Source organism: Mustela putorius, unplaced genomic scaffold (genome assembly GCF_011764305.1).
Source record: "Mustela putorius furo isolate JIRA1106 unplaced genomic scaffold, ASM1176430v1.1 tig00000842_pilon_pilon_pilon, whole genome shotgun sequence".
NCBI classification, from domain to species: domain Eukaryota; kingdom Metazoa; phylum Chordata; class Mammalia; order Carnivora; family Mustelidae; genus Mustela; species Mustela putorius.
Window position 1 is genome coordinate 2,442,622 of NW_025421493.1, and position 139,149 is coordinate 2,581,770.

A 139,149-nucleotide genomic window follows, 5' to 3' on the forward strand; every position below is an offset into this window, starting at 1 on the left:
ACTATTTGCCCCTGAAATTTCATCTCTGGAGTTTATTCTAAGGAGATAGAGATGTGAACAAAGATATGCCTAAAGGGTCTCACAGTTAAAAATTTAAAAAGCATCAGGGCATCTGGGTGGCTGAGTCAGTTAAGTGGTTAAGCATCTGCCTTCTACTCAGATCATGATCCTAGGATCCTGGGATGGAGCCCTGGGTCAGGGTCCCTGCTGGGCAGGTAGCCTGCTTCTTCCTCTCCTCTCCACTTGTGCTCTCTCTCTCTATCTCTGTCTCTCTCTCAAATAAGTAAAATAAAATGAAATAAACAAAAAAGCATCTTTAAGGTCCAACATTAGAAAACAGGGAATGATTACCTAAAATATGGTCTATCCATAGACAATTTCAGAGATACTAAAAATGACATCCATGGTATGGTGTTAGAAGTCAGAATGGCATTACCTCTAGGGTGTGGAGAGTAGCTGGCAGGGGGAATGAGGGGTATTCTGAGGTGCTGTTAATATTCTATTTCCTCATCTGGGTGCTGGTTATAGAGGTGTGTTCACTTTGCAAAAAATGATCAGTCTATACTCTTGATATGTGCACTTTTCTGTATGTGTGTTACACTTCAGGAAGAATTTAACTTAAAATTGTGTCTTTGAAAAGTTTGTAATGACATCAAAATATGTGTAGAAGGCAACCTTAAATGAAAAAAACAGGATAAAGAATTACCCGTTCAGTACGATACTATATGTATAAAGCAAAAAATGCATTGGAAGGCAATACACCAACTATTTATAATTGTTGCCTAGGAATGAATCATTTGTCAGTTTCCTTCTCATTTCTGTACTTTTCAAATTTTGTTTTACAATAGACAGGCATTACATTGATAATAAAAAAAAAGAGTAAAATATCAGAGAAAAAAGCAAATGGATGCATCTTGGTAAATCCCCCATAGTCCAGACTGTGAAACTGAGAACCAGATTTTATCAGTTCCTATGAAAGTGATTTAGACTCTGAAGGACTAACATACACGAAGCAGATTTGTAGGATACTGGTTTACAAGCCAGTTTCTAGTGACTGAAATATTCATATCTCCTATCTAGGGTTATAACTATCAACTATATGTACTGGAGAAACCAAACTAGCAATCAGAAGGTCACTTGCAATTTAAACAGACAGAGATGAATGGTTTTGAGAGAGGTCTTCGGGTTAATTGTAACATGCTTTCCAGACTGGTGTTCCTGTTACTTGAACAGTGTTGGATAAACGCTGACTCTCCACTGTTCTTTTTTCCATCACATCTAACTACTTACCAGAATTTTCTGTCATTACAATATTACCTGCCTCCTATCCTCATGTCACAGTTGCCAAGGTAACAGCTCATCTTACATGAATTACATTCTGGGTTGGTTGCTCCCAGGTGAGATATTGGGAAGCATCTTAATCTCATCTGCAGTATATCTACAAATTATATTTACAAGAAGTTGCTTCAGGGAAGAGTCACAGATGGTTAGTTTCATTCACTGTGAGCTTTTAAAAAAAATTTTTTTTTCAATTGAAAAGTCTATCATTTCCCGATTTATGTTTCTAATTTTTTCTAAACTGTATCTCTTAGGTTTGGAAATACATATTACTTTTGGGGCCCTTCAGTTCTCTGATAAACATCACGGGTTTTTGAAGAGAGTACTTAGGAGAATGGCATTGGTACTTACAAAAATAGGGAAGTCAGAAAGGGAGTTTTTTTGAGAGAGAGAGATGATAGTGGAACATTGAGTGAGGGTCCTGTGGGCTTGTAGAGAAAGAGTTAACGTAATAGGAAAGCTCTCATGTTGTATGTGGGAGGAATTACCCTGGAAACTGTCACCAAAACTACCTAGCTACCTTTATCTTCTGGTTTCTAAGGTAACAAAGATACTTACTACCTCGCATTTATATGGCTGGTGCTGATGTTCATTTTCTCACTTAATAAGGTCCCAACCCTTTGCTTTTTATAATGTTGGAATTTGCAATTCAATATTAGTAGCATTCCAACACTGGCATCTCTTCCCTCAAAGCTATATATAGAGAAATAACATGGGGACACCTCTCCCATGTCCTGATCCACATTGGAACATCACGAGTACATGAGCCTCGGCTTCATGCCTCGGACGCAACCCAAGGACACAAATTCTACAACAAACTAGGGGTTAGAGTTTCCATGCTCTCCAAATCACCATCTCTAGCGAATCTTCAATAATAATGACACTCATCTCTACTTTCTTTTTCTGATGCTATATGCCTATATTTCTTTCAAAAGCCACTATCAAGTTGAATGGAATGGTAGGACTAGTTTATTCTTAAGATACTCCCCTATGCTTTTATGTTTCGTGATTCTGCGACGAAAAGTACCTGAAATACTTTCTGTCCCGTCCCCACTGAGTTGTTTAAGAAACTTTGTTTGGCTTCTGATCTTTTATTAAGATCTTTTCCAAAGGAATCCAATATGTTGGAAATAAAAGTGATTTTCCAGAACAGCCCTAATAATAATAATAATAATAAGTATTCAACATGTATTGAATCCTTATTCTGTGCCTCACTCTGTGCTTGGTGTTCTATGTGCGTTATCCTATGTAGTTACCTATTTTACAGAAAAGAAAATTGTAGCTGTATTTTACAAATAAGGTAACTGACATTTAGTGAGGAAGAAACAACTTGCCCAAGGTCACACAGTAAATGGTACAACCAGAACTTGAATTCAGTTGTCTGCTGTCTGTGTCTCCACTTTTAATCTTTTAGCATTTCATTGGTGGTTCTCAAATTTTAGTGTTCCTCCAAATTCCCTGGAAGAATTGATAGAACAGATTGCTGGGGCCCCTTTCCAGAGCTTCTGATTCAGTGGGTATAGGGTAGGGCCAGAAAATTTGCATTTTTAAAAAGATTTTATTTTATTTATTTGACAGCTATCACAAGTAAGCAGAGAGAGAGAGAGAGGAGGAAGCAGGCTCCCCGCTGAGCAGAGAGCCAGATGTGGGGATCCATCGATCCCAGAACCCTGGGACCATGACCCAAACCCAAGGCAGAGGCTTTAACCCACTGAGCCACCCAGGCACCCCAGAAAATTTTGCATTTCTAACAAGTTTCCTAGTGATGCTGTTGTTGCTAGAGCAGAGGACCTGTACTCTGCCCTCTATGGCCTTCCATCAAGGACAGGAAAGCCTCTAGCTATAAGGACAGGCAGAAATCTTGCTTGCTCCACATGGCTCAGTGCTCAAGGACCCTGGGGATGTTCTGAACTGCAGGTTCTATTCAGGGATCAGCCTCTCCAGGAAGACCAGACAAGAGATTCCACCACGGAGGAGAACTCAGTGCGGGGGCTGTGCTCACAGAACATAGGATTGCTGGAAATGGACACATCCTGGATTAGGCTCAGTTTTTTTAACTTGGTTCTGACAGCTGGTTGTCTTTTGGAAGTAACTCAAAGAGTTAAAATCGAAGAGCTGCATTTGCTGACTATAGCTACCTGTCAGTTGGGATTTTGATATAACTGACACATTCAGTCCAGTGCTGTAGAGGGTCTCGATTAGCACTACTTGCGAAGCTGAGGAAAGAGCCATTACCGTGCAAGCTGTCCTCAGAGTTCGTTGTTCACACCTGCCTTATAAAGATCATATGTTGCCTACAGTAGACAGAGGCACTCACCCTACCATAACCTTGTTTCTCTTTTCACTTTTTGCTCTTTTCCCACCATGTGCCTTGTGTTTCCCTGAGACACCACTGAGGTCGCTGAGTTTTGAGGCAACAGAGTCCAGGGTTCATTAGTGTGGTCCCACATAAGAATCAGCTGGAAAGCTTTTTAAAAATACCAGGGCTGGGGACCCTGCCCCAGACCAATTAAATTAGAATCTCTGCAGATGCCTTAAAAAAGAAACTTCCAGGTAATTCTAAGGCCAGCTAAGTTTAAAAACTAATAATGGTCCAAAAAATAGGCTCTGCTGTTAGGCATACTCTATTTCTAGCTCTGCCACTCATGAGAAGAGGACCTTGAGCAAATGGCCTAACCTCCTTGAGCCTCAATTTTCCCATCTATAAACATTGGCCCAATAACAGAACTCACTGGACAGAATTTTCAGAGCATTCGGGGATCACTATACAAAAAAACTTAGTATCTGTTGTCTAATGTCTCATGAGATTTACATATTAACATGAACTCTTCACCCGCTGTAGGCATGTGAGTTCATGACCCCTGGTATAGTCACTACCGAGAGTCCTCCACAGGTGGAGCAAAAACCTACAAATATGCAAATGATAGGATATAAGGAATGGTATAGATCAAGAATAAAATTTCTTTTGGTGCCTGGTGGCTTGGTCGGTTGAGCATCTGACTCTTGGTTTCAACTCAAGTCATGATCTCAGGATTCTTAGGACTGAGCCCCACATGGGGCTCCACGCTCAGTGGGGAGTCTGTGGAAGATTCTCTCTCCCTCTCTCTCTAAAAATAAATAAATAAATATTTAAAAAGAGAATAGAATATCTCATTCCCTAAGAGACAACAAGGAGGGCCAACTCTCTCTAGGAACCAGGCATTGGATCTCAGTTCAGTTTCAAGTTCAAGTTTAAAAAATCCAGTATTCTGGGGCACCTGTGGCTCAGTGGATTAAGCCTCTGCCTTCGGCTCAGGTCATGATCTCAGGGTCCTGGGATTGAGCCCCGCATCGGACTCTCTGTTCAGCGGGGAGCCTGCTTCTCCCTCTCTCTCTCTCTGCCTGCCTCTCTGCCTACTTGTGATTTCTCTCTCTCTCTGTCAAATAAATAAATAAAATCTTTAAAAAAAAATCCGGTATTCTATTTTGCCTCCAGAGCCAAATGAAGATAAAGAATCATCTTAAACCAACAGCTTACATTATGATAAATGATAAAATAGGAGTTAGCATGATGTAGCCATTAATAAAATGGACTTTTTCAGACATACCTGGGTTTCAAACAGTAACATACCCAGCTCAGTAACATACAGACATGTGACTTTGAGCAAGTTACTTAGCCAAACAAAGCCCAGTAATGATAGTTCCTATTTTGGGGCGTTGCTATAAGGAATGAATGAGATAATGTATGTAAAGCACTTATAATGGCATTTGACACATGGTAACCCCTCAGTGAATGATAACTATTACTAAAAGCATTCTTACTAGGATTGAAGACAAAGCTAGGCTGCTGCCATTTTAAAGTGCTTAGAAATGTTCTAAGTGGGCACCTGGGTGGCTCAGTCATTAAGCGTCTGCCTTCAGCTCAGGTCCTGATCCCAGGGTCCTTGGATCTAGCCCTGCATCTGACTCTCTGTGCAGGAGGAAGACTGTTTCTCCCTCTCTCTCTCTGCCTGCTGTTCCCTCTGCTTGTGCCCTCTCTCTGACAAATAATACACACAATCTTAAAAAAAAATGTTCTGAGTAACCAGTACTATTCTCAGACCGGGGCAAGAGGGGCTTCTGCTCTGGCACCCATAATTTGGAGGGTCACTCATATTACATACACATAAAAATAAATGTATTTAAAGACATGGGCATCTGTGTCACTCAGGATCCAATGCTCAGTGTGGCAGAACACATAATCCTAACCCTCTGCTCTCATAATTAACATCGTTCAAATGCAAGGGCAGTACTTCATATTGCTTGCCCTGTGTACTAGAAACAAAGGGCCAATGCATCCAAATGCCATGAAGGTTTGTGTTATGCGGCTGCTTATATCAGACACTGCTTTAGTGTGCAGGGAGAATTTGAGCAACAGAAGTGCTTAGTAAGAGAAAAGATAAATCAACTTGTCAAGCCCTTCCTCTCTCAATAGCAATAAATTCTTCCATAACAATGATTGTTTCCCAGTAGTAACAAGCATTGGCTTTCTGGCTTCTCTTTACTTTCCAAGTCATGGCTCCTTGAGATGTGGTAAGTGGGCCTCCATTTGTACTCTTGGCCCAGGCCAGGCAAATCTTAGAAGCTAGCCTGTAGCTAACACAGTCAGATGTGAAAAAGGAATGAGGTATAACTATTGGAAAGGAAACAAAACCCACCATTATTTGTAGCTGATGCGTTTGTCGCTCCAGAGAGTACCCAAGGGAATCAGTTGAAACACTCAGATTTAACTCAGGAAAGAGAGTTCAGGAAAGAGTTCTGCAAAGTGGTGGAATGAATGGCAGTCAATAGTTTTCCTGTAAGACAGCAACAACCGGTCAGAAGATATAATGGAGGAAAAAAATCCATTTGTGATGATGATGAAAAATAGTATAGAATCCCGAGAAATAGCTTTTTAAGACATTTTATTTATTTATTTGACAGAGAGAGAGTACAAGCAGGGGAGCAGGAGGGACAGGGAGAACCAGGCTTCCTGCTGAGCAGAGTCTAATGTGGGGCTAATTTCAGGACCCTGATTGATCCCAGGACCCTGAGATTATGACCAAGCCAAAAGCAGACGCCCAACTGACTGAGCCAGCCAGGTGCCCCTAGAAATAACTTTTTTAAAAAAGGCATATGCTCTACACAAAGAAAACAAGGATATTTGTATATCTCTGAGCAACTAGGATTTGAATAAATGGAAATTGATGCCATATTTCTGGATGGGAAAGCTAAATTTTGTAAGATGACAGCTTTTAAAAATTAATTATATGTTTAAGTCAATCCAGTCAAGATTCAAAGTTATTTTACAGCGATAAAGTGATTCTAAGTTCACCTAAAAGAATAAATAGAGAGAATAGCAAAGAAATTTTCAAAAAAAGAACAATGATGAGATACTTGGCTTACAAGATATTAAAATGTATACATAAGTTATAACACTTAAAACATTATTATCGGCACCTGGGTGGCTCAGTTGGTTAAGCCACTGTTTTGGGCTCAGATCTGGATCCCAGGGTTCTGGGATCGAGTCCCACATCGGGCTCCTTGCTCGCCAGGGAGCCTGCTTCTCTCTCTGCCTCTGCCTGCTTGTGCGTGCTCACGCTCTCTCAATCTGACAAATAAATAAATAAATAAAATCTTTAAAAACAAAACAAAAAAACACATTATTATATTGTCACAAGAATCAACAAACAAATCAATGGACTAGAAGCCTTCAGACAGACCAAGTAAAAAGGTAAGAACCCAATATACAATAAAGGAAGCATCACAAACCAACAAGAACAGAATTCATCAACATATGAAATGTGGAAAAAAAAAGAAAGAAAGCATAAAACAGCTTTAAAAAGTGGAAGCAAGGGGCGCCTGGGTGGCTCAGTGGTTTGGGCTGCTGCCTTCGGCTCGGGTCATGATCTCAGGGTCCTGGGATCGAGCCCCGCATCGGGCTCCCTGCTCCGCAGGAAGCCTGCTTCCCTCTCTCTCTCTCTCTCTCTCTCTGCCTGCCTCTCTGCCTACTTGTGATCTCTGTCTGTCAAATAAATAAATAAAATCTTTAAAAAAAAAAGTGGAAGCAAATGTTAAATTTTGAGATGGGGAAGAATTTTCTAAACAAAAAAGCAATGGAAAAGCCATAAAAGTATTGCTAAACTTGACTCCATTAAATTTATTGGCAAACATAAACTGGGAAAAATATTTATTTATTATTTTTTTTAAAAGATTTTATTTATTTATTTGACAGACAGAGATCACAAGTAGGCAGAGAGGCTGGCAGAGAGAGGGGGGGAGGCAGGCTTCCTGCTGAACAGAGAGCCCTACTGGGGCTCGATTCCAAGGCCCTGGGATCATGACCTGAGCCTAAGGCAGAGGCCTTAACCCACTGAGCCACCCATGCACCCTGGTATTTATTTATTCTTAAAAATTTTTTTTTAAGATTTTATTTATCTATTTGACAGAGAGAGAGAGAGAGACAGTAAGAGAGGAAACACAAGCAGAGGGAGTGGGAGAGGGAGAAGCAGACTCATCCCTGCTTCTCCTCATCAATGTGGGACTCCATCCCAGGACACTGGGATCATGACCTCAGCCAAAGTCAGATGCTTAACGACTGAACCACACAGGGCTCCTAGGAAAGATATTTAAAAGATAATCCATGTCAGTATGATATAAAGGGCTCTTATGAAGTGATTAAAAAACGCCAACGCAGGGCACCTGGGTGGCTCAGTGGGTTAAAGCCTCTGCCTTTGGCTTAGGTCATGATCCCAGGGTTCTGGGATTGAGCCCTCATCAGACTCTCTGCTCAGTGGGGAGCCTGCTTCCCTTCCTCTCTGCCTGCCTCTCTGCCTACTTGTGCTCTGTATCTGTCAAATAAATAAATAAAATCTTAAAAAAAAACACCAATGCTCAAAATAAAAATGGAAATGGAATAAAAATGGAAAAGGACATAAACAGAAGGTATACATTTGACCAATGAATATATGAAAAGATGTTCTAATGCTAATAATCCACAAAAGACAAACTTTTATGAATGAAATTGGTGAGGATGAAAAGCACTTAAGTCCTTAATGCAGATCAGATGTGGTGATGTGTACATACTTCTAAACTGCTGATGGGAAGGTAAATTTCGCTTTTGGAAAGCCCAAAAGAGTCAAGAGTCTTTTAAACATTCGTATCTTTAAATGATTTAAAGGAGTAGCAACAGTAAATGGAGGAACAGCAGAGGTTTAAGTTGAATACCCCAATAGGTGGTGGCCCTGCTCTGGATCTGGGGAGCTGCTTCACTCCTTGCTTCATTTTCTCATTCATAAAATGGAGGGAATTAATAGTACTAATCTCACAATATATGAAGTCACTTAGCATAATGTCTGGCATCCTTTAGGTGATAGGTTAATGTTAGCCATATACTAAATATATACATATAAAAAAGAATATGCACATATAAAAAGATCATAATTTTGACCCATCCAACTTCTAGAAATTTATCCTAAGGAAAAATTCAAGAATTTAGACAAAGATTGATATATAAGGGTATGCACTGAAACTTCATTTGCAGAAACAAAAAACATGAAAACAATACCTACCAATAGGAGAATAGTCACATGAAATATATATAGTACATTCCAATGATGTTGAAGTATTATACAATCATTTCAGAAAGATTTTTTTAAAGATTTTATTTATTTTTGAGAGAGAGAGAGTGTGTGCATGCCTGTGTACACAAATGGGGGGTGGGGCAGAGTGAGAAGCTGACTCCCCACTGAGCAAGGTGGGAGCCCAATTGGATTTGATACTCCATCCCAGGACCCTGAGATCACGACCTGAGCTGAAGGCAGACACTTAACTGACTGAGCTACCCAGGCGCCCAGAAAGATAATGTTTATGAAGATGGTTTAATGATATGGAAAAATGCTAACAAGTGAAAAAAGAAAAGCAGAGTATAAAACTGACTCTATAGTAAGATCAAATTTTGAAAAACTAATTTGTATATATTTTGTACATAGAGAATATTTAAGGAAAAGGTCAATTAGAATATTGACCAATCAGAATAACAATGTTCATTTCAGCATGTTGGGGTCAGGAATTATTTTCCCCTTCTATTTATTAGTAGTATTATTATTCAGTATTTTGTTCATTTTATGAGGAATATTATTATTCCCATTATCATGTAATTTGAAAGCAAAATGGTATATAATTCCTATAGTGCCTAATTCACTTGTATGTGCATTGTAGAACTCAGTAATTTATAGGTCGAATCATAACCACAAAGGCTGAAAATCTTTCACAATAAGATGTAAATGATTGCTAAACCTTCAAGTGTTACCACTTCCAGGGATAATATGTGTATTTAAATTTCTTCAGTTCCCCCTCCAAGGAAAATTTATCAGGATCTGGTGCACAAAAGACATTGTTTTAGGTATTATGGGATATAGAAAATTTGTTCCTACCTTTGAAATGCTTATAAGCTAAACTGTGGAACAGATTAGGAAGGCAAAAGACACAGAAGGGAACTACATCATTTTATGTTAGACACTGTGCTAGGCGACTTACTTATATCACATTCTTACCACAAACTTTTGAGGTGGAATTTTCATAGACATTTTATAAATGTGGAAATGGAGGCTCAGAGAACTTAAGTGACAAGTTTACAGAGTTAGTGGCAGAGCTGGCATTTAAACCCTGGACCTTCTGGACCTGACTCCAGACTATTATCTCACTTAATGAACACTGCCTCATCAAAAGGTGTGTGTGTATGTGTGTGTGTGTAATTATAGTGCAAAGCAGAATCAGGTCAGTGCCATACTTACAATGCAGAGTATGAAGTATATGGGGAGACAATAGAGCAATGGTTAAGAACCTGGGCTCTTTATTTTATTTTATTTTTTTAAAGATTTTATTTATTTGACAAGGAGAGAGAGACCCGAGGGGGAACACAAGCAGGGGGAGTGGCAGAGAGAGAAGCAGGCTTCCTGCTGAGCAGGGAGCCTGATATGGGGCTTGATCCCAGGACCCTAGAACCATGACCTGAGCTGAAATCAGATGTTTAACAACTAAGCCACCCAGGCGCCCCTCTTTTTTTTTTTTTTTAAAGATTTTATTTATTTATCTGACAGAGAGAGAGAGAGCATAAGCAGGGAGAGAGGCAAAGGGAGAGGGAGAAGCAGGCTTCCTGCCCAGCGGGGAGCCCAAGGCTGGGCTCCATCCCAGAACCCTGGGATCACAACCAGAGCCAAAGGCAGACGCCCAGTGATTGAGTCACCCAGGTGCCCAAGAACCTGGGCTCTTAACCCAGGTTAAGACTGCTTAGGTTTGAATTCTGGCTCTCCACTTTCTAGTTAGCATATACTCTTGAGCAAGTTATTTTCCTGTTCCTCAGAGGTCCATCCATAAAGTGGGAGCTCATACCTAGCTCACCGTGTTGCTGTAAAGACTAAATGAGTTAATACAGGTAAAGGGTGGTTGTCTGGCACTTAGTAAACTTAGTAAACAGATATTGGTTATTATTACAGGAAATCAGAGGAGGGAGAAACCATATCCAGCTGGGAATGGATCAGGAAAGTCTTGAAGGAAGAGATAACATTGAAGACAAGATTAAATGTTAGAGAAGAATGATGGCTTAGAGAAAGGGAACGTAGGGGAGGTGGGAAAGCTCAGGTTGTCTGGGGCCCAGAGGAGATAGGAGAGAGAGGGTGGCATGGGAGCTATTGGAAGATAAACTTCCAAAGAGAGGCAGAGGTCAAAATGCCAAATTTAAAACTCTGGAGTTAATCGCTGGGCAATGGGAGCCATTAACGGTTTTCCAGGAAGAGAAAGATAAAGTTTTCTTCAGTTGCAATGGAGCCTGACAACTTTGTGGTTTTATCCTCGAGTGTTACCCACTGCAGAAACAAGCAAACTAAGGACTCCTGTTTTGACTGAGGGAAAGGAAAAGGGGAGAAAAGGAGGGAGGTGGCAAAAAGGGAGTAAATAACTTAGAGATGAAAAGTGCGCCTGGTGGGAAGTGGTGGGAAGGAGGTATTCCCTGATTCCTCATTCCAGAGGCAGCCCAGGAAGCATAACCTAGTTTCCCCCCATTTTAAGACGTGAAATTCCCACCTCAGTTTAGATCTTCTTTAACTTCCAGACTGTGCTTTTGGCCAGGAGTAAGAGTAGGGCATTAGGACCCAGAAATTGTTGTAGTGAGAGAGGTTGAATCTCGATCTCTCAATTTTTCTCTCGAGCTCCCTCCTCTCCCTTTGTCATTCTAGCTGCCTGCTGCCTCCGCAGCGTCCCTCTAGCTCTCTCTGTGCTTACTGCCTGCGCCTTAGACAGACGGGGTGCGCAAAGCAGAAGGATTAGTTGGGACCTGCCTTGGTGACCCCATGGCATCCCCCAGAACCGTAACTGTTGTGGCCCTCTCAGTGGCCCTGGGACTCTTCTTTGTTTTCATGGGAACTATCAAGTTGACCCCCAGGCTCAGCAAGGATGCCTACACTGAGATGGTAAGTAAAGCAAAAGGGTGACGAGGGACGCACCCCCCAGGGACTGCGAGTACCTCTCCCCTTCTTTCCTTCCCAGTCCATGGTCCCGTCCCCTTAACTCCTACCCCCCCCAGACCTTACCTTCTCCCCCACAACTTTGCAGCTTCGAAGGTGCAGCTGGACAAGAGCGATTTCATTTGTAGGCTATGCTGGGAGCAACTGTTTTGTAGCCACTGGATGCCAGTTGGGGGAGGGGTTGCCCAGCGAGTACACCCCCACCTCCAAGTAAACCAGAAGGCTGAGACCTGCGTAACACCTGTCATTGGCAGGAATCCTTCCCACCTTCTAGCACACCCAAAGTCCGGGCAAGCAGTCTGCAAGTCTGATTCCTTCCCTTGGAGCTAAGAGTTTAGAAGGCTGGAGAGTTTATTTATCTTAGGGAAGAACAAAGGGGAAGGACGGAAAGAGCTGGGGGAGAACAGGCTACTAAAACAAGCCTTTCTTAGGGGCGGGAAAGGCACTCCTCATCCCTGGCTGAGAGCTGATCCCTAGCTGCCTGGGTGTGTGTGTCTCTATCCTTGAGACAAAGCAGTCTTGGCCCAAATAAAGGTCATTGAGTGCCTGCTTCTTTCTCTTCTCTCAAGGGAGACCTTGATGTTTTGTTTTGTTTTGTTTTGTTTGTGGGCTAATCTGCAAAATCTGCAAAGTCTGCCTCTGCTCTCCTGCAAAATATTCCATAATCCCCACCTTGCCTCTTGTGGATGCCCAGGGTCAGGTCCTCTGCAGTTTTTCCCCTCTGCAGAGTTGGAATCACCAAAGGTGACTGGCCAAAACATTTCCTCTGCAACCTGGGGGCTGGGCTGCTCTCCCCAGTTCGGCGTGAAGAGGACTTGTTCCTATGCTGTAGAGTGTGAGGAGATGGCAGGGTATGTTTCCAGCACTTTCGGTCTCTGTCTCTCCCCCTGTCACTTTGCCTCTTCATTTCCCCGCCCCGGCTGAAGAGAACCTGCTTCTCACTGCCTTTGCCTGACTGCCAAACCCATTACTGGGCTCTCAAGGTCAAGAAGGAAAGAAGCTTAGGGGAGGAACAGGAAGGGAGAGAGAAAAAAGGGAAGAGGGTCTCTCCATTAGGGCTGAGTCAAGGAGGAATAGCCCCACACGTTGAGAGGAATAAATAGCGCTCTCCTAGAGCCCACTGCGGAGCCTTTCAGAGTCCCTCAATGTGAGCTGCAAATAGATGGAGACTGGTGAATTGTAGATGCTCAGAAAATGTTTGCAGACAGCTCTGGTTTCTGACTCAGGGTTTGAGCTGCTGCTTTCTGTGTCTCTCTCACCAAAGGATCACCCTGGGGGTGGGGGAGGGTGGCTGGGACTCCAGCGCCAGTGGCAAAGGTCTAGCCCCAGTGGCAAATACTAATGTATTTCTCCTTCTCCCTTCCCCTCCTCCCAGCATGTTTGGCCAGATGGAATTGAAATCAGGTCAAAATGAGAATCCAAGACAGCCTACTGGGGAGGGGGGGGAGGGGGGGTAGCAGATGCCACCAAATGCAGAGGGACCGGGTGGAGGTGAAACGCCACTATATTTTGGTTTCAGTGTAGTAGTTTAGCTTAGATTACAAGTAAATGAAATGCTATTGCTTTACTTTACTTTTCAGATATACATGTATTAATATGTTTGTGTGTGAGCCTTAGGTATTTTTGACTTTTCCTTTTCCTTAGGACATAGTAGCCTTCTTCAGTATACTCCCTGGCCCCCAGACCCTCCTCAGCTGAGTTAGAAGTCCCCCCAACCTGTACCCTAAGTACACTGTTAGGATCTGCAGGAAATCCAGCTAAAATGGAGTCACCGGGAAGCTTCTTACTAGCTTGGCAGGAGCTCACGAGGAGGATCAGCCACAAATGGGTTTACAGTAGGTTTCTTCCTAGGGAGTGGAGCTGTGTTTTGCAGTCTCCTGAAAGGCAGAAGAAACCAATGTCAAGATTTCGTATCATACAAAGGAACATATTTATATATAAGTATACGCTAATACAGCAGTATAGAACCATTGTGAGTGAGTGAGTGTGTGTGTGCGTGTGTGTGTGTGTACAGGCACAATTCTGTGCTTATGTGTTCAGGGGTATCTGGAAAGAATGGAGGAACTATATCTAGCTGGGAGGTAGACTTCACAGTAGTATGAAGCTTGAGGAGGATTTTCAGATTGCTTTTTCCAGGGTCCCCTCCTGCACTGAACATTGGCTCCAGGCTGGGGAGGGCTGTCCAGCATAGGGGCCACTGCACCAGTTCTGGGCTGGCCAAGCTTTATTCTTAAGTCCAAAGGAAATGGGAAAAATTCAGTTCTAGTACGAAGAAGGGACTTGATTTATATTTGTTGAATGGATGAGTGAATGAACGAGTCATTGGAGCATTGTCTTGGCTGGTCACCACCCTTCAGAGTTGTCTGGTTGGATCTTGATTATGTAGTTCAGGAGCCATTTCTTGCTCTCAGAAGGCGGTATGGCCCCTTAGGACCCCAATTCTAGATCAGCTAGGCTGATTATCTGGGATTTTCTGTTTTCCATTTAGGAGTGATTCCTCTGCATTGACAGTCATTCATTGCCTGCGGCAGCTTTTCTTACAAGATCTCAAAGTGTTGTTGTTTAAAGATTATTTGCCCTTTAAAACATATCAGTGAGTTAAATTCATCTTATTATTCTTATTTTACTGATGGATCAAACTGATCCAATATCATAGGGTACGCTGTTGTGGGAGCAGAGATTAGAAACCAAGTCCATGACTGAATCTTCTCAGTAGAGGGGTCATTAATGATTACAACTGTCTTTTTGGATGTCAGAACTTGCAACTGATTCTTGAACATATCTGGCACATTCTTGCTTCTTTTTTATAACCGTTCAACTACACCAATTCAAACCTTTACTTTGAAACCAATTTCAAATTTTAGATTTTGGGGTTTTTTTCTTTTTCTCTTTTTTAAAATTTTTCTTGTTCTAAAACCATTAGTGTTATGCTTACGTGCTGTCCCCTCTGTGAGGAATCATGGCTGAAAACCCTACGGACCAATGACTATTAACTTCTTTCCTGTATACTGCAGAAACCAGGAATGGTTAATGGAAAGAGCACAGACTTTCAGTCATATAGGTTAGTGCTTGAGTCCTGACATTCCTAGTGTCTCAGTTTCCTTATCTGTGAGATGAGGATAATAATTTTTCCCTTAGAAGGTTGTTGTAAATATTAGTTGAGATTATATATGGAAGCATCTGGTACAGTGGTAATTTACATATAGCCAGTGTTCAAGAAATGTTGCGGGTGAAGTGATGGTAATAATTGATTCTGCATTATGCAGGGGCTTCCTGACTAATCTGAACTGTCAGTTTAAGGTATTGAAATCAGGCACTTACAAGAGCAAGATGCTATTTTCATGTGCCCTGGTGAACAGACCTTTACGCAATTAGCTAATTTTGAAAGCTCCACACTTGCTGCCTGTTAATGCACAGTGGATTCCATGCAGAACTTCCAGATGTCTCTCTGAATTGCCCATTTGGTGTGTGTCGCCCCATACCTCCTCCAGATTTAGCAAATGTCATTATAGAGTACTCTAAAGCCCACATGAACTCAACATGACTGATCACTCCCTTGACTAAATGCCTTCATTAATTCACTTAAAATTGGGAGACAGCACATACAAATGCTGCTAAGCAGTTTCCTGGGCAGTGATGGGGAACAAACAAATGGTTGACTTGCTCTAAATTTGGTATTCAGCTCTTTGAGGCAGTGGTTCCATTCTGTAATCAAAAGGGGCTACATGCAGAATGGTGAGAAAACACCAAAATCCCATCACAATGAAGCCGAGGGATTTTGGCGCTAAAAAGAACAGGGCAAGGCTCTGCTTCTTCTAATCCCCTCAAGTGACGGTTTGTTATTTGGTTGATTGGCTTATCTTGAGTTAAATGCCCTAGGGTTTGTATATCCCTGGGGAAACACTCCAGATGTTTTGGGTAGTTTATTTAATATCCTTAGGTAATCTTTTATGCTTCCAATCACTGCCATTAATTGCTTTCCAGCTAGGTAATAAGATAGTAATTCACTGATGCTTAGACTGCTCTCTGAGGTGGGACAGTACATTTATTCCATCGGAGAGGAAACTGACCCTGAGATGGAAAGTGACGTTGCTTAATTCATACAGTCAACCATCTCAGGCTAAACTCCACTGGAGGTGATGCCAGGGAACGTGTAGCTTCTCAATGGCCAAGAGTTATGCTTGTTTCAAAGTGACCTTTGACGAATAGTTGAAGTCTTCTGCCCTAAAATGCAATCTGGGAAGGATCCACTTTGGTCAGTAGGACGAGATTCGCCAGCTTCCTCTGTAGGTTGGTACTATATGACAGCAGAAAGTGGACTTGCCTAAAATATGTTTATAATTCACATGGATATTTGGCAATTAAACACGTGATGGCTTTTTATTGCATTGAAGAAATAATCAGTAACTCAGATTTGGCTTTTTCCCCTACAAAGATGCAGGGAAATCATATTCGAGTCAGTAAACTTTGCAGAATTTATGAACCTTTATGGTCTAAGATATCAACGAAGCTGAAAATTTTAGCCAAAATGTATTTTTGTCAGTGCCCTCTTTGGCTTTCATAGTTTTTTTTTCTCTGTAAATTTTAGTGAAGTGTAACATACATTCTGAAATGTGCATCTAACATAAATGTACAGCTCAAGGAATTTTCAGAATACTCCTGTGTAACCAGCACCCATTATCAAGAACACACCAGCTCTCCTGAAACCCGCCCCCCCATGGCTCCTTCCAGATACTACCTCCCCAAGGGTTATTATCTTCCTGACTTCTAACAACATAAGTTAGTTTTACTGTTTTTGAACATTATATAAATGGAATTTATAGTGGATTAGCCATTTTTTTTTTCTTTACCTAACTTGCATAGGTGTACTGAAGTGGATCAAACCACTTGGTCTCTGTTCCCATTTGTCCTGTTAGCTGACTTGGATCAGTAATTAACTGCAATTGAAGATAAATGCAATTAGATAGTTTTGAGCTCTTCAAATAAATGTCATTAATATGAGATCATGGACCCTACGGTGTTCTGAAGAGTAAATGACAAAAAGAGAAAGGGTATGACTAAAGAAAGGCTCCATATGCTTTTTTTTTTTTAAGATTTTATTTATTTATTTGACAGAGAGAGATCACAGGTAGGTAGAGAGACTGGCAGAGAGAGAGAGAGAGCGGGAAGCAGGCTCCCTGCTGAGCAGAAAGCCCCATGTGGGACTCGATCCCAGAACCCTGAGATCATGACCTGAGCCGAAGGCAGCGGCCTAACCCATTGAGCCACCCAGGCGCCCCTCCATATGCTTTTGACTCATGTCTGAATCGTATCTTCTCATACCATAAGAATGGACCTGTTTGATTCACTGCTATTATCATTAAAATAATCACCATGGTTTGCTTGCAAATGCACGGACTTCTCATTGTATGGTTCACTGATAATGAAATGTGTGTGTGTGTGTGTCTGTGTGTGGCCCTTGTCTGATACCATGATGTTATGATTTTTTTAACTAAATCTCCAAAATGTTCATTTAATTTACAAAAGGGGAAACCCAGATAGTAAAATGCATAGTGATTTTCTCTAAGCAATTTAGGGGCAAAACTAAAATTGAAATTAAGCTTATCTTAAGAATCTCAGCCCAAGGAGGGGCGCCTGGGTGGCTCAGTCGGTTAAGCGGCTGCCTTTGGCTCAGGTCATGATCCCAGCATCCTAGGATCGAGTCCCACTTCGGGCTCCCTGCTCCACAGGGAGCCTGCTTCTCCCTCTGCATCTGCCTGCCACTCTGCCTGCCTGTGCTCTATCACTCTGACAAATAAATAAATAAATAAATAAAAGAATCTCAGCCCAAGGATATTGTTGGACAATTGCTTTCTATGAAAGGGATTTGAAACATTTGACTAAACACTCTTCTTCCCTGCTTCCTTGCCCTATAAGGAAACTAAGGTTACGGGGTTTGGGTCATTGCAATGGAAGGGAAACAGACCTAACAAAGTGAATTGTGAGAGCCTTTTGGGAGAGTGACTCAGTCAACTCTCTTTATTCTTACCATCAGGACAATTAAAGTCTTTAGAGCTCTAGTTACTATAGATTCAAGACATGTGACCCTTCTATTGTTAGAACTGATGTGGCACAGACCAAACACTGATGGGGCTGGCAATAGTAGGATTCTTTTGATGTCTCCATCCTACTCCACAGGAGAAAGAATAAAGGCCTTCCTATAATGTCAAGACTCCATCCAAGCTTAGTACCATTTCTAACAAATTGAACATTCCCTGTCTGGAGTCCTGGAGAATAGATGCTATCTGTACCTACTCAGCTTTGCACTAAAGATTTGATGAAATGGCTTATCCATTTTCTCCGCAGTTTCCTCTGGAGAAAAAAAGGGAAAGAAAAAGAGGCAACAGTTGCATTAAAGATCCACAGTGGTAGTTTAAGAAGTTAGATAAACAACTGAAAAAGTAATATGGAGTTACACCAAATGTAAAGAAAAAAAAAAAAAGATCACTGAAGTCACGGGAACTTGATTTAAAGACCTGGAATTTGGCCCCAGGCTATGAATTCCACTATAGTATAGTTAAGAATCTATTCTTAAATGATGGGTGGTTAGCCTTAGCCAAAAAAGGAGCGTTTCCAGAAGCCACTCATCGAGCAACTGGAAGTCTTGGCTCTGAACTGACTGTAAGAAACTCATCTTGCCTCCTGCATTCATCATGTCAGAAGCTTACATTTACGATTTAGGAACTGCCTCTTGGGAAGCTTTGTGTTGTTAATTAGAAATGGTCCTCATTTAAAAGTGTTGAAGAAGACTCTTGTGTCTAGACCTCTTTCCCTGATGTTACCCTGCTACTCTCACTAGAGTGCAGAGAGGGAAAGAGTAGGCAGGTGGCATCTAGTTTAATAGTGAGAGGAAATGGGTACACTTCTCCTCACCACCTCTGCTCTGCTCCATGTGGGTCTCCCGCAGTTCAACCCAGGGTTTTACTCTGCCAACTCATCAACATCTCTCCTAATTTCTCTGGGACTCCCTGATTTAACCTAAAATGGGAAGAGGGAGGAAGAATGACTAACCCTCTATGTTTCTTTACATGCTCAGGAATAGGATAGGGACTAGGGTGAGGTGAAATTTTAAAAACAGGATCTGACAAGGCCAGGACTGGGAAGAGATAAATGACGCAGGGTTGTATAAATGCAGAGCTGGATCCTGCCTTTATCTGAAGCTTTGATATTTTGCTCATTAATGATATCATCATTTACCTTACTCAAGAAATCCTTTTGGTGCCCTCTTAAATTTTACACTCAAGGCAAATAGCCTGGCTCATTTCACTTTATTCTTTTTTTTTTTTTAAAGATTTTTATTTATTTGTCAGAGAGAGAGAGGGAGAGAGAGAGAGCACAGGCAGACAGAATGGCAGACAGAGGCAGAGGGAGAAGCAGGCTCCCTGCCGAGCAAGGAGCCCGATGTGGGACTCGATCCCAGGACGCTGGGATCATGACCTGAGCCGAAGGCAGCTGCTTAACCAACTGAGCCACCCAGGCGTCCCATCATTTCACTATATTCTTAACCCTGCTCAGGAAAATGAGGCTCAGAGAGGTCAAATAATTTGCCTATGGACACCCCACTAGAAAGTGACAGAGATGAGATTTAAAGCCAAGTCTGTCTGTATAAAAATTATGTTTTTTTCCCCCACTAAACCATTGGTCTTTTAACAGTCCTCATAGAGGATTATCTTGTGCCACTTATGATAATTAATCCATGAAATAAGTTGCATCCACTGATCCAGAAGTGAGAGAGATGACGACGTTTGTTCCAAATCTAGAGTGTGTGAACACTATTCTAAGTGCCAGATGCTTCTAAGAGGTCAAGTTGGCTTTCTGCCTGATTCTTATGATACTTGCCTTGCATCTGGAACTTTTGACTATTCTCTTCTTGAAAACCTTGGCCCCCATGACCCTGTCTTTCTTGGTTTTTCCCTCTACTTTTCTGACCACACTCTCTTCTGTCTGCTTTGTGGACCATCTTCCTGTTTCCATTTCTTAAATGTCAGTCACACAATTTTTCCCTCTGTATATATACATCCTGCTGTATATATATATAAGTACACATACATATATATACACATATACTGTATATGTATATATACATATATGTATACTGCTGTATTTATACTATATATATACCTTCTGCTGTATATAGACTGTATATATACATACTGATGTATATATACATCAGGATGGATACTGATGACTATCCATTCTGTATCATTATTCTAGACCTCTATTACTGAGCTGCCTACCAGACATCTCCACTTAGATGTCTTAGAAATACTTCAACTAAAAAACCCAAATTGAATCCCTTACTCCTTCCTACCCCTTGCCCCACTCCCAATATGATCTTCCAGATGCATACCCAAACCTGGTGAATGGTAACACCCTTCTACCCACATACCCAAGCCAGAGACCAGAGAATCTTTCTTGACTTATCCCTTTCCCCCAGTGTCCACATCCAGTATAACAATAAATTCTATGATTTTGCATTAAAAATATTCTTGACTCTGTCCCCTTCCCTCTATCCCTCCTATCATTAATCTAAGTCTTTTATTTGGTCTCTTTGCTTCCAGGCATACTTCTCTCAATGCACCCTCCACACTATTTCCAGAAGGACCTTCCTCAAAAGCAAATTATGGTGCTCCCCCTGGCTTATAGGATAAAACCCACCTCCACAGCACAAGATCTTTCTCCAAGATCTCCTGGTGACACATATATAGACATATATAAGAGGATGTATATAGTTCTCATGATCCATGATTCATATCTATCTCCCCTGTTTCATGTCTCACTCTCACCCTTCCCTCTCCCAACCTATGCTGAACTGGGGCGGTGTTTGAAACACACAAGTCTGTTTTGTGCTTCAGGGCCTTTGCTCACCCAGTTTCTTCTGCCTGCAATGACTTTTGCTTATTGATTTGCCAACACCTGCTCTTCCTTTAATATTCCACTGTAGCTTTTCTCTATTTCCATCTAGGGAGACTTGACCACTCTGGTATGCCTCCACTGTTTCTACTGCATAATTTTGTTTGGCACCCATAACTTCTCTTCATATAAACTCAAGCTTCAGGAAAGAAGAGCCTTTGAATGATTGATATCTGTATCCAAAGTACCTAGACAGTGCCTAGTGCAAGGAAGCACTTAATAAATATTGAATGGGTTAATGGATACTTACTGAAAACAAAGCAGTGGGCCAACTTAATAAGACACTTGATAAAATCTCATCGATTTACTACAAAACGAGGATCAGGCCCATCTGAATACAGTGAAAAATATGATTATCTATTACCCTAAGGTCAATATAACCTTATTACTTTGTAATATATCCTGTGACTCCCTCCTCTGTTGTATGATGTCTCCCTTTAGGCTACAGTTAGACCTTGTACAGATGTCTATTATGTGTCCTTAACCATATTGCTTTATACTGGCGATTTGTGTATCCATTTCCCCTCACCAGACCAAGAGCTTCTTGACCCTGGCTTATTTACCTTTTTATCTCCATTGCATAATCCATAGTAGGTGTTCAATATATATTTGTTAGATTAAAATTAATGAACTTGCACCAGGCTAACAAAGTAGCATCTTGTAAAGGCCTGGGACTTTTATCTCACTGACCATGAGACTAGTTTTTATCTTACTGTATTTTAAAGATATATAAGGGGCTAATATTTGCACACATTTAAATTTTTCTATTTACTTAGTACTCACTTTTTAATTTTTGCAGATTCTACAAGTGTAAACTCCTGCTCAGTTTTTTTTGAATTATCACAGATTCCAAATTTGGGAAGTCCAAATTAGTGAGGCTTTATCATACTGTGCTTTGCCTTGTTTCATTTTTGTTGTTGTTCGTATGCATCTGGGTTTGAACGAGGCAGGCACTAGAAAATGTGAATGTGGCTAATCTGTAACAGATTTTATGGGCCCAATAAATTTTCTTATAAATGCTTTTAGTGTTGTTTATGATTTATAATCAGAAAATAATTTTTAACTATAAAGCCAAATTCTCTTTGGTGTTGTTACTAAGTTTTATTTATTTATTTATTTTAAAAATTTATTTTAGATAGAGTGCGAGTGGGGGGAGGAGCAGAGGGAAAGGGACATGCAGACTCTATGCTGAGGGCAGAGCCTAGTCCCATGGCCCTGAGATCATGACCTGAGCTGAAATAAAGTGTTGGAAACTCAACTAACTGAGCCACCCAGGTGCTCTGTTGTTACCAAGGTTTAAATCATAGGGATCTCAGAAAATCGCTTGTTTTTTTCTTATCTTCATTACAAGGCTTTTATTTAGGAGTTACAGTAAAAAAAAGGGGGACGGGGAATCAGGTGGGGACAGAAGGAAGCCCTTTCTTGTATGTTCTCCATTCTAATGTTAAAATCAACGTTAATGTGGCATTCCTTGTGGTATTTCACTCTAGAAACGTGCTTACAAGAGCTATGTCCGAGCCCTCCCTCTGCTGAAGAAAATGGGGATCAATTCCATTCTCCTCCGCAAAAGCATTGGTGCTCTTGAGGTGGCCTGTGGCATTGTCATGACCCTTGTGCCTGGGCGTCCCAAAGATGTGGCCAACTTCTTCCTACTCTTGCTGGTGTTGGCTGTGCTCTTCTTCCATCAGCTAGTCGGTGATCCTCTCAAACGCTACGCCCATGCTCTGGTGTTTGGAATCCTGCTCACCTGCCGCCTGCTGATTGCCCGCAAGCCTGAAGACCGGTCTTCTGAGAAGAAGCCCTTGCCACTGCCGGGGCAAGCGGGGAATGCTGGGAATGCAGAGGAGCAGCCCTCCTTATATGAGAAGGCCCCTCAGGGCAAAATGAAGTTGTCATAGGAAAGCAGAAGTGCAAAAAGTGGACCTTCCAGGCAGTTGCCTCCATGACACCCAGGAAGATGTCAGTGTGTGTGTGTGTGTGTTTTTTCATTTATTTATCTTGAGGGAAAGGGAAAAATATAATCTGCAAGTTAATGGTCTTATTGGCTTGTGTACACCTATACCCTAAAATGACCTCCCCACATAGACATATGTGCACCACCTTTAATCACTTTGGGGCAACTCACATCTTGCTGCATGTACATGTATATGGCTAACTGTTGAAGTGTATTTGTGAGATGGACTCCAGCAAGCATGTGACTATAAGATTATGTGTGGGAAAATGTATTTACTGTGTGTGTGTGTGTGTGTGCGCGTGCGCGCATACATGCGTGCACACTTGTGCACGCAGGTGTGAGGATAAGGCTCTGATCTTGAACTAATCCTGCACAGGTATCCTTCCCTTTACAAACTGATTCTAGTGAGGGCAGAATAAAATAAACCTCTTCTAAAGAGAATCCTACTTACTTCTGGTATTAATCAAGTGATGTATTCCTGTGGGATGAGGGAAATTGAGCTGAAAACTTTAATTTACCACTTTAGGAGACAGTTGCTTCAATTCGAGACACTGAGTTATACTGGTTAGCCTCCACTGTAACAGTTGTTGAAATTTTAAATACTCCATATTGAGTTTAATTAAAATAAGGGATATATGCAGTCAATACATAATCTAATTCAAGTGATAAAATTGTAAGTTTCACCTTGCCTTTGCCCCAACTCAACCTACTAAGCGCCTTTGCTCACAGTTTGAAATTGAAGCAGTAAACCTTTACCAGACATGTTTTTTGGATTTTCTTAAGCTAAAAGTTGCCTCACTTCCTACTATTCTCAGCAACTAACCAGGATTTGGCAGCTGCTCCATTACAGTTGAGGGAGCAGGGATTAGTTCCATTAGAAATTTGTGAATCTCAAACTCTAGTTACTCTCTTAAATCATCTGAAACTTGACAGAGGAGATGTATCCAATGTTTCCCTGCCAAACAGATTCATTACTCCTATTGAATCTTCACTGAACTTTGCTAGTGTAAACCGAGATCGCAGTTACTCCTGTGGTTGTCTCCTCTACACCTCTTTATCATTACAGTGGCTGGAGTCTAGTTGGGGGAAGGATATTTGATATGGGTTGGTTGGATTGAGCAGTATGAAACTTTGCTTTCTTCATTCAGTACTGCTGTTTCTCCTTGTTTGATGTGCTTTGATGGTTTTACTATTGTGCCAGGGATGGGGAGAGGGGTGGGGCATTGTGTGTGGGGGGAGTACATATTATTGTATTTTCTTCAGTGCCATTGTTCTTGTTAATTGATACCTCTGTCTTATTTCTCTCATTCTTTCAAAATAAACATTTTTGAAATTTGGAGGAAACTGTCTGGACAGGTAATGAAATCTGGGAAGAAAAGTTTGTATGAAGGAATTCATGCCATTTTATTTTTGATTCTGGATGAGGAAGTGAAAGAGAAGGAATTGTATATCACATAGTATACTAACGAGGTTACCAACTTTCCAATCTCATTTAAGTTCCCCCACACTTCGGTAATGTCAGCATATAAAGACAGAAAGCCAGAGCATTAGATCAATACAATTTTCAGGTTTAGGGAGTTCTGCTTCACTAGGTGACGCCAAGGGAAGGTGGAAGAATGAGTTCAGAGAAAATTGCAGGTCTAGGAAACAAAGGCGAACCAGTGCTCTCTCAATATGTGTATCCACAAACTGGCACATGTTCCAGTGCCACATACGTGTCATGTTAAGCAAGTTATTTCACCACTCAGAGCCCCAGTTTCATCATCTACAAAAGACAAGGGGATTGAAGGCTTAAAAATCCCTTCTAATACACAGTTGAGTCTATGAAATCATTAAGAGTATGGAAAATGACTCTTGAGAAATTTTCAGTTTTCCTAGATAAGAGCAGTTTATGTACTAGATAAAATCTCAAACATTCAGTTCTTTTGCTTGATTAAACAAAAGTTCATTGAAGTACTCTGGAAATCATATAATATGTGGTAAATAGTAATTTCTGGTGTAGTCTTTCCCAAATATAACAACTTAATCTTTGATTCTTCATTTCTCCCTGATTGCAATTTCCTTCTACAGTTTTGCTCAGTTCATGGGTATGTTTTGGCCTCAAAAAATCAGTGAGAGCCATTTAATTTACCTTTCCTCTTTAATTCCTACCTAGTAAGAGATTAAAGTAGGGACTAGGCTCAGGTCTCAAACTAAACCCTTGTTGCTGTTTCAGCCAGTTTTTTTTAAAGACTCATTGATTCCTCAAAGTTAGAAATCTGTATGTGTTGCCTGGTAGGTTACGTGAAAGGTGCCACATCTAGTTTAAGACGCAGGTTTTTGGCAAATCCTGTAAGATATGTATGCCCGCCCTCGGTGAAAAGAGGGCATATCCAGCCGTCCTTTCCTCCCACCCCGGAACTTTGCCTGGGAAAAGCGATGGCTTCAGAAGTCATAGACTCAATAACCTAAATCTCTTGTTCAGCAAGAGATAAGCAGCCCTTATTGCGAAGTTTGCAGTTTCATATTTTCCTATAAAGTTCTGATACTCGAGGGTCAATCTGAGCAAAATTATCACTGTAATTACTCTTGTTAAACTCAGGAATAAGGACACTAATTGCCTCAAAGTACGCAAAATGACGAATGCGAACATTATTAGGATCGTGGGAACGCCAGCCAATCAGCTAGCTCCAGCAGCAACCGTCCACAAACCGTGCGTCCCCCTACCCGGGGCGGGCGGGGCAAGAGATTCTCGGGATTGGATCTGCGTCATCGTCGGCGCGCGCGCGCCTCCTCGCGCCGTTGAGTTGTAACCCAACCAATCAGGCTTCAGCATAGCACGCCGCTCTGCCTAGGGCAGCCTGGGTCTCTGAAGAAGCGCATGCGCAGGGCGGGGCCCGGTCTTTTGAATTCGAGAGGCGGCGTTCGGATTCCTGAGGCTTTGCGACTGAGGAGTGTATTAGGTGAGGTACTTTTACTTTTAAAGACCGCGCGAAGTGGGGACTCTCAGAGCAGAGGGACTCTCCTGATTTCTGAGCAACTCTTCTGCAAGATGTGGCAGGGATTGGGCTTTTTCCCCAGCTCAGATAACTGTCCAGTGGGTCGATCGTCCTGGCCGAGTTTGCTCTCGCTCTCTGCAGTGGCGGTCTGTGAGGGGCTGGGTTTCTGGGAGGCGATGGGACAGTTCAGCTGGATGGGGTGAGAAGCTGCTCTACCGTTCCTTTTTCGGACCCCAGGAAACTACTTGGAACTCGGAACCTCCCATTGGGTTAGATACACATATCGCTCTCCAGCTCTGGCCTCATGTTCTAGGGAGGTGTGATTGAGGAACTGTCATTCCAACGATTTCCTTAGTTTTTCCCATTTGAACCCAAAACGTAAGTCTTTCTGGGTTCCTCTCTTTCCTTTTCCGTACATCCTGTTCTTTTATCACGGCCTTGCCCAGTATATCTCCAAAGCTTATCAGTCAGTTTTTACGTTGTCCACCGCTATCTTAGGCCTAGTTCAGACTACAGTCATATTTTTTCTGGAATGGTGAAGGCTTTTAAATTTTAACTAATTTTTTTTTAAAGATTTTATTTATTTATATGACAGAGAGAGACAGCAAGAGACGGAATACAGGCAGCCGCTTAATCGACTGAGTCACCCAGACGCCCCCATACAAATTTTTTAAAAAGACTGCGGGGCGCCTGGGTGCCTCAGTGGGTTACCATCTGCCTTTGGCTCAGGTCATGATCCCAGGGTCCTGGGATTGAGCCCTGCATGGGGCTCCCTGCTCAGCTGGGAGCCTGCTTTTTCCTTTCCCACTCCCCCTGCTTGTATTCCCTCTCTTGCACTCTCTCACTCTGTCAAATAAGTAAGTAAAATCTTTTTTAAAAAATAAAAATTCATCTGTTTTCACTCCTTGACTCCCAACATTCTGTTCTCCACACTGCAGCTACAAAGTCTTAAATCAGATGGTGTCACTCCCCTCTCTCACACTCCTCCCACCCTACTCCCGTAAGTTTCAGGAGATCAGAGACCTTGACTGTTTTTTTTTTTTTTAATCCCTAGTAACTAAAACAGTGCTTTGCTTTTGATGATGTTCAATAATTATTTACTGGATAAATGACTTAATTAATGGGGAATGATTCTGTTGTGAGAGTCCTTAGTTTGGTCACCAGTTTCATTTTTGAACTAAGCTGTTTTAACAGCACTCATGAAGTGGAGAGTGTAAAAGATTAAAAACAAAATCGGGGTGGGGGTGGAGAAAAATAGGAGTGAGTGGAAAAAGTAAGATTGAATGTATGAGATGGATTAGTTTTGGACTTGATTTTGTGGTAGAGCCATTTTAAGAGAACTTGCTATGTTGCTTGTGCTTGATTTTTTTCCACAAAAGGGGCGCCTGGGTGGCTCAGTGGTTTGGGCTGCTGCCTTCGGCTCGGGTCATGATCTCAGGGTCCTGGGATCGAGCCCCGCATCGGGCTCTCTGCTCCGCAGGAAGCCTGCTTCTCTCTCTCTCTCTCTCTCTCTCTCTCTGCCTGCCTCTCTGCCTACTTGTGATCTCTGTCTGTCAAATAAATAAATAAAATCTCTAAAAAAAAAAAAAAAAAAAAAAAAGTCCTGTTCAACTGGTGAATATTACCCTGGAGAGTTGTTTCTCCCTATTCCTGTTTAGGTCAAGGACTTCTGTGAAAGTTAGCCTTCTTGTTGCCTGGATGTTTGTTAGTGTTTTTGTGTTTGTGTGAGTCTGTATTGTTTGTATCCTAGGTATTGTGTACTAAATGTTGGGAATACAAAGCAGATATGCTTCCTGTCTTTGTGGAGTTAAAAGGGATGGTTTTGTTTAATGGTAACTTGACACTTGTTTCTGTATAGAGCGTGTGCAATAATGTCATCTCAAAAGAGAGTTAAGGACCCTCAGGCTCAAAAGAGGACTTCACAAGTTAGTGATAATTATCAGACTAATCTGGCGGGGGAAGAAAAAGACCTGGATGACTCAAAGCACAGCTTGAATGATGAACAAGACAGTCCAGAGGATTATGGACATGCTGATGATCAAGGAGAAGATGCTCTGCAAATAGCAGTGAGATACTTTGAGAAGGGTAAGACAGATAATTTTCCTTATGAAAGTTCTATTGCTGTAAAAATGTCCTAGACTTTTTCTTAAGGATTTTTAAAGGAAAGCATATTTTTGCTCAATTCATGCTTTTCTTTATTTAATAGGCATTTATTAAGTGCTTCCTAATATCAGTATTCTGGGTACTGGGGATACAACAACAGAGAAAATTCTTGGCAAGGTAGTTTCCAAGCTGTTGCACATTGGGATTATCTCGGAATCTTTTTTTTTTTAAAGATTTTATTTATTTATTTGACAGACAGAGATCACAAATAGGCAGAGAGGCAGGCAGAGAGAGAGAGAGAGAGGGAGAGAGAGACGTGGGGGGAAGCAGGCTCCCCGCTGAGCAGAGAGCCCAATGCAGAGCTCCATTCCAGGACCCTGGGATCATTACCTGAGCGGAAGGCAGACACTTAACCCACTGAGTTCCCAGGAACCCCCTATCTCGGAATCTTTAAAAAACACTGATGCCTGGCATCCACTGTAAGACATTCTGATTTTATTGGCATGGAATGCAGTCTGAGCATCAGGATTTTTAAAAGGCTCCCTGGGTGATTCCAATTTGCAGGGAAGTTTGGGAACTACAGTCCTAGTATTGAATCTGCTTATGGTCTAAGTTCAGTACTTTTAGTTAGTTTAGAGCAGACATGCCAGGACATGGTTCAGTTTTCCTTAATGAAGGTGCTGTTCCAATATTGCTGTTAAATATTCTAGAATTTTAAAGGCTTTGAAAGGTTTTGGGGAAGGCATTTTTAACATAGATCTATTTGTTTAGGAGCACCTGGATGACTCAGTTGGTTAAGTGTCTGGCTCTCGATCTTAGCACAGGTCTTGATCTCAGGGTTGTGAGTTCCAAGTCCCATGTTGGGTTCCATGGTGGGTGTAGAGCCTACTTAAAAAAAAAAGATTTCTTTTAAGTATCCTAAGTTGTAACTGTTGGAGTTGAGGACTGAAAAAATTTTAAAGGTCCCACTATTTAATATTGTTCTTTTTCCAGATTCCGCTAAAACCTCACAGAGTAAAGATAAAATCTTGGAAAAGCACTTGAAAACTGTGGAAAATGTGGCGTGGAAGAATGGATTAGCTCCAGAAGAAATTGATGTTCTATTAAATGTGGCACTCAGTGGCAAATTTGGTATGATAAAGGGATACATTTGTCATTAGTTTGCTATTAATTTTGCCTTCCAGACTTTGAAATAGATTATTGGAATTAGTTGCAGTACTTTGTTTGTATTATTTTCTTCATAAAACCAATCTGGTAAGGTCATAAAGTGGGCCTTTTTTGTGTTTAAGTTATCTTATGAACCAGAAGTTTCTGTGTACATACATTGAGAATGGTTAGTTATTACATGTCTTTACAAATAGAATGTATAGACTCTTGTCACCAAATACATGGGAGTCATTTTTAGTATTTCTCTTAAGAAGCATAGATAAGACCGCTTAAGAGATCACTTAGTCTCTTTCATTGCTTTCAGGATCACTTACTATGGCAAGTCCCTTTTGAAACTGTCTCCATTCTATTGTGTTTGACCTTAACAGTAAAGATGCTTTTTCTTTTGCGGAAATGCTTCCTTTCCTGTTCTAAGTGTCTTGGGGAGGACTTAATGGAGAGGGAGACGTTCTTAGAAAGAAAGAACACCTGGCCAGTATTCTTATTATTAATTTTTTGACTCAGAAGGTATTTTAGGCCTTGAACATCTATTCTCATTTTAAAGGCGAGGAAACAGAGACCCAGAGTTGTTAGAGACTTGTTTAATGTCAGCTAGAACTGAGGAGCTCAGATCTCCTAACTCCCCTTCTATGTTTATACCACATCATACTGCTACTGGGTTTTCTACTGGTTATTTTTTTTTTTGAAATATTAAGACATCTATCAAAACTGGATGATTTATATACTCTTTCCTGGGTCTTGCATATGGGGTTCCTTTGTGTATACCCTAACATCATGTTTTGCAGGGGTGTGTTAAAGCAATAACACATTACTAGCCGAATTCAAAATATGACTCTCAGGTATTTTAGTTCTCTACTTTTACTAGATTAGTTCTCTGTGTTTTCCTACAAAGTGAAATTTGAATTGGCTCTTAAAAGTGGTTTCAGATTGTTTGGTTCTGTTATCTTCCCAGGAACCCATGTTTAACTGATGTGTCTATTGAGAATTTTCTCCCTTCTCTTAAAACATGTATGGGATATACAAGTGTTTTCTATATTGGAATTTCTCTTTTTTGATATCTCAGAAATGAATGGTTAAAAGGTTTTCAGGATGTTTGCCAGGTCTTGTGGCAAATGCATGCCTCAGCCTTGGAAACTTATATATGACAATTTTAAACATAATCTCTGGCTTTTTATTCTTACTTTTCATTTTTCCCTTAAGCTGGAATTGGTGATGTCAGATAGGGCCCCCTTAATTGTTTATCTCCTTTTAGTTATTTCTGTGATATCGTCCATCACCACTGTATCTTTACCTGTAGATCTTTTGCTAAGTTTAAATTCATATTCAGAGGCAGGTGTGTTTGAAATGTCATATTAAGTACAAAAGGACTTCAGACACTTTAGAAGTTAAAAAGTCACTGGGAAGTAAGTATTTAGTCTGTATTGAATTCACCCCTTGAATTTGGTACATGTATGAATTGTTAGTGGTCAGACTGTTTTAAGCTTTAGAAGGGTTAGGGGATGGGAGTGGGGGAAAAAAGAAAATGAAAACAAGAAACCATGGTGGAATATAGAAATTTTTATTCTTATGATTCATTACCTGCCATTACTGCTTTCTTCCTTCTCTGCAGAATAATGGGGTAGAAATTGAGAATGTATGTAGCATGAACAAATTTCTCTAAATTTCTCTAATGTACAGCATGATGATTATAGTTAATAATACTGTATTGAATACTGGAAATTTGGCAAGAGAGTAGATTTCAGGTGCCCTCACCACACGAAAAATGGTAACAACGTGAGGAGATAATATGTAAATTAGTGTGGCTATAATAATCATTTCCACTATGTATATGTATATCATATCACGTACATCAGAAATATAAATTTTATTTTTTATTTTATTTTAAAAAATTTTAAAATTTAATAGCATTTATTGAGTCTATAATATATAGCATTGAGCTAGGAAATCTGGAACATCCTACTTATCCTTGACTGGATAATAACAGTAGCTACAGTTCCTTAGGAAATTACTATCTCATAGTCAGTCATAGGCTGAGTGATGGACATTTACCATTTCACAACCCTAGGAGGTAGATACTTTATCCCCCCATTTTACTTATAGAAAAGCCAAGGCTCAGATGGCTGAAGAACCTTGTTTAAGATCACACAGCTTGTCAAGATGTGTAGCTAGAATTCTTTTCTTCTTGATTTTAGGTAGTTTTTTTGTTTGTTTGTTTGTTTTACGTTTGGCAAAGTTTATTCATTTTTCTTTTTAAAGATTTTATTGTTGGAGAGAGAGAGTGCGAGCATGCACAAGTAGTGGGAGCAGCCGACAGAGGGAGAAGCAGGCTCCCTGCTGATGCAGAATTTGATCCAAGGACCCTGGGATCCTGACCTGAGCCAAAGGCAAACGCTTAACCTACTGAGCCACCCAGGCTTGCCTACACACTTTTTATTTCAAAAATAAAAAAATAAAGAGAAGTCTTTACCCTCAGGGGGAAAAAAGATGTGTATAAGATGTTTCTGAGAATGCTACTTGCAGGCAAAGTTAAGATCAGTGCTATTTCAGTGAGTGGATGTGATCATCATGCTATAATACATATAAAACAGTATTTACAGACACATATATTTCTAAGAATGCTACTTGCAGAAGTTGAGAACAGTATTATTATAGTGAATGGATGTGATCAGCACACTGTAATGCATGTTAAACAGTGGTTAAAGATGCATGGATCCAAGATGTTTTTGAGAATTATATTTGCATGAGAAGTTGAGAAAAATGTTTTTTCAGTGAGTGGTTGTGATCACCACATTATAATGTAAATGAAACAATGCTTACATACCAAAAATATTGATGAGATATACATTTAATTCTTGGAGACTTAATAAGCAGAAATTGATACAGGGTGTATAAAAAGTTATTTGCAACATCACTTCTATTACCAGATGGGAGAATTCCATGGAAGCCCAGAGAGTATGATGGAAAGATTGGACAGTATAAAATATTATTACTGCTAGCTAATTCCAAGAATAGCTATTCCATTCTGCTATCCTCCCCACTTTTTGGGAGGGATGGAGAATACAAATGTATTTCTTTAGTTTATTTATTCTTAAATGAACCAGCTCATGCAGGATGTCTGTCAGTAGTTTTAAATAAGTCAGAATCTATGGTGCCATTAAAAAATAATAACGAAATAAGAAATAATCTTGGGATTCCTGGGTGGCTCAGTTGGCTAAGCATCTGACTTGGTTTTGGCTTAGGTCATTATCTCAGGGTCTTGGGATTGAGCCCCCTGTCAGCCTCTGCCCTCAGTAGGGAGTCAATTTGAGGATTTCTCTCCCTCTCCCTCTGCCCTTCCCCTGCTCTGGCACACACGTGCTCTCTCTCTGAAATAAATAAATATATCTTTTTAAAAAACCTTGAAATTTTCTTAAGATTTTTTGAAGTATAATTCACATATAGAATTCACTTTGTTTTTTAAAAAAGATTTTATTTATTTGACAGAGAGATCACAAGTAGGCAGAGAGGCAGGCAGAGAGAGAGAGGGGGAAGCAGGCTCCCTTCTGAGCAGAGAGCCCTATGTGGGGCTCGATCCCAGGACCCTGAGACTATGACCTGAGCTGAAGGCAGAGGCTTAACCCACTGAGCCACCCAGGCACCCCTGAATTCACTCTTTTAAAGCATGCAATTCAGGATATTTTTTAGCTTATTCACAGAGTTGTGCATCCATCACCACTCTCTAATTCCCAAACATATTCATCATGCCAAAAAGAAACCTTGTAGGCATCCTTCCTTTTTAAATAGAAATACAGAGCCTAAGAATTTGTTTTATTGTTATATTAGAACTTAAAGATACATTTTTTTTGAAACTATTTTGTAAAGATGATAAGAGATACCTAATACTACTTTTTTATTGCCTTTAGTATAAAGTGAGATTTTAGGACTAAGTGAGTAATAGTAAAGGAACAATCAAGTTTCTAAAATGTAGTTTAATTTGGAGTTTGCTTTTTAGGTAGTGCTGTAAACACTCGGATATTGAAGTGTATGATTCCAACAACTCTAATACCAGAAGATTCTGTGGTTAAGGCGGTCTCCTGGCTTTGTGTGGGCAAGTGTTCTGGTAGCACCAAGGTAATCTTTTTAAATAGTTTGATGATAAGCCCTTCAGAACCACTTAAGGGCTGGCAAGGAAAAGCCACTTATGGAGTAATGGCAGTGGCCTTTTGTGCAAAGGCTGTAGTTTTGGAACAATATAGCTTGATGCAGGGACTTTGCTCAAGCATAAATTTTTACTGAGAAATAAAATCTATTATCCTACTTTGTGCTAGAATCTTCTAAAACAGCCCTGAGTGGGGAATTAAGCTCTCTCCTGTGCCAGTTTTATTTCTCTAAAGATAAGCATTTTGTCTCTCAATAGGTACTTTTTTATCGTTGGCTGGTTGCAATGTTTGACTTCATTGATCACAAGGATCAAATTAACTTGCTCTATGGCTTCTTTTTTGCTTCATTGCAAGATGATGCACTGGTAAGTAAAAACTGGACAACACCATATTATCAGTCAAATGGCATGTTCTTGTATGTTGACATACCATGTATACTTCAAAGAGCCACACAATGCATTTTCCCTTATTTTAAAATACATCAAACATATAGAAAAGGAGAAAGCATAACATAACAAACACTCTTACACCTCTCATATTAACAAATGTAATGTTTTTATCATATTTATTTATATCTTCTTTTAAGGAAATAAAAATGTTATGGATAGAATTGACTCCACATTGGAGTCTGCTAATTTAGAGCAATGATTGCCATCTTTTCTCTAAAACCACTTCAACAGGTCCTATGGGTCACTTATTCTACATTTTCTTGATTAACACTGCAAAAACCTCATCAGAATTAATGAGAAAGAGAGGATTGCTTTTGATGAGATGCCAATGGGCTGATTTTTATTAAATAGCATAATTATTCCCATTGAAAACATTAATAACTCTAAGAAATTAGTCTAGTGTCCACCTGGAAGACTTTCAAGAACCATCAGTAGTTCATAGACCATGTGAATCATTCATCTAACCAAATTCCTCTTGCCTTTGGAAAGGGAATTCATTCATTGATTTCATTTTTAAAAACTGATGTTTTCACTCTGCTTGTTACAATGTACTAGGTGCTGTAGAAGACTCAAAGTGCTGGGGCACCTGGTAGCACAGTTGGTTAAGTGTCTGACTCTTGATCTCAGCTCAGGTCTTGATCTCAGGGTTGTGAGTTCATGCCCCATGTTGGGCTCCACACTGGGTGTGGAGCCTACTTTAAAAAAAAAAAGAAATTTAGCAGAGTGTCTGTGTTCTAGGGTTTTTAATCCAGTTGGTAGATTAAGGAAAGCATGTAAAGTTAAATAAACAACTCAGAAGTTAAATTATCAAAGACAGTATATGATAACGTGAGGAGAGTAATTGTGGTGATATTTCCAGGAAGGAAGCACTGTAAACTAATGATTAGAAAAAGTATCATAAAGTATTTGGGCATTGAGCTAGGCCTTGAGATGGAATAGGATTTAAGATTTGATAAAAGGAAATAGTATTTTATGTAATGGGAACATTTCAAGCAAAGTTGTGAGCTGTGTAAATTTTGTTTCCAGAGACCTTAAATAGATCAGACTGACTTATAGTTGTGTCTGGGAGTGGTGGAAGGTAAGGCTGAAAAGGTTAGATGAGGAAAGATTGTAGAGGTCTTTGAAGGTGATGCTAGCTGATTTGAACTTTATCCTCTATCCAGCGGGGGAAATCACATAATTTTTGGGCAGAACATGTTGAAAGCGGAATTGTAAGGAAGTTGTGTTTAGTAATGCCAAACAATATGAATAAGGAGAGAGGCTAGTGTTGGGAAAAATAGGAGACTAACATGATGGTCCAGGTATAACTTGATGAAGTCCTAGACTAGCAGTTCTCAAATTTGATCTGTGCACCTCTTGCAGCTCTCTGATACAGGAGTTCTGAGAGGTTAAAATTATTTTCATAGCAATATCGAGATATTATCTGGTATTTTCATTGAGTTGACATTTGCACTGATAGCGCTAAAGTAGTGGTGAATAAAACTGCTGGTGCCTTAGCAAGAATCAGGGCAGTGAGGCCAAACTGTATTAATGGTCATTTTATTCTTCACTATAGTTTAAAAAAAAAAAAAGCTAGTTTCTCTCAGTGTCCCAAATGAAGCAGTAAAAATTCATTAATTTTATTAAATTTCAGCCTTTGAGACATGTCTTTAATATTCTGTGTGATGAAGTGGGGAGTACAAATAAATCCCTTCTTTATACTAAACTGCAGTTGTCCTTAGGAAAAGCACTTGTGTTATTGAGTTGTGAGCTAAACTAGCTGCCTTCTTCATGGGAGACCATTTTTACTTGCAAGAATGACTGACATAAACTATGATTATCCACACATGGGTATTTGGCAGACGTTTTTTTCAAAAATGAAAAGCCAGCCTGTCATTTCAAAGAAAACAGCTCACAGTATTTGTTGCCAGTGATAAGATTTGAGCTTTCAAGTGAAAATTATGAGGTTGGAAAATTTGTATCTACCACTGTGAACTTGACAACTTCCCAATACTTAAACTTTTCAAATGAAATTGGTAACAGTATTAATGAATGTGATTTTTAGATATTGTATAATGAAATGTGTCAATATTTGGAAGGTTGGTGTAACTCAATGAACCAATATTTTCCAGATGACCAAGTATGATGTTGTAAAATTATGAATGGGTAAAAGATCAATTCACAATGAAAGATATATCAATGAATTTTATGTAGGTATGTGTGTATTTATTTAACATTTTTTTTCAGTAGACTTTAATTTTCTATAGCAATGAACTGTAATGGAATAGTACAAAGAGAGTCCATTGGTAAGGTTTCAGATTCTACATTGTGGCTAACCCTTAAAAGACTACCATTTATCAAGACTAATATACAGTTTTCTGAAAAAGCTACTAAAATACTGCTTTCTTTTCCAACTACACATATCTTTGTGAGGCTGGATTGTCTTCATGTACTTCAATTAAAACAACATAGGAGGTTTAGTGCTAAAGCAGAGAATCCAGCTGTATTCTATTAAGTCAGAAACATTAAATAGATTTTAGAAATGTAAAACTATGTTATTCTAGTCATTTTTTTTTGGAAAATATAGTTTTTCATCAAATATGTCATGTTAACATGTATTGGGTTTATTATTTTTTAATGGATTAATAAACATTTTTAAGTTTCTCAGGGTAAATTGGGGGAGAAGTTATAAAGGAAGAATTGACGGGATCTGATCCCTAAACTGGATTAAGGGAAGGGTCAAGAGAAAAAGATCTGAGGTTTTTAAGTCAGTATGGCCCAGAATGATGGTATCTTTGACCATAAAAGGAAGTTTGTGAGAAGAAGGTAGTTTTGGAAGGCATATAATATATTTGGATTTAGATGTATAAAGGTCAGAGGGTATCCTGTAGAAGTTCACTTAATGAATATTTATTAACTGTGTACTATGCCTGACAGTGGATTTAGTATTGGGAATGGAAATATGAGTAAGCCATAATAAATAATTTATGTGAGGCCTATATGCCAGGTACTAGGTGCTTTATATACACAGTTATTTTATCAACTCTAAGGTGCCATCAGTTATAAGATGCATCTTTATCTTTTGAACCACGACAAAACAGTACTGTCATTGAAACTCTCAAATGACATCAATTATAAGATTATTATTTTCAGAGATGTTAAAATGTAAAAAAAAAAAAAAAGTGTTAGACTTTGTAAAGTTTTTTTTTTTTTTCTGGTCCTGGCATTCTAAAAGTTCTTTGTGTTCTGATACCAGTATTCTTTAAAAATTATTTATTGGGGAGAATTCTCCTGGCTGCCTCAGTCCGTAGAACTCAGTAGCAACTCTTGATCTTGGGGTCGTGGGTTCAAGCCCCATGTTGGGTGTAGAGCTTTTTATTTTTATTTTTATTTTTTTTAAAGATTTTATTTATCAGAGAGAGAGTGGGAGAGAGCGAGCACAGGCAGACAGAATGGCAGGCAGAGGCAGAGGGAGAAGCAGGCTCCCCGCCGAGCAAGGAGCCTGATGTGGGACTCGATCCCAGGACGCTGGGATCATGACCTGAGCCGAAGGCAGCTGCTCAACCAACTGAGCCACCCAGGCGTCCCTAGAGCTTGCTTTAAAAAAAAAAATATTTATTGAGCACCTACTAGTTTCTGTACTTATGCTCTCCAGAATGGTAGCCATTAATTTCATGTTACTAGTGAACAATGGAAATATGGCTGGGCCAAACTGACATGTGCTGTAAGTACAAAATACACACTTGATAAAATGTGGTTTTAACCCATTTAAACCTCTTGGCAACCTTGTGAAGTATACACTTCTATCCCTATTTTATTTTATTTTTTTAAAGATTTTATTTATTTGTTTTTTAAGGTTTTATTTATTTATTTGACAGAGAGAGAGAGAGGGAGAGATCACAAGTAGGCAGAGGCAGGCAGAGAGAGTGGGGGAAGCAGGCTCCCCACTGAGAAGAGAGCCCGATGTGGGACTTGATCCCAGGACCCTGAGATCGGGACCTGAGCCGAAGGCAGCGGCTTAACCCACTGAGCCACCCAGGCATCGCAAAGATTTTATTTGTCAGAGAGAGAGAGAGCGCACAAGCAGGGGAAGGAACAGGCAGAGGGAGAAGCAGGCTCCCTGCCGAACAAGGAGCCCAATGTGGGACTCAATTCCAAGACCCTGGGATCATGACCCGAGCCGAAGGCAGACGCCTAACTGACTGAGCCACCCAGGCATCCCTAACCTAGAAGATCTTTTAAATATAGCAGGGGAGAAGATGAGTACAGTGTGATAAATCCTATGATAGAATACCCAGGGTTCTGTGAGAGTATAGAGAAGTAGCAAAATAAGACTAGCAATCAGAGTTAAAACTATAGGAATTTAGGAGTGCCTGGGTGGTGCAGTGGGTTAAGCCTCTGCCTTTGGCTCAGGTCATGGTCTCAGGGTCCTGGGATCGAGCTCCGCATCCAGCTCTCTGCTCGGCAGGGAGCCTGCTTTCCCCCCTCTCTCTGCCTGCCTTTCTGCCTAATTGTGATTTCTCTCTCTGTCAAATAAATAAATAAAATCTTTAAAAAAATTTTCTTAAAAATTATAGGATGATAAAATATATATATATTTTAAAGATTTTATTTATTTATTTCACAGATACAGATAACAAGTAGGCAGACAGGCAGGTAGAGAGAGAGAGAGAGAGAGGAGGAAGCAGGCTCCCTGCTGAGCAGAGAGCCCGATGTGGGGCTTGATCCCAGGACCCTGGGATCATGACCTGAGCCAAAGGCAGAGGCTTTAACCCACTGAGCCACCCAGGCACCCCAGGATGATAAAATATATTTTGAGGAGACAGTATAAATTTTGAAATAGCTCCTGATGGAGATGGGAATAGGAGATGATTAAAGACAAGTTTTGAAGGCCCAGATGCGATTAGAGAACATGGATATGTGATGTTACTAACATGCAAGGACAGGCAGTCCCTCTAGGGTTGGACAAGGATGCATGAGAGTGATTGGGTTGAAGGACCAGGGAGCTGAGACTGAAAAGGGAAGAAGGTGAAGACAGAAGATTGCAGACTGGGAACATACACATACAGCTGAGGTTTGGGATGCCTTGGTGATTGTCACAGTATGTAGTGGGATTAAAAGCTGGACTAGTATGAAATTACAGCTTTGAAATTTAAGATTTCAGGAGGGGATTGTTCAATGTAATGACAAGATTCAGAGTGACCATGGGGTGAGAATTGAAGTAGAGTGAGGAAATGAAGATTACTGGAACTGAAAATTTCTGTTTTCTTATGGATTTGTTGTTGTTGCTACCCATCTACCAATTACTGAATGAAAATGTTGAAAATCTCCCAGTGTGAAGTATTTGTCAATTTTTCTTCAAAGTTTTGTCAATTTTTGCTATATATTTTGAATCTGTTATTAGGTGTGTACACAATTAGAGTTTTCTTACACTTCTGATGAATCGTACCTGTGATCGTGGAGCAACTCTGTTGTTAGAAATGCTTTTTGTTTTAGTCTGTTTTGTGCAGGATTGACATTACTATTCTGGCTTTATTTTGGCTGGTAGCTACTTGGTATATTTCCATCGTTTAGGGTTTTATTTAATCTTCTTTTGTCCTCATGTCCTCATGTCTTTTTAAGATAGTTTATTTATTTATTTAACAGAGAGAGAGACCACAAGTAGGCAGAGAGGCAGGCAGAGAATAAAGGGGAAGCAGACTCCCTGCTGAGCAGAGAGCCCAATGTGGGGCTCGATCCCAGGGCCCTAAGATCATGACCTGAGCCACCCAGGCATCCCATAGATGCCTCTTTAAATAGCGTATAACTAGATTTTATTTTTAAATCCTGTTTGAGGATTTTTCCTTAACCTGGAGAATTACTTTATTTACCTATGTAGTGATTATTGAAATAATAAAAACAAATTCAAATATCTTTTTTTTTTAATTTTTTTTATTTTTTTATTTTTTTTAAAGATTTTATTTATTTATTTGACAGAGAGAGATCACAAGTAGGCAGAGAGGCAGGCAGAGAGAGAGGAGGAAGCAGGCTCCCTGCTGAGCAGAGAGCCCGATGCGGGACTCGATCCCAGGACCCTGAGATCATGACCTGAGCCGAAGGCAGCAGCTTAACCCACTGAACCACCCAGGCGCCCCTCAAATATCTTTTTTAAAATTTTTTTTTCAAATCTCTTATTTTGAGCTTTCTAAATGATCTGCTTTTTTTCTGCCTTTTCTCTTCTTTCTCTCTTATTTTTGGATTGATGCCCCCTATTCTGGTTTGGAACTAAGTTATACATTCTGTTAATGTTCTTTTAGGTGTTACTGTGCGTATTTTAACATGCTAAATATTTAATGTAAAAATATACAAAAATGTCACTCTTCTTACTATTTTTATTTTAGCAGATATAGTTATTTTTCATAGAATATGTCATTTATGCTAGCATGTCATGGGTATATTATTTTTTAATGAATTATTAAACATGAATTTCTCTCAGTTTTAATTTCTTTTTTTAAAAATTTTTAAATTTTCTTATAAACATATAATGTATTATTAGCCCCAAGGGTACAGGTCTGTGAATCGCCAGGTTTACACACTTCACAGCACTCACCATAGCTCATACCCTCCCCAGTGTCCATAACCGCACCACCCTCTCCCGACCCCTTTCCCCCAGCAACCTTCAGTTTGTTTTGTGAGATTAACGGTTTCTTATGGTTTGTCTCCCTCCCGATCCCATCTTGTTTCATTTATTCTTTTCCTACCCCTCAAACCCGCCACGTTGCATCTCCACTTCCTCATATCAGGGAGATCATATGATAATTGTCTTTCTCCGATTGACTTATTTTGTTAAGCCTAATACCCTCTAGTTCCATCCACGTTGTCGCAAATGGCAAAATTTCATTTCTCTTCATGGCTGCATAGTATTCCATTGTATATATATTCCGTATCTTCTTTATCCATTCATCTGTTGATGGACATCTAGGTTCTTTCCATAGTTTGGCTATTGTGGACATTGCTGCTATAAACATTCAAGTGCACGTGCCCCTTTAGATGACTATGTTTGTATCTTTAGGGTAAATACCCAGTAGTGCAATTGCTGGGTCATAGGGTAGCTCTATTTTCAACTTTTTGAGGAACCTCCATGCTGTTTTCCAGAGTGGTTGCACCAGCTTGCATTCCCACCAATAGTGTAGGAGGTTCCCCTTTCTCCACATCCTCACCCGCATCTGTCATTTCCTGACTTGTTAATTTTAGCCATTCTGACTGGTGTGAGGTGGTATCTCATTGTGGTTTTGATTTGTATTTCCCTGATGCCGAGCGATGTGGAGCATTTTTTCATGTGTCTGGTGGTCATCTGGATGTCTTCTTTGCAGAAATGTCTGTTCATGTCCTCTGCCCATTTCTTGTTTAGATTATTTGTTCTTTGGGTGTTGAGTTTGCTAAGCTCTTTATAGATTTTGGATACTAGCCCTTTATCTGATATGTCGTTTGTAAATAACTTCTCCCATTCTGTCAGTTGTCTTTTTTTTTTTCTTGACTGTTTCCTTTGCTGTGCAGAAGCTTTTGATCTTGATGAAGTCCCAATAGTTCATTTTTGCCCATGCTTCCCTTGCCTTTGGCGATGTTCCTAGGAAGAAGTTGTTGGGGCTGAGGTCGAAGAGGTTGCTGCCTGTGTTCTCAAGGATTTTGATGGATTCCTTTCGCACATTGAGGTTCTTCATCCATTTTGAGTCTGTTTTCGTGTGTGGTGTAAGGAAATGGTCCAATTTCATTTTTCTGTGTGTGGCTGTCCAATTTTCCCAGCATCATTTGTTGAAGAGGCTGTCTTTTTTCCATTGGACATTCTTTCCTGCTTTGTCAAAGATTAGTTGACCATAGAGTTGAGGGTCTATTTCTGGGCTCTCTATTCTGTTCAATTGATCTATGTGTCTGTTTTTGTGCCAGTACCATACTGTCTTGATGATGACAGCTTTGTAATAGAGTTTGAAGTCTGGAATTGTATTGCCACCAACTTTGGCTTTTGTTTTCAATATTCCTTTGGCTATTCGAGGTCTTTTCTGGTTCCATATAAATTTTAGGATTATTTGTTCCATTTCTTTGAAAAAAAATGAATGGTATTTTGATAGGAATTGCATTAAATGTGTAGATTGCTTTAGGTAGCATAGACATTTTCACAATATTTGTTCTTCCAATCCAGGGGTATGGAACATTTTTCCATTTCTTTGTGTCTTCCTCAATTTCTTTCATGAGTACTTTATATTTTTCTGAGTATAAATTCTTTGCCTCTTTGGTTAGGTTTATTCCTAGGTATCTTATGGTTTTGGGTGCAATTGTAAATGGGATTGGCTCCTTAATATCTCTTTCTTCTGTCTTGTTGTTGGTATAGAGAAATGCAACTGATTTCCATGCATTGATTTTATATCCTGACACTTTACTGAATTCCTGTACATGTTCTAGCAGTTTTGCAGTGGAGTCTTTTGGGTTTTCCACATATAGTATCATATCATCTGCCAAGAGTGATAGTTTGACTTCTTCTTTGCTGATTTGGATGCCTTAATTTCTTTTTGTTGTCTGATTGCTGAGGCTAGGACTTCTAGTACTATGTTGAATAGCAGTGGTGATAATGGACATCCCTGCTGTGTTCCCGACCTTAGTGGAAAAGCTTTCAGTTTTCCTCCATTGAGAATGGTATTTGCGGTGGGTTTTTCATAGATGGCTTTGATAATATTGAGGTATGTGCCCTCTATCCCTACACTTTGAAGAGTTTTGATCAGGAAGGGATGCTGTACTTTGTCAAATGCTTTTTCAGCATCTATTGAGAGTATCATATGGTTTTTGTTCTTTCTTTTATTAATGTATTGTATCACATCGATTGATTTGTGGATGTTGAACCAACCTTGTGCCCTGGAATAAATCCCACTTGGTCGTGGTGAATAATCCTTTTAATGTACTGTTGGATCCTATTGGCTAGTATTTTGGTGAGAATTTTCGCATCTGTGTTCATCAAGGATATTGGTCTGTAATTTTCTTTTTTGATGGGATTCTTGTCTTGTTTTGGGATCATGGTAATGCTGGCCTCATAAAATGAGTTTGGAAGTTTTCCTTCCATTTTTATTTTTTGGAACAGTTTCAGGAGAATAGGAATTAATTCTCCTTTAAATATTTGGTAGAATTCCCCTAGGAAGCTGTCTGGCCCTGGGCTTTTGTTTGGAGATTTTTGATGACTGTTTCAATCTCCTTACTGGTTATGGGTCTGTTCAGGTTTTTCATTTCTTCCTGGTTCAGTTGTGGTAGTTTATATGTCTCTAGGAATGCATCCATTTCTTCCAGATTGTCAAATTTGTTGGTGTGGATTTGGTCCTAGTATGTTCTTATAATTGTTTGTATTTCTTTGGTGTTGGTTGTGATCTCTCCCCTTTCATTCATGATTTTATTTATTTGGGTCTTTTCTCTTTTCTTTTTGATAAGTCTGGCCAGGGGGTTATCAATCTTATTAATCCACTCCAAAACTGCTAGCACATGTACAGGAATTTCAAAGAAGCAGCTCCTACTTTCGTTGATTTGTTCTATTGTTTTTTTTGGTTTCTATTTCATTGATTTCTGCTCTGATCTTTATTATTTCTCTTCTCCTGCTGGGTTTAGACTTTCTTTGTTGTTCTTTCTCTCACAGGGTATCAGAATGGATAAAAAAACAAAACCCTACAAGAAACTCATTTTAGCTACTTTAGGTGTATGGTTAGGTTGTGTACTTGAGACCTTTCTTGTTTCTTGAGAAAGGCTTGTATTGCTATATATTTTCCTCTCAGGACTGCCTTTGCTGTGTCCCACAGATTTTGAACTGTTGTGTTTTCATTATCATTTGTTTCCATGAATTTTTTCAATTCTTCTTTAATTTCTTGGTTGACCCATTCATTCTTTAGAAGGATGGTCTTTAGTCTCCATGTATTTGGGTTCATTCCAAATTTCCTCTTGTGATTGAGTTCTAGCTTCAGAGCATTGTGGTCTGAAAATATGCAGGAAAGTATCTCAATCTTTTGATACCTGTTGAGACCTGATTTATGACCCAGGATGTGATCTATTCTAGAGAATGTTTCATATGCACTAGAGAAGAATGTGTATTCTGTTTTGGGATGGAAGTTCTGAATATATCTGTGATGTCCATCTGGTCCAGTGTGTTATTTAAGGCCTTTATTTCCTTGTTGATCTTTTGCTTGGATGATCTGTCCATCTCAGTGAGGGGAGTGTTAAAGTCCCCTACTATTATTGTGTTATTGTTGATGTGTTTCTTTGATTTTGTTATTAATTGGTTTATATAGTTGGCTGCTCCCATGTTAGGGCCATAGATATTTAAAATTGTTAGATCTTCTTGTTGGACAGACCCTTTGAGTATGATATGATGTCCTTCTTCATCTCTTATTATAGTCTTTGACTCAAAATCTAATTGATCTAAGGATTGCCACTCCAGCTTTCTTCTGATGTCCATTAGCATGGTAAATTGTTTTACACCCCCTCACTTTAAATCTGGAGGTGTCTTCCAGTCTAAAATGAGTTTCTTGTAGGGTTTTGTTTTTTTATCCATTCTGATACCCCGTGTCTTTTGATTGGGGGCATTTAGCCCATTTACATTCAGGGTAACTATTGAGAGATATGAATTTAGTGCCATTGTTGTGCCTGTAAGGTGACTGTTACTGTATATTGTCTCTGTTCCTTTCTGATCTACTACTTTTAGGCTCTCTCTCTGCTTAGAGGACCCCTTTCAATATTTCCTGTAGAGCTGGTTTGGTGTTTGCAAATTCTTTCAGTTTTTGTTTGTCCTGGAAGCTTTTTGTCTCTCCTTCTACTTTCAATGATAGCCTAGCTGGATATAGTATTCTTGGCTTCATGTTTTTCTCATTTAGTGCTCTGAATATATCATGCCAGTTCTTTCTGGCCTGCCAGGTCTCTGGATAAGTCCGCTGCCAACCTAATATTTTTACCATTGTATGTTACAGACTTATTTTCCCGGGTTGCTTTCAGGATTTTCTCCTTGTCACTAAGACTTGTAAATTTTACTATTAGGTGACAGGGTGTGGACCTATTCTTATTGATTTTGAGGGGGGTTCTCTGCACCTCCTGTATTTTGATGCTCTCTCCCTTTGCCATATTAGGGATATTCTCTACATAATTATCTCCAATATACCTTCTGCTCCCCTCTCTCTTTCTTCTTCTGGAATCCCAATTATTGTAACGTCGTTTCATCTTATGGTGTCACTTATCTCTCGAATTCTCCCCTCGTGGTCCAGTAGTTGTTTGTTTCTCTTTTGCTTAGCTTCTTTATTCTCTGTCATTTGGTCTTTTTTTATTACTAATTCTTTCTTCTGCCTCATTCATCCTAGCAGTAAGAGCCTCCATTTTTGATTGCACCTCATTAATAGCTTTTTAAATTTCAACTTGTTTAGATTTTAGTTCTTTTAATTCTCCAGAAAGGGCCTTTATCTCTCAGGAGGGGGTTTCTCTAATATATTCTATGCCTTTTTTAAGCCCGGCTAGAACCTTGAGAATTGTCATTCTGAGCTCTAGATCTGACATATTACCCATGTCCGTATTGATTAGGTCCCTGGCCTTCGGTACTGCCTCTTGTTCTTTTTTTTTGTGGTGAGTTTTTTTGCCTTGTCATTTTGTTCAGATAAGAATATATGAAGGAGCAAATAAAATACTAAAAGGATGGCAAAGACCCAGGAAAATGTGCTTTAACCATATCAGAAGAGACCCTAAACCATGGGGGGAAAAGGGGATAAGAAGAAGTTCAGAAAAAAAAAATTAAAGAAGGAAAACAAATAAAGAAAAAATATAAAAAAGAAAAAAATATATATATTAGACTGGTGACTAGAACAGGGTTACCCACTTAATTTTGGGAGTATTTTGGTCTCTTAGAAGAAACTACCTCCCAAAAAATTAAAGAATGAAAAACATATATAAGGGTAAACACAATGAAGTTATGGAATATGCCTATAAAGATGAAAAATTTTTTTAAAAAAATTTCTAAAAAAGGAGTTGATAAAGTGAGTTGGTTGGGAGTATAAAGAAAAAGAAAGTGGAGAAAATTTGCTCGGGCTAGAGACTAGAACAAGCCCAGAACTAGATTTAGGGTATATTCTAATAGAAGAAGTTGTACCCCAAATTTTTTAGAAGGAAAAACCTTAGGTGTATACAAAAAATAAAGTTAGGTACAATGAAGGATAAAATATGACTATAATAATGAAGGTTCAAAAAAGATTATTAGTTTTTTAATGAAAGGTATTGTTAAGGTAAACTGGTTAAAGAATGTTAAAAGAGGAAAGGGTAAAAGTAAAGAAAAATTTAGCAGAAGAAAAAAATAAAATTAAAAAAATAAATTAACTGCAAGACTAAAGAATCATGGGGAGAAAGCCATGAATTCCATGCTTTGCTTTCTCCTCCTCTGGAATTCTGCTGTTCACCTTGGTGTGAACTTGGTCTTGGCTGGATTTCTTGTTTATCTTCTGGGGGACGGGCCCATTGTAATGATTCTCAAGTGTCTTTGCCTGGGAAGAATTGCACCGCCCTTACCAGGGGCCAGGCTAAGTAATCCCCGGGTTCGCTTTCTGGAGCTTTTGTTCCCTGAACGCTTTCGTAGAGTTCCGGAGGTCAGGAATGAAAATGGTGGCCTCCCAATGTTTGGCCTGGAGGAACCGAGAGCTTGGGGTCCCACTCCTCAGTGCACCCTCAGAGAAAAGCGCTCAATCACTCCTATTTCCCTGTCCTCTGGCTGCACTCCAAGCTCACCCAGGCTGTGACCAAGCATCTCTGTCTCTGACACACAGTTCCGCCTGCAGTCTCCAAATCACGCAGGTCCCTGAGCTCTTCCGGGGGGTGTCTCCCTGGATCTTGTGGGGTCCCCACTCACAGAGCAGTGGCCTGTGCCATGGATTACGGTTCAAGGTAACCCCAAGTTGAGAGCTGACTCCTCGGCTCTGTCTCTGTAGCCGGCTTCCCCGTTGTAATACCTGCATGCTCTGCAACACTCAGACACCCCCGATCCTTCTGTGACTCCATGGGACCTGGGGCCACGCTGACCCTGCATGGGCTTCACCCCGGTTTAGCCTCTGGAGCGATGTCTTTCAGTGGAGCAGACTTTTGAAAGTCTTGATTTTGTGCTCCGATGTTCCACCACTTCCTGGGAGCCAGCACCCCACCCTGCGGTATATCTTCCCCTAGCTTTGGATTCACTTCTCCGCCAGTCCTACCTTTCAGAAAGTGGTCGATTTACTGTTTCTAGAATTGTTGCTCCTCTTCTCTTCGATCTCCTGTTGGATTTGTAGGTGTTTGCAATGGTTTGATAAGCTATCTAGCTGATCTCCTGCGACCTGATGTAGTCTCAGCCTGCTACTTCTCTGCCATCTTGACTCCTCCCCCCTCAGTTTTAATTTATAATATGGTTTTTCTTTTTTTAAAAAAAGATTTTATTTATTTATTTGACACACACAGAGAGAGAGAGATCATAAGTAGGCAGAGAGGCAGGCAGAGAGAGAGAGGGAGGGGGACGCAGGCTCCCTCCTGAGCAGAGCGCCTGATGTGGGACTTGATCCCAGGACCCCGAGATCATGACCCAAGCCAAAGGCAAAAGCTTAACCGACTGAGCCACCCATGTGCCCTAATATGGTTTTTCTAGGGTGTAAGGGTAGCCAGTATCTTTACCTTCATCTTAAATGAGGCAAGGACCTTAGAGTGCTTTAGCTTTGATCACAGCCCTCCGAGATTGCATGCTATTATCTTGTTTTAGTTCTAGCTGGTTCTTCTCCATCCTTCTCCACATACAGGTGAAGTAGGCATTGTTATTATCTTCACAGTTTGTTTCTGTTTTGATTTGCCTACATATTTACCAATATCTTTGCTTACTATTTATTTTTGTATCTTAGACCTTCAGTCTGAGATCATTTTTCTGTATAGAAATATATACTTTAGAATATTCTTTCAGTGAGAATTTTTTGCTAGTAAATTATCTTTGTCTGAAAATGTCTTTACAATGCCCTTGTTTTGAAAGTTGGTTTTGCTGTGTGTAGAACTCTAGGGTAACAGTTAAATTCTTTTTGGACATTGACAATATTATTCCACTGGCTCCTTTCCACAGTTGTTGATTCAGTCTAATTGTAATCTGTCATTTTTTCTTTTCTCTCTGGATACTTTTTAAGAACAGCTTTATTGAAATGTAATTCATGTATAATACAATCTACTCTCTTAAGGTATACAATTCAGCTGGATTTCAGTATGTTCACAGATACGTGTAACTATGAGAATAGTCAATTTTAGGACATTTTCATCACTTCAAAAACCCCAAACCCTTTATCATTCCCCTATCTTCCTATTCAGCAGTTCCTAAATAACACCTAATGTTTTTTCTGTCTTTAATGATTTGCCTATTTTTAATCTATTTTCTGTCTCAGAGATTTGTGTATTCTGGACATTTCATTTAAATGAAATCATGTAGTCTTTTATGACTGGCTTTGTAACATAATGTTTTCAAGGTTCGTCCATGTAGCATATAACAGTGCTTCATTTTTTAACCTGTTATATTGTTTCATAACTTAAAATTTACCACCTGAACTAATTTTTATTATATATATATATATATATATATATATTTAAGATTTTGTTTATTTATTTGACAGAGATCTCAAGTAGGCAGAGAGGCAGGCAGGGGTGGAGGGAAGCAGGGTCCCTGCTGAACAGAGAGCCTGATGCAGGGCTTGATCCCAGGACCCTGGGATCATGTCCCGAGGTGAAGGCAGTCACTTAACCAACTGAACTGCCCACGTGTGCCTGTTCCAAGGGTGGGCCCTAAGCTTTACCATCAGCTACCCAGCTCCTATCTCCTTTTGTAGCTATTAAAGCTATAAATTCAATATTTATAAGGTTTGGTAGAAATTTTAGGGAGAGAGCTTGTTCAGTATTCAGTGTTTCCTTTTAAACTTTGTTTTTGGGAACTGCAGTTTCTTTGCACTTAAACAACTGGTTACATGGTTTAAAAAAACATTGCTGAGTTGGCAAGAAAGGTAGGGTCATTCAGGTTGTCTAATATACATTATTTTTATAAATGGTAATCAGGTGAGAAGGTCAGTAAGTTCTAAGGCCAAGGTGATTTGTTGATAAAGATATTAAAATATTCTGGCATGTTATTGGGATTAGGATTAGAGTGGAAGACTGGATCAGATGCCTAAGCCCTGTGTGAATTTTTGGAATTTACTGAGAGGTTAGTAGTGAATAGATAGGGTGTAGGTTGGTTGGAGGAAGTGAGGTTGGGTGGACTAAGGAAGTCTCTTTGTATACGAGAATGAAAGGGTAGTGCCTTGAAGTAGCAAGAAAACGTAAGGATGCTCATCTCTCCTGCTTACCCTGTGATACACAGGAATGGATGAATGATGAATAGTATGTGATTGACTCCTCCTTAACTTTGACATCTCTCTTAACCTCATATTTTCCTTTTAAGATTATTTATTTATTTATTTTTAAGATTTTATTTATTCATTTGAGAGAGAGAGGCAGAGGAAGAGGAAGAAGGAGAAGCAGACTCCCCACTGAGCCTAGAGCCTGATAAGTGGCTCAATCCCAGAACCCGGAAATATTTATTGAAGTATGATATATGTAAAGAAAGTAGCTTGTATCATAAGTGATCAGCTCAATTAATTATCCTAAACTGAATGCATTTGTATAAATATCACCCCGATCAAGAAGTAGGAAACCTAAAAAAAAAGAAGTAGGAAACCTAACTTTTAGAAGTGTTACTTTTAATAACATGCCAGACATGCCAGAAGTGTTACTTCATAAAGTCATTTTCATGTAATTTTTTGGGAGCCTGACTCTTTAGTGACTCAGAAGCAGTGGTTACTATTTGTCAGAAAGGCAGTTGTAAAGTCTTAGATGTGTATGATGTGATTAAAAGAGAACATCAGATTTACTATAATGCTGGAGCCTAGAGCAAGTGATTGTGTGACACTTGTTTTATATCCAACATGACAAATTGTGTTGCTAATGGTTTATATTCTAGGGATGTAAGGTTGTGAGTTTTTTTACTGATAGTTAACTGTATTTTGTGTAGAATATATCAAACTTGGTCATAGTATATGTTCTTCTCTTTTAAAAAAAAATCCTGTATCTAAATTCATGCTTCTTATAAGTATGTCCAGAATCTGAAAACATTTCTAAGTAGAGGATAGGCAATATAGGATGCTGTACTTTGGACTTTACAGTTTAGATTCATGATAAAAGTTTGTATAAAGAAAGTCTTTGCTTTCATTGTCTTCTCTGGTTCCAATACATAATTTACTTTTTTGATTTCCTAACATCTAAGGCAAGTGTTGGCAAATTTTTTCTTAAAGTGCCAGGAAGTAAATATTCAGATATAAGGGCCATACTATCTCTCACAACTACTTACTCCACTGGTGTAGTATGAAAGCAGCTATAGAAAATACATAAACAACTGAGACAGTGTTCAATAAAACTTTATTTATAATAACCAGTGCTGGGCTGGATTTGACCCACAGGTTGTTTACTCATCACTGTGGTAGATTATTTCCTTGTCTGATAAACAGGTGTTCTTAATTTAATGATCTCTAATTTATGGAGGGCTTTTCTTTTATGTTTTATTTTGTGGCTATCATTTTCTTTTCTGAAAGAGAAAAACTGCTACCCTCTGGTCATAAAGATTTTCTCTTATGTTTTTTTCTAGAACAGGTAGTGGTAAACTTTTCCTGTAAAGGGCCAGATATTAAATATTTTAGGCTTTGTGGGCCATAGAGTCTGTCACAACTCTGTCACAACTGTTACTCTGTCACAACTCTTACTCTGTCACAACTACTAAGCTCTGCTGTTGTAGTCAGAAAGCGGCTATAGATAATTCATAAATGAATGTGTGTGGCTATGTTCCAGTAAAACTTGATTCACTAAAACATGAACTGTAGTTTGCTGACCCATGGTCTAGAATAAAACCTCAACAAGTGGACCCTCAAAATGAAACAGTACAAAGGAACCAATCATTCAGTAACCTAAGTAACAAATTTGTTGCATGTGTGTTATTTGCCAAACAGAGCTAAATGGTTAATTAAATTATAGTGTATCCACTCCCTGGAATACTAACATCACTGAAAATGATCATTTGAAGACTAAACAACTTGGGAAAATGCTTTTTTTTTTAGATTTAAAAAAAATTTTATTTGACAGAGAGAGAGAGAGAGGGAGAGATCACAAGTAAGCAGAGGGGCAGGCAGAGGGAGAGGGGGAAGCAGGTTCCCTGCCCAGCAGAGAGCCCCATGTAGGGCTCAGTCCCAGGACCCTGAGATCATGACCTGAGCCGAAGGCAGAGGCTCAACCCACTGAGCCACCCAGATGCCCAGGAAAATGCTTTTTTTAAAGATTTTATTTATCTGACAGAGAGAGAGAGAACAAGCAGGAAGGAAGAGCAGAAGGAGAGGAAGAAGCAGATTCCCTGCTGAGCAGGGAGCCTGATGCAGGGCTCTATCCCAGGACCCTGGGATAATGACCTGAGCCAAAGGCAGACACTTGACCAATTGAGCCACCCATGCGTCCCAGGAAAATGCTTTTAATTAGGGAATCAAGATAAAAGTTTTTTTTTTTATTTTTAAAGATTTTATTTATTTATTCGACAGAGAGAGATCACAAGTAGGCAGAGAAGAAGGCAGAGAGAGAGGAGGAAGCAGGCTCCCTGCTGAGCAGAGAGCCCGATGCGGGACTCGATCCCAGGACCCTGAGATCATGACCTGAGCCAAAGGCAGCGGCTTAACCCACTGAGCCACCCAGGCGCCCAAGATAAAAGTTTTAAGTTTATGTCATAATAAATATGGATTACTGGAGGGGGGAATACATGAATTTTTGTTAGATTGTAGGATCTTTTTCTGTTTTTCAGGTTGTCTGCAGTGTTTCTATATTCCAAAAGTACCTTAAAATGGTATAATGAGATACCAATGAACACTATTGGCTTTTACCACTATGTTGTAGTATGAAAAACAGAAGCTTTTAGAACTATTGTTCAACAAAATCCTGAAGCCTTTTTACTTAATCAGTAGAAGATTGACATTTGAGGAAAATGTGTTGCCACTCTGTTCAAGATATATTGTCATTTCTCTTTTCAAATTTTTCATATTTTAACAGTGCCCTTATGTCTGCCATTTGTTATATTTGCTTACCAAAAAAGAGAATGGTGAGTATTTTCATTCCAGTTGTATTACATTTACTCTGTAGAATTAGCGTTTGTATTGGCCTTTACAAAGTTAACTAGTAGCATTAGTTCTATGTCAAGATTTTGTGGGAATTGTATTTGAGTACTTTTAGAGCATCTGCTTACTGGTTTAACTGAAGAGGGTTGTTTATATTTTTGATGTGTTGTAAGAAGGTGCTATATGAGCCACATAGTTTGTTTTTATTCTGAACCCCATGTATTGTACTTTTCTTTACCTTTTCTAGTCAAACCATTTCGGGTGAGAAAATTGCTTGATCTTCAGGCCAAAATGGTGAGTATTAAAAAGCCCTAAAATTGACAAGTGTACTCTGTGTTACTGGGCTTTGGGGAATATAAAATTGAATGAGCCATGATCTTCAAGGAACTTACTATCTGGGGAGCTTAGTCAATGGAATAAAAAATCAGTAAGATTGGATTCAAGAAGGAGTGGTGATGCTTGAGAGAAATTTTAAGGAATTAATATGATTTAACTAGGCCAAGAAGGAAGAGAAGGGCAGAGGGAACAGCATAAATAAAGACACATAGATGGCAAACAGTAAAACTGTTTAGGGAACTGTGTTGCCACGGCTAGAAAACAAGTGTCAGGGAGTAATTAAAAACTTCCTCTATTTAAGTAACATGGTTGGTTTGTTTGTTTGCTTAAGTTTTTGTGGATATGATCTAGGAAAGCATTCCTTTCTAGACACATAAACTTCAGTATATTCCCTGACTGTTATCTCTTGTCCTTACAGCTTTCTTACATTGTTATTTCCACTACACCTGTCAGGTAACAGAAGTCTATGAAGCTTTGAGTATGAAACAGTAGGAAGTTGTAGTGTCTATCCTAACTGTTGGAGCCTGCATGATCTACCTGAAGGCATTCAAATTTAATGAAAAGCACAAACACATGTGCACATTCATGCTTCTCCAGTGCATGTAACATGCTTTGCTGTTAGGACAATTCAATGATCATTCTTGTTTCATAGCTCCCTGTTTTGGTTCTATCAGTGCAATATCTTCTCTAAGCTCTCTGAAGATGTCAGTGATAATGTTTCTGTCCAAATTGAATTGTATGTCACAGTAATATGAATGGTGAAGAAGTTGTACATTTTTCCATGTGAATAGCAAAGTATTTCAGAGGACTACTGAAAATTCTTAGCATAAATAAGATCTTACTGATTGTTATTAACTGAAACAACAGCATATGTTCAAGTTTAGAAAATGATTTAGTACATGATTGTATAAAAATTTTAAACCCAGACATTGAATGTATGACTTCATTAATAACATTTTATATAGTATATTAGTAAATTATCCCATTATCAATGGCCATTTATAGAGATGCATTTTTAAAAGATTTTTAATTCATTTGAGAAAGAGAGAGCAAGAGCATGGACAAGGGGGAGGGTCAGAGACAGCAGAAAAGCAGCCTACCTGCTGAGCAGGGATCCCGACGTGGGGCTGCATCCCAGGCCCCTGTGATCATGACCTGAGCCAAAGGCAGACGCTTAACCAACTGAGCCACCAAGGCACCCCTATAAAGATGCATTTATAATTGTTTTAATTAGCTGAATTTTGGTGAATTTGATTAAGTCCAACAATATCAAACCAAGAAGGAATAGTGTGCTTACATGTAACCCAACATGTCTAGTGGCATAATCTGCATGTTAGAACAAATAAATTGAATATGTGAATTTCTGACACCTGCAATGGCATGTATCCCCTCTATACCCATTCATACCCTATAATTCCTGATCCATGAATGAAACAAAATACAGAAATTGTCTTTCTGGAGGCAAACATGAATGGTGGGAAGTGGAGCAGACATGTTGTTATCATACATACACCAGGCTCTGTTGAGACCAATCTTTGGAACAGAGGTGGGGAGTTAGCTCTTCCCTGAGGGTTGGTAAGAATGGTTTCTAGGATTCTCCTCTCTGCCTAGCATGAGCCTAAGTGACTTGGGCTATGATTTTTCCCCCCTATTTCCAGCTTTGTCTCTGCTTCCTCAGAATTCCTTTCTTTAGTTAGTTTGGTCTTTCATAGTAGAGGCCTTCTCAAATGCCTGGCAAACCTTGTTTTTCCATATTTAATAGTAAAGAACTAAAATGGTGATTGGAAGGTTTTGCATGTGAGCAGGACTTGTTCATTGTAGGATCTTGATGTTTCACTAGGGAGCCCCATAGATGGCTGTGTCACTTTCCCTGGAGAAGAATTCTCTTATTTCCTGCCTAGGGGTTGTATTAGGCTTCTCTGGAGAAACAGAACCAATAGGATACATGTATAGATATATAGAAGGGTATTTATTATAAGGAATTGACTTGTATGATCATGAAGCTAACAAGTCCATAGTCTGTTGGGGGGCCAACAGGCTGGAGACCCTGGAGAGCTGATATTTCAGTTTGAGTCCAAAGGCAGTCTGCTGTAGAACCAGAAAGAGCTGGTGTTACAGATTCTTTTAAGTAGGCTGCTGGAGAATTCTTTCTTGCTTGGGGGAGGCTGGTGTTTTTGTTCTATAAGGGCTTTCAACTGATTGAATGAGGGCCACCCACATTATGAAGGGCAGTCTACTCAAAGTCCATCAATTTAAGTGTTAATCTCATGTAAAACACTCTCACAGGAGCACCCCAAATAATGTTTGACTAAATATCTGGGCACTCTGGGACCCAGCCAGGTTGACATATAACATTTACCATCATAGGTTATAAACTTGACTACTAGCCCCATGGGATGTAAGCAGTGAAAGGGGGTGAGGAAGGAATTTGGGGCTGTATTTCTTTTTTTTTTTTTTAAAGATTTTATTTATTTGACAGACAGAGATCACAAGTAGGCAGAGAGGCAGGCAGAGAGAGAGAGAGAGAGGGAAGCAGGCTTCCTGCGGAGCAGGGAGCCCGATGCAGGGCTCGATCCCAGGACCCTGAGATCATGACCTGAGCCAAAGGCAGCAGCCCAAACCACTGAGCCACCCAGGCGCCCCGGGGCTGTATTTCTTACTTAGGTTTTCAACCAGTCCTATTTTCTGCTTCTCTTGTACTTCTGCTACTTCCACTTTTCAGAGGTATCTGGTCCCTCAAATTCCTGAGCCTTTTTGAGAGTTCTCAAACCTGAATCTGCTGCTTTTGAGCCTTTTTCTGTTGCTACTTTAGGTTTTGTTTTCTCTGTTTTGCTAAATTCACAACTCTTTGTCCATTTTCTTTTCATTCTAGGCTCTAAAACCATTTAGGGATCTTTTCATTTGCTGTTGTGTCTCTCTTGTTCTCTTTGAATGTGTGCTTTATGCCTTTTTCATTCCCTTAGTTTTCACTGGGGCTTTGGGAGGACCCAGAGTTAAATCCATATGTTCAATATGCCATGTTTAACTGGAATTATTTTTAAAAAAGCAGAGAATGTTAACTTTTTAACAACTAAGATACATTCATTTAACTAGACAATAAATGCTACAGGTCTTTCCTCTACTAAATATTTGCTCTATCAAAAAATGTTCCAAGTCAAAACAAACACTGATACTAATTGACAGTGAGTATAGAAATTAGAAGGTATTTCAGCATAGATAAACTGGATTATTTTGGTTTTGTTATAACAAATTTAATTTCAAGAAGCTGTTATGGGGCGCCTGGGTGGCTCAGTGAGTTAAAGCCTCTGCTTTCGGCTCAGGTCATGATCCCAGGGTCCTGGGATCGAGCCCCACATCGGGCTGTCTGCTCAGCAGGGAGACTGCTTCCCTCTCTCTCGCTGCCTGCCTGTCTGCCTACTTGTGATCTCTGTCAAATAAATGAATAAAATCTTTAAAAAGAAGCTGTTATAAAAATAAGAATACTGTATTTCTAAGCCCCATTTCTGCCTTCCTTGTTTTGAACAGTATTTGATTCAACAAAATTGTAATATAATAAAAGAAGTTTGGTTATTTTCTTGGAATTCATTTTAGTGGTATGCTTTCTCTGGATAGCCAGATATATCTAACACAGGTATCCAGCAGTAATGACTTCTGTCATTATAATATTAATGTTTATATTAAGACTTGTTTTAGTTCTATCAAGGTGCTTGACCACTGCAGTTGTTGGATTTCCTAGTTAATTTTCCAGGAACTATGATAATAAGATTTGAATATTTCTTTTGCCCTGTTTTCTTGGCTTCCTTTTTGTCTTCCCACCTTTCTGTCTAAATCAAGAATGAATCAACTTTGAGTCCTGAGTATGCTACCAGTGAACGTAAGCCATGCTAGCAGTATAAGTGGTAGACCTAAGGCATGGACAGAGAAGAAGAGAGAAAATATAAGAAGTAAAGTAGGAGAAAAGGTCATAAAAGAGAAGTCCACAGGCTGGTGAGGGTAGTTTTATGATCATTGATTTAAATGTCTGGTTATTTACTCTTTGATTTCTTTTTTTAAAAAAGATTTTATTTATTTATTCAACAGAGAGAGACACTGTGAGAGAGGGAACATAAGCAGGGGGAGTGGGAGAGGGAGAAGCAGGCTTCCCATTGAGTAGGGAGCCTGATGCAGGTCTCGATTCCAGGACCCTGAGATCATGACCTGAGCCAAAGGCAGATACTTAATGACTGAGTCACCCAGGCACCCCTATTCTTTGATTTTCTATATCATCTTCCTATACCATATCACATAGTAAAATTAGGGTCTGAATATACACTTAATATGTTTACTTTATCATTACTTTTTTTCCTTATGCCATAGGGTTGAAAATTGAAAATTTTCAATTTTCCTATTTCATTTCAGGGAATGCAGCCTCACCTCCAGGCTTTGTTGTCGTTGTATAAGTTCTTTGCTCCTACGTTGATTTCTGTATCTTTGCCTGCAAGGAAGAAGGTAAGGGATTAAGGAGTAGTAAGTCATATTGAGATGGAAATGTGTTATTTTTGATTAAGTCAATTTGCAGATTTGAACTGAAATGTTTACAGCATACCGTTTTAAGATCTAGTATTGCAGGGATGCCTGGGTGTCTCATTCGGTTAAGCATCTGCCTTTGGCTCAGGTCATAATCCCAGAGTCCTGGGATCGAGTCCCATGTCGGGCTTCCTGCTTGGCAGGGAGGGAGCCTGCTTCTCCCTCTGCTTGCCATTCCCTTGCTTCTGTTCTTTCTATCTCTCTGACAAATAAATAAATAAAATATTAAAAAAAAAAAGATCTAGTATTGCAGCACTGTTTCTGGAAAGTTTTTTTTAGGGATTGGCACTTTGTTTTGATTCTATTTGATGTATTTAATAGATTCTTGATCAGAAAAAAACCTAAATGGATTTGCATGGCTGCAAAATGTTTCATAATTAATATGCTTTCAGTTAATGAAGAGTTTGGGATTTTATATTGCTTTGGGTTATGGGTACCTACTCATGGACTTTAATCCAATTTTTTATAGATCTATTTTAAGAATTCAGAGAATTTGTGGAAGGCAGCTCTATTTGCTGTGAGGCAAAGGAATCAGGGACCCCCTCCTGAACCTCTGAAATTGATGTTAGGTCCAGGTCAAGTCCGTCCTCTAAAAAGAGTAAGTATTTAATAGTGCAGATGATTTGTGCAATTTTTTTTCTTAAATCCAAACAATAAACATTCAGATGTTTGAAGAGATTATAGATATTTAAATGCATTTCAACTGCCCAGGATTCTATGCAAACCATATTCAGACCTTATTAATTGAACAAACTCAACAATTGCTTTTACATTTAGTTTGTAGTCTATTGATAGATTGTTTTATTGTCTTTCTTCTTTAGAAATGGAATTCCTACTCAGTTATACCAGTGCTAAATTCTAGTAGCTGCATTAAAGAATGTGGGAAAACAGAGATGACTCTTTCTGATTATCTCAGTAGCAATGAATCGTTTCCACTAGAACAGCTTAAAAGCTTCCCTCAACTCTTACAGAACATCCACTGCTTAGAGGTATGTGACTGGACCATGTGCTTATCTGCATTTTTCATTTGATTTTCATACCCTTTATTTTTGTTATATATTTGCTTTCTGATGATTTCCTTGTTGCTATAACCTACTTTTCATATACTTACAGTTGACTGATTTCTCTTTGCAGCTGCCTTCTCAGATGGGTGCAGTGTTGAACAACTCTCTGTTACTTCACTATCTTAACTGTGTCAAAGATGAGTCTATCTTACTGAGGCTTTATCACTGGTTGAGTCAAACATTACAAGAAGGTAAAAATTGTTACTTAAAAGCATTAGGTGAATGAGGAAGGAACAAAATAATTCATATCTTTTATAAGGGTAAGAAATTCTAAATAGGAGGAGGCTTTGTATGCTGTAACTATTTCTCTGATAATCATATATTTAGAGCTGGTATTCTTTCCTTGTAATTTTAGGAGACAATAAGAAAGGAGGTATGTTGTTAAGGAAACATTGCTGGATGGCCACCTAAACTCACTGCATGTCTCCATTTTAATGACCATCACAGTCCAAAGCCTCTTCATCTATATATGTCTAGAAACTTACTGTTCAGGCCCCAGAATCATCGGACTAGTGCTAAACACACTCAGAGAAGACCAATATATATGTCAGAATATCAACTTACTATTTTATAATAGAAGTAATTCTTTTTGGTGACCAAAATGTTCATGTCTGCCAACAATAGTATCTCCTCTTTGCCATCAGTATAGATGAGAGCCAAATTAGTCATTAGAAGATTTCTTAATTACAGAATTGAAGGAAAGAGCAATAAGGGAGTTTTTCATCCAGGCCATAGTAAATAAAGCCTGCTCATTGTATTCCTCTAAGGGGGACAGTTTCTCTAGAGATCATATTTCTGTTGACTGGATTGTTTCTTTCTTGGGTAAGCAACTCCTGACTCTTGAAGTATTTATTTACTTATTTATTTTTAATTTTTTAAAAATATTTTATTTATTCATTTGACATAGAGAGAGAGAGACTACAAGTAGGCACAGCAGCAGGCAGAGAGAGAGGGGGAAGCAGGCTCCCTACCAAGCAGAGAGCCCGATGTGGGGTTTGATCTCAGGACCCTGAGATCATGACCTGAGCTGAAGGCAGAGGCTTAACCCACTGAGCCATTCAGGTGCCCCGTCTTGAAGTATTTAAAGTTGGTTTTAGTTCGTTCCAGGCTAATTCTCCTTTTCCTGCTCAGTTTTTCTTTAGATTGGATATGATATAATTAGATTACCACTTACTAAAACTCATACCTATATAGTCTTTTGGACTACTGTGTGACTTAAGCTAATCACATTTATTTTTTTTAATCTTTTATTTATTTATTTGAGAGAGAGACAGTGAGAGAGAGCATGAGTGAGGAGAAGGTCAGAGGGAGAAACAGACTCCCCATGAGCTGGGAGCCCAATGTGGGAGTTGATCCTGGGACTCCAGGATCATGACCTGAGCTGAAGGCTGTCACTCAACCAACTGAGCCATCCAGGCGCCCCGCTAATCACATTTACTATATATCAGTTTTACTAGTTTATTTTTTCACTGTAAGCTTTCCCTATATCATTAAGTTCTTGAGAAACATCTCACTATGACTTCCACCTACCTGTGTTACAGTCTGTAGTGCAAGTTGGTTAGGGTGTATAAGACTAATTACTTGTTTGTATTTGTCACGTCACTTTAGAATAGTGGTAATTATTTGTATAGTTTTTATTGTTATTCACCCAGATACTTATGTTTAATATTTCTGTTCCAGAGTGCATTTGGTACAAGATGAATAATTATGAACATGGAAAACAATTTACCAACTTCTTAGACACTATCATCAGGGCACAGTGCTTCTTACAAGTAAGATTCCACTTTCTTCATATATACTCCACCACCTCTTACTAAAATTTATTTAGATATCCACTGAATACCCTTTGTTGGTGTGTGGCACAATTTGTAAACAGTATTTGCTCAGTTCAAAGCTCGTTATAAATAGAGTTGAGTTGAATTGACATTTATCTCTATACTGTTGGGTTTGAGGAAATAATTTGTTAATTTATGCAAATAAGGTCTATAAGAGAACAAACTGAAGATGTAATTGAATGCATTCAACTAATTGAATTAGCTGGTAACATAGACCTCATAGGGTTAATAATTGTGTTCTCATAATCAACAATATTTTTTAATGTTTTAGCCAATTAATTATTTGGTGTACGTAAGTAACCCTAGTTGTACTTTAAGCTGCAGCTCATTTATCAGCACCATCAAGAAGCCTATACTCATTGCCCTAGTCTGGTTTAGATGTTTATATTATGTGCTTCCTTAGTTCACTGTGCTTACCTGTATTATGGCACTTTCAGTATCTGTCTTTCCACATATTATGAGCTCCCAGCCAGTGGGAACCTTGTCTAACTTTTCTTCCTGTACAAGTGTTAAGCTTGGTACCTGGTACAAAAGAGGTGCATAATAAATGACTAAATCTTAAGGATTTGATGTGAAACCATTGAATTGGAAGTTGGATGTATATTATGGTAATGATGATAAAGGGATACTTTTAGGTTGACTTTTAGGTTTCCTGCTTGGCATTTGGTAAGAAAGAGGATATAGAAGGAACAGTCTTGGAAGGAAAGAATTTTGACTTATGTTTTTGCAGATTTTATTTATTTGAGAGAGAGAACATGAGCAGAGGGAGGGGTAGGGGACAAGCAGACTCACTGCTGAGTAGGGAGCCCAATACAGGCTCGATCCTAGGACCTTGGGGTCATTGAGGTGAGTCGAAGTCAGATGCTTAACTGAATGAGCCACCCAGGTGGCTCAGAAATTTGACTTAAGAGATGCCCATGGGATATCTGAAAGGTCGTATCCAATAGATAGATAATGAGTCTAGAGCTGAGGAATGAGATTTGAGCTAGATATATAGCTTTAGGACTCCTCATGATACAGGTGGTGGTTTTAGCTATGTTGTAGATGAGATTATCTAGAGAATTCATGTCATGAAAAGAAAGTCTAGGATGGAGTCCTGATGCATGCCATTCTTTAAGGCTCAGGGAAACACAGGGAAGAAAAAAGGAAAGCCCTAACTAAATCTTTGGTGAAAATATAAGCAGTCTACACATTCAAGTGTTCCTTCAGATGGAGCTGCCCAGAGTTTGGATTTGGTCTATGGCCTCTAAAGAAATTATAACCCTATTATAACATTGCATACGTTTTTAAAAGGATTTTATTTATTTCTTTGAGAGAGAGTGAGTGAGCAGAGGGGAGGAGCAGAGCAAGAGGGACAAGCAGACTCCGCACAGAGTACAGAGCCTGACATTGGGAGCTTGATTCCACGACTCTGAGCCAAAATCAAGAGCTGGATGCTTAACCGACTGAGCAATCCAGGCGTCCAAACATTGTATACATGACTGCATATACTCCAGAGTAGTACCATTTTATTTATCTTTAAAAATGTTCCATAGCTTGACTTTTTACCTTCTTTCCAATTGCTATTTTATGGTATTTGAGAAGTATGTTGATAAAGATGGTAACATATTCAAATGTTAACCATCTGGCCCTTTTTGTGAGAAACTCTGGACCTAACCCAAGGCTTTTATTATATTGATGACAAAAAATTTAGTCTAAGAGTAAAACAACTATAGCACAGAATAAACAGTTTGTTTTAATTTTTAAAAGACTTTTTATATATTTATTTGACGGAGAGAGACATCACAAGTAGGCAGAGAGAGGGGGAAGCAGGCTCCCTGCTGAACAGAGAGCCAGATGCAGGGCTCAATCCCAGGACCCTGAGACTATGACCTGAGTCAAAGGCAGAGGCTTAAGCCACTGAGGCACCCAGGCGCCCCTAAACTGGTTGTTTAGAGAGTAGTTATGGACCGAGGAGTTTCTTTTCTTTTTTTTTTTTTTAAGATTTTATTTATTTATTTGACAGAGAGAGAGAGCCAGAGAGGGAACGCAAGCAGGGGGAGTGGGGGAGGGAGAACAGCCTTCCCGCTGAGCAGGGAGCCCGATGCAGAGCTCGATCTCAGGACCCTGGGATCATGACCCAAGCGGAAGGCAGACACTTAACGACTGAGCCATCCAGGTGCCCCTTGAGGAGTTTCATATGAGTTTTTACTATTGACTTTTGTTATAGGAGGGGTTTTATTCCTGTGAAACATTCCTGTACAAGAGCCTTCCTCTCTGGGATGGCTTCTGTTGTCGATCACAGTTCCTTCAACTTGTGACCTGGATTCCTTTTAGTAGCTTCTCTGGTATGTACCATGAAAATTTGGGGTCTTTTAACTCAGTGTAATATTAATTAAAGGAATCTTGAATAATCTTTTTTTTTAATTCCTAGAGATGAAACCACTTCTTTTTGACCATCTAGCACAGCTCTTCTTTACATCAACCATTTATTTCAAGGTAAAAAAAAACTGTCTTGTTTAAATTGAATAGGAAGTACTGTTTTATGGCCAGTGGTACATGATTCCAAACCCATACTGAAGTGGTGGTTTTTCAGCAGGATTCTCTTGGACCTGGACTTGAGGTACTGCATTACTCAGATCAAAGTAAATGCACAGAATTTTCTGTTTTAAAGGTTTTGTTGAAATCGATAATACAGAAGTTTTGTGCTACCTTTGTGAGCAGTTTTAATGGAAGGTGGGGGGCAGAACCAGATTTCTTTTTTCTTAAAGGGAGAGTCATTCTGATTTTATATTTACCTTCTCAAGGAAGAGGCTTATATTCTCATGTTAGCAGTGGGAAGCAAGGGCAGTGCTTACCTCCAGATGTTGAAGTGAAATAAGAAAATGTATTCAGAGAAAACAGTGTCCTTGGGTGTTGAGGGAGAGTCAGGATATGACTATAATAAGACAGAAAGCATACTTTGAAGAATATTGAAGCTATAGGTTTAGATTACCATGGAATAGAAGTTCTGGAAAATGTAATTGACGATGAACATTTTTTCATGTGTCTGATAGCCATTTGTATGTCTTCATTGGAGAAGTGTCTGTTCATATCTTCTGCCCATTTTTTTTTATATGATTGTCTGTTTTGTGTGTGTTGAGTTTGAGGAGTTCTTTATAGATCCTGCATATCAACCTTTTGTCTGTACTGTCATTTGCAAATATCTTCTCCCATTCCGTGGGTTGCCTCTTTGGTTCTTGACTGTTTCCTTTGCTGTGCAGAAGCTTTTGATCTTGATGAATTCCCAAAAGTTCATTTTCACTTTTGTTTCCTTTGCCTTTGGAGACATCTTAAAAGAAGTTGCTGTGGCTGTTATCAAAGAGGTTACTGCCTATGTTCTCCTGTAGGATTCTGATGGATTCCTGTTTCACATTGAGGTCTTTTATCCATTTTGAGTTTATCTTTGTGTATGGTATAAGAGAATGGTTGAGTTTCATTCTTCTACATGTAGCTGTCCAGTTTTCCCAGCACCATTTATTGAAGAGACTGTCTTTTTTCCACTGTATATTTTTTCCTGTTTTGTTGAAGATTATTTGCCCATAGAGTTGAGGGTCCATATCTGGGCTCTCTACTCTGTTCCACTGGTCTATGTGTCTGTTTTTATGCCAATACCATGCTGTCTTGGTGATCACAGCTTTGTAGTAAAGCTTGAAATCAGGTAACGTGATGCCCCGAGTTTTTTATTTTTGTTTTTCAACATTTCCTTAGCGATTCCGGGTCTCTTCTGATTCCATACAAATTTTTAGATTATTTGCTCCAGCTCTTTGAAAAATACCAGTGGTATTTTGATCGGAATGGCATTAAAAGTATAGATTGCTCTAGGCAGTATAGACATTTTAACAATGTTTATTTTTCCGATCCAAGAGCATGGAATGGTCTTCCATCTTTTTGTGTCTTCTTCAATTTCTTTCATGAGTGTTCTGTAGTTCCTCGAGTACAGTTCCTTTACCTCTTTGGTTAGGTTTATTCCCAGGTATCTTATGGTTCTTGGTGCTATAGTAAATGAAATCGATTCTCTAATTTCCCTTTCTGTATTTTCATTGTTAGTGTATAAGAAAGCCACTGATTTCTGTACATTGACTTTGTATCCTGCCACATTGCTGAATTGCTGTATGAGTTCTAGTAGTTTGGAGGTGGAGTCATGTGGGTTTTCCATATAAAGAATCATGTCATCTGCGAAGAGAAAGAGTTTGACTTCTTCATTGCCAGTTTGGATACCTTTTATTTCTCTTTGTTGTCTGATTGCTAGGACTTCTAATACTATGTTGAACAAGAGTGGTGAGAGTGGGTATCCTTGTCATGTTCCTGATCTCAATGGCAAGGCTGCAAGCTTTTTCCCATTGAGGATGATATTTGCTGTGGGTCTTTCATAGATAGATTTTATGAAGTTCAGGAATGTTCCCTCTATCCCTATAATTTGAAGCGTTTTAATCAGGAATGGATGCTGGATTTTGTCCAATACTTTTCTGCATCAATTGAGAGGACCATGTGGTTCTTCACTCTTCTCTTATTAATTTGTTCTATCACATTGATTGATTTGCGAATGTTGAACCATCCTTGTAGCCCAGAAAGAATTGGGAAGGATGAGAAGGGGGAAAGAAGGATGAAAGGGTGAAAGAAGCACAGAGAAGTACAGAGTATAAGAAAGGATAAGTGATGAAAGGAGCTTTCATTTTGGTAGGTGGCTAAGGATAACAGCAGTGTGACATGGTAGTAGAATTAGCTAGAGACTCAGTTAGTTTATGAGGCTTTTATTATTATTATTATTGTTTTAAAATCATATGGGAGGAGGAGCAGAGGAAGAGGGGGAGAGAGTCTTAGCAGACTCCACGCTGTGCGCAGAGCCTGATATGGGGCTCTGTCGCACCCTGACTGAGATCGTGACCTGAGCTGAAATCAAGAGTCAGACGCTCAACTGAATGAGCCACCCAGTTGGCCCAGTTTATGAGGATTTTAAAAGGTAAAAGATTTATATGATCTGAAGAGGAACCAGAGTATAGTTTATGAGGATTTTTAATGACTATTATTTTAGCTGTTGTATAACTTGATTATTTAGCTTAATATAACAAATAAATAATATTTTTAAAAGTCTGTTAAAACATTTTCAGTGCTTTTGTTTGTGCTTAGCTGGTTGTGTCTATCAGCAAACAACTTTTCTCACTGAAGAATTATGAATGAGAAAATTCTACAAATCTACTGTAACTATGCTATTTTCATTGTGGCATATTAATTTTCTCATTTCTGTCCACATTGATTTATGTCTCCTGTATAATTACAAAAAGAGTGTACATAAATTTAAAAACTGGGATGCCTGGGTATCTTGGTCAGTTAATCGTCTGCCTTTGGCTCAGGTCATGATCTTGGGGTCCTAGGATTGAGTCCCATATTGGGCTCCTTGCTCAGCAGCGTGTTTGCCTCTCTCTCTGCCTGCCGCTCCTCCTGCTTGTGCTTTCCTTCTCTCTCTGGCAAATAAATAAATGAAATACTGAAAAAAGAGTAAATTTAAAAACCAGGATACAAGATTTGTCAAGTATAGTCAAATCTATTCATGGTCCATAGATGTTATACCACAGTGAATTTTTTTCTATAATTATTTCTAATTTGTTTCTTTGTAGGAGTAGATAACTATGTTGATCATCTTCATAATACAGATTTCTTCATTCTTTTGGCATACATTTCCAGGAATGAAGTTACTAGATGAAAGGAGAGAGTTTGAATATTTTTCATGACCTTGTTACATGCTGGTATTCCTTTGCCATACAGAGTTCTTTGAGGGCAGATGGATATAATGGGTAGAGTACTTAAATAACAAGGGTCTGGCAGCCATGGAGAGAGAATTGGGGTTTGGAAGACGAGACTAGAGTAAAGAAGACTGACTAGGAGGACAAAGTAATCTCAGAGATGTGAAGGCCAGGGCAAGGGTAGTTACGGTGGGATTGGAGACGGAAAAATTGGACATTTTGAAAAGAAAGAAAAATGATAGGATTTGGAGACGAAGAAAAGCATGAAGGACACAAGATGACTTTTATGATTTCTACTTTGGTATAGTAAAGGAAGCAGGGATATTTTGCCTGGAGGAAAATGACTAAGATTTTGTGCGTCATTTCAAATAATTGGTGGATTAAATTCAAGGTGTCAGTTTCTTTAAAAAGTATTAATTGAACTGTTCTGTGAAGTGAGCATCCTATCACTGGAGATACTCAGATAGCATCTAGGCCAGTATTTGTTAAGGATATGTAATAAAGGTTTGCTGTATTAGGTTTTGGGATGATGTGGAGAGCTTTCAAATTTATAGATTTATCCTCATGAATGCTCTGAGCACATTACTGTTAAGACTGTGTTTCTATGTAAATGAGGCCCTGAGAAATCAAGGCAAAGCCTGAGAAAGGAAAGACTAGAATTGTTTGTTTTCCAGTTACAGAAGGTAAGATAAATTTTTTGACTATCAAAAAGGGAGTAAATTATAGTTGTGACACAGGGTGAAAAGGATAGGCAGCTCATTTCCATAGCAACTTCAAAGGATCTCTGAGGGGAGATAGTAAGTAGTGGGTGATACTGTATTTGAAGATGTGATATATATTATAAATGAATGTAATTTAGAGAAACAAGAGTCTGTTCCTGGGCTGATAAGCTGGGGGCAATCTTGTAGCGAAAACAGCAGTAAACTTGTACTCGTATTCATCTATCTCTTGGAGACTGATCAGGCTGGAGTAGTAGCTATTGGGCTCTGATGCAAGATGCAATAGCTGGATGCAATCATCTCCATGGTCCCTTCCATCTTTAAGCCTCTGGTTTAATTTGTTAGTTCTCAACACTAAAGTGTGTCTGAATGATTTTATGAATGATTTTTTTTTGTTTTCTTTTGCCTTCTCAGTGTAGTGTTCTCCAGTGTCTGAAAGAACTACTGCAGAATTGGCTGTTGTGGCTTTCTGCAGATATCCACATGAAACCTGTGATGAACAGTCCTCTGTGAGTCTTACAACACTCCACAAGAAACTATCTGTACAAAAATGTTTGCATGTAGAGTTTAATAGTGTGTCATGAGACCTTATTGTAAATGCTTAATCATAGTTTTCTAAAAAAAAATTTTTTGTAACTTTTCGCTCTTTTTCCTACAATCCTGTGAGGAAGGGTAATTCCACAAGTTCAGTTCTGTAAATCAGTAAACAACCCTTAAGCCTCTTAAGTGACTTGCAAGAGTTATTGTAGCAAAATATTGGAGAGGTGACATTAGAACTTCATATTTGACTTCCATTCAGTTTAGCTCACTTTAGAAAACATGTTCTTACTTATATGTAAAATCAGTCTGATAATGGCTAGGAAAATCTGTAATTTTGCAGTACAGTTTTGGGTTTTTTTTGTTGTTGTTGTTTCTTTGATGTCTTTTGATTATATACATTAATCAGTTAATTGCTTGATTATGTATAGTATTTTCACTTTGGAATAAAGAGCCCCAGATTTCCATTATGTTGATTAATATTAAAGGTGTGTTTTGACTCTTTCTACTAAAATCCTCGGTTTCCCCTATATTAGCAGCCACATTATTCTTTAACATTTATTTTTAAAAATCCTCTATTGTAGAAAACTGCAAACATAATCAAAAGTGTAGGAAATAGTGGGATTCTTTCCTTCTCTGCCCCTCCCTCTGCCTCTCTCCCTCTCTGCTCCTCCTCCCTCTCTGCCCCTACCCCCTTTCTAAAATAAATACATCTTTTATTTTATTTTTTAAAGGATTTTATTTATTTTTGTGAGAGCGAGAGAGAGTAAGCGGGGGGATATGGGTGGTGAGAGGGAAAAGCAGACTTCCCACCTAGCAGGGAGCCCAATGTGGGACTTGATTCCAGGACCCTGGGATCGTGACCTGAGTGGAAGGCAGACACTTAACCAACTGAGCCACCCAGGTGCTCCCAAATAAAATCTTTTTTAAAAAAGTATAGAAAATGATACAGTGTTACCCCTATATGTGCATCATCCAACTTAACAGTTACCAGGTCATGATTAATTTTTTAAAAGGTTTTATATATTTATTTATTTGAGAGAGAGCGAGAGAATGCACACACACACAAGCTGGGGGAGGGCCAATCAGACTCTCCACTGAGCAGGGAGCCTGTCATGGGTCCTGATCCCAGGACCCCGAGATTATGACCTGAGCTGAAATCAGATGCTTATCTGACTGAGCCACCCAGGCACCCCTAATTTTTAAAAAGTTTCTAACACTCCTCACTTTCTTCTTCCTCTGTTCCAGATTTTTTTCTTTCTTTCTTTTTGCAGCATATCTTTTTTTTTATTGTGTTATGTTAGTCACCATACGTCATTAGTTTTTGACGTAGTGTTTCGAGATTCATTGTTCTAGATTTTCTTAAACCTTTTTTTAAGATTTTATTTATTTGAGAGAGAGAGAGTGAGAGAGCATGAGAGGGGAGAAGGTCAGAGGGAGAAACAGACTCCCCATGGAGCTGGGAGCCTGATATGGGACTCGATCCCAGGACTCTGGGATCATGACCTGAGCTGAAGGCAGCTGCTTAACCTACTAAGCCATCCAGGCGCCCTGTTCTAGATTTTCTTAAGCAAAAAGAAAAACCCAGATATCATTTCAGCTGTTCAAAAATGATAACCAGTATAACACCTAAAGAATTAATATCTTTATTTTATCATCATTTTAAAAAAGTTCTAACTTTTTTAAAGATTTTATTTATTTATTTGACAGAGAGAGATCACAAGTAGGCAGAGAGAGAGGAGGAAGCAGGCTCCCCGCTGAGCAGAGAGCCCGATGCAGGACTCGATCCCAGGACCCCGAGATCATGACCTGAGCCGAAGGCAGTGGCTCAACCCACTGAGCCACCCAGGCGCCCAAAAAAGTTCTAATTTTTTAAAAGATTTTATTTATTTATTTATTTGAGTGAGAGAGAATGAGTAAAAGTACAAGCAGGGGGAGAAGCAGAGGAAGAGGGAGAAGCAGACTCCCCGCCAAGCAGGGAGCCCAATATGGGGCTTGATCCCAGGACCCTAGGATCACGATCCGAATTGAAGTCAGACACTTAACCAACTGAGCCACCCAGGTGCCCTAAAAACATTTTTTTAAAGATTTTATTTATTTATTAAGCAGAGAGGCAGGCAGAGAGAGAGGGAGATGCAGGCTTCCTGCTGAGTAGAGAGCCCGATGCGGGACTCAATCCCAGGACCCTGAGATCATGACCTGAGCCGAAGGCAGAGGCTTAACCCACTGAACCACCCAGGCACCCACCTGAAAATATTTTTAATTGAAATACAGTTGACATGCAATATTATATTAGTGTACAACATGGTGATTTGACAATTCTATATACTACACAGTACTAACCATGCTAAGTATAGTTGCCATCTGTCACCAAAGTTATTGCTATATTATTGACTATATTCCCAATGCTGTTCTTTTCAACCCTGTGACTTATTTTATAACTAGAAGTTATTATATCTCTTAATCTCCTTCACCTTTTTTGTCTCCCCCTGCCCCCACCACCTCCATCTCTTCTGGCAGCCATTAGTTCTCTGTATTTATGAGTCTGTTCATTTTTTTGTTTCTTTATTCATTTGTTTTTCCACATATAAGTGACATAATATGGTATTTTTCTTTCTCTGATGTATAAAAAATAAATAGTTCTTAATATCTTTAAATATCTAATCAACATTCAAATTCCCTATATTATCAGTCATAATCTTAATCTTATTTATACATAATCTTACATAATCTTCCTTATACAAAGTATAAGGAGCCCTCAGCTTCAGTTGCATGTAGTTAGTGGTTAGCTTGGCTAGATTAGCTCCTACTTTTCTTTTTTTTTTTAAGATTTTTATTTATTTATTTATTTGACAAAGAGAGATCACAAGTAGGCAGAGAGGCAGGCAGAGAGAGAGGAGGAAGCAGGTTCCCTGCTGAGCAGAGAGCCTGATGTGGGACTCGATCCCAAGACCCTGGGATCATGACCTGAGCCGAAGGCAGAGGCTTTAACCCACTGAGCCACCCAGGTGCCCCAAGATTAGCCCCTACTTTTCTCTATGTTCTTACCCCCATAGTGATCTTTTACTTTGAGATGAGCATGGTGAATAGAAGCTTCTTGGGAGTTGCCTGGAAATTGTTTTAAGTTCTTCATACTCATTTTTGCAGTGTGTCTGTATACCTTGTACATCTTTTACTTTTAGAAGGAAATGGAGCGTTATGAGTGTTAAGAGCATCTTGTAAGGCTGTGCTTCTCAAAGTCTGGTCCCTGGACCAGTAGCATCAGCATCACTGGGAACTTGTTAGAGATACAAAGTCTCAGGCCTTAACCTAGACCTACTGAAATAAACTTTGGAGGTAGGACTTAGTAATCTATGTTTTAACAAATGCTCTCATGATTTTGGTGCTAGCTAAAGTTTGAGAACCATGATCATAAATTAATTTAAATGTTTAGCCTCTTCAAACATCTCAGTTCTATTAAGAAGAGTATGTTTGAGTTTATAATCTTTGGGAAATTTACAATGTGAGTCTTAAGGCACCCTGATATAGGAACTTTACAATTCCTTTATTTCCAAAATTCCTAGTAGCCTTTTAAAATTAGTGCCATAAATTTTGGGAGGGCATTTATTTATTTATTTATTTTTATTTAAATTCAATTAACATATAGTGTGTTAATTAGTTTCAAAGGTAGTGTTCAGAGATTTATCAGCCCTATATAATACCCGGTGCTCATTACATCATGGCAGGGCATTTTAAAAGGAGCTTTGTTAGGCACTTGGGTGGTTCAATCAGTTGAGCGTCTGCCTTCGGCTTGGGTTATGATCTAGTAGTCCCAGGATCAAGTCCTGCATTGGTCTCCCCGCTCAACAGGGAGTCTGCTTCTTCCTCTGACCCTCACCCTGCTCATGCTTTCTCTCTCTCTCATTCTCTCTCTCAAATAAATAAATTTGAAAAAAATATTTAAAAAACATAAAAGGAGCTTTGTTTTCTAAAATTCTTAAACAAATGGGCATAAATGTAGATAACTTTAATGTCCTAATACCATTTGGCATTATATAATACAGGGGGTTTTTTGGGGTGTAAAATGGTGGTTTTATTAAAGCGCAGGGACAGGACCAGTGGGCAGAAAGAGCTGCTATCTATAATACAGTTCTTAGGTTCTCAGTAACTTCTTTTATTTTGGACATATTGATGTAAGGCCATGTCCCTCTCATGACCATATGCCACATGACTGTCAAAGGGAGTGAATTGTAGTCGTATAATGTAGGGTAGGAAACCATTCTCAGAAGTGGTCCTTCATTGGGCATTTTTGGTTGGTACAGTGAATGGGAAGAGTGTGATACCAGTATTTAGTAGGTGGGAGCCAAGGATGGTAAATGTACTACTGTGGGTGGTGAGAGTAGGAGGCAATCCTGAATAGGGAATTGTTTCATCCAAAATGCCTCTGGTGTCCTGTAGAGAAAGACTTCAAAGGAAGCTGTTCTGAGCAGTCATCATTGTTCAAGTTATTTTAGACACATTTGCCAGGTGCTACCAAAAATCATAGTTAAAATATAGTTTTCAAATGGCCAGCTGAGTATATGGATGCCCACCTATGTGAATGGTCTCCTAATCTTTCCTGTTCACTCTGGCACTGAGCCATTACAGTAGTGGGTAGTGGTAGAGTCATCATTTCTCTGGCTCTAAGACTATATGATGTTCTTTATTTCTTGTGTATAACCATTGTTGGCTACCTAGATCAGAGGATAAAGCTGTGAAATCACATTTCTAGATCTTTTCCTAATCCACTCAACAGTGGATTGAAGGACAGGGGTGAGTAGATGGATAAATTGAACCAGTTATACCCAGGTATAATTTAAAGACACACAGTTCATTGGTTTGGGGAGAATATGACATATCTACATTTGGTTTTTAGTGGAAGATAGAAAGATGCCAAAAATTTTTCTAATTCAGTTTTTGGATTGAATTGAATTCCAGTTAAAGTGAAAATATTTTTAATAGCATTTCAGCTCAGGAATTCAGCTAAAGTTGGGTCTTGATTTGTATACTTAGAAACTAATTTGCTAAATGCTGTGGTTCCTGGACATAGGGAATATTATCAAAAGTCTTTGTGGAGCTTAATACTTTATTTCTCTGGTATTTAGTAGAATAGTTGCTGAAGATGTTCTGTGAGTAGATCTTAATGATCCCCTGGAGGGCTCTGTAGTTTTATGGTTGATCACTGTGGTTTTTAAAAAAGTCAATTATACATTGGAGCACTGATTGTTTTCTGAAATCCTTAACAATTTTTTGCTATGTGTTATTTACCTCTAGCTTGGAAATTGTGAAAACATTTGCTAATATGGATCTGAATGTCATGATTTCTTATTTCAGAGAGACAACTTTAGGTGGATCTATGAACTCTGTGTCTGAACTGATTCACTACGTGGGGCAACTGTCTATTACTGGAATGCGCTTGGAAAACAACAGTACTTTCTTACTGCACTTTATTTTGGATTTCTATGAGAAGGTAGTACACATCCCATTTTTTTCTATTTAGATTTTTGTGATGGTGGTCTGCTTTACTGCTCTATTATTTAAATTTTATATATGACTCATAGTTGGGTTTTGACCTTATTAGCATAGTTAAAATAAGCTACTTATTTTGAAATTAATGATCATATTCTCACCTGAATAACTGACTTTCATTAAGTGGAGAAACAAGTGCTTTTTGTGAAGAGTTCAGGTACTGCTTTAATAGACATTCCCCGGAAGAATGCAGACCCTAGACAGAAGTCTGTCTCTTAGCATCACTTTTTGCTAATTCATTGTACATCCCAGACCCCTGGCAAAAACACAAAAATACCCTGTTGTTTCTTCAGCTCTCCACTTCCACCTTTCAACTGCCTTATTTCTCATAGTACCTATAATTCTGGTCTTCTTCAATTTTTTATAGTATTTGATGTAAAGAGAACTATTATCCTAGAAGTACCCACTAATCCAGTTTTCCTGGCTTCCTCCCTGTACTGATTGTTTTGTGTTAGATATTTATGTAGAAGTATGCTCCTTTGTTTTCTAGCTTGACAGCTAACTAATATGACAAATCAGTATTAATGGGACTTAAGGTGAAAGAAGCTCTCCCTTCCTCTTTCTTCCCAATTCAAAGATCTCTTCCCAGAAAAAAATGGGATATTTTAGTAATGACCTTGTAGAAATAATCCTCTACGGCAAGTGTGATGTTTAGTGAGGTATATTTTTAAGCAGGCTTATGGCTCCCTACTTTATGAATTATATTCTATTATGAATTATATTATGAATCAATGAGGCCCAAATCTAGTGTTCTATTATTGCTTATTCTCTATTGCTTCTTTGGGTGAACTTGGTTCAGGAGTTCTGGGGAATAATCTATATCCTGATGTTATCATTCTTTCCAAAAGGTGTGTGACATATATATAAATTACAACCTTCCATTAGTGGTGTTGTTTCCTCCGGGGATCTTCTATTCTGCTCTCCTCAGCCTAGATTCCAGTATCCTGAATCAGCTATGTTATATCATGCACAGGTACAAAGCATTTCTTGTGTTTTTAAATGAACACATCATACTTCTGTCTTTGTTTTTCAACTGTACAATAAATTATAATTTATAAATACACTATAATAAGCTTTATATAAGATGTAATAAAATATTAAATACAATAAAACTATTTCCATTTTATGCCAGAATCTATGGAAATAGGAAACATGTCTTTCTTTTGGTAATGACCTTCCAAAAGGGTCTATTTTAACTGTGTTTTTGAGGTGTCACTGTGGGGGATATGGATTTTAAAAATTGATAGTTAATGGGAATAAAAGGCACAGCAAAGGGAATATAGTCAGTGATATAATAACATTGTATGGTAACAGGTGATAGCTACAGTGAGTGGTGAGCTTGTAGTGTATAGACTAGTCAATATACACTATACACTATACATAGTGTATAGACTTGTCAAATCACTGTGTTGTACACTTGAAACTAATGTAACTTGTAGTGTATAGACTAGTCAATATACACTATACACTATACATAGTGTATAGACTTGTCAAATCACTGTGTTGTACACTTGAAACTAATGTAACATTGTATATCAGCTAACACTCATTTTTAAAAATTAAATATTCATAGTTAAAGAATTTTTTGTGCAATGGTAGTGGTGCACTCAGCATTTTTCATTCTTATTGCTGTGTCTTAAAGAAAAATTAGTCATTTACTGACAACCGATTTGGGTCTATGTAGTTTCTCTGATAAAACAAACATTTTTTGGGAGATTGGGGAAACTATTTTATTGCCAATTATATGAAACTAAGTATTATTTCTAATCCCCTATAGTTCTTTCATTTATAGGCTTAAATTACACTTTTTAGTCCACAAGTGTTGTAGACCCTTTTGGCAAAACTTGTAGGAATATGCCAAGGTTAGAATTTTGTAAACTAATTAAGTAATAGTTCCTAGGCAAGAAAAAAAAATTATAAGTTTCTCCTTTATCCTTTCTACTGTACCTTTTTTTAACACTAAGAAAACATGTTTTAAATCAGTGACTGCTCTTTTTTAAAAAAAGATTTTATTTATTTATTTGAGAGAGAGACATAAAAAGAATGAATGGGGGGAGGGGGAGGGACAGAGGAAAAGGGAGAAGCTGACTTCCCCTTGAGTGGGGAGCCCTAGACAGTGCTCCATTCCAGGACCCTGAGATCATGACCTGAGCTGAAGTCAGTTGCTTAATCTACTCAGCTACCCAGGTGCCCCATCAGTTTCTGGTATTGAGTCTCTATTAATTTTTTTTATAATGAAACATTAAAAGCATTTTCTTCATTGTTTTTTATTTTTTATTCAGGCATAATTTACATGCAGTCAAGTGCATATCTTAAATATATAACTCAATGTTTGAGTCTCTATTAATTTTTATTCTTTGAGAAGAGTGTAGCACAGAAGAATAAAATCCTTAACTAGACAGCTGGGTATTTGTGTATGTGTACATCTGCATATATTTACATTTAAAATGTACACTTTTGTTTATGTTTACATTTCAAAAACATTTAAAGTTCAGAATTTCATTCTGTTCTCCCTTTTAGGTATCGTAACAATTTGACAGCTGCCAAGAAAAATGAATTGGTACAAAAGGTATGGATGATTAAAGCTCTGTATTAAATCACCAGTGTTTAAAAATTATGATCTGGGAATAAGAAGGAAAGGGATGCTAGGTGGTAATGAGAATATTCTTTTTCTTTCCCAATAGACAAAATCAGAGTTCAATTTCAGCAGCAAGACCTATCAAGAATTTAATCACTATTTGACAGCCATGGTTGGTTGCCTGTGGACATCCAAACCTTTCCAGAAAGGATTATATATTGACCCTGAAGTCTTAGAAAAAGCTGGAATAGCAGAGTATAAAAATAGTTTAAATGTAGTTCATCACCCTGCTCTACTGAGTTATGCTGTTTCCTTTCTGCTACAGGTAAGGATATTTGAAAGATTGTTAGATTTTATATAGGAATACTACAATAGCAGAAATATGAAGTGCCGTAAATTTAGTGTGTCTGAGTTGTAAGACATGTTCAGTCATTCCTTTTTAAGTGTTAGCTTGATTTTGGGTATTGTGCTAGGTTCTGGAGATTTAAAGTTAATTTAAGTTTCTGCCCTCTCAAGAGCTTGGGCTTGTGGCAGAGTCAAACTTGTAAATGTTACTATAATACAGAGAGGTGAAATGAGGAAAGGTATAGTCGTGAGAAAGCTGGGGGAGTGATTATTAATTCAGTTCTACATGGGTAGAGATGGTACCAGGTAAGATAAGGCTGTGGAGAAGTAGAAGGTCTCAAAAATCCTTCTAGACAAGACAAAATGTAGGCTAGATAATATTATAATTAGAGTTGGAATCTTTACCAAAGACTGCTGACCTAATGGATATCAATATTCTGGAAGGGAGGGAGTGTGGTCTTCTCAGGACTTTATCATCAGCCCAGTCATTTTCATTCCTTACTGTAGTGTTAGATCTTTGTTACTTCATTCCTTTATCAGTGACTTGAGGAATTCAGATGGTGTGTTTATCAAACATGTGGATGACAAAACAGGATGAGATTACAAATATACTGATAGAATCTAGATTCAGAATTCCCTTAACAGATCGGAACATTGAGGAATCAAACAAAAGGAAAAAGAAATGTACAGAATGGGGGAGATATTCATTGAATAATTGCTTAATATGTACATGCAATAAACCAGGCACTGTGGTGAGTAAGACACATTTGGGTGTTGTCCTCACAGAGCTTACAGTCTAGTTGGGGATGTAGTCATTAAATAGACATCATAGAATAAATACTGATGAGTAATAAAGGGACAGTACAGAGGATGATGATAAAACATATAGGGATGCTCACCCAGTTCAGGCTTTAGAGAAATGATGCTAATCAGACCTTTGAATGATGAGCACAATCCTGTTAAGACGGGAGAAGTATTTGAAGAAAAGTGCAAAGATAGAGCAGGAGACAGTAGATTTTTTCTGTTACATGGCTAGGCGGTAAATATTTTCGGTTTTGTAACCATGTTGTCTCTGTCAGGACTACTCAGCCTGGCCAGTGTAGTGTGAAAGTAGCCATAGACAGTGGATAAACAAATGGACAGAGTTGAGTGCTAATGAAAGTTTATTTACAGAAACAGGTATTGGGTTGGATGTGAGCCATGGGCTATGGTTTGCTGGCCTCTATTTAGAGCTTGTCATGTTTGAGGAACTGAAGTAGTAACCATAGGGTTTGAGCAGGGGTTTTACCCTAGCTGAGCAGAAGCATCCAGGGTGCTTTTTCAAAGTATACCTCCTTGATTGCTTCCACCCTGAGAGTCTGATTCTGATTTAATAACTCTAGGGTGACATCCAGAATCTCCTTTTTAAAATAATTATTCTGATATACAACAAGGGTTGAAAAACCACTGGGCTAGCCTTTAGCATGATAGGAGATGAGGTCTTGAAATATAGTCAGGGACCAGATAGTGAAAAAAATATTATACAGGCCTTCAAAAATATATTGATTGATTTCAGTATTGGAATAAAAATTACATTTTTAAATACATAAAGGGATTTCAGAGCTGTAGTTTAGTGATTTTCTGATACTCTTTTTTCACCTTCATAACTTGTCTGATTTATCATATATGAAAACGTTTCAAATTAATAGTATTTACTATTAATAATGGGACTAGTGGATGAAATTTGAAATAATTTTAGTTCTTTTTGCCTCTGGACTAAATCCTACTTATACTGCATAGTGCATGTACTATATTTTATATATATTTAGATATACTGGTTTCAGTTTCTTGGTTTTTTTTGAAGATTTTATTTATTTGACAAAGATCACAAGTGGGCAGAGAGGCAGGCAGAGAGGGGGAGGGGGAACCAGGCTTTGTGCTGAGCAGAGAGCTCGATGCAGGGCTCCTTTCCAGGACCCTGAGATCATGACCTGAGCCAAAGGCAGAGGCTTAACCCACTAAGCCACCCAGGTGCCCCTGGTTTCAGTTTCTTTTCATGTCTTAGAGGTTGCTTTTTAAAATTTAATTTCATTCCTAGAATCTGTAAAGCATTTACCTGATTCTAAATTCTAAACTATAGAAATCTCTCTTCCATCCTTTCTCCTTCTTTTCTCTTTATCTTTAGGTAGCCATTTTTATTGCTTCTTGTTTTTCCCATCAACTGTTTCCTTTCTTTAAACTTAGTAAGCATTATTTGGAGCACCTGGGTGGCTCAGTCAGTTAAGCATCTTCAGCTCGGGTCATGATCCCAGAGGGTCCTGGGATTGCGCCCTGCATCTGGCTCCCTGCTCTGTGGGGATCCTGCTTCTCCCTCTCCCTCTGCCTGCAGCTCCCCCGATTGTGCTCTCTCTCTTTTTCTGTGTCAAATAAATAAATAAAAATCTTAAAAAAATGAATAAACTTAGTAAGCATTGTTTTATAATCTGTGTTTGATAATTCTAGTACCAGAAGTTTTCATGTGTTGCCTTCTTTTTCTGCTGCTGCTTCCTCATGTTGTGTGTCTGGTTATCTTTGGCCATGTGCTGGATACCTGGAATATTATTTGTAGAAAGGATCAGAAGATTAGAGTGAGATCTTCCTGAAGAGAGAACTTTAATTTGCTTCCTGCAGATACCCAGGAGTTCTGTTTGTCTGGGACTACCCTAATCCAAGTTCTCTGCCTAAGGTTCCTTGTATCATAGGTGATTAGACTGAGAGAAGGCTAATTTACTTCCCGTGAACTCTTACTTTGAGGGTATAGCCTTTTGGGTTTGCGGTGTAAAGTAGGGGTTGGTTTATAAGAGTTCACAATTTTGGCAAACCCTGTGCTTTGACTTTAGGTACCTTAGCCCTTTGAAGCAGAGGAAGTGCAGCTCAATTTTGCAGCTGATGCCTCTGGATTGGCAAATTGGCAAAAGCCAAGAGTGACTTTGAGAATTAGGTTTAGCCATCTGGGTTCTCATCTTCTAGATATTGGCTTGCCTTACCATAGATTTTGGCTTTCCTTACCATAGAGTTAGGTCTTTTTTACTTTTTTTTTTTTTTTTTTTACAAATGTCTTTTGTGTTGTAAATTTCAAACATACACAAGTAGAGAGAATAGTATAATAGACCCCCATATACCCATTGCCCAGTTCAGTCTGTACTCCCACCCAGGTTTACCCTCACCCCACACAATTATTTTGAAGCAAAAACCAAATGTTATACAATCTTGCTGTAAATGCTTCATTATATACTTTTAAAAGATAGGGACACTTTAAAAAAAATTTGTCTTTTTAAAACAGCTTTATTAAGATATAATTCAAATATAATTTATAATTCACACATTTAAAATATACAGCTCAGTGTCTTCTAAAGTGTATTCTCAGAGCTGTGCTTCATCATAATATATTTTATAATATTTTTATTATCCTAAAAAGAAACCCTAAAACCCTTAGCTGTCACCCCTGTCTCCTCATTCCCTGCCCCCATCCTGGCAAATACTAACCTATTTTTATATCTATGTAGATTCACTTACTCTGAAAATTCATAAAAATGAACTCATACATGTTATTCTGTGACTGGCTTCTTTCACTTAGCATAGTGTTTTCAAGGTGCATCTGTGGCATAGCATGTATCTGTACTTCATTTGTTTTTATTGCCAATTAATACTTTTTAGTACAGATGTGCTTCATTTTGCTTATCCATCAGTTGATGGACTTCTGGGTTATTTCCACTTTTTGACTATTATGATTGATCTTCTATAAAGGTTTGTATACAAGGTTTTGTGTGAACATGTTTTCCTTTCTCTTGGGCATATACTTAGGGGTGAAAATGCCAGATTTTATGGTACCTCTATGTTTAACTACTGGAGGAACTTCCAGACTGTTTTCCAAAGTAGCTGCACCATTTTACTTTCCTACCAACAGTGTGGAAGTGTTCCATTTTCTCCATATCCTCCCAACACTTGTTATTCTCTGTTTTGTTTTTTTTTATTCCAGCCATCCTAGAGGGTATGATGTATTAAAGTTATTGTGGTTTCAGTTTTCATTTCCCTGATAGCTGTTTATGTTCAGTATCTTTTTATGTGCTTATTGCCTGTTGCCGTTATATATTTTCTTTGCGAAAATGTCTATTCAGACCCTTTGCCCATTTTTTTTAATTTTTAATTTTTTATAAACATGTATTTTTATCCCCAGGGGTACAGGTCTGTGAATCAGCATTCACCAAAGCACATGATTAGGTTGTGTTATTGTTATTGACTTATTGAGAGTCATTTCTACATTCTAGTTTCAAGTTACTTCTCAGATACATGATTTACAAATGTTTTCTATTCTGTGGGTTGTCTTTTCATTTTTTCATTGATCTCTTGAAGGACAGAAGTTCTTAATTTTGGTGAACTTTTAATTTATGAATTTTTTTCTTTTGTCTTTTGTGCTTTTTAAAAATGATTTCCTATGTCCCCATCCCCCCCAGCCCCTGGCAACCAACATTCTGCTCTTAGCTTCTATGAGTTTGATTATTTTAGTTTCAACATGTAAGTGCTATCATTAAGTATTTGTCCTTCTGTGTTTTGCTTATTTCGTATAGCATAATTTCCTTCAAGTTTATCCATGTTCTCATAAATGGCAGGATTTCCTTCTTCTGAAAGGCTGCATAGTATTCCATTGTATTTATATACCACATTTTCTTGATCCATTCATCTGTTGATTGGTATTTAGGTTGCTTCCCTGTCTAGGCTATTGTGAAGACTGTTGTAGTGAAGATGTGAGTTTAGATAGGTCTTCAAGATCCTAATTTCAATTCCTTTGGGTGTATATCCAAGAGCGGAATTGCTGGAGCATATGGTAAGTCTATTTTTAATTTTTTGAGGAATCACCATACTGTTTTCTATAACAGGGCACCAATTTACATTCCCATTAATAGTGTACAAGGGTTGCCTCTTCTCTACATTCTTGCGAACACTTGTTATTGTTTGTTTTTTGATAAAATTAATCTTAACAGTTGTAAGGTGATATCTCATTGTGGTTTTGTTTTGCATTTCCATGATGATTAGTGATATTGGCACCTTTTCATGTATCTGCTGGCCATTTATATGTCTTCTGGGGAGAAATGTCTCTTCAGTTCCCTTACCTGTTTCTTAATTGGTTTTTTTTTTTTTTTTTTGCCGTTGAGTTGTAGGATTTCAGATATTAACCCTTTGTTAAATATATGGGCTGCAAATTCTTTTCCATTCATTATGGCTGATTTTTCACTTTGTTGATTTTTTTTCTTTTCCTATATAGAAGCTTTTAGTTTGATGTTACCTCGCTTGTCAGTTTCTGCTTTTGTTGTCTGTGCTTTTGGTATCCTATCCAAGAAATCATTGCCAAGGCCAATGTCCAGAAATCCTTTTCCTATATTTTCATTAGGAGTTTTACAATTTTAGGTCTTACATTTAAGTCTTTAATTTATTTTAATAAATTTATTTTATTTTTTATAAATAATAAATTTATATTTTATAAATTTTTATATTTATAAATATTCATTTATTTATTAGTTATTAATTATTAATATTATTTATTTAAAATGTTAATTATTTTAATAAAATACTTTATATAGAAGTCTTTGATTTATTTCAGGTTAATTTTTGTGAGGGGTATAAGGTAGGGTCCAATTTCTTTCCTTCCATTGGATACCCAGTTTTTCCAGCACCATTTATTGAAAAGACTCTCCCAATTGTGATTCTTGGCACCCTTGTAATTTCTGAGCTCTATTCTGTTCCATTGGTTTGTGTCTGTTTTTATATAATACCATACTGTTTTGATTACTGCAGCTTTGTTATATATTTTGAAATCACGAAGTAGGATTTCTCTAGCTTTGTTCTTGTTCAGAGTTACTTTGACTAATCAGGGTCTTTTGTAGTTCCCTATGAATCTCATGATATTTTTTCTTTCTGTAAAGAATGGCATTGGGAGAGGCCCCTGGATAGCTCAGTTGGTTAAGCGTCTGCCTTTGGCTCAGGTCATGATCCTAGGGTCTGGGATTGAGCTTGCTTCTCCCTCTGCCTGCTGCTGCCTCCTGCTTGTGTGCATGCTCTTTCTCTCTCTCTGACAAATAAAATCTTAAAAAAGAATGCCATTGGGGTTTGGGTAGGGATTGCATTGAATCTGTACATTGCTTTGGCTAGTATGGATATTTTACTAATATTAATTCTCTGAATCCATGAACATAGGCTGTCTTTACATTTTTTGCACATGTTTTAATTTATTTTACTGGTTTTTTATAGTTTCTCATTGTGTAATTCATCTTCTTTGGTTACATTTATTCCTAAATATTTCATTCTCTTTAAAACTACTGTAAATAGGATTTTAATTTCCTTTTTGAAGATTTTATTTATTAGAGATAGTGTGACCAGGGGGAGGAGCCGAGGGGGACAGGGAGAGAGGGGGAAGGGATCCCAAGCAGAGTCTATACTGAGCATGGAGACTGATGTGGGGTTCTATCTCACGACCCTGAGATCATGACCTTAGCTGAAACCAAGAGTTGGAAGCTTAACTGCCTGAGCCACCCAGGCACCCTCTTAATTTCCTTTGTGGATAGCTGATTGTTAGTATATTACTTGTGCTTTTTATATCATAGCTTAGAAATCACTGCCTAATCCAAAATCATGAATTTATTCCAAGGTTTTGTATAAGAAAAAAGCTCTTTTTTTTAGATTTTTAAAATCTATTTTGTGTTAATTTTTGTATAGGATGTGATACAAGTATCTAACTCCTTTTTTTTCATTTATTTATTTTCAGCATAACAGTATCATTATTTTTTCACCACACCCAGTGCTCCATGCAGTCCGTGCCCTCTATAATACCCACCATCTGGTACCCCAACCTCCCACCCCCCCGCCACTTCAAACCCCTCAGATTGTTTTTCAGAGTCCATAGTCTCTCATGATTTACCTCCCCTTCCAATTTACCCCAACCCCCTTCTCTCTAACTCCCCATGTCTTTTTTTTTTTTTAAGATTTTATTTATTTATTTGACAGAGATCACAAATAGGCAGAGAGGCAGGCAGAGATAGAGAGAGAGAGAGAGAGAGGGAAGCAGGCTTCCTGCGGAGCAGGGAGCCCGATGCAGGGCTCGATCCCAGGACCCTGAGATCATGACCCGAGCCGAAGGCAGCAGCCCAAACCACTGAGCCACCCAGGCGCCCCTAACTCCCCATGTCTTAACTCCATTTTTTTTTTGCATTTGACTCTTCCCAATGCCATTTGTTGAAAAGATTATTCTTTTCCTATTAAAATGTACTGGAACCCTCAAAACTCAATTGACCATAGATGTATGGATTTATTTTTGGATTCTTGATTCTTTTCCATTGATCTGTGTCTGCCAGTACAAAATTGTCTTGATTGTAGCTTTTGAAATCAGCTTTGAAATCAGGAAATATGGGACCTCCAGCTTTGTTCTTTTCCAAGATTGTTTTGGTTATTCTTGTTCCCTTGAAATTCCATATGAATTTTAGAATTAGCTTGCCAGTTTCCACAAAGAACCAGCTGGGATTCTGATAGGTAATCCCTAGATCACTTTGAATAGTATTGCCATCTGAAAATGTTGTCTTCTGATCTGTGAACATAGAATGTCTTTCCAATTATTTGCGTCCCCTTTAGTTTTTGTTAACAATGTTTTATAGTTTTCATAGTATAAGTTTTATACTTCTTTTGTTAAATTTATTCCTGATTTTTTTATATTATTACAAATGGAATTGTTTTCTTTCTTTTTTTTGAGTATAGTTGGCACAAAAAGTTATGTTAGTTGCAGATGTATAACATAGTGATTCAACAAGTATATGCATTAGGCTATGTTCACCACAAGTGGAGCTACTATCTGTCCCATTACATGGCTCTTATACTGTCATTGACTATATTGCTTATGTTGGTCTTTTATTCACATGACTTACTTCTTTCATAACTGGAAGCCTATATCCCTCACATACCTTCACCTAATTTGCCCAACCTCCCACCCCTTCCCCTTTGGCAACTCTCAGTTCTCTATATTTATAGCTCTGATTCTGCTTATTGTTTATTCATTTGTTGTTTTTATTCTGTAGTTTTTTTTGGATACCACTTTTGAGTGAAATCATATGGTATTTGTCTTTCTCTGACTGACTTACTTTACTTAACATTTTACCCTCTAGAGCCACCCATGTTATTGCAAATGGCACAATCTCATTCTTCTTTTATGGCTGAGTAATACTGCAGCATGTGTGATATATGTGAGATATATATACACACACATACTTACATACACATGCACGCACACACACACACACATTATGTATCCCACATCTTTATCCATTCATCTGGATACACATTTGGATTGGTTCCATCTGTTGGCTATTGTAAATAATGCTGCAGTAAACATAGAGGTGTGTATATATCTTTTCAAATTAGTGTTTTCATTTTCTTTGTAAATAAATACCAAGTAGAGGAAATACTAGATAATGTGACAATTCTGTTTTTAATTTTTTGAGGAACTTACATACTGCTTTCCACAGTGGCTGTACGAACTTGTATTTCCACCAACAGTGTACAAAGGTTTCCATTTTTCCACATTCTTGCCAACATTTCTTATTTCTTGACTTTTTGATTTTAGCCTTTCTGAGAGGTGTGAGGTGATACCCCATTGTGGTTTTTATTTGCATTTCCCTGATGATAAGGGATGCTGAACATCTTTTCATTTGTCTGTTTACCACCTGTATATCTTTGGAAAAATATTTATTCATGTCCTCTGCCCATTTTTGAATTGGATTATTTGTATTTTTTGGTGTCAAGTCGGTGTACATTTTGGATACTAACCACTTATCAGCTATATCATTTATAAATATCTTCTTCTGTTTAGTTAAGTTGCCTTTATGTTTTGTTGAAAGTTTCCTTTGCTGTGGAAAAGCTTTTTATTTTGATGTGGCCCAATAGTTTATTTTTAAATTTAATTTAATTTTTTAAAATTTTATTTATTTATTGGAGAGAGCACGAACCAGGGAGGTGGCAAGAGGGAGAAGCTGATTGCATTCTTAGCAGGAAGCCTGATGCGGGGCTGGATTCCAGGACCCTGAGATTATGACCTGAGCTGGAGGCAGACACTTAACCTACTGAGCCACCCAGGTGCCCCCAAATAGTTTATTTCTGGTTTTGATTCCCTTGCCTTAGGAGACATATCTTAAAAAAATATTGCTATCGCTCATGTCAGAGAAAGTACTGCCTATGTTTTCTACTAGGGTTTTTATGGTTTAAAGTCTCACATTTAGGTCTTTAATTCATTTTGAGTTTATTTTTGTATACGGTGTAAGAAAGTGGTCCAATTTGATTCTTTTGCATGTAGCTGTCCAGTTTTCCCAGCACCATTTGTTGAAGAGAATGTCTTCCTCATTGTATAATCTTGCCTCCTTTGACATAGGTTAATTGGCCATGTAATTGTTGGTTTATTTCTGGACTCTTTATTCTGTTCCATTGATCTGTGTGTCTGTTTTTATGCCACTTCCATACATTTTGATTAATATAGCTTTGTAATATATCTTGGAATCTGGAATTATGATACTTCTAGCTTTATTCTTTTTCAAGATTGCTTTGGCTACTTTCTGTCTATTGTGGTTCCATATATATTTTAGGATCATTTGTTCTAGTTCCATTAAAAATTGCTGTTAGAGCTACTCCACGACCCAGCAATCACACTACTATTTACCCTAAAGATACAAATGTAGTGATCCGAAGGGGCACGTGCACCTGAATGTTTATAGCAGCAATGTCCAAATAGCCAAACTATGGAAAGAACCTAGATGTCCATCAGCAGATGAATGGATAAAGAAGATGTGGTATACACACACACACACACACACGAATGCTATGCAGCCATCAAAAGAAATGAAATCTTGCCATTTGCAACGATGTGGATGGAACTAGCGGGTATTATGCTGAGCAAAATAAGTCAATCAGTGAAAGACAATTATCATATGATCTCACTGATATGAAGAATTTGAGGGGCAGTGGGGAGGGGGGCTTTGGGTGGGTAGGGAGGGAAAAAAATGAAACAAGATGGGATCAGGAGGGAGACAAATCATAAGAGATTCTTAATCTCACAAAACAAACTGAGGGTTGCTGGGGGGAGGGGGGTAGGGAGAGGGTGGTGCGGTTATGGACATTGGGGAGGGTATGTGCTATGGTGAGTGCTGTGAAGTGTATAAACCTGGTGATTCACAGACCTGTACCCCTGGGGCTAATAATACATTATATGTTAATAAAATATAAATTAATTAAGATAAAACACACACACAAATCAATAAAACCTTTTTTTTTTTTTAAATTTATCCTCAGGGCAGAGGGGTAAACGATATAAATTTCATCATCTTATTTCTTTACTTTTTTAATTCCCCACAGCAGATGCTGATTAATTTTACTTTTTCCTACTCCCTTATCATCTTATTGTCATGTCAGTGCCTCTTAGCTCTTCTACTTGTGACCCTCATGCTTTTGTATCCAGACTTCCAAAATAGTTTTTCTCTCTGCTTCTTCCTTGTTTAATTTTACTCTTCTGAAGGCAGTAAGAAGATCATGCCATTCCTTGGTTCAGAAACCTCAATGGCTTTTCATTACCTTGAGAACAAATGCAGAAACATGAAACTCAATCCTATCAGAACTAGTACTCTTCCATTTTACATTTTACTAAATGCCAGAAAGTTGAAGTGCCTGCTCATTTAGCATCATACTCCTTAACAGTCTTTTCTTATACTTCATTTTGATTTCCACCTTATTCTTACTCCCTTAAGTACATGTTTTAGTCATTATTTGCGAAAGCACTTGAGTGTGAGGGCAGGAACCCTTTCTCTCCCCTTGAATAGTGCCTGACACTGAATGTGTATTGAATGAATTAATGACTAAGCACATACTCCACATCATTTCTCATACTTTCTTGCTTCTGTGCCTTTGTTGACTACTCCCTTCTTGTCTTTATGCCTCTAATCCCATCCTTCAAAACTCAAATTTCAGGAGCTCCCAAAACTTTTTCTTTCCACTCAGAATTGAACTTTACTTCCTCTTATAAGCATCTCATCTACCTCTATGATTGTACTGAGCCATGTGTTTTCAGACTTTATCACATATGCTTTGTATATTCTGTGTGTATACCACAAAACCTAAAAAAAAATGCCTTGCACATTGTAAATAACAGTAGCTGTGTTAAAGTGATATATTAACTGGATGATTATGGGGAATATTCAGTGCATAGTAGTGGAATCTTAACAAATGGTTAATATTAGAAAAACAATCTGAAATTTTTATTTTTAAAAAAGTTTCTGTTTTTCAGTTGAAAACTTTGCATATAGTAGCCTATTATCATATATATTATATATATCAGAAATCAATAAACCAAACAAAGTCTGATAAATGTTGCCACTTGAAAAAAAGTTGCTGTTGGCATTTTGATGGGGATTTCATTAAATCTGTAGATTCCTTTAGATAGTATAAATATTTTCTAATTAATTAATTTTAAAAATTAGTTTCAGAGGTAGAACTTAGTGATTTATCAGTTACATATAACATCCAGTACTCATTACGTCAAATGTCCTCCTTAATGCCCATCACCCAATTATCCCTTCCCCTCACCTACCTCCTCTCCAGCAACCTTCTAGTTGTTCCTAGAGTTAAGCTTCTCTTATGGTTTGCCTCCCTTTTTTCACCTATTTTATTTTTCCTTCCCTTCCCCATGTTCATGTTTCATTTCTTAAATTTCACATATGAATGAAATCATATGGTATTTGTCTTTTGCTGACTTATTTTACTTAACATAATACCCTCTAATTCCACCCATGCCATTGTAAGTGGCAAGATTTCATTTTTTCTAACTGCTGAGTAATAGTCCATTGTATATATATACACCACAGATTCGTTATCCATTCATCTGCTGATGGACATTAGGGCTCCTTCCTGGTAGTATAGACATTTAAACAATATTTGCTCTTCCAGTCCATGAACATGGAATGGTTTTCCATTTCTTTGTGTTATCTTCAATTTGTTTTATTAGTGTTTTATAGTTTTCAGAGTATAGGTCTTTCTACACTTTGGTTAAATTTATTCCTAGATATTTTATTCTTTTTGGTACAGTTATCAATGATGTTGCTTTCTTAATTTCTCTTTCTGGTTCTTCATTATTGGTGTATGCAATTGGTTTCTCTATATTAATTTTGTATCCTGTGACCTTACTGAATTAATTTATCAGTCCTGGTTTTTTGGTGAAAAGTCTTTAAGGTTTTCTGTATATAGTATCGTGTCATCTGGAAATAGGGAATGATCGTTTTAATCTCTTGTATGCAGTTTGCTCGTATTCTGTGGAGGATTTTTTCCATCTGTGTACATTAGGGTTATTGGTCTGACGTTTCTTCTTTTGTGGCATCTTTGTGTGGTTTTGGTATAAGGGTAATGCTGGCCTTGTAGAATGTATTGGGCTTGCTCTTACAGATTTTGGAATAGTTTGAGGAGAATAGGTATTGAGTTTTCTTCAAAAGTTTGGTAGAAATCAGGGTGCCTGGGTAGCTCAGTCAGTTAAGCGTCCAACTCTCACTTTTGGCTCAGGTCATGATCTCATGGTCATGAGATTAGCCCTGTGACAGGCTCTATGGTCAGCACGGGGTCTGCTTAGAATTCTCTCTCTCTGCCCCTACCCCTTGCAGTCTCTCAGTCTCTCAAGTAAATAAATATTTTTTTATTTTTTAAAAGATTTTACTTATTTGACAGGGAAAGAGAGATAGTGAGAGAGAGAGAGAGAGCACAAGCAGGAGGAGCAGGAGGCAGAGGGAGAGGGAGAAGAAGGTTCCCCAGTGAGCAAGGAGCTCAATACAGGATTTGATCCCAGGACTCTAGGATCATGACCTGAGCCGAAGGCAGCCGGTTAACTGACTGAGCCGCACAGGTGGCCCATAAATAAATCTTTAAAAAAACAAGTTTGAGGGCCACCTGGGTGGCTGAGTCTGTTAAGCCTCTGACTTTGGCTCAGGTCATGATCTCAGAGTCCTGGGATCGAGCCCCATGTCTGGCTCCCTGCTCAGCGGGAAGTCTGCTTCTCCCTCTACTTCTGCTCCTCCTCCTGCTCATTCTTTAAAAGAAAAAAAAAACAAGTTTGATAGAATTCATCTGTGAAACCATCTGGTCCTGGACTTTTATTTTTTGGTAGTTGTTTTATTACCAATTCAGTTTTGTTACTTATAATTAGTCTGTTGAGATTTTCTATTCCTTCACTTTTGGAAAATTTTATGTTTCTAGGTATTTATCCATTTATTCTAGGTTGTCCACTTTGTTGGTATCTAAGTTTTCATAGTTATTCTCTTATAATCCTTTGTATTTCTGTGATGTTAGTTATTACTTTCTCTCATTTCTGATTTTATTTGTTTGGGTTCTTTCTCTTTTTCTTAATGAGTCTGGTGAGGGTTTATCAATTTTGTTTATCTTTTCAAAGAGCCAACTCATAGTTTCATTGCTTTTTTCCCCTTTCTTTTTTCCTTTTTTTAGTCTCTGTCATTTATTTCTGCTTTCATCTCTATTATTTCCTTTCCTCTACTTACCTTGGGATTTATTTGTTCTTCTTTTCTAGTTTTTTTAGGAGTAAGGTTAGATTGTTTTTTTGAGCTTTTTCTTGTTCTTGAGGTGGGCCTGCATGTCCCTCTTAGCAGTACTTTCGCTGTGTCACAAAGATTTTGGACTATTGTGTTTTCATTTTCATTTGTCTCCATGTATTTTTTATTTCTTCTTTGATTGCTTCGTTGACCCGTTGGTTGTTTAATATTATGCTGTTTGGTCTCCCTGTGTTTGTCTTCTCCAGTTTTTTTCTTGTGATTTTTTTTCTAGTGTCATACCACTGTGGTTGGAAAAGGAGCATGATATGATTTCCGTCTTTGTAAATTTATTGAGGCTTGTTTTGTGGCCTAATATGTGATCTGTCCTGCAGAATGTTCCATGTGCACTAGAAAATAATGTGTATTCTGTTGTTTTTGGCTAGAATATTCTGTGTATGGCCATCTGGTCCAATGCGTCACTCAAAGACATTGTTTTAGAATTGCTTTCTTAATTTCATGTTCATTTTACTCTTTAATGCTATATAGAAATACAGTTTTGTATATATTGATCTTATATCCTGAAACCTTGTTGAACTCATTTTTATTCTGTTAAATTCATTTTTTAGCTTGTACAGCTTTTCATTGGATCCTTTAGTATTTTCTATACACAAGATTATGTTTTCTGCAAACAGATGATTTTATTTCCTCCTTTAAAATCTGGATTTTTTTTTACTAATTTTTTTAAAGATTTTATTTATTTATTTGACAGATAGAGATCACAAGTAGGCAGAGAGGCAGGTAGAGAGAGAGAGAGAGAGAAGGAGGAGGAAGCAGGCTCCCTGCTGAGCAGAGAGCCCGATGTGGGGCTCGATCCCAGGACTCTGGGATCATGACCCGAGCTGAAGGCAGAGGCTTTAACCCACTGAGCCACCCAGGTGCGCCCCATTTACTACTTTTTTAACTAATTTCATTCCCTGGAACTTCAGGTACAATTAATGTTGAAGAAAAGTGGCAAGAGTGGACAAGTTTTTTTTTTTTCTTGATTATTGGGGAAATAATTTCATTTTTCTGCAGTGTGATATTAGGAATTCCTGTGGATGCCCCTTATCAGCATGAGGAACTGCCTTTCTATTTTTAGTTCATTGAGTATTTTTATCATGAAACTGTTGGATTTTGTGTAATGCTGTTTTCTGTATCTACAGATGTGATCATGTGGTTCCTGCCCTTTCTTCTCCTGATAATATTAATCTGCTAAATATTTAGATATTTAGCCAAGCATGCATTCCTGGGATAAATCCCACTTGGTCATGGAGAACAATCCCTTTTAGATGTTGCCAGATTGGGTTTCTCAGTAGCTTGTGGATGATAAGGGATATTGATTCTTCCTTGGATATCTTTGTCTGGTTTTGGTTTCAGGTTAATTCTGGCCTCATAGAAAAAGTTGGGAAGCATTCTTTCTCATACCCTTCGGAAAATTTGTGAAGGATTGGCATTAATTCTTCTTTAAATATATGATAGATTTTTACCAGTGAAGCCATCTGGTCATGGGCTTTTATTAGTGGGAAGATTTAAAAAAAATTTTTTTTATTAACATATAATGTATTATTATATCCAGGGGTACAGGTCTGTGAATCGCCAGGTTTACACACTTCACAGCACTCACCATAGCACATACCCTCCCCATTGTCCATAACCTCACCACCCTCTCCCTACTCCCCTATCCCCAGCAACCCTCAGTTTGTTTTGTGATATTAAGAATCTCTTATGGTTTGTCTCCCTCCCGATCCCATCTTGTTTCATTTATTCATTTCTTACCCCCCAAACCCACCACATTGCATCTCCACTTCCTCATATCAGGGAAATCATATGATAGTTGTCTTTCTCCGATTGACTTATTTCGCTAAGCCTAATGCCCTCTAGTTCCGTCCACATCATCACAAATGGCAAGATTTCATTTCTTTTGATGGCTGCATAGTATCCCATTATATATATATATATATATATATATATATATATATATATATATACACACACAAATATATGTATATATATACATATAAAATATAAATATATAAATAAAAATAATAAATAAATATAAAAATATATCCTATTTTTAGTCTGAGTTTGAGTCTACTCTAGGTACTTCATATAAGTGGAATCATACAGTATTTGTCCTCTTGTAAATAGCTTACTTCACTTAGCATGTCTTCAGGGTTCATCCCTAATATAGCATGTGTAGAAATATCCTTCCTTTTTAAAGGCTGAATAATATTCCATGTTAGGTGTGTACCACATTCTATTTATCTGTTTATCCATTTTTAAAAAAGATTTTATTTATTTATTTGACAGAGAGAGAGAGAGAGAGAGAGAGAGCACACGCTGGCAGAGAGACAGGCAGAGGGAAAGGGAGAAGCAAGCTCTCTGCCGAGCAGAGATCCTGATGTGGGGCTTGATCCCAGGACCCTGGGATCATGGCCTGAGTCGAAGGTAGCTGCTTAACTGACTGAGCCACCCAGGTGCCCCATGTTCATCCTTTTTTAAAATCTCAATCCCTCTGTATTTAATTTTTTTCATTTTAGTATAGTTGTCATACAATGTTACATTAGTTTCAGTTGTACAACATAGTGATTCATCTTCTATATACATTATGCTTTGCTCATCACAAGTGTAGCTAATGTGTCACCATACACTATTCTAATACCATTGATTATATTCCTTATACTATAACTTTTATTTCCGTGATTCATTTATTTCTTAAGTGCTAGCCTGTATATCCTACTCCCCACCACTCATTTTACTTATCTGCCTTACCCCCTTCCCTCTGGCAGCCATCAGTTCTCTGTATTTATAGGTCTAATTGTGTTTTTTGTTTGTTTATTCATTTGTTTGGTTTTTAAGATACCACATGAGGGAAATCATATGGTATTTTTCTCAGTCTGATTTATTTCATTTAGCATAATACCCTCTAGGTCAACCCATGTCTGTTTTATCTTTTGATGGACACTTGGAGTACTTCTTATTTTTGGCTCTTGAAAATAATGCTGCTATGAATATGGGTATAGAATTATCTGTTCGAGTCCTTGCTTTCATTTCTTTTGGGTATATACCTAGGAGTGGAATTGCTGGATCATATGGTAATTCTCTTTATACCTTTTTGAAGAAACACTGTAGTGTCTTCCATAAGTGTTTCCGTGTTGAGTTTATATTCATACCAGCAGGGCACAAGGGTTCCAGTTTCTCCATGGCCTCACCAGCACTCCTTATTTTCTGTTTTTGTTTGTTTGTTTTTTAAATAGCCATCCTATAGATGTGAAGTGGTTATCTCATTTGTGTTCTGATTCTCATTTCCCTAATGATTTATGATATAGAGCAGCTTTTCATGTGCTTATTGGTCATATGTATAGTTTTGGAGGGATGTCTAGTCAAGTCCTTTGCCCAGTTTTTCAAATCAGGTTGTTATTTTGTTGTTGAGTTGTAGGAGTTCTTTATATAAAAAGTCTTGATATTTTCCCCTTATCAAATAAGTAATTTACAAATATTCTCTCTCATTCCATAGGATGCCTTTTCATTCTTAATTGTATCCATTGATGTGTAGAAGTTTTTAAGTTTAAGTTTTGTTATCTTTTTGTTTTGCTTTGTTTTTATTTTTGTTTCCTTTGCTTTTGGTGTCATATCCAAGAAATCATTGCACAGTCCAATGTCATAAAACTTTTCTCCTATGTTTTCTTGTAGGGATTTTATAGTTAAGTTTTTAATTAATTTTGAGTTAATTCTTGTCTGTGGCTTAAAATAAGTGGTCAACTTCATTCTTCTGTTTGTGGATATCCCGTTTCCTCAGCACTATTTGTTGGAGAGACTGTTCTTTCCTAAGTGGTCTTGGTCTTGACACCTTTGTCAAAGATCTTTTGACCATATACTACACGAGAGTTTATTTCTCAGCTCTCTATTCTGTTCCACCGATCTATAGGTCTGTCTTCATGCCAGTAGTGCACTGTTTTAATTACTGTAACTTTATGGTAAGTTTTGAAGTCAGGAAGTGTGAGACTCTTTGTTTTGATATATTTTTTTAAGATTTTATTTATTTATTTGACAGAGGGAGACACAGGGAGAGAGGGAACATGAACAGGGGGAGTGAGAGAGGTAGGAGCAGGCTTCTGTCAGATCAGGGAGCCCAATGTGGGGCTCGATCCTAGGACCCTGGGATCATGACCTGAGCCAAGGGCAGTCACTTAACGACTGGGCCATCCAAGCACCCCGATATTCCTTTTTTAAAAAAGATTTTATTTATTTGAGAGAGAAAGAGAGAGAACATGAATGGGGGGAGGAGCAGAGGGAGCAGGAGAAGCAGATCCCCTGCTGAGCAGGAAGCCTGATGTGGGACTTGATCCTAGGACCCCAGGATCATGACTTAAGCTGAAGGCTGATGCTTAACCAACTGAACCACCAAGACGCCCCTGTTTTTTATTCTTTATTTCATTTATGTCTTGCTCTAATCTTTATTATTTATGATTGACCCTTGTACAACAGAGGTTTGAACTGCATGAATCCACTTCATGCAGATTTTTTCAGTAAATACAGCATAGTACTGTAAATGTATTTTCCTTATGATTTTTATAATAACACCTTTATTTTTTTATTTTTAAATATTGTATTTATTTTTTATTTGACGGGCAGAGATCACAAGTAGGCAGAGAGGCAGGCAGAGAGAGAGGAGGAAGTAGGCTCCCTGCTGAGCAGAGAGCCTGATGCGAGGCTTGATCCCAGGACCTTGGGATCATGACCTGAGCTAAAGGCAGAGGCTTTAACCCACTGAGCCACCCAGGTGCCCCTAATAACAATTTTTAAATTTAAATTCAGTTAGCCAATATATAGTACATCATTAGTTTCAGATGTAGTGTTCAATAATTCATCAGTTGCATATAACACCCAGTGCTCATCACATCACGTGCTCCTTTTCACTACATCTGTATCATTGGGGTAAATACCCAGTAGTGCAATTGCTGGGTTGTAGGGTAGCTCTATTTTTAATGTCCTGAAGAACATCCATACTGTTTTCCAGAGTGGCTGCACCAGCTTGCATTCCTATCAACAGTGTAAGAGGGTTCCCCTTTCTCCACAACCACTCCAACATTTGTTGTGTCCTGCCTTGTCATAGCCATTCTAACTGGTGTAAGGTTGTAATGTTTTCTTTTCTCTAGCTTACTCTCTTGTAAGAATACAGTATATAATGCATATAAAGTATGTGCTTATCAATTATTTATGTTATTGGCCAGGCTTCTGGCCAACAGGCTGTCAGTAGTTAAATTTTTAAGGAGCCAAAGTTAGACACAGATTTCTGACGGCACCAGGGTCGGCACCCCTAACTGCATGCAATTCAAGGGTCATCTGTACTTGATTCTTACTTTGGGTTTACTTTGCTTTCCTGTTTCTAGTTTCTTTTTTTTTTTTTAAGATTTTATTTATTTATTTGACAGACACAGATCACAAGTAGGCAGAGAGGCAGGCAGAGAGAGGGGAAGGGAAGCAGGCTCCCTGCCCGAGCAGAGACCCCGATGCGGGGCTGGATCCCAGGACCCTGGGATCATGACCTGAGTTGAAGGCAGAGGCTCAACCCACTGAGCCACCCAAGCATCCCCGTTTCTAGTATCTTGAAGCAGTAGGTTAAGTTGTTGAATTGAGATCATCCTTCAGAGACTTTAAATGCTGGGTTTTTAAAAATAATCTTTGCCAAGTTTTCTCATTTTCGGGGGAGTGGGTCCACAGAACTCATGATCTCATCCTGGAAGTGGAACCCTATGTGGACACTTTTCATCATAAAAGCAACCACATTCAGTTTTTTTAATATCCTTCTAGAGACATACTGCATATTTCTGTGTAAATGATCTTTTACAACACCATATACCATATTTACTTTTCTGCCTCTTGAATTTTTGACTTAATGTCTAGACTTTTGTTTCATTTTTGTATGTAAAGGGCTGCCTCATTCTTTTTGTATTCTCTCTTATGAATCTATGTTAAAGTTAAACATGTAAGTTGAGCATTTAAGCTGTTTCTAGTTCTTTTATGAAATTGTGCTCTAATGAATGTTCTTCAACCATATACTTCATTTCATACATATATAAGTGTGGATAAAATTGCTCTAAGTGGAATTGTTTTCAAAGTATGTATCTTTTTTTATTTGGTTGGGTGTCTTTAGATATTAGCTTTTATAGGCACCTGAGTGGCTCATTCGGTTAAGTGTCTGCCTTCAGCTTGGGTTATGATCTCGGGGTCCTGGCATTGAGACCCATGTTGGGCTCCCTGCTCAGTGGGAGTGTGCTTCTCCCTCTCCCTGGACCCCTCCCCCTGCTCATGCTCTTTCTCCTCTCTCTCAAATAAATAAAAATCTTTTAAAAAATCAAATTTTAGCTTTAAGTAGAAGTTATTCAAATTTACATTACTGCCAACAATGATTGATTTGTTGGTTTCTCCATACCCTGTCAACGTGGTTGCATCCAGTTCTTAATTGGTAAAGCCTGTAATGAATTACATATAGAGTGGGATTGATTTTCTTTTCTTTTTTTTTTTTAAAGATTTTGTTTATTTATTTATTTGACAGAGATCACAAGTAGGCAGAGAGGCAGGCAGAGAGAGAGGAGGAAGCAGGCTCTCTGCTGAGCAGAGAGCCCAATGTGGGGCTCGATCCCAGGACTCTGGGATCATGACCTGAGCCGAAGGCAGAGGCCCTAACCCACTGAGCCACCCAGGCACCCCAGGGATTGATTTTCTTAAATGAAATAATTTTTCTTATAGACTGTGTGTGTGTGTGTGTGTGTGTGTGTGTGTGTTAGAAGACTCGGTCTCTAAAGTAGTAAATACCAACTTGAACATAGGTAAGCAAGCTCATTTTGGGGGATCAGGAATTGATTGATATATTCTTTTAAATCAGAAAACAGTTTTTAAAATGTTTAAGGAAGGTTAGTTCTGACTGGAAGTTTTAAATTCTAGTAGCATAGAGCACATTTGGCAAAATGTGAAACTGCCATTTTTGTAACTGATGATGTTTCTGTGAGGTTCTGAAAATGCTAGGTTTTAAATGTCAAGCTGTGTTTTAGAAGAGTGCTTTTTGAGCCCTTGTCACCAACTAACTGCTAAGTATCTTACCTTCAAGATGGTAAAAATAACCTCTGATATCATGGCAATATGATTTAATGCTGACAGTTTTACTTTTTTTAAAAAAATTATTTATTTTTAATTTATTTTCGGCATAACAGTATTCATTATTTTTGCACCACATCCAGTGCTCCATGCAATCCGTGCCCTCTATAATACCCACCACCTGGTACCCCGACCTCCCAACCCCCGCCACTTCAAACCCCTCAGATTGTTTTTCAGAGTCCATAGTCTCTCGTGATTCACCTCCCCTTCCAATTTCCCGCAACTCCCTTCTCCTCTCTAACTCCCCATGTCCTCCATGCGATTTGTTATGCTCCACAAATAAGTGAAACCATATGATAATTGATTCTCTCTGCTTGACTGATTTCACTCAGCATAATCTCTTCCAGTCCCGTCCATGTTGCTACAAAAGTTAGGTAATCATTTTTACTTTATGGAATTTTAACATTGTAAATACTTCAAACTAGTCATCTTTTTAGAGATAATTTAGTAAATTTAATTTGGCCAATCCATTCTTAGTATCAAAGAGCTCCACTCAGTTAATGAGTCAAAATATTTGAACATTTGTAGAGCCTACATTTCAGGAAATTCTGAAGCTCTAGATTTTATTATCATAATTACCTTTGAATCAGTAGCTGTTTCTTTATTCATTCAACAAATATTTTTTTATTCTGTATTCACTATGCTTTTCAAACTAGAAATATAATACCTAAGAAGACAGATACCATCTCTGCCCAAATGGAGTTTATATTCAAATAAGAACAAATAGTAAACCAGTAATGAAATAAGTAAACATGATAATTTTGAATTTTGAGAAACGCTATAAGGATATAAACAGGGTGGGGTAAGAGAAGGAGTGACTGAGGAGTTGCCAGGATGGGTGTTCAAGAAAGGTTTTGAGGAGGTGGCATTTGGTCTAAGATTTCTTCTAAAAGATGAGAATAAGTCAGCTGAAGAATGGCTGGAATAAGAGCATTCTAGGTGGTGGAAATGGTACAGTGGCTCAAGGAGTTCAAGATAAAAAAAGGAAGGCCAATATGGCTTATAGCTTAAGGAACAAGAATGAGAATGGAATGAAATAAGATGGCAGAGATTCAGGGGCTATCTCTCTTATAGATCTGTTGGGAGTGCCATGGGAAACAATTGAAAATTTTTAAAGCAAAGTCATAATATGGTCTGAGTTTATGTTTAATAGAGATCACTTTGGCTTTTTTTGTGGAGAATAGAGTTAAAAGAGGCCCAAGTGCCTGCAGGGGCACCAGTTAGGATGTTGGTAGAGTCTGGAGAGAGACACTGGTAGAGATTTGTATAAATGTGTGGTAGTAATGGCCACGGTCGCCAAACTGTGGGAAGAACCAAGATGCCCTTCAACAGACGAATGGATAAGGAAGATGTGGTCCATATACACTATGGAGTATTATGCCTCCATCAGAAAGGACGAATACCCAACTTTTGTAGCAACATGGACGGGACTGGAAGAGATTATGCTGAGTAAAATCAGTCAAGCAGAGAGAGTCAATTATCCTGTGGTTTCACTTATTTGTGGAGCATAACAAATCGCATGGAGGACATGGAGAGTTAGAGAGGAGAAGGGAGTTGCGGGAAATTGGAAGGGGAGGTAAATCACGAGAGACTATGGACTCTGAAAAACAATCTGAGGGGTTTGAAGTGGTGGGGGTTGGGAGGTCGGGGTACCAGGTGGTGGGTATTATAGAGGGCACGGATTGCATGGAGCACTGGGTGTGGTGCAAAAATAATGAATACTGTTATGCTAAAAATAAAAAATAAATTTAAAAAAATGTGGTGGTAGTGGAATGGATGGAAGTGGATTGACTTGAGATATATTGCAGAGGTAGAACAGACAGGACTTAATGAAGGGCTTCTTTAGAAGTAGGAGGCAAACCATAAAAGACGCTGAACTTGAGGAAACTGGGAGACAGGCATTAAGGAGGGCCCTTGATGTAATGAGCACTGGGTGTTATATGCGACTGGTAAATCAATAAATTCTACCTCTGAAACCAGTAAAAAAGTAGGAATGAAGAAAAGGGTTTCTGAGTTTTATTAACTGAGCAACTATGTAGATGGTGTTTCCATGTATTAATAAGAGGAATACTAATGAAAGAACAGAAGAGGTTATTTTGATTTGGTGGGAGGGCAAGTTGAGACTCAAGTTCTCTTTTGACCTTAAGTTTGAGATTCCTTATAGACATCCAGGAAGTCTAAGTATAGGCAGTTTGAAGCTGGGCTTGGAGTTCAGGTGAGAAGTTGGAGCTAGAGAAATAAATATGGAATTTGTAAGCATGGAGTATATTTAATCAGTAAAACCACATGTTCTTTTCACTTTCTAACTTGTTAGAGATCAGGATGCATCTTGTGATGTCAGCCAGGGAGCAATGAAAATATAGTTGTCATTTGCTGTTTTTCAGTGTACGCAGGGAGATTGCCAGAATCAGACCTTGCAGGATGGTTGTCACCAGGTTGGGGAAAAAACTTGGAGAAAATATTGGCACACTCTTTCAAGCCCCAAAAACCAAATGTCTTAGAGGAAGAGGGGAAGGAAGCAGTATATCATACATGTTATGGACTTTCCTTGAAGCAGGAACCAAAAGTAGGTTAGGTTTATGTAATTGGGACCCCCACACTAGTATCTTTTAAGAAACGTTGCGTTGCCAACACTCTGGCAGTAAAGATGATATTGTGTGAAAAAACATAGTTATCTACAGCTCTTGAGTGGAAAAGTAATTCAGGAAAGTAGGACTCCAAATGTAAAATTTTAGAAATACTTTCACTACTTAATTTTGTTTATATTTACCATTTCATGTTTATAAAAATGTATGATCAAAATCTGCCTACATCTAAAACTTAATCGTAGTAAAATAAAAAATTCTAAGTGTTAAGAACACATTATGTTATACATAGCTTAATAGGCCTAGTTATTCTTAGGAATATATTAAAAGTGTTTGTTTTAGAATTGATGACTTTTCATTGAAATACAGTGGGTGATAATTAAAGATGGGAAATAAATGGGATCAACTAGGTCTGAGTTTTCATATCAGTTTTTATAGAATCTACTGGTACACAGACTGACTCACCAGACATCCTCCTCATGCTTCAAAACTCAGTTCAGGTATCCTTTACCTCAGAATATGCCTTCTCTAACGTCTTTTATCTTCATTCTAGTGGCTGAGTAGATTTTGAGGCCATAAATTAGCAAAATGGTACTCACTTTACTCACTGTAATCTTATTTTCCTTCTGTTTATGCTAGTAGGGAGAAATGTGGAAGGTTATTGTGAATGTTTACTCAAAAGGAATGCTGGAGTGATAGTAGGAATAAAATGTAGAAAATGAATCAGACAGTGAAGAACCATCTTAATTTTCTGGTAATCTTTGGTAACCAAACATTTTCATCTCCTATCTCCCCACTTTTTTTTTTGTTTTTTAAGGAATGGCCAGAAGAAAGGACAGTAAGCGTGAGCTCTATTCGGGTAAATAAATTTATTTTCATCATGTTCAGGGATTTACTATAGGTCCATTTCATCAAAAAATTTATACTTTTCCTTTCCCCCAGTCTTAAGCCTATTGCCTCCACAAAGTCAGAGTGAAATGTTTGCCTCCTGAAATATTTCCAGTGACTTTATGTGAATTTGTTGGCACATACCCTCTACAGTCTTCTCTAAGATAAAACTATTCACAGTTTGACTCTTGCTCTTGGATCTATGCATTGTCTCATTTTATAGTATAGTTGCATGTATTCAAAGTGTGACTGTAATGAGGGTGATTTAACAATACCTAACACAGCTGTCTCATTATTACAGAAACTCTGCTGTGTACATATTTAATGAAGGCAGTAATAATTTCTGCTCCTGTGTTATCCATTTTAGATGTTGAATTTCTAGAGCATGGGGATGATGACCCATTTCATAATACTTGTTCAGTTGAACAGATAACATTTTTTGCCAGCATAATAAAAGGAATGTTTAAACCTTAAAGTTTGGGTACTTTCTGGTTTGGATGTCACTTTAGTGCCTGACTTCCAGTTAGGAACTTGGCCCCTCTCAGCTAACTCTTGGTATGTGCATTCAGGACGTTGGGAACTTTTCCTAGGGAAAGAAGAAGAGGTAGAGAATATGCATAGTAAATATTTGATGAGTAATTTTCCCTTTTTTGTGCCTGCAGGGAAAGAAATGGAACTGGTATTTGGACTATTTATTTTCAGAGGGGTTACAAGGCTTGAAACTTTTCATAAGAAGTAGTATTCATCATTCTTCTGTCCCCTGATCAGAGAGCTTAAACTGCAGCATCAACATTAAGCGAATTTTGACTGAAACGAACTGACCATACCGGACTAAACTCTTTTCCTTGTTGCTAGAGAGGCCAAGTGGTTCAACTTGAGTTTCCATTATCTTTGCATCAACAGATTGCCATCCTCAGGGAGTACTTGGACTGGCCTTCTATGCATGCCCCCAGGAGAGCCTCAGTGTGGCTAATTTTATTTTTCAGGATCTAGATTCTTTAGCCCACTAGTAAAAAATGACTTCATCATCAGGCTCTGCCTTCCACCAAATTATACGTAGATATATCTGTTATGTGACAGGATTTTTCACATTCTTGTGGACTGTAAGTTGTATTGATGGAAGAGAGCAGGTAATATATAGTGGCAGTTAACCCACAGACATACTCATGCAAAATGCCCTGCCTCTGAAACCTCTGGGGATATTGCCATTTTCCTTACTGTGAACAACAGTGTCAGCATCAAGTTAACAGGATATAACATTTCTAACTCTAATATGTTGGTAGCTTCCCGGGCCTTCACTAGTAGCAATTTGATAAGAGAAGGAAGTGTTCCTATTTAGTCCAGTTTGATTTCAGAAAACTATACTATTTTGTGTGTGTATGTATATGTTATATGCCCATTTTTAAGTGGTCAGGCCCAAGTAAACAGACTTTGTTTTCGGGGATAATTCTGAAGCTTTAAAAATTTTTTTACAGTAGCTAGAATATTTTGCTGAAAATTCAGCCTCTCTACTACCGAGTAACTTCTCTTCTAGTAAAATTCATATCACTTGAGAGAAAGTAAGCTGATTTTACTTTTGTTTTTAAGGGCACATTCTTATGGTTCTTGTTTTTCCTTTAAAGCAAAACAAAACTCTGTATTATTAGGTAGTGTTCAGACTGGAATCCCATTCATTTTTTGGTTCAATACATATTTATCTAGCTTACTGTGTGGCAGATATTCTTTTGTATGCTGGTTGTATAGCTGTGACCAATACAAAGTACTGCTTTTGTAGATTTACTACATCCCTTTGGAAAAGGCAGACAATAAAAATATAAGCAAAAATATAGTATGAGGTGCTATAAGGAAGAAGCAAGGAGTAGGGGCAGAATATTGAGAGGGTTGCTACTTTAAAGCCTGTTTGAGGAGGTGACCTATGCAGAAGCCTAATGAAATAAGTGTATGAGCCATGTGAAAATTTGGGGAAAGAGCATTCTGGGCAGAGGTAAAGGCAAGTTGTAAAAGGCTTAAAAATGATAACTTAGTTGGCATGTTTGAGTACTAGCAGAGAGGCCAGTAAGGTTACAATATAGTAATTAGAAGAGTGGTAAGAATGAAATAGGAGAGAAACCAGAGAGTAGTTCATGATGTGTTATGGATAGGTAATAGGGAGCTGTTAGAAGGACTGAGAGCAAAGTGATATAATTTGATTTACCTGTATGGAGCTGTTGTTTGAAGGTTATACTGAAGAAGATTAAGGGTTAAAACAGAGAGACCAGTTAAGTTATTAGAGTTCTAGGCAAGAGTCTTTGACTAGTGTGGTAGATGATGGGGAGGTAGTTGGAGAGTGGGTTTAGGTTCTACTTTAAACGTAGAGAAGATAGGATCTGTGTTAGCTTGGATATGAAGAGAGGGAAAGAGAGGAGTAAAGGATAACTCCTAGGTTTCTGACATCCTGGCATACTGGAGGAGGAACAGATTTGGAGGGTTGTGGATTCAGAAGCTCTATTTTGGCCATATTAGGTTGGAGGTGCTGAGTAGACAGGCGATATCCAGGCCTAGAGTTCAGGGTACATATTGGGATTGGCAAAATTAATTTGGGCATCATTAGTGAATAGCCATGACATCTTATGAGATCACTTAGTGCAGCTAGAAAAAAGAAGATAAAGACAGCAAAGAACTGAGTCCTGTTGTATAAGCCAACATTAGAAAGTAGAAGAAAAAAGGAGGAACCACCTAAAGACTGAGAAATACCCACCAGTGGCTAGAAGAAAAGTAAGAAGACTGGTTGTGCTGGAAGCCAAGTGAAAAAAGTGTTTTGAACGAGAGAGGGAGTATTTTTTTGGTGTGGAATGTTGCCTATATACCCAGGTAAAAAACTTTTAGCTGCTTTGAAGTAAATGTGATAGTGTCCCTGATAGATAACCTTTCTCAGAGAGTTCTCTTTCGTTTTTAAGTTTGCAGTCCAAATAATTTTCCATATTGTTATTCAGAGCACAATATTTTGGTCATTAAGATCAAGTGGAACTTTTACCTGTGAGAAGGATTGATAATTTTCATGAAATTTAATCCACAACAATCTTCCAGTCATGGAAGAAATTTCTAAACCTGAGTTTTTGTTCCAGGAAGAAAATATTTTTCCCTTATGCTTGTCTTTTTGTTCAGTAATCATTCCTGGGTTCTTTTCTGTTCATATTCTTCTCTTGATCCAGTTTTTTGACCCACTTAAGATTAGATGTGCAAATAAGCCAAATCTAGTTATTTAAAAACTCTTTTTTGAAGGCTGTTCATGGCAAAGGAAAAAAAGATTTAAATAAGAAAAGCTATTTTGCTTTAGAGCAAATGTTGCCTAGAAAAGAAAAAGAAAATTTGATTTATTATCCCAATTATACAGAAAGAATTCTTTCTTTACCTAGTATTTCTATAAAATTGTTGATGTTATAAATATTGACTTAATAATGTTCAATACTAATTTGCTGTTAGATTTTTAACATTTTGGGGCACCTGGGTGACTCAGTCTGTTAAGCAGCTCCCTTTGGCTTGGGTTGTGATCTCAGTCAGGGTCCTGGGATCTAGCCCCAGTTGGGCTCTCAGCTCAATGGGGAGTCTGCTTCTCACTCTCCGTCTGTATTCTTCCTCTCTCTCAAATAAATAAAATCTTTAAAAAAAAGATTTCTAATATTTTATTTTTCTTTTTATAATAACTTCTTCCTCTTGGTCTTAAGGGCAATGTAGAAAGAAAAGTAGACAAGTCTATGGTGTTTCACATAAAATTTGTTTGCAGACATTCTCTCTTTACATCAGATACATTTTATATCACACAATGGTTTACTAGAAATAAGAAAAATTATTCTCTAAAGTTGGTATTATATATTGGGGCACCTGGGTGTCTCAGTCGGTTGAGCATCTGACTCTTGATTTTGGCTCAGGTCATGATCTCAGGGTTGTGAGATTGAGCCCTGCCTTGAGCACCCTGCTTAGTGCGGAGTCTGCTTTTTTCCTCCTCCCTTGCTCCGCTCTGTGTTCTTTCTCCCCCCTGCACCCCTCTCCCCACTTGCACCTCTCGCTCACATAAATAAATCTTTAAAAAATAAAATTGGTATTTTTAAAATTTCTTTTCAATTGATATAACTTTATTTCATTTATTTTTTAATGTAGAAAGACTATATTTTTGTCATGTAAAAACATTCTATTTTTGATAAAGATGGCTACTATGGACTGAATGTTTATTTTTCCCAAATTCAGACTTTGAAGCCCTGACCCCTAATGTGATAGTATTTGGAGGTAGGGCCTTTGGGAGGTAATTAGGTCATGAGACAAGGGAGATACTGATCTTTCTCTCCCACCATGTGAGAATACAGCAAAAGGGTAACCAAGTACAAACTAGAAAGAGGGCTCTCACCAGAACCTGTCCATGTTGGTACCCTGATCTTTGGACTTCCAGCCTCCAGAATTGTGAGAAGTAAATTTGCTTTTTGAGCCACTCAGTCTATGGTATTTTATTATAGCTGCCTGATCTAAGACAATGGCCAACAATATTTAACAGAATATACTGTAGACCTGAGTCATCAATGCTTTATTTTTATAATACTCAGAAAAGGATATCTTCCCAAGGAGCATAATAAGTACCTGTGAATTAAAGTTCACTTTTAAGTATATACCAGGAAAACAAGTTTTTTTCAATTTTTGAGGCAGAAAATTAGCTTATCTAACTCTATTTGGTGCACAGAGCTGAAGGCTGGATGTTAAGGAGTCCTTTCATTGCTTCTAGTTCTAGGTTTATCATTAATGAATTGTGTGACCTTGGAAGTCACTTAAGTACTTTGCCTCTTGATTCCCTTTTTGGTAAAATTTAGATTCTAATGTCTGTATTTCAAAGATTTGGTATATAAAATGATAGAAAATCTGTGAAATTTCATTGAAAAGCCATAGAGGGGAAAGAAGATATAAAAGTTTTTCCTACCTTTGAAGTATATCAATTCAAAGAATAATAGAATGTAATTGAAGACTGCCCCAGAAGATAGTAGCTTCCTGAAGTAATACACATTTTTCTATACTTTACCTTCTGATTGAACAGAGTTGCCTGAGCCTTTCTGGAAAAAGTGTTGAACATATGAATAAGCATTTATTCAAAAATTTGACATCCTATTTATTTATGAGTATTCCAGCCCTGAATACAACAACACTTAATATCACATGAAATTGAACAAGACTGCAATTTTTATGTTTTACTTTCTCCTTGTATCTATTTGTAGACAATTTTCTGTTACTTGAGGTAATGAGAGAAGATAGTATACAATTTTTAAAATTAGACAGTGCTTTAAGCTTTAAAAAATTAGAAATGATTTTTTTCTATTTACAATCAGTTTTGTAGGTAGGTTAAATTTGCAAATGTGATCACCAGTTTCTGCATTCAGTTGAAAATTAAAATGGGGAGGTTTTGTGGATGGCAATGTGAAGAGTTCCGTGGAACTCCCCAGAGCAGTATCTTATTGGTCAAAATCAGAAAGACTAATCATTCAAAGTTTCTGAAGAATAATAAAAGAATTTATAACAAATTGAAGACCATTTATTCAAAATCTACAGAATTCAGTAGTAATAGTGGTAGGCTATAAGATCTGAAGTAGAGGCAACTCCCATTCCCTCACCCAACTCTGTTTCAGGAGAGGTATTCTAGGAGGCTTGGAAGCCAATTGGCAGCCCCTGTCAGTCCCAGATACTATTCTTTAATTCAGAGCTTCTGTGAGGGTGGGGTCAGAGAAAACCTCAAAGACTGGCAACATGCTGGCCCTGGCCTGAGGAGCCTGACCTTTTTTTGGATAGTGGAGCAATTCATGCCTTAAAGGAATCGTTCAAAATAAAAATCAGCTAACAGCTACTGGGGGCCAGAAGCATACTATGATACCAATAGAGGCAGATCAGAAAGAGACAGCAAAGGACACCAGATGGTGTAGAATAATCTGCTCTTACCTAAGGCCACACTCTTAGGAGCAACTGGAGAAGAAACTGCTTTGCTATTAGCCCTTGGCTAAATGTGCAATAAACTTGTAAACTCCCTGTAATGTGAAAACAGTCTCCAAGCCACACAGATCATACAGCAAAAAATGAAAACCTTCCTGGCTCAGGGGCTTCAGTACAACTCGGATCAATCAGTGACTGATAGCTAAACTGTAATGACCCACGGATGATCCTTAGGATGCCAGGCTTAAAGTTAAAAGCAAGAAAAAATCCAAACAGGAAAAGTAAAGGCTGCATACTGTGGAGAAGCCGACTTCACAGAATTAGTATAGCCAAGTTACTAAACAACAGCAATAAAACCCGGAGCAGGGACAGTCAGTATCCAGAGTTGCAACAATATAGTATCTGAACTGTTCAGTTATAAGAGGCAAAGGAACAGGAACATGTGACCCATACACAGGAAAGAAAGAAATTTCCTTTGAGGGCATCATATGCTGAACTTGGTGGACAAGAACTTCAAAGCAGCTATTATAAATACATCTAAAGAACTTTAACCATGTTTAAATAATTAAAAAGACTATGTGATGATAAGGATATGAAAAAGAAACTATCAATAAAGGATAGAATGCATACACACACACCCCAAATGAAAATTCTGGACTCAAAAAGAGTGAAGAAAAATGAACAAAACCTTAGAGAAAGTGGTACACCATCAAGCACACAAACACACTCATGATGGGTATACCAGACAAGGAAACAAAGGGACAGAAAAAATATTAGAATAAATAATGCTGATAATGTGTCAAGTTTGATGAAAACAAAATCTATGCATTCAATAAACTCAAGGGAATACAGCAAATTAGATCCAGCCACATGAAAAGGATTATACTTCATGACCAACTGGGATCTATCTCAGTCATGCAAGGTTGGTTTAACATCAATGTAATCAAAACTGTTTAGGGATGCCTTGGTGGCTCATTTGGTTAAGTGTCTACCTTTGGCTCAGGTCATGATACCAAGGTCCTGTTATGGGGTCCCACATTGGGCTCCCTGCTTAGCAGTGTGTCCTATTCTCCCTCCCTTTGCCCCTCCCTGCTGCTTATGTACTCTCTCTCTCTCTCTCTCTCTCTCTCTCAAAATCCTAAAAAAAAAAAAAGAACCCTGTTTAAAAATACATCTAATAAATGCAAAGACATCCCATGTTCATAGATCAGTAGACTGAATATTTAAGATAACAATACTCCGGGGCACCTGGGTGGCTCAATGGGTTAAGCCTCTGCCTTTGGCTCAGGTCATGATTTCAGGGTCCTGGGATCGAGCCCCACATTGGGTTCTCCGCTCCACAGGGAGCCTGCTTCCTCCTCTCTCTGCCTGCCTCTCTGACTACTTTTGACCTCTGTCTGTCAGATAAATAAATAAAATCTTTAAAAAAAAAAAAAGATAACAATACTCCCCAAACTGATCTGCAGTTTCAGTGTAGAGCCCTATCAAAACCCTAGCTGGCATTTTTGCAGAAATTCACAAGCTGGTTCTGAAAATCAAATGGAAATCGGCCATGAACAAAACAATACTGAAAAAGAACAAAGTTGGAGGCCTTATATTTCTCTATTTCAGACTTTGCTACAAGGCTACACTAATCAAGACTCTTGTACTAGCATAAAAATACACGTAGATTGATGGAATAGAATTCAGAGTCCAGAAGTAAACCCATTCATGTAAGGTCAGTTTGATTTCCAACAGGAATACCAAGACAGTTAATGGGAAAAGAATAGTCTTTTCAGAACGTGGTACCAGACAACTGAATGTGAAAGAATCCGGTTGGACCCCTATATCACATCACGGACAGAAGTTAATTCAAATGGATCAAAAACTAAAATTTAATATGTAAAACTAGGGTGTCTGGATGGCTCAGTCGGTTAAGCATCTGCCTTTGGGGACGCCTAGGTGGCTCAGTTGGTTGAGCAGCTGCCTTTGGCTCGGGTCATGATCCCGGTGTCCTGGGATCGAGTCCCACATCAGGCTTCTTGCTCCTTGGGGAGCCTGCTTCTCCCTCTGACTCTGCCTGCCACTCTGTCTGCCTGTGCTCACTCTTGCTCTCTCTGACAAATAAATAAATAAAATATTTAACCCACTGAGCCACCCAGGCGCCCCTAAATAAATAAAATCTTAAAAAAAAAAAAAAAAAAGCATCTGCCTTTGGCACAGGTCATGATCTCAGGGTCCTGAGATCAAGTTCTGCATCAGGCTTCCTGCTCAGTGGGTAGTCTGCTTCTGCCCCTCCACCTGCTTGTGCGCTCACTTGCTCTCTCTCTCTCTCGTGTGCATGCATGCAAAAATAAATTTAAAAAAAGAAGTGTATGGGGGCCTGCTTCCCCCACCCCCTCTGCCTGACTCTGTGCCTACTTGTGATCTCTCTTTCTGTCAAATAAATTAAATAAATAAATAAAATCTTTAAAAAAGTGTAAAACAGACAAAAACTGTACATCTTCATGACCTTGGTTAGTGATTTTGTAGCTATGATAAAAACAAAAGCACAAACAATAAAAATTCATGAACTTCATCAAAATCAGAAACTTTGTGCTTTAAATGAGACCACCAAGAAAGTAAACAGAAAATGCACAGAATGTGGGCACCTGGGTGGCTCAGTGGGTTAAGCCTCTGCCTTTACCGCATCGGATGGTGATCTCAGGGTCCTAGGATCGAGCCCCACATCGGGCTGTCTGCTCAGCAGGGAGCCTGCTTCCCCCTCCCCCTCTGCCTGCCTCTCTGCTTACTTGTGATCTCTCTCTCTGTCAAATAAATAAATAAAATCTTTATTTAAAAAAAGAAAAGAAAATGCACAGAATGGAAGGAAATATTTGTGAATCATATATCTGAGAAGTGTCTTGTATCTAGAGTATATATGGAACTCTTACAACTCAGTAATTTGCCCAATTAAAAGCTGGGCAAATGTCCCAGACAGATATTTCTCCCCAGAGAATCTGGAAATGGATAATTTAAAAAATATGCTCAACATCATTAGTCATTAGGTAAATCCAAATCAAAGCCACAATGAGATACCACTTTACAACCATTAGGATGGCTATAATAAAAACAAGTGTGGATGTGCAGAAACTGAAACTCATACATTGCTGACTGGGCTATAAATGGCGTAGCCACTTTGAAATACAACTTAACAGTTCCTCAAAACTTTAAATGGAGATACTCTATGACTAATTACACTTCCGAGTATATACCCAAAGGAAATGAAAACATGTCCTCACAAAAATTTGTGCACAAATGTTCATATGCATAATGCTATCAAATAGCATTATTTATAATAGCCAACAGGAATCAATTCAAATGTCCAACTGATGAGTGAATAAATAAAATACACTATTTCCATATAATGGAATAGTATTTGGCCAAAAAAAAGGGGGGAGGAATTGAAGAAGTGATACATACTATAGTATGGAAAAACCTCAAAAACTTATGTGAAGTGAAACAAAAGAGCACATATTGTATGGTTCTATGTATATGGAAATGCCAATCATAGGCAAATCTATAAAGACAGAAAATAAAATGGTTGTCCATAGGGCTGATGGGGAAAGGGAAGCAGATAATGTGGAATACTATACACTGAACATATGTGTCCCCCCACCTCCCAAGTTCGTATGCTGAAACCTAATCTCCAATGTGATTATATTTGGAGGTGGGGCTTTTAGGAGGTGATTAGGTCATGAGGGTGGTGCCCTTATGAGTGGGATAAGTATCCTTATAAAAAGAGGCCCCAGAGGACTCCCTCGCTATTTTCATCCACTAAGGTTATAGCAAGAAGATGGCTGTCTATGAACAGCAGGAAGTGGACCCTTACCAGTCACTGAATCTGCCAGCAGCTTGATTTTGGAATTCCCAGCTTCCAGAACTGTGAGAAATAAATTTCTGTGTTGTTGCTTATATGCAACCCAGTCTGTTTTATTTTTTTCTAGCAGTCTCAATTGACTAAGACAGGGAGTGGCTGCTAATGGTTTATGACGTTTCTTTTTAAGATGATGGAAGTGTGTTCTTAACTCAGTGAATACAGTAAAAACCACTTAATTTTATGTAATTTTAAATGGATGAATTTTATCTTACTAAGTTATACCACCAAAGTTGTTTTGAAAAAATGTGTAAGGATTTTCAAATCTGTTTTGAAAATGATGAGATGAGTAATCTTTAACATACCATGTTTGCATAATGATTACCCTAACTGTATAATAACAAATTTAGAAAAATTATAGTCATAAAATTATTTGCTTTTCTTCTGATACCTTGTCCTCTTCCAGTCTAAGAAATTAAGAATATACAAGCAGAATTATATGTGAGAATTATATGATTATCAAGTATTTTTAAAAATCTTGAGGGATAAATATCAGATTTACATATTTGAGACATTTTAAAAGGGTCAGCAATAAAAACATAATGCTGAAATAATTTTCTAAAATACAGATAGGTGGGTTTTCTGGGTGGTTCAGTCATTAAGCATCTGCCTTCAGCTCAGGTCATGATCTCAGGGTCCTGGGATCGAGTCCCACTTCAGGCTCCCTGCTCCATGGGGAACCTGCTTCTCTCTCTGCCCCTTTCCCTGGTTATGTTCTTTGTCTCTCTCTGTCAAGTAAATAAAATCTTTAAAAAAATACCACAGATAAATAAGTATAAGTAGTTTATGAGATCATATGTGGGTAAAAATCATTGTAGCATTATTTGTCTTTAAAAAGCTTTTGATCAGGGCACCTGGGTGGCTCAGTCAGTTGAGTGGCTTCCTTCAGCTCAGGTAATGATCTCAGGGTCCTGGGATCGAGCCCCACATTGGGCTCCCTGCTCAGCGTGGAGTCTGCTTCTCCCAATTCCTCTCACTCCCACTCAGTTTCTCTCTCAAGTAAATAAATAATCTTTTTTAAAAAAGCTTTTGATGAATTATAGAGGCACTGGCATATTTTTCTATCAAGAATAAAATATATGGGGCACCTGGGTGGCTCAGTGGGTTAAAGCCTCTGCCTTCAGCTCAGGTCATGATCTCAGGGTCCTGGGATGGAGCTCCGCATCGGGCTCTCTGCTCAGCAGGAAGCCTGCTTCCCTTCCTCTCTCTCTGCCTACTTGTGATCTCTGTCTGTCAAATAAATAAATAAAAATCTTAAAAAAAGAACAAAATATATAATATAGCTATAATGTCTATATTTAAACAAATGGTACACAGCTAGATTTCTAAAAAACAGTTTAGTTAATTTCCTCTATCCTGAATGAGGATAGTGAATGATCTTTTAAACAGAACTGGGAAGCTCTCATGTTTTCAGGTGGATCATTCTTAAAAACATATACATTAATTTATTTAATTTCAGGTGAGAATGATAAAAACAATAGGCTTACTTCAAAAACTTAACTCAGTTTCTCATATGATCTGTGTAAAAAATCTTAGTCATGTTTAGGATTCCTTGTTATTGTTGCCAAATCTAGGATAATTTACCATCTCTCCCTGCTGGATATTTATCACACTACAAGGAAGTAAGAGTACGACCTTTGCAACTTAGCCTCTACAAGTGCAGAAAAAGCTAGAATAGGGAAAATGAGTATATTGAGCTGAATGGGTAATTAGAGGATAGTTATGGTTTTCTGCTTTTCCCAACTTCAATGAGCCATTTCTCTTATATTTGGAAGTGAATTGAGCTGAAGGCAAGAATTTGAGGATTCTTGGACTATGACTTAGGTTCTAAAGGGTCAGACAATAATTAAATATTGCTGGGATCTATACTTGAAAAACTCCACCCCTAACAACCATTTATATGAGAGTAGACATATTGGCTAATAATTACATTAGCTCTTTTTAACCTAGGTCTTAGATTTTTCCTTGACTTTAATGAGCATTAAATGTTTTTTGTAACATTTTCTTACTGTATCAACAGTAGTTTTAACTTTGACTTCTTAAACATTTTATATTTTGTACTTTTATACTATTATGTTTCCTTAAGCACTTTTTAAGACTAGTTTTGGTATGATAATCTTTGTTTTACATTTTACTACTTTTTCTTATCCTGGTAAAATACACACAATATTTATATTTGTAATCATTTTGAAGTATACAATTCAGTAGCATTATATACACTTACAATGTTAACCATCACCAATATCTAGTTTCAGAACCTTTTCATCACTCTCCCCAAAATGTACCCATTAAATGACTGCTCCTCATTCTCCCTTCTCCTTCCAGCTCCAGGCAACCACCAGTCTGTCTCTTTCTATGTATTTGCCTATGCTGGATATTTCATATAAATGGAATCATACAATATGTGGCTGTTTGTGTCTGGTTTCTTTCACTCAACATTATGCAACACGTATTAGTACTTCATTCCTTTTTATGGCTGAACAATATTCCATTGTATGGATATACCACATTTTATTATCCATTTATCATTTGAAGGACATTCAGGTTGTTTTCATCTTTGGCTATTGCAAATAATGTGTCTGTGAACATTCAAATTTTTATTTGAACACCTGTGTTTCAGTTATTTTGGGGTATATACCTAGGAAGAGAATGACAGGTCTAGAATTACATGTAATTCTACATTTAACTTATTGAGGAACTGCCAAACTGTTTCCCAAAGTATCTACACCATTTTACGTTCCCATCAGCAATGTGTGAGGGTTTCAATTTTTCTACTTCCTCACTAACACTTGTTATTTTTCATTTAAAAAAAATTATAACCATGCTAGTGGGTGTGAGGTGTTATCTCATTGTGGCTTTGATTTTCATTTACCTAATGATTAATGACATTGAGCATCTTTTTGTGTTTTGTTGGCCATTACATGTCTTTCGGAGAAATGCCCATTTGAGTCCTTTGCCCATTTTTAAAAATTGCGTTGTTAGTCTTTTTGTTGTAGAGTTGTAAGTCTTCTTTAAATATTCTGAATACAAGATGCTTATCAAATATATGATTTGAAAATAGTTGGTTGCCTTTACACTCTATTTTTTCAAAGATTTTTATTTATTTACTTGACAGAGAGAGGCAGTGAGAGAGGGAATCCAAACAGGGGGAGTAGCAGATGGAAGAGGGAGTGGGAGAGGGAGTAGCAGATTACCTGCTGAGAATGGAGCCTGATGTGGGGCTTAATGAGGAGCTCAATTCCTGGGACCATGACCTGAGCCAAAGGCAGACACCCAATGATTGAGCCACCCAGGCACCCTGCCTTGATACTTTCTTAATAGTGCCCTTCAATGCACACAGTTTTTAAAGATTTTATTTATTTATTTGAGTGAGAGAGAGAGAGAGAGAGAAAGAGCATGAGTGGGAGATGGGGGAGAGGGGGATGGAGAGGGGCAGAGGGGAGAGAAAGGGAGAGAAACTCAAGTAGACTCCATGCTCAGCACATAGCTGGATGTGGGGATTGATCCCAGGACCCTGAGATTATGACCTGATCCAAAACCAAGGAGTTAGACACTTAACTCACTGTGCCACCCAAGTACCCCACAATGTACACATTTTTTAAATTTGTGGGACAGTTTATTGTTCCTGAAATATGAGCAAACTCGAGTCATCCAGGAAAAGCTTTACAAAGAACAATGAAAGACTTCAGCATACTCCATCAGAGTTCCCTGGGATTGTGGTTAAAGTACAGACTCTGGGGTCATATCCCAAACCTACTTAATTGGAATTTCTGGCATTTTATTTTTATAATTTATAAAAATAATTTATAATTACCTGCCCCAGGTAACTCTTTTTTTTTAATTAACATATAATGTATAATTTTTTCAGAGGTACAGGTCTGTGATTCAGCAATCTTATACAATTCACAGTACTCCCCATAGCACATACCTCCCCCATGTCCGTCACCCAGCCACTGCATCCTTCCCACCCCCCTCAGTTTGTTTCCTCAGCAACCCTCAGTTTGTTTCCTGAGATTAAGAGTCTCTTCTGGTTTGTTTCCCTCTCTGGTTTCACCTTTTTTCATTTTCCCCTCCCTTCCCCTATGATCCTCTGTCTTGTTTCTCAAATTCCTCATATCAGTGAGATCATAGGATAATTGTCTTTCTCTGATTGACTTATTTTGCTTAGCATAATACCCTCTAGTTCCATCCACATCGTTGCAAATGGAAAGATTTTTTGATGCCTGCATAATATTCATATATATTTATATCTATCTATCTATATATATATATCTCACATCTTCCTTATCCATTCATCTCTTGATGGACATCTAGGCTCTTTCCATGGTTTGGCTATTGTGGACATTGCTGCTATAAACATTGGGGTGCATGTGCCCCTTCACATCACTACATTTGTATCTTTGGGGTAAATATCCGGTAGTGCAATTGCTGGGTGATAAGGTAGCTCTATTTTGCTGAGTTCTTTTATTACATAAAAGGGTATTGAATTTTGTCAAGTGGTTTTTCTGCTTCTATTTTGAGATGATCATATAGTTTGGTTTTTGATCTTTATTCTATTAATACCATGAATTACATTGGTTATATTTGTATGTTTAGTCAGCATTACATTCCTAGGGGCAAATCTTGTCTGTTCATGGAATACAATACCTATTTATGTGGCTGGATTCAACTTGATAGTATTTTATTGAAGATTTACAACATCTATATTCATGAGTGCTATTGGTTTGTAATTTTCTTGTGATATTTTTGTCTGGTTTTGATATTGTGGTAATACTGGCCTCATAGAATGAGTTAAGACATGTTTTCCCCTATATTTTGGAAGAGTTTGTGAAATATTGGCATTATATCTATATATATAGAAAATGAAACAAGGTGAAACCGGAGAGGAAAACAAACCAGATGTATATCTATAGATATATCGATACCTAGATCTAGATTTAGATATTGATATCTAGATCTAGGTATCGATATATCTGGAGATATATATCTAGATATAGATATAGATAATCTATATCAATATAGATATAGATAGATTGATATCTAGATCTAGATAGATAGATATAGATATAGATAGATATAGATATATATCTCACAACTTATTTTTTCATTCATCCATTGGTGAACCCTTAGGTTGTCTCCTAAGTCTTATCCAATGTCTTAGCTATTGTAAATAATGCTGCTATGGACATGGAGGTTGCGGTTATCTTTTTGAATTAGTGTTTCTGCAAAAAATCCTTCCCATATGTTTGGTTTTGATGTCACACTTTACTCCTTTCTATATTGTGTATTTATTTAAAAACTATTATAGCTATAGTTATTTTAATACTTTTGACCTTTAACCTTTTTGCTAGGGTTAAGTGGTTAACACACCATCATATTACAGTATTAGAGTATTCTGAAAATGACTATATGCTTGCCTATACCAGAATATTTTATATTTTCATATGTTTTCGTGTTACTTGTTAGTATTTTTTAATTTCAACTTGATCTCCATTCAACATTTTTTTGAAGATTTTATTTATTTATTTATTTATTTATTTATTTTTTAAGATTTTATTTATTTGTCAGAGAGAGAGAGATCAAGCACAGGCAGACAGAGTGGCAGGCAGAGGCAGAGGGAGGAGCAGGCTCCCCGCCGAGCAAGGAGCCCGATGCGGGACTCGATCCCAGGATGCCGGGATCATGACCCGAGCCGAAGGCAGCTGCCCAACCAACTGAGCCACCCAGGTGTCCTGAAGATTTTATTTATTTATTTGAAAGAGAGTGTGTGTGCACAAGGAGTGGGGCAGGGGCAGAGACAGAGGGAGAAGCAGACTCCCCACTGGGCAGGGAGCTTGACGTGGGGCTGAATCCCAGGACCCTGGGATCATGACCTGAGCTAAAGGTAAATGCTTAACCGACTGAGACACGCAGGCACCCCCATTCAACATTTCTTATTTTTTTTTATTATTATGTTAGTCACCATACATTACATCATTAGTTTTTGAAGTAGTGTTCCATGATTCATTGTGTATAATGCCCAGTGCTCCATGCAATACATGCCCTCCTTAATATCCATCACTGGGCTAACCCATCCCCCACTCCCCTCCCCTCTAAAGCCCTCAGTTTATTTCCTAGAGTCTATAGTCTCTCATGGTTCATCTCCCACTCCAATTCACCTCCCCCTTCATTTTTCCCTTCCTTCTCCTAATGTCCTCATACTATTCCTAATGTTCCACAAGTAAGTGAAACCATATGATAATTGACTTTCTCTGCTTGACTTATATAACTTAGCCTAGTCTCTGCCAGTTCCATCCATGTTGATGCAAAAGTTGGGTATTCATCCTTTCTGATGCCTGAATAATATTCCATTGTATATATGGACCACAACTTCTTGATCCATTCATCTGTTGAAGGACGTCTAGATTCCTTCCACAGGTTGAGTATTGGAGACATTGCTGCTGTGAACATTGGAGTGTATGTGGCCCTTCTTTTCACTATATCTGTATCTTTGGGGTAAATACCCAGTAATGCAATTCCTGGGTCATAGGGTAGCTCTCTTTTTAACTTTTTGAGGAAACTCCACACTGTTTTCCAGAGGGGCTATACCAACTTGCATTCTCACCAAGAGTGTTAAGAGGGTTCCCCTTTCTCTGCAACCCCTCCAACATTTGTTGTTTCTTGCCTTATCAATTGTTGTCATTTTAACTGGTATAAGGTGGTATCTCAGTGTGGTTTTGGTTTGAATTTCCCTGATGGCTAATGATGATTAATACTTTTTCATGTGTCTGTTAGCCATTTGTATGTCTTCTGTGGAGAAGTGTCTGTTCATGTCTTCTGCCCATTTTTTTGACGGGATCATCTGTTTTGTTTGCGTTGAGTTTGAGGAGTTCTTTATAGATCTTGAATATCAGCCCTTTATCTGTAGTGTCACTTGCAAATATCATCTCCCATTCTGTGGGTTGACTCTTTGTTTTGTTGACTGTTTCCTTTGCTGTGCAGAAGTTTTTATCTTGACGAAGTCCAAAAAGTTCATTTTCATTTTTGTTTCCCTTGCTTTTGGAAACCTGTCTTGAAAGAAGTTGCTGTGGCTGATGTCAAAGAAATTACTATGTTCTCCTTAGGATTTTGATGGATTCTTGTCTCACACTGAGTTCTTTCATCCATTTAGAGTTTATCTTTGTGTATGGTGTAAGAGAATGGTCGAGTTTCATTCTGTATATAGCTGTCCAATTTTCCCAGCACCATTTATTGAAGAGACTATCTTTTTTGTATTGGATACTTTTTCCTGATTTGTCAAGATTAGTTGACCATAGAGTTGAGGGTCCATAATGCAGATCTAGTGATGATGAACTCCCTAAGTTTTTGTTTGTCTGGGAAAATCCTTATCTATGTTTAATTTCTACAGGATAATTGACAGATAAAGTATTCTTAGTTGGCAGGGTTCCCCCCACCCAGCACTTTGAATACATCATCCTACTTTCTCCTGGCCTGTAAGATCTCTGCTGAGAAATCCATTGAATGAGTTATGGGGGTTTCCTAATAAGTGACAAGATTCTTTTCTGTTGCTGCTTTTAAGATTCTATCTTTGATTTTTGACAGTTTTATTATAATGTGTCTTGGAGAAGATCATTTTGAGTTGAATTTGTTTGAGGACCTATGTACTTCATGAACTTGGACAGCCAGATGTCTGTCTCAACTGCGTTCAATCTTGGATTTTTTTTTTCTTGCTTAAACAGTATGCTGGAACTTCTCCATTGGACTCTTCGACTTACACATAGGCTCTCTTATCCATGGGTGATTGTACTGAATCTATATATCAAACTGAGTAAAATCAACATATTAAAATAATGAGTTTTCTAACTCATGAACATAGTATACCAATCCATTTATTTAGGTTTTTTAAAAGTTTCAGCAATACTTTGAAATTTTCTGTCTTCTGTAACCTTTAAAAAGCATTCTTTTATTTTTATTTTTGTCTTATCATTTTTGCTAATCTCAAGAAAACAGAACAAAAACACCAAACCACATTTACTTGGTTTTTCTGTTAGACATGATTTTTCTTAAATTCTGTATTCTTTCTCTATCTCCATTTCTTCTACCCAGTGTACACAGAAGTACCTTGAGGCATCATACTATGGTTAATAGTAAATTGAGGGCAAAAATAAATTGAGAGAGGTATAGTTGAGATCATTGTATTTATTACAAATGGCTGAAATTCTCCAGATAGAATTTGAAGGCTCTGAGAGAGATTTTTCATCCTACTACATGCTAATAGTATCAGATTCCACACTTCTTTCTTTAATATACTTTGATTAGGGGAATAAATTTTAGCAAAAACCACTTTGGTTATTAGTTATCTCTGCCACTTAAGCAACCTGTTAGTACCTTGGCCATCTTATAAAAGAAAAACTTCTGGTACTGTATTTAAGGAGGTGGTAGACCAGAGGAGGCTTTTTCTTAGCAGAATTTCGACATGAGGTTCCAAAGTCTAATGATATATAGCCTTTGCATTTATTCATTATTCACAAATTAACTCCTTCTCTAGAGGTTAATTTTCACCATGTCTTTAATTCTGTTTAAGAATCTCATCAGGAGGGACGCGTAGGTGGCTCAGTTGGTTAAGTCGCTGCCTTTGGCTCAGGTCATGATCCCAGAGTCCTGGAATCGAGTCCCACTTTGGTCTCCTTGCTCAGCGGAGAGTCTGCTTCTCTGCCTGCCACTCTGCCTGCTTGTGCTCTCTCTCTCTCTCTCTTTCTAATAAATAAATAAATACAATCTTTAAAAAAAGAATCTCATCAGTAATTTTTTAGGAGTCCCATTTCTGAAAAAAATCATTCAGACTAAGTCCTGGTTTGGAAATTTAGGCTGATTCTTTTGAGAGTTCTTTGGAATCTCATTTTTTTAAAGCCTGTCTTCTAGTTTAATGTACCTTGGATCTTATGAAGTACATATATTTACCTTATCTTGTTTGAACTTTAGAACTCTGTAAGGCAGGTAACATTAGACAAATATGTACACACAGAAGCTCCAAGAAATTTCTTCTGGCTTTCCTCTAACTTTACATATTTGAAATCACCTTTTTCTTGGAAAGCTCCCAACGTTACCTAGCATAGGAATTGATTTTTAAGATTAGTGCAAAACTTGAAAAAAAAAAGATTAGTATAAAACAGAAATGGCAATTTTCTAATTGCCATTAGAAATTTACTTCTAATTAGAAGTAAATTAGAAAATTTAGAAGTATTCACATCATTTAGTTCTCATAATTGGTATGGTCAGTATCTACTACAGTTTCTAGCCTGTCTTTTCTATTGATTTGCCTCTGCTTGCTCCCTCTGAAAAGTTTCAACAGAAAGCTTGCACAAAATCCTGAGATGAAGATTATTTCTATAACTATTTTACTGCATTTAAAATCCCTGTGCTGTGCACCTGGGTGGTTCATTAAGCATCTGCCTTTGGCTCAGGTCATGATCCCAGGGTCCTGGGATAGAGCCCCACATCGGGCTCCCTGCTCAGCAAGAAGCCTGCTTCTCCCTCTGCCACTCCCCCTGCTTGTATTCACTCTCTGCTGCCTCTCTCTGTCAAACAAATAAATCAAATATTTGAAAGAAGAATACCTGTGCTCAGGCAACTAAGCATACAGATCATTTTAATTTATCCTTATTTATCTCCAAGAACTTTATGGGATAATAAGGAAAAGAAAATAATGATGAGATGGCTGAAACATTTAAATCATCTACCTATTTGTCCTAATTCTGCCTTCTGAAAGTGCAGAGAATAAGTTCAGTTCCTCTTACACATGGTAGCTCTTTAAAAATTTTAAGATGGGCGGGCGCCTGGGTGGCTCATTGGGTTAAGCCTCTGCCTTTGGCTCAGGTCATGATCTCGGGATCCTGAGATTAAGCTCCACTTTGGGATGTCTGCTCAGCAGGGAGCCTGCTTCCCTCTCTCTCTCTGCCTGCCTCTCTGCCTACTTGTGATCTCTTTCTCTCTCTGTCAAATAAATAAATAAATAAAATCTTTTTTTAAAAGTTTTTTTTTTTTTTTTTTTTTTTTAAGATGGCTGTGGCTCCTTTTCTTCTACACCCCAATCTTTCTCTTTTTCCAGGCCAGTGTAAACAACTAGACCTTTATGGTCTTGGTAGCCTTCAGAGCATGCCATCTAGTTCATTGATATTTTACTAAATGGTACCTACTTTATTAATTCAGCCTCAGATTAGACCTTGTTTGGTAGCCACGTTCACTCATACAATAGAATATCATAGAGTAATAAAATGTATTAATCATAGTTCCTTGCATTGGAATGGATGAATCTAACAAAAATAATGTTGAGTGAAAGAGGCCAGACACAGAAGTATTATATGTATATAATGTATATAATGGTTCAAAAACAAAACAAAAATAAACTAAGCTGTTACTGTAAGCATTATCTGATGATTAACTAATGCTTAGGTGGTAAAGCTATAAAGAAAGATGACATGATTTTCATAAAAGTCAGGTTAACGGTTGCCTTTGTGGAAGAAAGAGGACTTTGTGATTGGCAGGATTATTCTGGGGTGTTGGTAATGTTCTGTTTCATGAGCTGGGTGCTGGTTGCATGGTTGATTCTTGGCAAACTATTGAGCTATATATCTCTGTGTGCTCATTTTTCTGTATGTGTTATTCTTTACAACACAAAGGTGTTTCTTAAAATGCAATGTTTCACTGCTTTTAATTTTTTAAAAGATTTTATTCATTTATTTGACAGAGATCACAAGTAGGCAGAGAGTCAGGCAGAGAGAGAGGGGGAAGTAGGCTCCCCATTGAACAGAGAGCCCGATGCAGGGCTCCATCCCAGGACCCTGGGATCATGACCTGAGCTGAAGGCAGAGGCTTTAACCCACTGAGCCACCCAGGCACCCCTGCTTTTATTTTTATGCTATTCCTGTAATTGTCACTTTCTCAAAGATCATTGATAGTGATCCAATAGTCTCATCTGTAAGTTCTTTGGAGTTCTAGGGTCCATCCAGATAAAGAGACATTATTCCTGGTGTTTCAAACAAGAAATTTAATAAACAGAATTAGTTACAAAGATTTTGAAAAGAATGGTAGAGCAAAAGGAGAAGGGGAGAAAAAAGGAGGAAGAGGTAATACAGAGATCAGAAACTAATATTTCTGGAGTGAAACTTATATCTACTACTGTACTGTTAGAGACATTATTATAATCGAGTATAGATCTACCAAAATAGAATCACCTTAACCAAGTGTAGAAACTACTATTGTTGGCACTACAGGTCCTGCCAGCAACTACTACCAATCAGAGCCAAAAGCAGGAACCATCTCTCTTCCACCAGCCTTCTGATCTCTTGCTGGTGCCTCCTATTGGAAGACCCTAAGAGCAAGTTAAGTTGGCAAGAGAGCCTGGGAAATGTAGAAAGCAAAGTATAGAGTGGTCAGAGTAAAGTTGAGGGACAAAGGGTAACTAACAGGCACAGGCCCTAGAATTTCATTTTTACAGATTGCTGAGGTGTTGTCCTTAGAGTTGCTTAACTCATTTTTTGGATATAACATTCATACCAGTAATTGTTCTACCCTTTCTAGACCAATAAATAATCATTTTCTAACACAGAGAAAATAGAAGAATAATAGGTATTGGGTAAATCTGCTCTCTCTATTTCATTCTTTTAAGTTTGAGTGTCTGAAAGCTTTGAACAAAAACTTGACATAATAGTATAGTGTGTAAGAGAGAAGATTCTAAAGCTAAATTGCCTAGGTTCAAATCTAGACTCTGCTATACTCTAGGTATGTGGTCTTGGGCAAGTTACTTAATCTCTCTGTATCTTACTTTCCTTATGTATAAAATAGGAATAATAAAAGCACATTCCTGGGGCACCTGGGTGACTCACTGGGTTGGGCCTCTGCTTTTGGCTCGGGTCATGATCTCAGGGTCCTGGGATCGAGTCCTGTGTTGGGCTCTCTGCTTGGTGGGGAAACTGCTTCCACCTCTCTCTCTGCCTACTTGTGATCTCTCTCTGTCAAATAAATAAATAAAATCTTTAAAAAAATAAAAGCACATTCCTTTCAAGGTTGTGACAAGAATTATATGGACTCATATATGTAAAGCACTTAGAACAGTGCTTAGTATATAATTATCACTTGGCAAATGTTAACCATTATTATTATTACTTCTTCACCCAACTTATCATCATTCAGTACATTAAGTACCTGAGGAAACATTTTGCTTTAAATTATAGTAGTTGATGAACTCAGGATTCTTTTATCTAGCAATTCTCCTTTGAAGTAAGAATCTTTAGTTAAGATGCTGAGGATTTGCAGGGAGAAGTTGTGAGATTGAGAAAATGGTTAACCTGATTCTTGTTAATGGTTGCCATTGGTATATATTGTCAGAAAATAGCACCAAGATACATTTGACAATTCAGTGACTAGCCACTAAAGGGGAAAAAAAGGAGAGAAGCATTGGAAGGGAAGTGGAATCAGATGTCAATGGTCTACTTTTGTTAAATAGGAATAAAGATGTCTGTGGATTCTATAGCTACCAACAGAAGAGTTCTAGGGTAGACATTTAGAGATGAAAGAAAAAAGTACTTGACTATTAATTAGGATGAATGTCAGAATGCTTCATCACAAGCCTGCAATTACTGAACTTCTGTAATCAGTACTATTTCTGATTTTATAAAATCTCAATGAATATATTTCCTCTTTTAGAGAAACTCAGAACTGTTTGAGTCATCTAGGTTAGTTTCTCTGAATGCTTGTCCTAGGAGGAAAAACTTGTTAGACTGGATGATAGTATAACCAGAAAAGAAGATTCAGTATTAATAGCATGAGCTAGTTTACCTATGAGAACTTTAAAAAAAAAAGATTTTATTTATTTATTTGACAGAGAGAGAGAGATCACAAATAGGTAGAGAGGCAGGCAGAGAGAGGGGGGGTGGGAAGCAGGCTCCCTGTTGAGCAGAGAACCTGATGTGGGGCTTAATTCCAGGACCCTGAGATCATGACCTGAGCCGAAGGCAGAGGCTTAACCCACTGAGCCACCCAGGCGCCCCCCTATGAGAACTTTTTTGGGATACAAGATAGAATGAGGAAAGTGTCCTAGTTATCTTCTGTTGTGTAACAAACCCACCCCAAAATCAAAACTATTTTTATCTCCCACACATTTGTGAATTGCCTAGGCTTGGCTGGGCAATTCTTGGCTAGAGTTAGATTCATCGAAGGATGTGATTGGGCTTGGATATTCAAGATGGCTCATTCACATCACTGGTTGATAATGCTAGCTAGCTGTGGGTCAGGGGCTTAGCTTGGGCTGTCAACTGGGGTGGCTACATGTGCCTTTTCTTTGTGGCCTGAGCTTAGCATAGTGGCTGGGTTCTGAGATGGAGGGGTCCAAGTTGCTCAGGTAACAGATATAAAGCTTCTTATGACCTTGCCTCAGCATTTACACACTTACATCTATCTGTAGGTCAAAAAAAGTCACAAGATCAGTCAAGCTCCAAGAGGAAGAGAAGGCTATGGGATAGGTCACATAGGGCATGAATATAGGGAGATGGGCTCATTGGGGGAAAACCAAGGGAAGAAAAGATAATAATGTATACATTTTGGCTTGTAAAGAAGTGTCAAAGTAACAGAGAAATAGAATGAAATAATGCCACTGAGGAATTATTGGAGAATATCCAGCATGGGAAAGAGTGAAGACAATTAAGTATCATGTGTCTAACTATGAATAGGCACTGTGATTACAAAGATGAATAAAACTGCCCTCCAGGAGTTAAGGATTTTGCTGGAAATATTTTGAAAATATCTCCTGCCAGCTGCTTTGCACTATGTGGTGGGTGGGTGGGCAAATGTTACCACAAGAGTAGTAGTTTTCTTTTGTTCAAGAGGGAGAATTATGGGCAGGGTCTTAGTCATAAGTTGCCCTTTGCACTAAGCTAAGGAATTCAAATTCATCTTCAATGGTATGAGAACCACAAAGAGGTATTAAATAGTGGAGTAACATGATTAGATTTGGGTTTTCAGAAAGCATCCACTATAGCATGAATATATTGGAGGGGACTAAACCTGAAGCAAGAAGACCAACAAGACCTTTGCTGCAATCAAGGCAAGACAAGGGCCTGAACTAAGGGAGTAGCAATAAGAATAGAGACAGATTAGAAAGATATAATTAGTAGAATCAATAGCGGACTTTGTGACTGACAAGATAGTAATGTGTTATCAGCCTAGTATTCTCAGGTTTCTAACCTAAACTACTGGGTAATTAAAATGGTACTGTTCACTGAGTTTGGTTTAATCAGAGTGCTTTGGCTACAAACAGAAAAAAAATTAAATTTAAAGTGAAAAAATTCTGACTGATTAAACTACAAAAAAAATGGAATTTATTGGAAGGATAGGTCACAACTGAAGGAAGTGCTGGGTCAGACCTTAGAAAGGACAGGAAAAGAGCAACTATGGGTTTCTCTGAGAGCAAGAAATTCTGGTTGTCTCTTTAAGGTGCTGACATTAGATAACCAAACCCTAACCAATTTTCATCTCCATATGCACTTGAGATTCAGTTTTCTTAAGAGACTCCAGCCTTGTTTGGATCACACACCCCACCACTGTGGTGGAAAGGGGGAAGTGCTGTATTCATATTTTCACAAGAACCAGTGAAATGGTAGAGGGCCAGTTTCCTCCAAAGAATGATACCTGCTTTTTGTAGAATAAGGACCAGTAGGATGTTAGGCAGACAGTAGTCTATTCAGGGGAGAAGGATGTGTATGTGTGGTAGGGGGAGGTGGCTATATGGAAAGGAGCTATGGGGAAGAGGTACTCAATTTTAAGCATGTTGGACTTGAGATGCCTGTGGAATACCCAAAAAGTTATCATAAGGAGGCTCATTTAAAAGGTGGAAAAGAGGGGCACCTGGGTGGCAGTGGTTTGGCCCTCTGCCTTGAGCCCAGGTCATGATCTCAGGGTACTGGGATCGAGCCCCACATTGGGCTCTCTGCTCAGTGGGGAGTCTGCTTCCCCTCTCTCTCTCTCTCTCTCTCTCTGCCTGCCTCTCTGCCTACTTGTGATCTCTCTTTCTGTGTCAAATAAATAAATACATAAATAAAATATTTTGGAAAAAAAGGTAGAAAAGAGTAGTCACTAACTCATTGTGTTGCCATTTCCATGCATGTAGGTATTTAGAATGGATGCTGACCCATAGAAGAACAAGTAAGTGTTGCTTCCTATTATTATTACATGGTCATCCTTCCAAAAAGTATTTATTGAATACTTACTATGAACTAGGTACTGGGCTAGATGCCTGTGGTAGTTGTGAGAAGGAAATAAGAGAATGCATAAAGAACGGTTAGCACAGTGCCCCAAGTGGAAATAAGCAGCAGCCAAGAGGTAGAGAAAAGATTATTGAGCAGAGGACGCACCCTGCTGGTTAGTGAGGGTAAAGAAAGGGAGAATATATATATATATATTTATCTTTTTTAAATGTCAGAGAGGAGTTTATATTTGTGATTTCACTTTTTAAAAAAGATTTTATTTATTTGACAGACAGAGATCATAAGTAGGTGGAGAGGCAGGCAGGGCGGGGGGAGAGCCTGCTTCCTTGAGCCGAGAGCCTGATGTGGGGCTTGATCCTGGGAGTCTGGGATCATGACCCGAGCCGAAGACAGAGGCTTTAACCCACTGAGCCACCCAGGCGCCCCTGTGATTTCACTTTTAAGATAATATGAACTACCTCCAAGTCTTGTAGTAAAAAACGCATACTGTAGTGGACATATTATATAGTACAGAAGATACTCAATGTATATTTGTTAACTTAATAAATAATTCTCCTATTGCATTCCCAATGTCATAAGTAAATCAAGAATGGAGGAAACAGAGTAGGAAGATACTCGGGAGAAGATATTTTTGAGGCTTGGCTAGTGATAACACTGTCAACCCCCACAAGAAACCCCTTACTAGCCCTATAGAGAAAAGCTTTTCTCCGAGAAAAATCCACCACCAAAGATTTCTCATGTGGAGACTTCTTTAACTCCCATTTTTTCCTCGTGTCCCTACTGGGTCTTATCTCTGAAGAAGAGTGTTTCCAATATAAATGTTAAGATCAGTCCTCATTCATTCAACAAATATTTACAGTCCTATACTTATGTATTGGTCAGTTCAGGCTATCATAACAAAATATTGTAGACTTGGTGGCTTAAACCACAGACGTTTATTTTCTCATGGTTTTGAAGGCTGGAAAGTCCAAAATCAAGGTGCTGGCTGATTCAGCATCTGTGAGAATTCTCTTCCTGATTTGCAGCCACATTATTGCTCTGTCCTCAGAAGCCTTCCCTCAGTGAATGCCCATGGAGTGGTTGGTTGGAGAGAGATGAGAGGGGAGAGCAGAGGAAAGTGGAGTGAGGAGAGAGGAAAAAGAAAGAGGGTGCAAGTAAGCAAGAGAGTACTCGGGTCTTTCTTTTCTTCTTACAGGAACACTAATCCCTTGGATCAGGGACCTACCCTTCTGACCTCTTCTAACCTTAACCTTCACAAAGGCCCTATCTTGAAATACGGTCATACTGGGGAATAGGGCTTCCACAGACAAACTTTGGAAAGATACAATCATTTAGTTCATAGCATAGGTATAGACATTGTGATGTTAGAGCGAGAAAAAAAAAGTTCCTGCTGTGGTTTGTCTCCACAGCAAGCATATAGTGTAGCAAAGTGGTTGTGGAATCACACAGGCTTAAGTTTGAGTCTGGCCGTGTGCTCTTGTACAAGTAACTTAACCAATATTTCTTTCATCTGTCTTATAAGCTCAAGAAAACAAGAGTGCCTCTCTCTCTGCCTGCCTCTCTGCCTACTTGTGATTTCTCTCTGTCAAATAAATAAATAAAATCTTTAAAAAAAAAAAAAAAAAAAAAAAAAAAAAAAAAAAAAAAAAAAAAAAAGAAAACAAGAGTGCCTAGTCCACTCAGTCATTTAAGAGCTATTTGTTGAGCAACTATTATGTGCATGCTATTCTGCTAGACCCATAGGGTTCTTATGAAGGGGAAAGGACATCAAAAGACATAATATTCTTAGTATAGTGTTAGTATTCCATCAATGTAGGTTATTATTACAAGGCAGAGCCTCACTGAAAATTGAATTTCAGGGCTGGCCTTCCAACTCAGCATTATTAATTCCCTCCTGGTATGCCTCTTACCTCTTAGCCCTCCCCCATCCCTGACATACAAACTCTGTATTTCCTCCTCATTTCCCTCTCTCCATTCATTTAACATCTAAGGAGTCATCCAAATTGGACACATCCATCATCTTTGGTTTTTCTCTCACTTCCCCCACAACTAATCGGTCACTTCATGGGAGCACACTGGCTCGAAAGAGCTGATAGAGCTCTTCTCAATTCCACATCTGGTGATGTCTACTTGGTAGTTTGAGATCCACTGTGGGGGAAGAATTTATACTGTGGAAATCAACAAACACTATAAATCAGGGCTTTTTTCTCTTTTCTTTTCTGGTGTTTACCAGTATATCCCTGCTTCTTACTGTTGCTCAAATCTACCACCTTTCAGTTCCCACTACTACTGTCCTACATATGGCTCTTATTTCATATCTAACCCTTTGCTAGAGGCTCCTAAATGAACTTACCTTTGCCTTTCAAACCTCCATACTGCCATCTCAGCTCATTTTGTAAATGCAGGTTGGATGTTGTGTCATCTGCTTGGAACCCCCCATCGCCCAGAGGATTGAGTCCACCTCCTCTTTAATGTGGCATTCAATGCTCTTTACATAATCTTCCCCTCCCTACCTCGATCCAGAGAGTGTTCCCCTGCCTTGTTCCCTCTCTCTCTCTGAAAAATAAATAAATAAAATCTTTTAAAAATAAAAGTAAATAAATATTTATTTGAAAGGAAGATAGAGAGCATGAGAGCATGAGCAGGGGGAGGGGCAGAGGGAGAAGCACTCTCCCGGATGAGCAGGGAGCCAGATATGGGGCTCTATCCCAGGACCCTGGGATCGTGAACTGAACCGCAGGCAGATGCTCAACCAAGTGAGCCACCCAGGTGTCCCTCAGTAAGCAGAAATATTTGGGATATTTTGACCTTGGTGAGTTTGAATAGAAGAAAAGATGAGACAGCATAGGTTCCAAACCTGGCTCATCTCTTGTGGGAGTCAGGAAAGGTGACCAGAGATTCACATAGCTGGATGAAATGGTTCCTTTGCTTTCAGCAAAATGATACCTAACCCACCCCAGACTAGCAAAGAACTTTCTGAGAATGTCTTGTAGAAGAGAAAAATAATGATAGAAAAGGACTTGGCCTCGCCTGGTCTCTGCCCTCACTGTTGGCCTTCTTACCCGAAGTAGGAGGTATGAGGAACTTGGACACAGGAATCTGGGGAGCGTATCAGTGTGTGGGTTGGTAGCTTGTTGGTGCTTCGGGTTCATTATGCTCGGTCTGCTATTGTCCTCGTTCCCTCACAATTAGATTGTTCACAAATGGTTGTTCCCCAGCCCACTGTTTCTGAGGCTCAGCCTGTCAGGGGTGGAAAACAAAAACAGGGCCTCCAAATGGCAAAAGGACTTAAGAGAAAACAGCAGAGCTGGCACAGGATTGCCCAGTGATGTTTAACCCACTGTGTGTATGTCCTTGGGCCCTCCAGTCCTGCCCTGGGGGGACCAGAGATATTTCACTGGGCTTGTTGGTGTTTAAAGACTATGGAAGCAGAGAATTTTATACAGTTCTAGCTACAATCCTATAAGAAGCAGAAGTGCCATGCATGGTTTTATGTCACTCTCTGAATTGGGCTCAAGAGGCCCTCACTCTAAGTGCTCTATGTAAAATAAAAGCAGTTGGTGCAGCTGTTATCATTGTACTCCTTGGTCTTCAATTAAGGTACAGGCAGAAAATGCAGAATATTTTTCCCACTTCAGTTTAATCGTACTTTGGAAGCAGGAAGCTCATTCACTGCTACCTTCGTGTCTCTCTTTCTTTCTTATAAGATTTTATTTATTCATTTGACAGAGAGAAAGACAGCGGGAGAGAGGACACAAGCAAGGGGGGGTGGGAGTGGGAGAAGCAGGCTTCCAGCTGAGCAGGGAGCCCGATGTGGGGCTCCATGCGAGGTGAGGGGGCTCGATGCAAGGTGGGGGGCTCAATGTGGAACTCACTGAGGGGGGGTCTTGATGTGGAGCTCAATCTATGACCTGAGCCAAAGGCAGACATTTAACAACTGAGCCACCCAGGCGCCTCAGTACCTTGGTGTCTCTTAACAAATCTTCGCACTACTGTGCACAGAGTAGATGCTTGGTACACATGAAACCAGGAATGAGATTAAAGATTCCTGCCTGACAGCCATTAGTCTGGTCAAAACACTATTCTCACCTCCGCTCTCCACCCTCCCTAGTTCCTTTTGAGCCTTGCCCCAGCCAAAGACCCTTTACCTGCGCAAAGTGGTCTGAAATCCATCCTCTCTTCTGCTGGCCCATCCATTAGATTTTCTCTTGGCCACAGTTTTGCCTTTTCTTAGGGACATGTAGGGTACCCCAACTTGCAGGACTTGCCTAGGGGAAAATGCTATGGGAAGAAAGTTGGAATGACTTGTCAGGGTCTAGAGATTTCCTAAAAATCACCTGCCCTATGTCTGCATTGCGCTCTTCATCATGTGATGGAAAACAGGACTGGTAGGGGCCTGGCTGCATTAGAGGGAATCCTTTACCTTAGAACAGAATGTTATTGACATGCACTAATTTCCTCTCTGGTGCTGACATTCTTCAGAAACTTCAGTCTGTATAAGAACAGCTCTCTGGGGACGCCTGGGTGGCTCAGTTGGTTAAGCAGCTGCCTTCGGCTCAGGTCATGATCCCAGCGTCCTGGGATCGAGTCCCACATCGGGCTCCTTGCTCCGCAGGGAGCCTGCTCCTCCCTCTGCCTCTGCCTGCCTCTCTGTCTGCCTGTGCTCGCTCTCGCTCGCTGTCTCTCTGACAAATAAATAAATAAAATCTTAAAAAAAAAAAAAAAAAAAAGAACAGCTCTCTGGCATCCAAGTGTCATTTCCGGTGTCCCTCTTCCAATCATGGCCCCTTTCCCATCACTCTTCTCAGTACAGGCATCTTCCCCAGAGCAGTTCCAGCAATGGGCCCATGAAACTGGCTGAAGACCTATAAAATTTTATTCACATCTGTTGATCCTTGACAGGTTTGCTGTGGTTCTGTACTAGCTAAGCAACACTAGCTAACATTTATGGAATATTTTCAGTGCACCAGCCCGTGTGTGAGGCACTGCACACAGAGCTCTCATCTCATCCTCGTATCTACCCTAGGTCATGAGTAATTTCATTATTTTCATTTTAACAAGAGGGACACTAAAGTCTATAAGCAGGCCTTGGAGTCAAGATCTGAACCCTGGCAGCTGACCTCCAACAACCGTGCTGGGGACCCCAATACTATGACTAAGGTGAAGTATTAAAATTAGTAAGTGCTCAATAAATATTTGAATAATTAAATAAATGACTGGAGGTCTCTCTTTTCCAAAGGGCTTCCTCAAGGCCTCCCTCGGTCAGAATCATGTGATTTTACAGTTCCCTGGCCCATTGCTACAAGCAGGGTTTAGACAGATGGCTAAGAGCAATTATGTTGTGCTTGACATTTTTCAAGTACAATTGAGTCCTACTTCAGAAAAGTAGAGAGCAGTTCAAAAGTGAAATTACCTTCTCTGGGCTGTTGAATATGAGTTAGCTCTGCTCAGGCAGCATGGTTACCCTTAGCCACTCTCAGGAGGAAGGCTTAAGACTTGGGGAGTAGGTACCCCAAACTCACAACCTTAATAGCTGCAGCTTTCTAATGAGTAGAGGTGATGGTAAGACAGGGAGAACACCCAGAACCTCAAGTATGATCACATGATTTAAAAACAAGTATTGGGCCATTTCACCTCTCTGTGCCTCCGCAACACCATTATGGAATAGGAGCAGTCTCTCGGGCTTGCTTTCTATTTCCAAAGCAAAACCCCAAATCAAAGTACTTGTAAGACTGCAGAAGCCCTCTGAAGGCGTAACTGCTTGTGAGCATTATCTCCTGAAGTTGGGGGGTGTACTGCAAAGAGGTGTGTAATGGAAATAATTCAGGTGAAATAGCAGATTGACGAGGGGGCAGTGAGGGACTGCTGGGGTAGGATTTGCGTGTTATTGGTAAGAAGGTGGTAGTGGGGGATTATTATTCATAATGCACTTTACAGCCATTCTTCAGTGCAGTCCTACAAATTGACAGAAGACTAAAAGTAATGAGGCCAAGTCTGAAAGAGTCAGCCAGTGGGTAGTAAGTATGAATAGTCATGGAAATGAGAAAGTAACAAATAGACCTCTCGGGCCCAGTGCAGTATATCTCTAAGAGCCTTGTTCCCTGCTCTAATAGCTGTTTCCAAGAAGACTCTGACCCCATGCTAGGACTGTGGAGGGCTGGAGAGCTGGGCTGCTTGGGTGACATTTGGGGCTGCTCAACAGTGTACTTTGGGAAGGACTACATTGGGCTCGCCCCAATGCCCCTCTGTACTCCCATTGCCTTAGAACACATCTCTCATTCTACTTTGTTTGAGGAGATGTCTGTCTCCCCTATTAGAGAATGAGCATGGCTTAGTCATCTTTGTATCTTGGTTTGGTGTTGGAAACGCTTTACAGGACAGGCCCCCCCTTATGTTTCCCCCAACCCCAGGATCCAAATCAATTCAAGCTGTTCTTAGTCCCGGATGGCCTCATAATGGGCAGATCAAGCATATGCTTAGGAAACCAGCTAAATAGAGGCATTAAAGATTTTTTTTTAAAGAATTGGTTATTTGGGGGCGCCTGGGTGGCTCAGTCGGTTAAGTGTCTGCCTTCGGCTCAGGTCATGATTCCAGGGTCCTGGGGTCCATCCCAGAGTCAGTGTGGAGTCTGCTTCTCCATCTCCCTCCGCCTCTCCCCTCACTGGTGTTCTCCCCTTCTCTCTCAAATAATAAATAAAATTAAACATAGAGTTTGCCATATAAGCCAGCAATTCCATATAACCTAGCAATTCCTATACTTGGAAAAACTGAGAACATATGTGTGTACAAAAACTTGTACACAAATATTCAGAGCACAAGAGAGGACACAAGCAAGGGGAGTGAGAGAGGGAGAAGCAGGCTTCCTACTGAGCAGGGAGCCCAATGTGGGGCTCGATGTGAGGTGGGGGGGCTCAATGCAGGGCTCAATCCCCTAATGACTAATAACCTAATAGCCCTAATAAACTAATAAGCTAATAAACTAATAACCCCAAAGTGGAAACAACACAAATGTCTACCAAATGAGGAATGGATTAAGTAAAATGTGGTCTATCCATGTAGTGGAATAGCATTCAGCCATAAATTGGAATGAAGTACTGATACATGCTATAACATGTGAGAACCTTGGTAATGTTAAGCCAAGTCAAAGAAGCCAGGCACGAAAAACCACATATTGTATGATTCCATTTATATAAATGTACAGAACAGGAAAACCTACACAGACGGGAAGTAGATTAGTGGTTGTCTAGGGCTGAGAGGGAGCTGGGAGTGACTGATATGGGGTTTTGGCAGGGGTGGGTAGTGATGAAATTGTTCTCAACTTGCTTGTGGTGATGGCTGCACAACTTCAAATATACTAGGAGTCATTAAATTGTATACTGGTTTTTCCCCCCACATTTATTTACTTGAGAGAGAGAGAGAGCCTACAGAGGGAGAGGGAGAGGCAGGCTCCCCACTGAGCAAGGAGCCCAAAGCAGGGGCTTGATCCCAGAATCCTGAGATCATGACCTGAGCCAAAGGCAGAGGCTTAACGACTGAGCCACCCAGGCATCCCTAAATTGCATACTCTTCAAGAGTGAATCATATGTCAATAAAAAAGAATTACAGTAATAATTATGGGAAAGATCAGATTTTTGTTGAGCTACCTTACACTTCTTTTACAGGTCGGTATTATTTTTATTTTGAGTTATATATGGGTGTGTGAGGTTTATAACATAATCTCTTTGGTGCTTTGGGTTTCTAAATATCTTGATTTGGCCTTGATAGACTCTAGCTGCCTGTCAACTGTCACACAGAATCTTCCCCTCTGCCTTCCCCTTCAAAGCCGTTTGCCCTGTGTCTCCTACCTGTCTGGTGATTAGAATGAAAGTGATAAACTAATGAGGATAATGTATAGTGACTGAAGAGATCAGTTATATTTGGAGAGATGCCTTAACCTGAAAGAAGTGATTAAGAGGGAACCATAGGCCTTGAGGCAGGGCCAGTGTGGGAAGTCATTTTGGTTAGTAATAGCATTTCAATCCTCCTTAAATCATACCAAGTTGGTACCTATGGACTCTACCCACTTCTGTAAGATTGAATTTAAGACTAAAGCTGAGGGGAGGCTAGAGTTTGACTGGTTATTGGCTGAACAACACTGTGTGAGGCATCCTTTTATCACTGACAGTTTCTCACCTGGAACTTTTAATTTTGCCTCTGCCAGGCAAGTATCTTGCCTTTCTTCTGTGTGCTGCAGGGAGCACACTAGCAGATGTCAAAGATTGATGGTCTTGTCTTTTAGGCCCAGACTTACTTTAGATTCCAAAGCAAATTAAATTTAAAAGTATTTCAGAGTATCTCCGAAAGGGGCCTCTACCTGTTGGTTACCAAGGTACTGGCCAGATGTTATGCCGCTATAAGCTTCTGAATGCACTGAGAAGTGATTTCTAGGATGTGCCCTACTTTTTTTTTTAAAGATTTTTATTTATTTATTTGACAGAGATCACAAGTAGGCAGAGAGGCAGGCAGAGAGAGGAGGAAGCAGGCTCCTCACTGAGCAGAGGGCCTGTTGTGGGGTTCGATCCCAGGACCCTGGGATCATGACCTGAGCCGAAGGCAGAGACTTTAACCCAGTGAGCCACCCAGGTGCCCTGGATGTGCCCTACTTTTAATATTGAGGCCCCGTCTGGAAGGAGAGAAGTTGGAAGAGCATCAGCGTTGGGAGTTGGCTGGGGTTGGGACAGAATCCCAGCTTGTGTTTCTTATCAGTTTAATACACTTGAACAAGTTACTTAACATTGCTGAGCTGTAGTTTCCTTGTTCGAAGAGTTGGGAACACGAATCCCTACCACACCAAGTGGTTGGGAGAATCACAGGAGGTAACACATGATAAGTGTCTTACACTGTGTTTGGCCCAGAGTATGAGTTCAAAAAATGTTAGTTCCCTTCCACTCTCAATGCAGGTTCCAAGCAAGAGATGCCTATCTTGCCTCAGCAACTTCAACATAATCAAAGTAGAAATCAGTAGCTGTTCTGTTTAGCCTAGAAAACCAGTAGTTCGTTTTGCACTGTATATCTGGAGTCTCATATGTAAATGTTGCTCGTACATGCACATGTGTCTAGCATTCTGGCCAGGTGGATGGGAAGATTGATAACATGAGGGATGATTAATAAGACTCTGACTGCCTTGTTGGTATGCCCTCTTAAAGCACCATAATATCTGATCTATCATGGAAACAGGAGCTAATTACATCCCTGGCACTGCTTCCTTTGCTATAATCTACTCTGGGTCTTGATGTCTTCTTCTTTTTTTTTAGTTTTTATTTAATTCCAGTTGGTTAACATACAGTGTAATATCAGATTCTTGGGTCTTCATGTCTTCTGAAGATTGGAAAATCACTAGGACCTTGAAGCAATAGAAATAACAATCTTTTATATTTGAACAACAGTTCACAATTTCAATATATTCAATATATGTTCCTGTTCATTATCCTGGTTTGATTCACATCCTAACCTAACCTGTGAAAAGGGCAGATACTATCCTCTATCTAGAAGAGTTAAAAAAAAAAAGCCCATGACTCAAAAAGGTTAATAGCAATACAGTAGCAAAATTGGGATTAGAACCTTTGTCTTCTGACCCCTGATTCAGTGTTCTTTCCACTTTAACTGTAACTGAAATGGTTTTGGCCTAAATGGAATATATTTGAAAACAAACAGAACATAATATTTGGTTATATAACATCCCAGCTGCTGGCTCTGATTTAAGCAAAAGCTTTAAGAACAGTAAAAGAGGATGGAAGGTAACCAAGTGTGTAAGATGAGTTCTGCATTTTGAGATGTTCAACAAAAGCTGCAGAGGATGCTCAGAACATTGACTAGGACAACACTGAGACTTCAGTTCTCTGTCTGGTCATGCCTTTGCTTTAGTCCTTGTCAATCCCAATGACAAAATCCCTTTTCAGCCATGTGCCCTGACACTCCTAATGGTTCCTCCAACTTATCTCCTCATTTCCTGCTTCCTTGTCTATGTCATACACACTTGATGAAACCCCTCCTCTTTCTGTCTGACTCATTCTCACATCCCAACTTCTGAGGAATTTCACCTTCATCTGTCCCTCTACTTAACCCTTTTGGTTTTGTTGCATGAAATCCCCCATTCGTTAGAAGCAATTTTTGCTAGATAAAGTGGTAAAAACCACTCAATGAATAACTGACAGAGGTTTATTCTTATTTTGGGGGAGGGAGGGGCATAAGGAGTCAGGGAGAGAGATTCTTTTTTTTTTTTTTAATTTCTTTTCAGCGTAATAGAATTCATTGTTTTTGCACCACACCCACTGCTCTATGCATTACATGCCCTCCATAATACCCACCACCTGACTCCCCCAACCTTCCACCCCCCGCCCCTTCAAAACCCTCAGATTGCTTTTCAGAGTCCATAGTCTCTCATGGTTCACCTCCCCTTCCAATTTCCCTCAACTCCCTTCTTCTTTCCATCTCCCTATGTCCTCCATGTTATTTGTTATGCTCCACAAATAAGTGAAACCACATGATAATTGACTCTCTCTGCTTGACTTACTTCACTCAGCATAATCTCTTCCAGTCCGTCCATGTTGCTACAAAAGTTGGGTATTCATCCTTTCTGATGGAGGCATAATACTCCATAGTGTATATGGACCACATGTTCCTTATCTAGTCGTCCATTGAAGGGCATCTTGGTTCTTTCCACAGTTTGGCAACTGTGGCCATTGCTGCTATAAACATTGGGGTACAGATGGCCCTTCTTTTCACAACATCTATATCTTTGGGGTAAACCAGAGGAGTGCAATTGCAGGGTCATAGGGAAGCTCTATTTTTAATTTCTTAAGGAATCTCCACACTGTTCAGGGAGAGAGATTCTTAAGCAGGCTTAAGAACCATGCCCGTGCAGAGCCCGACAGGGAACTCAGTCTCATGATCCTGAGAAGATGACCTGAGCCCAAATCAAGAGTCGGATGCTCAATGGACTGAACCATCCAGGATTCCCAGAGGATATTATTCTTATCTTCTGCATTTTCTTCCTTTTTAAAAGATTTTATTTATTTATTTGACACATAGAGAGAGACAACGAGAGAGGGAACACAGCAGGGGGAGAGGGAGAGGGAGAAGTAAGCTCCCTGCTGAGCAGGGCGCCCCGAGCCTTGATCCCAGGACCCTGGGGTCATGACCTGAGCTGAAGGCAGATGCTTAATTGCTCAGCCACCCAGGTGCCCCCCTTCTGCATTTTCTTAATGCTGCTTTTTACTTCCCAGCCTGACCTAAAACCTGGGAATTCTTTGCCCTGATGATTTTACTTCCCTCTAAATCCTCTCCATCTTGTTTGTAAAAATAGTCTTGACAGGGCACCTGGGTGGCTCAGTGGGTTAAAACCTGCCTTCGGCTCAGTTCATGATCTCAGGGTCCTGGGATCGAGGACTGCATCAGGCTCTCTGCTCAGCGGGGAGCCTGCTTCCCCCTCCCCCCTCTCTGCCTGCCTCTCTGCCTCCTTGTGATCTCTCTCTCTGTCAAATAAATAAATAAAATCTTTAAAAAAAAACAGTCTTAACACGGTTGCGTGTGTGGTGGTAGGGGGTAGGTGTGAGGGGTCCTTTCTCTAGTAGGGAAGCATTCTTCTCACTTCTCAGCTCATAGAAGTCAGTAAAATTCCTACTCCTCACATGTTTTTAGACAGCAGGGAAAGTGTCAGGGGCAAGGAAAAGACTGAAGATGAAAACAAGAGAAAAAAAATTTATGGAAAAAGTCCCAGAGGAGATAGGAAGTGGATGTTGTGAGATCATGAGCAGAGGTTATGGACTTTAAGGAGGGGGGAAATGGGGGTTTGTTTTGTCTGGGGATGTTAGAGGGGGAAAAAAACTGGAAGAAATTCTGAGGTTCTGAGGTAGAAAAGAATTTGTAGGAGTAGCTCCTACCTTCTCAGTAAAGGAAGAATGGAGATTATTTGCTGAAGTAGGTGGGCTTGGGTTGGGGAGAAACAATTTGAAGTAGTTTTAGTGAATGTGGTCAGGGAGCCAATGAATAAGGTTGTGGAATGACAGTAGGGATAACCTAAACTATTTTTTCCCCCTTCAATCCCCCACCAAAGGACGGAAAAGCTATTCACAGTTTATTTCTCTTAAGACTATTAGCAAGTAGTAAGGCTAGGAAGAGATGATAAAAGAAGAGGATCATATGACGAAGATCCACTGGAAGAGGGTACTGGTTCTTTTTTTTTAAGATTTTATTTATTTGACAGAGACAGCGTGCAAAAGCACAAGCATGTAGAGAGGCAGAGGGAGAGAGAGAGAGAGGGAGAAGCAGGTTGTCTGCCGAGGAGGGAAACTCGCTGTGGGACTCCATCCCAGGCCCCTGGAATCATGACCTGAGCTGAGGGCAGATGCTTAACCAACTCAGCCACTGTGCCCTGAGAGGGTACTGTTTCATCCTCCCGCCAGCTGCTCTGCTTCAGGCCCCCAGCAGATGAATACCTGCAACTGTGTCCTCCAATTCATCCTTCATTGCACTTACCATCCTATTGAAATGAATGCCATCAGAATAATATTTATTTTATTTTTAATTTTTTTAAGAATTTATTTATTTATTTGACAGAGATCACAAGTAGACAGAGAAGCAGGCAGAGAGAGAGAGAGTGTAGGGAAGCAGGCTCCCTGCTAAGCAGAGAGCCCGACGTGGGGCTCGATCCCAGGACCCTTAGATCATGACCCGAGTCAAAGGCAGAGGCTTTAACCCCCTGAGCCACCCAGATGCCCCAGAATAATATTTTTTAAAGATTTTATTTATTTTTGAGGTGCCTGGATGGCTCAGTCGTTAAGCGTCTGCCTTCAGCTCAGGTTATGATCCCATGGTCCTGGAATCGAGCCCTGCGTCGGGCTCTCTGCTTGGCAGGAAGCCTGCTTCTCCCTCTCCCACTCCCCCTAATTGTGTTCCCTCTCTTGATGTTTCTCTCTCTGTCATAAAAATAAATAAAATCTTTTTTAAAAAGGTTTTATTTATTTTTTGACACAGAGAGAAGGAGACAGCGAGAGAGGTCTCTATCCCAGGACCCTAGGATCATGACCTGAGCTGAAGGCCGATTCTTAACCGAGCCACTCAGGTGCCCTAGAATAATATTTCTAAAACATAAGTTTGGTTGTGCTGCTTGCTTTTGAAAATTATCTTGTGTGATCCTTAGCATGGTATTCTAGCAACTTCTTGTGTGCTTTCGTAGCTTCATCTCCTGCCACCTCCCATTTCTAACCTATATCCCTATCTTAACTTAGTAATACTTAACTAGTACTTGTAGTCCCTTAGCAAGCCAAGTTCTTTGAGCTTTGTGCCTTGGCACACGCTTTCTCTCAACCTACCGAGAAATGCCCGACCTATCCTTGTCCACCTAGCAGAGTCCTGCTTATGGCCCAAACTACTTTGATTTTTTTCTCTGCCCTCCTCAGGAAAATAGTTAAACTAGCCTATGTGCTTGCTCTGATTTGTTCAGATGTCCCCTGGGTGAGAAAGAGCCTCCTTGGGGCTTACATGTCAGAGTGGACTTATCTTTCTAGTTGGTTAGGAAAGATCTTACTTCTTCTGCCACACAACTAGAAACTCTGTCTCTCCTATCACCCTCCAGGATATGAAACACACAACTCTTCTCCAAATGCTTGAGATCAACAACGGTAAAGTATGTACCTTCGGTAGCCTGTGAGATGGCACATAGTGAAAAGCCCACAGAAACTGAGCAAGTTGACCAAATACAGGAGTGCTAAGCAAGGTGACCAAATACAGGGAAGTAGAGAAGTACTGTAGGCTATGTGGGAACCATGGCAAACCAGAGAACTCCATCCCATCTCAAGGTCATTGGTCTTTTCCTTTTAATACTCCATGCATGGTCTTAACTATTTCTTTCTTTTTTTTTTTTTTTAAAGATTTTATTTATTTATTTGACAGAGAGAGATCACAAGTAGGCAGAGAGGCAGGCAGAGAGAGAGGAGGAAGCAGGCTCCCTGCTGAGCAGAGAGCCCGAGGCGGGGCTCGATCCCAGGACCCTGAGATCATGACCTGAGCCGAAGGCAGTGGTCTAACCCACTGAGCCACCCAGGCGCCCCCTGGTCTTAACTATTTCTTTAAAATTTTTATTTATTTATTTGTCAGGGAGAAAGAGAGAAAGAGTGAGAAAGCACAAGCAGGGGGAGTGGCAGAGGGAGAAGCAGACTCCCCTGAGCAGAGAGCCTGATATGGGGCTTGCTCCCAGGATCCCAAGATCATGACCTGAGCTGAAGGCAGATGCTTAACTGACTGAGCCACACAGGCATCCCTCTTTATTTTTTCAATAAGATTTTATTTATTTATGAGAGAGAGAATGAGAGAGAGAGAGAGTGCGGGCAGGGGGAAGAACAGAGAGAGAGAGGGAAAAGCAGATTCCACGCCAAGCGTGGAGCTTGACGCGGGGCTCAATTCCAGGACTCTGAGATCAGACCTGAGCCAAAACCAACAGGCAGACACTCAACCAAAGGAGCCACCTAGGTGCTCCTTAACCAATTTCTTTAGTGGGTCCTCTTCACTTGGAATTCTTCAGAGAGAGAGAACTCTGGCTTCTATGGTCCCTATGTCTGTAACCAAAGGAAGGGAGAAAGTTTAAGTAGAGGAAATAGCTTGAGAAAGGCACAAAGGATGGAAAAACTATCTGGAGAACTCTTGTGCCCTAGTCACATTTGTCTCAGTGACCTGCCTATGCCTGGCTGCTCCTAGATGAATGGAATCAGTGGTTCATCAGGTGGA

General features: G+C 38.9%; 2 protein-coding genes across 2 annotated transcripts; both read left to right on the forward strand.

Moving 5' to 3' along the window:
- Positions 1-11,519: 11,519 nt before the first annotated feature.
- Positions 11,520-24,108, forward strand: TMEM35A (transmembrane protein 35A). The gene is made up of 2 exons (XM_004777160.3): positions 11,520-11,804; positions 22,301-24,108. The coding sequence occupies exons 1-2, from the start codon at positions 11,685-11,687 to the stop codon at positions 22,706-22,708; spliced, it is 528 nt and encodes a 175-aa protein (XP_004777217.1). The 5' UTR covers positions 11,520-11,684; the 3' UTR covers positions 22,709-24,108.
- Positions 24,109-25,634: 1,526 nt separating this feature from the next.
- Positions 25,635-103,343, forward strand: CENPI (centromere protein I). The gene is made up of 21 exons (XM_004777156.3): positions 25,635-25,706; positions 27,601-27,827; positions 28,839-28,976; positions 33,004-33,122; positions 33,409-33,516; positions 51,721-51,769; positions 52,033-52,079; positions 56,520-56,609; positions 57,157-57,285; positions 57,509-57,676; positions 57,822-57,942; positions 59,432-59,523; positions 61,796-61,913; positions 62,000-62,064; positions 66,482-66,576; positions 71,957-72,092; positions 73,000-73,124; positions 74,672-74,720; positions 74,836-75,054; positions 99,242-99,283; positions 99,975-103,343. The coding sequence occupies exons 2-21, from the start codon at positions 27,614-27,616 to the stop codon at positions 100,074-100,076; spliced, it is 2,226 nt and encodes a 741-aa protein (XP_004777213.2). The 5' UTR covers positions 25,635-25,706; positions 27,601-27,613; the 3' UTR covers positions 100,077-103,343.
- Positions 103,344-139,149: the final 35,806 nt, after the last annotated feature.

Excerpts from the sequence above, each read along its gene's own strand:
- TMEM35A (XM_004777160.3), top strand. The coding sequence starts at position 11,685 with ATGGCATCCCCCAGAACCGTAACTGTTGTGGCCCTCTCAGTGGCCCTG. Across the intron at positions 11,805-22,300 it reads AGGATGCCTACACTGAGATG|AAACGTGCTTACAAGAGCTA; the intron begins GTAAGTAAAGCA and ends ATTTCACTCTAG.
- CENPI (XM_004777156.3), top strand. The coding sequence starts at position 27,614 with ATGTCATCTCAAAAGAGAGTTAAGGACCCTCAGGCTCAAAAGAGGACT. Across the intron at positions 33,123-33,408 it reads AGTGTTCTGGTAGCACCAAG|GTACTTTTTTATCGTTGGCT; the intron begins GTAATCTTTTTA and ends GTCTCTCAATAG. Across the intron at positions 59,524-61,795 it reads GGGCACAGTGCTTCTTACAA|GAGGGGTTTTATTCCTGTGA; the intron begins GTAAGATTCCAC and ends CTTTTGTTATAG.